This window comes from Halichoerus grypus, chromosome 11 (genome assembly GCF_964656455.1).
Source record: "Halichoerus grypus chromosome 11, mHalGry1.hap1.1, whole genome shotgun sequence".
NCBI lineage: Eukaryota > Metazoa > Chordata > Mammalia > Carnivora > Phocidae > Halichoerus > Halichoerus grypus.
The window spans coordinates 9,878,330-10,016,714 of NC_135722.1; the positions used below are offsets into that span (position 1 = coordinate 9,878,330).

The 138,385-nt window shown below is 54.9% G+C and overlaps 5 protein-coding genes and 1 long non-coding RNA gene across 15 annotated transcripts in view; 2 read left to right on the forward strand and 4 right to left on the reverse strand.

Annotated features, from left to right (window-relative positions):
• The first annotated feature begins 1,462 nt into the window (after window positions 1-1,462).
• Window positions 1,463-62,983, forward strand: SYT7 (synaptotagmin 7). 5 transcript variants are annotated; one of them, XM_078057922.1, is made up of 13 exons: window positions 1,463-1,608; window positions 25,563-25,666; window positions 29,981-30,060; window positions 34,075-34,206; window positions 35,087-35,311; window positions 38,786-39,154; window positions 43,051-43,173; window positions 48,008-48,143; window positions 52,453-52,723; window positions 56,049-56,218; window positions 56,705-56,819; window positions 57,362-57,561; window positions 59,680-62,983. In XM_078057922.1, the coding sequence occupies exons 1-13, from the start codon at window positions 1,578-1,580 to the stop codon at window positions 59,782-59,784; spliced, it is 2,061 nt and encodes a 686-aa protein (XP_077914048.1). In that variant the 5' UTR covers window positions 1,463-1,577; the 3' UTR covers window positions 59,785-62,983. The 5 variants fall into 5 exon arrangements, with proteins under 5 accessions (XP_077914048.1, XP_077914050.1, XP_077914051.1 ...); XM_078057923.1 differs by lacking the exon at window positions 1,463-1,608 and adding an exon at window positions 8,414-8,436; XM_078057924.1 differs by lacking the exon at window positions 34,075-34,206.
• A 4,032-nt stretch (window positions 62,984-67,015) lies between these two features.
• Window positions 67,016-69,095, reverse strand: LRRC10B (leucine rich repeat containing 10B). The gene has a single exon (XM_036097911.2). It carries the CDS (start codon window positions 69,028-69,030, stop codon window positions 68,152-68,154), a length of 879 nt encoding a protein of 292 aa, XP_035953804.1. The 5' UTR covers window positions 69,031-69,095; the 3' UTR covers window positions 67,016-68,151.
• A 13,326-nt stretch (window positions 69,096-82,421) lies between these two features.
• Window positions 82,422-90,631, reverse strand: SAXO4 (stabilizer of axonemal microtubules 4). The gene is made up of 14 exons (XM_036097909.2): window positions 90,379-90,631; window positions 89,735-89,873; window positions 89,151-89,268; window positions 88,726-88,879; window positions 87,583-87,705; window positions 86,913-86,973; window positions 86,329-86,441; window positions 85,903-85,962; window positions 85,678-85,764; window positions 85,236-85,349; window positions 85,060-85,154; window positions 83,256-83,420; window positions 82,713-82,794; window positions 82,422-82,526 (listed from the first exon to the last, which is right to left on the reverse strand). Exons 2-13 carry the CDS (start codon window positions 89,841-89,843, stop codon window positions 82,725-82,727), a joined length of 1,269 nt encoding a protein of 422 aa, XP_035953802.1. The 5' UTR covers window positions 89,844-89,873; window positions 90,379-90,631; the 3' UTR covers window positions 82,422-82,526; window positions 82,713-82,724.
• Window positions 90,632-107,718: 17,087 nt separating this feature from the next.
• SDHAF2 (succinate dehydrogenase complex assembly factor 2) lies at window positions 107,719-124,077 on the reverse strand. The gene is made up of 4 exons (XM_036097935.1): window positions 123,924-124,077; window positions 120,003-120,226; window positions 119,809-119,918; window positions 107,719-108,504 (listed from the first exon to the last, which is right to left on the reverse strand). Exons 1-4 carry the CDS (start codon window positions 123,957-123,959, stop codon window positions 108,374-108,376), a joined length of 501 nt encoding a protein of 166 aa, XP_035953828.1. The 5' UTR covers window positions 123,960-124,077; the 3' UTR covers window positions 107,719-108,373.
• A 5-nt stretch (window positions 124,078-124,082) lies between these two features.
• Window positions 124,083-138,385, forward strand: part of CPSF7 (cleavage and polyadenylation specific factor 7) — a 22,380-nt gene continuing 8,077 nt past the window's right edge. Inside the window, exons 1-7 of one of the 6 annotated variants that reach the window (XM_036097920.2) lie at window positions 124,083-124,189; window positions 124,801-124,919; window positions 131,236-131,454; window positions 132,291-132,394; window positions 132,776-132,948; window positions 135,825-136,239; window positions 136,745-136,863. In XM_036097920.2, coding sequence (XP_035953813.1) covers window positions 124,866-124,919; window positions 131,236-131,454; window positions 132,291-132,394; window positions 132,776-132,948; window positions 135,825-136,239; window positions 136,745-136,863 — 1,084 coding nt within the window. In that variant the 5' untranslated portion in view covers window positions 124,083-124,189; window positions 124,801-124,865. Of the gene's footprint in view, window positions 124,263-124,426; window positions 124,473-124,800; window positions 124,920-131,235; window positions 131,455-132,290; window positions 132,395-132,775; window positions 132,949-135,824; window positions 136,240-136,744; window positions 136,864-138,385 lie in introns of those variants that run through there. The other 5 variants (XM_036097921.2, XM_036097925.2, XM_036097923.2 and 2 more) reach the window with 5 other exon arrangements.
• On the reverse strand, window positions 125,615-135,811 carry LOC118539418 (uncharacterized). Its single transcript, XR_013442318.1, has 4 exons — window positions 135,699-135,811; window positions 135,306-135,517; window positions 134,793-134,901; window positions 125,615-125,947 (listed from the first exon to the last, which is right to left on the reverse strand). It is a non-coding gene; the product is annotated as an uncharacterized LOC118539418 (long non-coding RNA).

Genomic DNA, 138,385 nt, shown 5'->3' on the forward strand with positions numbered 1-138,385 from the left:
GAGTACTGGGGGAGACTTGAGACAGAGGCTGTGCGTGCTGGCTGCCTCCCGTGTTGGGGGAAGATGGAGGTGTGGTTGGGTGTGAGCTGTGCAGTATAGTCAGTTAAGTGGATTTCTCCGGGTGGGATTAGGAATCCTTGATTTTACAAAGCCTGGCTCACCTTCCAACTTCATTCTCAGTGGAGGGGAGGGCAGGATGCTGCACTGGGGCTAGGGGTTTTGCCCTCCTGCCTACCCCTTTCAGTTTAGGGTAGGGGCAGGCCCCTTGCCGAGCAGGAGTACTGCCGCAGTGTGCGTATCTCTTGTGTTTGTGTGCCGGTGTATGTGTGTGTAGAGGGAGGTGGTGGTGTAGTGGATTAGGTATGCAGGTGTGTGCTGGGAGGTCTCGGTACCTGAAACCACCAAGAGTTCAGTTCCAGGCTTTGAAAATTGGGGGGAGAATTTCTCCTCCCTGCCCCAGAATCAAACACTTCCAGTTCTAGGGTTCACCTGATTTGGGCTGTGCGGACCTGACAGAGGGGCTGAGAGAGCCAAGAGAGCCCCAGGGTTGGAAGAAGGAGGGATTTCTTTCTTACCCACTGAAATGCCAGGGTCAAGGAAAGGAAAGGGGGGTGAAGTGGAGAAGCGATGCAGGAGAGGGATGAACAGAGGCCGAAAGGTCTGCGGCTGGGTTAAGTGGAGAGGATCGCTAGGCCTCGTCCCCCTGAGGGTGGCGATCCTGGTCCTTTCTGCTGCAGCTGTGTTCAAATTCGAGGAGACGGCCACAGTGACGGACCCAGGCTCAGCGCTGGCAAAAAATCCACTCCTGGTTTTTGCACACACCAGCCCGACTTCCCGGGACCGCCGCGGTGTCGAGTCCCGAGCTGACGCCCTCGAGCCGCCGCCAAGCGGAAAACCCGGAGTGGCTTTCCACGCCTCTTGGAACGGAGTCAAAGGGCACCTCGGAGGAGGTGGCCAGCCACCCCTCCCCGCCCGGTTCGAAGCCGCTGCCATCAGGGGCGCCCCGGCCGGGCTGGCCGCGCCGTGCGGCGGGACCCGCAAGCTCGCAGGGCCCACCCAAGGGCTCCGTGCCCTCCCCGCGGGGGCTGCGGGCGGGGCGCGCGGGGCGGTGTTGGCGCCCTCGGGGCGGCTCCGGGCGGCGGCGGGCGCAGGGCTGCAGTGCGGCGCGCGGCCGGCAGCGGGCAGCAGCGGGCGCAGGCGGCCGCGGTGGCTGTGGCAGCGGGCGGGCGGCGCCGGCGGTGCCCCGGGCGCGCTCACACACGCGCTCACACACACACACACATACACACGGCCTCGTACACACTCACACACGCTCCGGCGCGCACTCGCGGCGCGCAGGCCGGAGGGAGGAGGCTCGGCGCGGCTCGGCGGCGGCGGCAGCGTGCTCGGCGGGCGGGCGGGAGGGCTGGCGGGCGGCCCCCGCTCCCCGGCTCCGCGGCTCGGTGCAGCCCGCGCGGCCCCCGCCCTCGGACCCGCCCCCGGGGGTCGCCCGGCCCCATGCCCTGCAGCGGCGGCGGAGCAGCGCGCGGCCGCGGGCGGCTCTGAGGAGCCAGGAGGGAGCCGGCGACGAGGGGACCATGTACCGGGACCCGGAGGCGGCCAGCCCAGGTAAGCGCGGCCCCGCGCGGGCTGGGGCGCCCCGCACCGGCAGGCAGGACGGCGGCAGCGCCAGGCGCCGTCTCGGAGCCCCAGCCCGGGGCTGCTGTCCGCCGGAGCCGCACGGACTCCCCCCCCGCCCCCCGCCCCGGGGTCATCCCAGCCCCGGGGGCGCGGGCTTGAGCGTCAGCGGCTCGGACCCCGGCCCCCGCAGTCCGGGCGCTGCCAGGCTTGATGCCCGGCGCCGGCTTCGCAGTGTCCCCACAAGGACCTCCCCCCCCGCACCCCCAGCAGCCCAAGGACAACGTGTGTGGCGGAGCGAGGAGCCACTGTCCCCGCGGGAACCGGGCAGTGCCCTCAGAGGCACCCCCGGGTCCCCAGCACCGGTGCCCACGGGTGCCAGCGCTGGGGGACCCCAGGGCAAGGATCCCAGGCAGCTTTGGGCCAAGGTTGTGGGCACCGGGGAGCAGTGACATCGGCGGTGCCAACTGTGAATTGAGAGGGTGCCAAGGGGCAAGTGGGAATCTGGTGCAGCAGCAGGGGAGGGGGCCTTCGGAGAGGGAGGGTGGGGAACAGCAGGAGTGTTGTCGGGGGGTGGGGGAGACAGGAGTACCTGAAGGGAAAGAGAGCAGAGATTGGTGAGAATGGGGGTGCCAGGGGATGTGCTCCTGGGTTTGGGGAGGGGGAAAGCAAAGATCCCCAAACTCACTCCAGTCCTGTCGGGGGAGGGAGGGGGAGGGGCCGGCTCCTTTGCATCTCTCTGGAGGGAGCTGGGGAGTGGCCCGGGAGCCCACGTCTGCTTGCTATCCTCCAAGCCCTGGCGAGGAATCTTTCCTCCTTCCTCTGGAAATTGCTCTGCCATTTCCTCCTTGGCTCCTGACGCCTCCTCACACAGTGCCCACCTGTAGGCAGGTCCCCTGCAGCTCCTGCCCAGGCCGTCTCAGCTCCCACCTGCGGTGCCCCACCCCAGACCCAGCACCCCCCAGTCTGCCAGCTCTGGCAGCGGGGTCTCTGCTTCTGGCTTTCTCTGTGATGCTAAAAGCAAGGTACCCCAGCCTGAGAACTTGCTCCCAAATGAAGAGCCTCCAGGCTTACTGCTGCTGACCTCCCAGGGTTGGGGGTACTCGGGGAAGGGACAGCTCTAAGGCCCTCTGCAGAAGGGACCTTGAGCCCCCGAGGATTTTGAGGGCAGTCCAGTGGACACCAGCTTTGTCCACTCTTGTCCCAGCCCCACATTTGTTCTCCCTCTAGGGGCAGCCTCAGCCTGTCCCTGCCTCCTGAGGAGTCGGACCCTCACCCCCATCAAATCATCACTGCCTTCTGAGTCCACTGAGGAGGACCTACTGGGTGCCCAGCCACTGCACTCACTCAGCGCTTGGGGATAAGGGTGAGAGAGACTCGGTCTCCCTCTCCGGAACCTCTTGCCCATCCATGAATGTCCTCTAGGTGATGGCTGAAGGGACATTGCTTTTGGAGACCCCTCCCTTCCTCTGTCTGAACCCAGGTCGCCAACCCTGGCACATTCCCCCACGAGGCTGCCAGCTTCCAGCACTCGGACCCAGGGCAGAGGCAGTCTCTGGACGGGATCACCGTCTCAGAAACCAAGCACTTAGTTCAGAGGCCAGCTCTCGGGTACGAGGTTGGAAGGGAGATGCAGTGAGGACACTCACTTTCCCCCTGCCCTGCCAGGCTGGCAGCCTTCCCTTTCCTGTTAGCCCAGTGGCCTGGGTCCGTGCCCTCATCCCTTCTCCCTCCCTCCTCTTTCCTCCCACGCCTGGGCACCATGACATCACTGCTCCTCGGAGCACCTCTGCCCTCTCCATGGAGGCCAACTTGACACGCTGGGCATCTTCTGGGCAAAGGGCCTGCAACCCAGTGCTGCCCCTGGCATCCGGGCAGCCCCCGGGGCATCTCCCTCTTCCACCCTCCGCCCCCCCCCCAACAGGCCTCCCTCTGGGGTGGAAAACTGTCTTGCCCAGTTGCGGTTGCAGGGCCCACCAGTGCCAGGGGCAGGGGCAGGGCAGCACTGACCAACCCGACCCGGAACGGACTGGGCCTGGGGTTCATTTCCCTCTGGTGTGGCCACTGGACTGGATGGGGTCAGAAATAGGCTGGAGAGGGCAGAGTCTGCTTTTGATCCTGGGTCCCCCAGGGCTCTCTGAGGGGCCAGAATCATCAATCTGGCCTCTGTACCCCAGCCCCCCTGCATCCCCGCCCACCTCCTAGAATCCTTCCAACCCCAGCTCCCCTCAGGCCCCCTAGACTCTGCTCCCCCAGGCAGGGCTATGTGCCCCCCATTTCTGTCCCCCACCTCCCCTTTGGCTGGCACCTGGTAGGAGTGAGATATGCAAATTAATGTCTGTGTGATTCAGGCCCCTCCTTCTGGTCCCCCAGCGGCCAGTACCTTGTCTGTCCTGATCCCCTCATCCCACTCCCAGGAACACCTGTGGCCTAATCGTTTTTTTACAGTTTTCCCTCTCCTGTGTTCTCCTGCTCTGCCATGTTCCAGAGTGTCCCCGACGTACTCCTTCCCTCAGCACACTCACCCTGGTCTCCACAGGGTTCAGCCTGCTGGCTAAGACCCTGTCCACAGTTCCCTACCCACTTGGGCCCACGGCCCCTTCTGGGATCTAGCTCAGCTTAAGCAAGGGACTTTGGGAAAAAGCCAGAGCCCAGTGAAGAACGAAGACCAGCCCCCCTCCCATACACCCCTATTGGCTTCTACTCCAAACTCTGTCCGGAGTCCCCCAAGCCGCCATGCCTGCAACTTCCTCTCTGTCTCCTCCCTGAGGCAGGCGGCCTTCTCCCTGCCCTCAACCCTCCTCCTGTGTTCATCCTGAAGGTGGCCTGACCAGGCCTCCCTGTGTCCCTTCGACCCAGGCCCCAGGCCGGGCAGGGCCTCAGCAGGCCTGCAGGGGTCAGCGTTGCAGTGGGCAGGCAAGACAGTTTCAGGGAGGGAGGAAGGGAAGGAGAGGTGACCTTGCAGTGAGTGAGCGAAGAAGGCCAGAGAGGGAAAGTCTGGGCCAGTGCAGCAGAGCTGGGAGAGAGGTCAGGTCCTGAGGCTGCCTGCCTTGCCCCCAGCCCTCTGCGAGCTTGTCCCTGGGGGAAGCAGTGCCTGAAGTCTTGTTTGTCCCACCTGTTAGTGGGCTCTGCCCTCTACAGCAACTCTTCCAGAAAGGTCATTCTCAGGAGCACAGGGGACACACTGCATGGGGCAGGGGGCCTTGGCACAGTGGATCTCCTCTCTCAAGGCAGAGGGATCCATGAGGTTGTCCAGGCCAACCCTCTACCTGCTGGGCACAAGTTAAGAAAAGAGGCCATTTGGGTGGTGTGTAGGGCAGGAGTTAAGGGGTATGGCTGAAAGGGCCACCAGGATTAGGGACGAGGGCTGGGGTGTGGGAAGGTCCAGTGAGGCCTGACTTTGTCTGACCGGTTGGTTCACTGTCAAACTCCCCCCCCCCCCATCTATGCCCCAATCCCCCAACCCCCACCTGCACAGGCCCAGACCTCCCTTGCATCTCGGGCTTGGATCCAGGTCTAGGGCTGAAGAGCCAACGATCTCTCAACAGGCCATGGCCAAGAGGGGTGGGGGCTGGGGCTGGGCAGGTCTGAAACCCTGGGTAAGAGGGATGGCTTCTGTGGGCTTGGGTCAGGGTAGCCAGTGCCCCCAAGCTGCATGTGACTGTGGAGACACGACCCTCCTAGGCCTTTGGTCACGCATGCTCTGTGGTGGCTTTGTGGGAACAGCCTGACCAGTGGGCTGGGTACTTGAGAACTGGGGGCCGGTGGGGAGGGCGATAGCCTCGAAGCCCCTCCTGGTGGGGGAAGAGAGGCTAGAGCGAGCTGGATTGGGGTGGGAACAGGCCAGCCAGCAGGTGACAGGTGAGGGACAGCTGGAAGGTGGGGGAATAGGTGCGTGTCAGGCCCTGGGCAGCTGGGCCCTGCCCCTGGCTGACCCCAAGCTCAGGCCCAAGGGGCCCTGAAGGCAACACAGCCTAGCAGCGAAGGGCTGCCCCCTCTCACCCCCCACCCCCCGCCAGCCCAGCTGTTGCAGGAGGCCTTGAGGGAAAGGCAGGGGAGGAGTGGGTGGCTCCTTCCCTCTGGCACCCCTCCTTTCCTCCCACCCCCCACTCCCCGCCCACCCTCTATTCTCTGAGGGACTTTGAATCCTTATTGAATCTGATGGACCGTTTTCAATAACTGCTTCCCCCAGGGGAGCCAGGCTGTGAACGGCAGGGAGAGGAGCAGTGAGGGGGGGGCCTCGTGGGGGGGGGCAGCGGGAGGCCGAGTCCTGAGCCAGGGACGCTTGGCTGGAAGGGGCATCGCTAGGACAGTCCCCTCAGAGGCCCCATTGCTCCCAGGGGGGGCACGGGCGGCTCTGCGTGGATCCGGCTCCCTGCTCCGTGGGCAGCAGGGGGCACGTGAGGCTGGTGAGGTCGGCTCCCTCTGTTGTGGCAGTCACTGGTCTGGCCAGGTGCCGGAGCCAGCCGGTGCCAGGCCCGGCCCGGGTGCCCGCCTGCCTTGCAAAGGGAACCCCAGCCGGTGGTGCCAGGAGGGTTGTGCCAGTTCCGTGGACATGGAAGTGCCTGACCTTCCAGGCAGTAGGGGCAGCCTGGCTGGGCCCTGTCCAACTTGCGTCTGGAGGGCAGGGCTCTGGTCTCACCCAGCAGCGTTCCCCAAGGTCTGGAACGGAGTTGGCAGAAGATAGCATGGGACCTGTGGAAGGGGCTGGACGGGGCCCAGAGCCTGCGCCTGGAATTCCGGACCCAGTTGGTTCGGGAGGTGGGCCGGCACGTCGGGCCTGCTCTGTGGGGCTCTGTAGCTTCCACCTGGAGGGCCCGTTGGAAGAGGTGTGTCTCCTGTGGGCAGGGGGCTGGGCCGGGAGCTGACTTGTATCAGGAGCCGGGGTGTTTGGGGAACGGATGTCTTCTTGTCTTCTTGTCATTGAACGTGCGGGGCCACGGGCCCCGGGGCAGAGGGAGGGTGGGGCCCGAGAGGGAAAGCTCGTGAGCGAGTTCGAGTTCGGGTGCCGGCTGGACTCGGTCATAGCCGTGCCCGCTCGCTCGCTCGCTTGTCCGAGTGCCGGCCGTAAACAGCAGCTAATGAGTGTATTTGCAGTTAGGTGCGGGAGGTGCGCGGGGAGCTGTGACAGGAAGCAGCGGGGAGGCCGCCTCCCCTGGCCCGATCCCCAGCCCTCCGGCCGATGCCCCCCAGGGGCCCTGCCTGCCCCCTGCCACACCCTCCCACCTGCCGGCCCGCTGCCTCTGAGGCTTCCATCTGCCCGGAGCAGGGAGGGCCTCACCTGGCTGTGTGGGTGGCAGGTGTGGACGGGAGGCTGTGGGAGCTTTGGTGTGTACAGATCCGGGCATTTCCAAGACAGCATGTGGGTCTGTCAGCGCGCGCGTGTGTTTGTGTGTGCGTACTATGTCTGATTCTGTGCGTGTGCACGCAGCCCTCCCCCAGAGCCCCGAGAGGAGGGCCGCCCCCATCCCCATCTTGGTAGTGGCCCTGCTCCTTTGATGCCCTTCTCAGAGTGCAAGAAGCTGGGGGCTCTCGGCAGGCTGGGCAGGGAAAGGGGGAGACCCGTTGTGCCCATCAGAGGAGACAGGAGGCAGAGGTCTGAGCCCCAGCCCCAGGGGGCGCCTATAGTTGCTACTAGCATCCGAGAAAGGGGAGAACTTGGCTCCTGCAGAGCCCAGCCAGCTCTCTGGTTCTAGAGCCCTCAGGAGCCCCTGAAATGAGAGAGCGGGGCTGCCAGGCCCGGGGCGGTGGCGGGGGTGGGGGTGGGGGGCGCGGGTCAGCCCTAGTAGGTGGGGGTCCCACGGTGCTGGTTAGTGAAGGGTGTACCCTGCCCCCAGCCAGGCTGGGGCGGTGTGGGGTATGGGCAGCCACAGGGGTGCCCGTGTGAGGCCCTGCATGAGGGGAGCAGAGAGGAGAACTCTGTGGCTAATGTGTCCAATTAAATTACTTTCAACCCTGCGGCGGCAGCTGCTCCCGGTGGGGCCCTGGGTACAAATTGGATCCGTCTCATTACCACGGGGGTGTCAGCGGGGCCGGAGAGCGGTCGGTGGCCGGCTCAGCCAGCACGCGGCAGGCCTTTTCCCCCTTGCTCAGCCTGGGCCCGCTCCAGCCCCCTGGCGCATTTGCTCACTCCAGTACCCCTCAGGTTTGCCAGGCCCTGCGTGCCTCCTGACCGTCCTGCCCCTGGCAGCCTGAGGGCCCCTCCCAGCCCTCACTCCCTTTCTCCAGGAATGGGGGTTTCACGCTCTTTGGGGGTCCAGCCTCAGGAAGCCCTTCTCAGGTCACCCGCCCCGCCCTGTTCCCTCCCTTGATAACGGGAGCACCATAATAATAGCAGGTTCTTGCTTGGGGAGCCCTCGGGATGCGCTAAGCATGTCATGTATGTGCTGTAGGGGTGGCTTCTTTTTAGCTAGGTCTCTGGGGTCCAGCAGCTAGCCATCTGTTTGAACCTTGGCAGAGATACTTGCTGCCCTGTCCCTGGAGCGAGTGACTCCTCTCTTCTGGCTTCCGTTTCTTTCTCTGTTAAATGGGTCTGATGATGGTTCTTATTTCACAGGGTTGGAGGATGAGGCGAGGTGAGGCGGGAAACATCTTTAGCAGAGAGCCCAGCACATAGTAAACACTCAGCCAATGACGGCTGTTATCAACATTATCCTGCACCAAGTGACTGATGTCTGGCATGAGGGTTCCGGAAGCTCCAAGGAGGACATGCCTGCTTCAGCCGTGGTGGAGGAGGAGTCAGGGAGGGCTTCCCTGAGGCGGTGTCAGTCGGTTACCTTCGGAACAGCAAACACGTGTTGAATGATCCCTACATGCCAGGTGCTGTTCTAAGCACATGACATATGTTAGCTCTTCCATCCTCCGACCAACCTGGGAAAGGGGAGCTTGCAGTTAGAAGTCAGCTGGGGCTTCCAGCAAACACCAACAGACCCAAGAGCATGAGCTTGGAGTCCAGGGCCTTGGGGTTTTGAAGGAAGAATAAGAGCTTGCCACATGACCAGCAGGGGTGAGGCATTCCGTGCCGTGGGGACAGCATGTGCTGTGGTCCAGAAGCAGGGTCTTGTTCCGTGGGGGCTTGAATGGGGCTAGAAGAGAGGCCTTTGGGGGGCAGTAGCAGGAGGTGAGGCTTGGGAAAGGTGGGCTGGGCCTGATTATGAAGGTCTTGGCATTCAGAAACAGGAAAACTGGATTTTTTCTTTCTTTCTTTTTTTTTTTTTTTTAACGAGGACCATGGAGAGCCATGGATAACTTTCAAGCACATCTCTATACTATAAAGAACTTGAACTCTGCAGCAGTGTGGAGGGTAGGAAGCCTGGAGGCAGGCAGGTACATGGAGCTGGAGTCCCAGGTTAATGCATCTGTCCCCACCTTTGCCCAGCCCCTCCTGGGTCTCTCCCCTGCACAGGGCTGAGTCCAAGACACCACACCAGGACATCTGCAGCTTTCAGCTGGACGGGGGCCCTGCCCTTGGAAAGCTTGTGGCAGGTAATGGGCTGTCGGGGGGGCACCAGGTGAAGATAGGTATGCATGGGCACACCCCGGGGGCTTACCTAGGGACATGGGGTATCAGAGACAGCCTTCCAGAGAAGGATACAGCGCCCAGGTGGGCAGTTCCAGGGCCCAGTGGACACAAATCCGTGCCCCTGGGGATCGGATCTGCACCCCGCCCCACACCCTGGGTATCAGGGCCAGGCCCCGGGGGAGCCACACATTCATGCTCCAGCTGCCAGCCGGGAGCTCCAGAGCCCCACCAGAGCCAACCTGTCTCCACGGCAACTGGGCAGGCCCCTCCCTCTCCATGCCCACGGCCCCTGGCACAGGGCCCCATTCCCAGCAGGGCTTGGGTACCTCTTCCCACTTCCCTGGGGGCTCGTCCCAGGGCAAACGCCCTCACCCCCAGGCGCCGGCAGCACACAGACGTGTTGGTATTTGGGTCCATGTGCACACGTGATGTGGATGTGCGCAGGAAGCAGGGAGGCTGGGACGGTCTACCTTGCCCGCCCACCTGAACTGGGGATTCGTTCCCCTGGGGATTTGGGTCAGACGGGCACTGAAGAGCATAATTCCAGGCTGAACCATCAGCCCCTGCCTCAGGGATCAGGGTGAGGAAGGCAACCCAGAGAAGGAGCAGTAAGGAGGGAACGGGCAGGTCAGGGAAGGTGGCAGGGGAGAATCTCCTAGCAGGGACTGGCAGGTCCACAGATCACCTTGTCCTTCACATTCGGCATTTCTTCTCATCTTCGCGGCAGCCCTACGAGGGAGAGATCGCCCCCACTGTTGTACAGGTGAGGAGCCCGAGGCCCAGAGAGGTGGAGTGTCTCACCAGGTCACTCCTCAGAGCAGGGTCATGAGATTGCAAGGCAGCCTGACTCCAAAGCCTGGGTCTTAACCACCAGGCTCTCCTGCTCGGTGCCTCCCTAATCCCACTGGGATCCGAGCCAGCATGTCTCTCGGCCCATCACTTGGAAGTGAATTCTGGGAATTGGTATTGGCTGCAGAGCTGGACTCAGAGGGTGTCCCTAGTGCCTCCTTTAGTGCTTGAGGCATCCCCTAAAGCCTTTGTTCTCAGGTCCCTGGAGTGGGGTGGAGCTTCCTTCCCACCCTAACTCCTCTCCCTCTCTGCAGGCTCAGTGGAAGGTTCCTCTCAGTCAAGGGGAGGCTCTGAAGAGAAAGGGAGGAACCCCTCACTCCCTGCTTGGCACCTGCCAGCCCTGGAGGAGCCTGATGAATCGGCTGTGTGTGGCCCCCCCAGCCCCGTTCCTCCCTCTCCAGCCCCCGCCTGGTTGGGGAGGTGCGAAGGAAGCGATTTCACAGCCTGTCAGCTGAGGCCTAAAAATACCCAGAACTCTGAGATGCTTGGGCAGGGGGAGGAGAGAGCAGGGACCAGGATGGGGTGCTGGGGGGGTGCAATGCTAACTTGGCCAGAGAAACCCTCACGGCCCCACGGTCCTACTCAGATGTGATGGGCAGCGATCCCCATCTGACCCCACTTCTGGGTCTCGAGAGTTCGGGCCCTCAGACCTAAGGGAGGGCTTAGTGTCAGACAGGAACCGTGGAACCCAGGCCCTTCAGAGCCTCCGGCCGAGGGCTCTTTCTCCCTCCCCACCCCTGAGTTGGCTGGCATCTTCAGGCCGTGGGAGCCAGGCTGGGCGTGTGCCTGCTTCCTTCCCGGAGAAGGTGCTCGCTTCTGTGAGGGGAGAGGCGTGAGGAAGGCAGCGTGGAGGGGGGTGCTGACAGGTGTGCGGTGTGATGTGTGAGCCACCCAGGCACTGGGGGGGGGGGCAGAGGAGAAGGGGTGTGGTGGCCCACGTCACTGCCACGTGGCTGCATGCTAATGCTTGGCACAGGGCCCCCCACGAGTCTGCCAGCGCCCAGAAAAGGGGACCTGCGTGTGCGTGCATGTGGACCTGCTGGAGCTGACCTGCTCTGGGTGCCAGAAAGCCTGCGGAGATGTAGCACCCAGTGAGGGTAGCTATTCCAGATAGAAACTGGGTGAAGGCTCAGGAGCAGGTGTATCACGCAGACCCATGCTGGTCATGTGTGCTTCCCATGTGGAAACGTGATGGCATGTGTGCCCGTGCAGAAGGGCAGGGGAAGACTGCACCTAAGACACTCATTAGGGAAATAATGCAGAACGGCAGCCAGAGCATGGGCTCCGGATGAAAAGTAATGGGGTTCCTGGGGTGCCTGGTGGGCTCAGTCAGTGGAGCATGCAGCTCTTGAGCTCGGGGTCATGAGTTCAAGCCCCATGTTGGGTGTAGAGGTGATTTAAAATAAGTAAGTAAAAATTTAAAAAAAATTTTTTTTTTTTAAGTAATGGGGTTCAAATCCCGGTTCTGCCATGTATCAAGTAGCTGCGTGACCTTGGGCAAGTTGAACTTTCATTGCTTCATTTCCCCATCCGTAAAGGGGAGGTGATGATAGCACCCACTTCAGGGCGCTGCTGGGAGGACTTGAGGATTTGCTGTATATGAACTGGCTGGAACCGTGCCTGTTGCCACGTTGGCAGCATGGGTATGCTAGCTCTTCCCATCTGGTTCGCCCCTTCAGTGACACAGGTGGGAGCACCAAGTCCAGAGAGGGCAAATGACCTGCCCAAAGTCACACAGTAAGTTAGTGGCAGAGCCAGGACTAGAAGCCAGGCTCCCCTGCCTTAAGACGACGCTTGTTCAAATGTAGCACTTGATGATCCTGCCCCCACTTTGGACCACAAGAAGGCCCTGCAACACAGGACTGTAACCCCATTGGCATCTGGGGCCTAGATTCTGCCAGAGCTGGGCTGGGATCATGGGAACTTGAGGATCTGAGCATCTTCAGATAACGCCGGGTGGATGGGTCCTCAGGGCAGTGGTCGGTCGCCTGAATTAGAAACACACCACCAATTAGCCTGTGGACTTGGCCAATGACTCGACTTTCCTGAGTCTCAGTTTCTTCCCTATAATGGAATTCCAGTAATACATACTTTATAGGGTTATCATGAGGACTAAATGAGATCATGCATGCAGTGTCTGAAGTGGCTGGAACACTGTGCCTAGTAAATGCTCAATTATGTTAGCTGCAGTTAGAGCTCGTGCAGAATCCTCCCACCCAGTGCTCCATAAACAGTCTCTTCCTTTGCTTCTCCTTCAGCCCCTGGCTGCCCTTACTCCCTTAGATTGATCAGGAACTGACTTGCTAGCAACCAAGACCTGTTTTTGTCTCCTGTTATTGGCTTTGCCCAGGAGGGAACAGGACACACCAGTGGGACTTTGACCCTGAACCCTCTACATCTGGCCTCATCACCCACTCGGTATAGGAACTTGGACAAGCACCATTTCCTCTTGGGTCCTTGGTCCTCCCTCTGTCAAGTAGAGAGGCTGGACCCCATAGTCCCAGAGCCTCCTGGTCATGTTGCTGTGTGATCCCGGAGGGTCCCTGGCTCAGCCCACTGGAGGCGGGTGGCAGATTGACAGGAAGAGAGGTCAGCTGGCTGCCCTGGGTGAGTGGAGCATCTGGGCCCTGAGCCGACTGGTAGCCTGCCATCATGCTGGCCCGTACCTGTGGCTGCGTAGGAGGGCATGCAGGCCCGACTGGCTGGGCACTGACATTGGGGGAGGCTCAAGGACGATGACTAGAGAGAGCCCTTCTTGGGGCCCTGGGAGCTGCCACTCCAGCCGTCCTCCCCTGCTCTCCTCCCTTCCTCCCCAGGGCTTTCCTTCAGCAATTCCTCCTTCCTCCCTGTCCTTCCTCTCTCCTTCCCCTTCTGGGAGTCTCCCAGTATCTCCCTCTCTCTGCCTCTTCCACTTCAGTAATTTTGACCATTTTCCAGGGTGCCTTCTTCCTACCTCTCCCTCCACAGATGGGAGATCTCTTCATCTCTTCCCCCTCCTCTGTCTCTCTGCTTCCTGAGATTCCTTCTCTTTCCTTTCTACAACATGGAACAAATGTCCCTGTTTCTCTGGATCTTCCTGGCTCCCCCTGCTGCTCCTGAGCCCAGGTCTCTCTCTTACTCTGCATGGGCATGTCTAGGCTCCCTTGTTCCTTGTCCCCTGGCTCTCTCCCACTTCAGAGTCCCTCCCCCCACCCCAATGTCCCCACCTCCACCTCCATTCTTCCACTTCCTCTGCGCTCCTTACTCCTCCACAGGTTCCCCTGCCCTGAGTTTCCCTGCCTCCTTCAGATGATGGGGCTGATGGGGCGGAGCCAGGCAGTTTCTGTGGCTGGCACTGCTATTCAATACCTCAACAACCCCCCGCCCGTGTGAGTTGAGAAAGGGGGTCAGCCCAGGGCCCAGGGACTGGCAGCCTTGCCTCCTAATTAGTAGGAAGTAATTGCCTGGAAAAAATTTTCATTTAGAATGAGACTCTGAGACTCCAAGGTAGAGCTGAGCCAACTGATGGCCCCTGGGGACCAGGAGGAGTGAAGCAGCCCAGGTCAGGGTCTTAGGAAGCCCCTGGACCCCCTCCCTGGCTTACCCCCAGGACCCCAACCTTATGGAAGTACGGAGAGAGCACTGGGCTGGGAGTACCACCGTCTTCATCTGAGTTTTGGTTCCACTACTCACTGTGTGACTTGGGGCAAGCCACTTAATTTCTTTGTGCCTTAGGTTTCTCTCCTGTCAAATCGGAAGAATGCCTCAGTATCATGAGGGTTGATTCGGACAATGGCTATGAAATCACTTTGCAGGCTGGAAGTGTTGTGGGAGTGTGAGGTGTTCCTGTGTTCCTCCAATGTGCTCTCAGATGAGATGTGAAGATGTGGAGGGGTGGAGCAGCGAGGCTTCCAGAATGGGGAAGGATGGGGAGGTGGATCCTGCTGAGCTGCAAGATGAAGGGCAGACAGATGTGGTTTCCAGAGCCAGTCTCAACACACACCGGCTGCACCACCCTGAGTAGTCACCTCACCTCTCTGGACCCCCCTTTCCTCATCTGTAGAATGCTGACCATCATGCTTCCTCCCCGGGGAGGGGGGGGTTGGGGTTGTAGTTTTCAATGAGAAAATGTTTGCAGAGCTCTTAGCAGTTCTTGGCCTAGAGTAAGTGCTCCATAAGTTATATTATTTGTATCTACTGTAAAGATTGTTATCTTTACTCCCTACCTGGATCCAGAGAGGCAGTGATTTGGGCGTTGTCTTCAGGTGGTTTTATTTGCTTTGATGTTTGTTTTTGAAAAGAGGGAAATTTCTACACCCAGTGAGGCTAATATGAAGCAGTCCCTAGAAGTACTAAGCAGATCTGCTTTTCAAAGAACCCCCACCTGTGGAGTAGGGAACAGGGGTGGGCAGAAATTGGCTTTCTCCTCTGACTCCCATTTTTTCCTAGAGAGGGGCTGTGGGCAAGTTTCTTATCTGGGTGGATGTGAGGTAGGGAGCCTTTGCCCTCAGGGGGGCCTATTACAAGCCTTTGTGTTCATTTTGGTAGGGCTCACCCTACAGCGGGAGGAAAAGTTGTGTTAGAGGGAGCAAGAAGTTTTTTCGCTTGGCCCGGGTTGACCACTGCGTTGTCTTCGCTGTGAAACAGGCAGCATGGTATTTCAAGGCGGCCGCCGGGCGGTCGAACTGCTTGGAACGTGCAGGTTATTGGGCAGCGCTGCAAGCTCAGAGAGCCATATTTTCCCGGGATGGGTGAGGGGGCGGTGACGGCGGACCGTAGGCCACTCCTTCCCCACCCACCCCGCGCCACCGCTCGGGACCTTCTGTGTTTCTGCTCTAAGCGCAGTACCCTCACCGGCCGCCAGGAGGCAGTTCGGCGGGCTCCACTTGAGGGAATGGGAGGCGGCATTTACATTAGCGGGGAGGCTTTTTTGGTCCTGAGTCGGAGTGCTGACTGGGTCCTCAGCATCTGAGGACCTCACCGGGGAAAGGGAGCTCTCGAAGTTACCTCGTCGCCGCCCTGGCTTCAGCTTGTGGCTGATCAGGGAGGAATTGGTAGAGGAAAGTGGTCCTAAAAACAGTCCTAAAAACAGCTCCAGTCCTTGGGATCCTGCTCGTTAGGGGCAATGCAGAGCGGCCTGGAGGAGGGAGCAGTCCCGGGACCGAAACGATTTCAGCACCAAGGACAGGGGTACCGCGAGGGGGGCACCTGTTTCAGAACCATGGACAGATCCCAGGGCGGCGCTCTCAGAGGCTCCCTCCTAGTATTTGTGGTGCAAATGATACCTCAGAATATGGTAGAATGGCACCTCCCAGACGGAATCTCAGTCCCATGTTCTAACGAGGACACTTAGGACCAGAGTTGAGTTAGTTGCCTAAGGCCACACACCCACAGCGACACAGTGGGTGGCAGAACTGGATTCAGATCCCCAGTGGTCTCCAACCATTTCTCCCCACCTGGATTTCCACTAGTTCTCTCCCTCCTTTCTAAACATCCCTGGGAAGAGCTTCACATTCTAGTCTATCCCTGAGAGCCCTTGAGCTGGCAAAGATTAAGTGTATCCTTTCCCCCGCCAAAACCCAATCAAGAATCTGAATCTCAGGATGGAAGATTCCTAGCCCCTGAGGCTTTTTCATGGCTCCAAGCACCAGGTGGGAGGGTGTCGGGGCAGGACAGGTGCTGACTGGGTCCTGTAAGGAAGCCTGTGACTTGGGGAGCTAGAGTTGAGTCATCAGCATGAGGAACTCTTAAGTGCTCTGAGATCCTCGAATAAAATAGAGCGCACCATTCCAACCTCAGCTTCTTTACAGCCGTGTATTATTAATAACAATAAGATGCTGACTTAGGCCAAGGCACAACAATGCATTATTCATAGGAGTAACTAGTGGTCAAGGCCTGCACTTAATCATCACACATCCCTGATCCTGCCCCTGCTCCACACTCCTGGTGGAGAAGCCCTCCACTTGGGCTCCTCCTTTCCTGGGCACTTGCTGTTCTGATGGACATGATCATTTTCAGGGGTGCCCAGGCAGCTCATCGGCTTTGGGATCAGGGTGATTGGGGAGGGTGGCTGATTCCCAGCTAACTCAGAGCTGGCAGCTGGTTCTCTTGTCTTGAATGGCTTTGACCCTCATGACTTCGAGACTTAGCAGCTCTCTGGAGTCTACAGATGGTCTCACCGCCCCCCCCCCCACCATCTTTTGAGGCTGAAGACTGAAGTCAGATGTACCAGGCTTCCCTAAGCCAGGAATTGTGGGAAGTGGGGGTGGCTGTGGTGAGGGAGGGGTCACCAGGCCGAAGATAGCCCATCACCATTAAATATGGCAAGAGATATGAAACCCTAGGTAAACTCTGGAGTACTTTGTAAACTCTTTGGCGCTGAACAAACATGAGCCGTATTTACCAAGGCCATGCTCTCTGCTGGAAGAGAGAGCCAAGGTAGAGAAGGCAGAGAGAATGTGTGGATGAGGTCTTCGTAGCTCACCAGGCCCTGCTCCCCTGATGAGGAGTCAAAGTGCTGGTGGATCCTGACATGTCCCCGTCCAATTTCTTGCTGGAACGGCTCCTGGCCCATCCGGACAATCCTTCATTCGCTGTTTACTCACTTGGCATCGCCTCTGAATTCTAAACCGTCTGCATCCAGCCAGCACTCTCTCCTTAGCTCACTCACACATTATCTGTTTTTATTACAGTCAAGGTTGAAGAGGCTTGCTTGGGCTAAGCCCCTATTTTCAGCTACTTGTAACTTTCCAAAACAATTCCCCTTGGGCCTCCTCTTTCACCAGCCTTGCGCCCACCCTGGCTGAAGCCTGAGGGGTTGTGGGTGTCTCCTTGGCTTTCTGAAGGACACTCAGGGAGACTGTCCAGGGGGCATAGGGGTAGGGTAGAGGCCCAGCTTTCCTGGGAAATGAATGCCAGGCTCTCTTTCCCCTCCTTTTCCTTCTACCTGCCCATCTTATTTTCTTTTTCCCAAGGTGGGTAGATTGGAGGGGGAGTTTTAGAGTAGAGAGAGGGCAGAAAATTCAGCATGACAGGAGGCCCAGAGCTTTGCCTGGCTGTGTAGTGTTCGGAGTTTTGCTCATTGATTTTCTGTTGCTTTCTCCCCAGTTCGGCCTTTTTCTGGCTTTGTGTGTGTGTTGGGTCAGGAGGAGGAAGGAAGGTGGGATAGGTACCAAAAATGTCCCCCCTTCCCATGCCCAAATAGTCCTAGGACTGGTAGGCTCTGCATTTGTAAATGCCCTCCCACCTTCCCCTGTTTCCATCTGCTCAGCATGCACGTGGGGGGGGGTGCTTCCTTTGGAAACCTGTGACTCTAGCTTTCACTGCTTTCCACCTTGAACGTCATCATGCAGCCACCAAAGGATAGCGGGGAGGTGCTGGGGCATGATGTGTCGTAAGTAGTACAGAATCAGGTGGGAGGAGGCAGGATTAGGATAGGAAGACACTGGCAGACGTAGCCCCAACCACCCTCAACATCACTCTGCTTTATCTCCAGAATAGTGGTTGTGCCCTAGGTGGTATCAGAGACAGGGCCCTGGGCAAATCCTGGACTACCCCACCCGTCTCTGTTTCCTGCTCACCCTTGTCTAAGCCCAGGGGCCCAACCCCCCAGCCTGTTCGGGGACCTTTAGGTGGACTGAGCCTCTCTCTAATGAGGGTGCTTTACCAAGGCTGAGGGCTGGGCCAGTGGAAGGAGGAAGGATCCCTGGGAAGGGTGTGTGAGAGGAGTCTGCAGCTTTGGAGTAATAAGGGCATGGCTCTAATTGGTAAAATTTGGGGGGAAATTCCTCTCCCTGACTGCCTTTTATTTTGTGTTCCCCCCGTTTCTTCTCTTGGCTGTCCTCAGAGTGACTTGGTTCAAGCTCCTCTTGGATAGAACAAGAGAGAGAGAGTTGTAAGGTTTGAGGTTTACAGACTCCAGGTGCAATCCTGGCTTTATCTCTCTTCTACTCATGGGCAAGTATTTAACCCTTCTGAGCCTCAGTGTCTTTCTTTGTAAAATGAGCATGAGCGTATTTACCTCTAGAGGGGTGCTAAAGACTGTAAATATGATTCAGTGTTGAGCGTACCTTAGTTACTATGATGAGAGGTATTTGGTAAGGAGAGCAAGGGCCTGGGATCTGGGGATCCCGAAAGACAGAAGCAGTCTAGGTTGGGAGGGCATAGGGGTGATGGGACAACTTTGGAAGGCCTGGATATGGACAGTGTGCGTGTCACCAGCTGAGAGTGCAAGAGCAAGCAAAGTCTGGGGGAAAGAGTGTGTGTGCACAGATTTCCAGCATGTCCAGCAACTTCTCTGTCTCGTATCCTGGGCTGTGGGTTGTGGGCTGTGGGAGAGCCCAAGCGACGGGGGGACATGATCGTACCCCATTGGCTCTGCTTGGGGGAAAGGCCTACCCCCAAGAAAAGGACGCTGGACAGAAGGTCAGTTAATTCAAGCTTGGAGAATGAAGAGACTGCTGTGAGCACTTGTCATCAGGAAGGGCTTCCTGGAAGAGACAGGCTTGCCTGGGGGCCTTGAATAACTTCATGCATCTGTTTAGCACTTACTTATCCAGCTTCTCCTAGGTACCAGACCTGGCCTACAGAGATGAGTGGTCTGGGGTCTCGGCCCTCCAGGGGTTCCCAGTGGGGGAAAGATAGAAAGTGCTAATTATTAACCCACAATGATGAATTGCCATAGTTACGGGGGAAGCAGAAAGGAATGTGGGAGGGAATGAAGACCATCTCGTGTCTCGGGATAATAACAGTAGAAGATAGAAGGAAGGCATTCCAGGCAGAGGGAAGAGCTTGTGCCGAAATGAGGAAGAGGTTAGGCGTCTTGAAGGCGGGAGGAAAGTGAGGCGAGGCTGGGTCGTGCAGTGGGGCCCAACGTGGAGCGCTGGTACGTTCTTCAGCTCGGAGGGAGGCAGCTGGAGCTGCGGTAAAGGGCAGACTCGCGTCCTTAACCCTCCATGCCTGTCTCTGCCTCTGTGAAATGGGGATGATCCTGGTACCTGGTTGTAGAGATCACATATAAACTTCCTGGCACAGCGTCTGCCACAAAAGGGGAGTGCTCAGTTAATGGGAGCTATTATTTTATCTTGACAGAACCCCAGCAGGGGACGTTAGGGGCTGAGGTCACTGGCCAGGGGCAGAGATGTGACTGGAATCCAGGCCATCTGCCCCCAGGTCTAGTTCCTGTCCCACTGCTCTGCCTCAGAAGGACAGACAGAATTTGAGTAGAGGAGTAACGGGCCTGGGCAAGGATTCCAGGCCAGAAGATGTGCATGAACATCTAGACCTCGTGGATGGCGGAGTGGGCTGGGCGTCTACTCGTGGCCGTGGCCATGGGCGTGTGCGTACTTGTGTGTATGAGTGTGAGCACAGTGTCCGTGCACGGCACGAGTCTCCATGGCTTGCGCGCGCATGTGTATTTGCGTGTACATGGGTATCTGTGCATAGTGTGTTTATGCCTGTGTGTGAATGAGCGTGGGTGTCTGTGCAGGGGGTGGGTCTCTGGGGCTGTGTGTGTGTGTGTGTGTGTGTGTGTGTGTGTGTGTGAGCGTGCGCGTACCTGCATGCACATGCGTGCGGTGTGGGCCGCATGGTTGTCTGTGCCAAGAGTGAGCCTCTGTGGTGTGTGCACGTGTGTTGTACGAGCCATGGGTGTCCATGTCTGTGACCTGTGTGTGACCTCCTCCCCCTCTGGCTCCCCTGCTGTTCTCCCCCCTCCCCGCCCTCCCCGGGCAGCTGGTGAGCATGCCCTCAGAAGTCCATTCCCTCTCCGGCAGCTCCCCAGGGCATCCCAGCAGCCAGCCGTCCTGTTTGATTCTGTTCATCCATAAATTATGGCTTGCTGAGGAGATGAGAAGGAGTTGGGAGTGGGGGCAGAGCCTGGCAAGGGACGGGCTCAGGTCTGCGGTCCACACCTGAAGCCCAGCCTGGCGAAGCCAGGCCCCCCCACGCCTCCTTGCCCCAGCCCTCCCCACTCCTTGCCACAGGCATTCACTGATGCTCTTGGTCTTGGTCAAGCCCCGGGGCAGGGATCCGGGTGCACAGAATTGGGTAAGACAGGACCCCTCGCCTCTGCTGTCTGGTGGGGAAGAACTAGATGTGTATCTAGTTCAGTATTTTATTCAACACTCATTGAGCGCCAGCTCCGTGCCCCAGATGTCTCTAATACTGGGCGGACGTGGTGATACTATGATAATAGCTGGCATTTATTGCCTTTTTGTTTTGTGTCAGGCACTGTGCTAAGTGCATTATATGTGCTAATTCCTTTAAACCTCACAATTGTCCTATGAGACCTGTACTATTATTAGCCCCCATTTACAGATGGGGACACAAAGGCACGCAAAGCTTAGGTCACATGTCTTGGAAGAATAAGAGCCAGAATTTGAACCCAGAGAGTCCGGTTCCAGAGCCCTGGTACTTAATCACTGCAACCTAAAACAAGGGTGCAGGCACAGTGTGATGGGAGCTCCGAGGCAGGAGAAATTCATTCCCACTGGGGGATCTTATGGAAGGCTTCCTGGAGGAGGTGCTTTTTATGGGGGTCTAGAAAAATCAGGAATGGTCAGGCAAAGATGGCATGGGGGAAGATTGAAAGGGGTCCTGGGGTGTGTGTGTGTGTGTGTGTGTGTGTGTGTGTAAATAAAAGAGAGGCTCAAACTCTGTCCCTGCAGCCTCTCCCATCTCTTCCCTCCCATCATGTTTGGATGACAAGCGGGATAACATGCAAGCACTGAACATTTAACATTTACTGAGCACCTCCCATATGTCAGCTTGTCGCAGAATATCCAGAACGAGCAAAGCAGATACAGCCCTTGCCTTCATGGACCCTGGAGTCTGGTACACAGTGGGTGCTTAATAAATGGTAGCCTCTATTATTATCATTATTCTTAGAGGCCTGAGGTTCCTGCTCACTCATTCTTTCAGCAAGCTTTCGTCAAGCACCTGCTATATGCCCCGCTCCCTCCTTGGTCCTGGGAAGACAGTGGTGAACAGAGAGCAAGCCCTGCCCGCACGGAGTGGACATTCTAGAGGGGAATACGGCATGAGCTTGAGCATGTCGTCCACCCTCAGAGGTGGCTGCCTCCTCGAACACACAGGCTTTACCCTGAGAGCTGCTTGACTGGTGGCACGGTCAGGAGCACAGGACCCCCACCGGATCAGCGTTCATCTGGAGCTCGGGTCAGCCGACCTTCCCCACCACAGGCCTGGGCAGAGGGACAGCCACGTGCCCGAGCTTGCGCCTCACTCCTAGGACACCCCTGGATCGGACCCACGAGGCCTGGCTCTCCCCGCTCCTGCCTCCCCCTGCCACCCAGGGCCCCCGGTGTCATCTGTCTGCCCTTGTCTGTGTCTCACCCCCGGGACCCGGGATGTCTCCTCTGCCCAAGGATAGGTTGTGGAACCCGGCCCTGTCAAAGGCTGACGAGGGCTATGATATTTTCTTTCCCCCAATGTTAATATGCTGACGCTAAGAGGACTTGAAACCATGTATGTCATTGGAGGAAGGGTTAGAAGGGCCAGGGCGTCTATGCCTGGAGAAGACTAGAAGGGGACATGAGAGCTGTCGGCAAGGATTTAGAGGCCTGTCATGTGGCAGAGGAAGCCAACGTGTTCCCAGCAGCTCCGGAGGGCCAGCTTGGGAGCGAAGGGGGGACGGGGGTGGGGAGGAGTTCTAGGGAGACAGACTCCGCTCAGCACGGGGCACAGCAACCCTCCCTAACCATGCCTGTTGGTGGAGGGCCTGTCTCCTGCGACTTGTCACAGACAGGGCTGACCAGAGGGTTCGTGCATCGCTGGGGCCAGACTCCATGACGGCAGAGGTCCCTTCCAGCTCCAAACATAGTGATCCGTGCTCTGGGAATGGGGTCACTCTGGCTGGCAGGCAAGGACACACGCCTGCACCCCCTTGATGGCAACAGCCCTTGCCGGCTGAGGACACCGTGTCACTTTCGGTCACCACATCAATGCAATTTGCAGTGACAAGCCTTTGTTTTACCCCGGCTTCAAGGGCTGTGGGTGGACAGCCGGGGCCTGGCGGGGCGGGGTTGGACTCCATGCCTGTGAGCTGACAGCAGCGGATCCTGGGGGTCCCAATCTAGGGGGGCAACTTGCCTTAGCAACACAGCTCTTTCTTCAAATGGAACTTTCTACGAAAGCCCAAGATGTGAAAGAGGGAAATGCTCTTGCTTTTTGGAAGAGGGCTTGAGGGACCCCAGCCTCATCTACTCGGCATCCACCTCTGTGGCCCCTGAGAAATCCCTAGGATCCCTAACAGTTCCAGAGAGCACACAAAGCAAAGAGAGCTGACTTTGAGCCAGACTGCCTAGGTTTGAACCCTTTCTCCACTACCTACTACCGGAATGACCTTGGACAAGGTTCTTGACCACCTTTGCATCTCCGTTTCCCCATCTGCAAAATGGGGACAATCGTAATGCTTACTTCAGTTGCTGTTGTGAGGACTGAGTTGTTAGCTCGTGGGAAGCATCTGGAACACCTGGCTTATCATCAGAGGGAAGGGTCAGCTCTTCCACAGATGAAGGCGCTGACATGCAAGAGGCTGAGCGCCTTGCTCATGGCCACATAGCTGGTTAGTGGCCGGAACAGGGCCTCCACCAGTTTTCCTAGACTCCGAGCCCAGTGCTCATTCTGCCTGCCCTCAGCATGCTACTTGTTTCAAACGGGCATTTCCTGGATCTCTGGGGGCTCTTCTTAGCATGCCCACCGCCTTCTGGGATTGACAGGCTCCGTCCTCAGGGGCCCTCTACCTACAGCAGGGGTTGAGGAGCAGTTTTGAGAAGGACTTTTTTGGCAAAGAGAGGAGGTAGACCCCTTGGAGAATCGCCCCATGGCCAAGATGTATGTGGAGGGGGAGGTGGGTGGAGAGGGTGTGGGGGGGGGGGCAGAAGAACCCAGCTGGAGCATGGCCTCCTACCACAGCACCACATCTACCAGACCAAGAGCTTGCTAATGCCCCTTCTGGTCCTGCTCCTCCCCCACTCAAAAACCTTCCATGGCTCCCATGTCCTGCAGAACGCAGCAGGCCCCTCAGCCTGATAGACAAGCCCCTTCCCCATCAGGCCCCACTCCGTTCCCAGCCTGTCCCCTTTCACTTCACACCCACTAACCTAGACCAGCTCCTCAAACAACATGCCTGCCCCCCCCCCACTTCTTGCCTTTGCTCTTGCTTTTCCCTGTGCCCTCACCTCATAGCCATCCCCAGACCACACCAAGTACCACCTCCTCAGGGAAGCCTTCCCAGATAGCCCTCTAGTCCAGCCCTCTAGTCCAGCAGTCATTTCTTCATTTGTGCTCTCAGAGCCCTCTGTGTATGGTCGGGGGAAAACTAACACCACTAACTTTCATCATAATACGTAACTATCGAGTGCTAACAGTAACCCCATGGGGGGGGGTGCTACTCTTGTCTCCACTGGAAGACACTGAGTGGTTAAGACACTTGTCCAAGGCCACTCAGCTATGAAGAGGCAGAAACTGCACTCATACTTTGGTCTTTTCTCAGATATTTTGGAGTCTGGAGCCCCGGGCTGGGCGTTCTGCCACTCACTGGCTCTGGGGCACCTGACATGCTAAGAAATAATTAGCTGAAATCTTGCCTCTTGCCTGTCGCACGTGCCTCATGCTAGATTCTTAACAGATAGTGGTTGAAGAAAGCTCAGACCAAAAATGGAATTTATTTTATTTAAAAGTGAGTTTAACAGAGGAAAGTGTGAGGTCACCTGCTTTTCCAGCCCACATAGCACCCCCCTCCCAGACTCTTCCAGTGGGGCAGGGGCAGTTCCTGTGGAGACAGCTGGAAAAAGTGCAGGTCCCCTTCCTGGGAGGTACGTTTGCCCCTCTCTTTGCCACAGGCTTGAGTCTTGGGGCGCTGGGGGCGTGACCTGTGGTGTTATGGCCTTTACTCTCCCCACTTGTCTTGCCCCCTTCCCTCAGAAGCCTGGAGGTTAAAGATGGAGGCCTCCCATTTGGCAGATGTGGCCTTTCCAGTCTTGCAGAGCTGTGTTCCTCCACCCCAGGAAGGGAAGGGCAGGACCAGGTCCTTGGTGTCTGCTAGTTGTCCAGGTCAGAGCTCCTGGGTGCTGAGGGCCCTGAGGGTGACAATGAACTGGGTGCAAGGCTGGGCGGGGGCAGGGGCAGGGGGAGGCTACAGACTCAGGACAGGAGGAAGCTGAGTTGGCCTGGCAGGTAGACTGGTGGGGACCAGGCGAAGGTGGCCTTTTCCCACAGCTGGGGGGCTCAGGAAGTTGGGAAGGGAGAGGTGGGGCCCAAGCAGGACTCTAGGGAGAGCAGGTGGTGAACCGGCTGCCCAGAACACTAGAATGGCGGTCAGAGGGAACCCCAAGGGCCCCGAGAGCTGGCCTAACTGCTGGGCCCTTCTCCACGAGGCCCCACAACCAGACAAGAGATACTGGGAGCCCAGAAGCTAAAACCGCAGGAACGGGGACCAGACAGATATCGTCAACTCTTAATTACCACCCTCACTGGCACCGAAAAGCCCACGTAGTCTCCTCTGTAAATAAACAGCGTCTACTTGCCTTTAGGACACATCCTAGTGCATACATATTTACAGTGCACGTGTGATCTATGCTGCTCTCTTTCGACTCACTCCCCCACACGAGAATTTCTGGTGAAATTTTGCCTGCCTTGCATTTGGTTTGGGCTCATGTTTGCAACCACCTGTGAGAAGGCAGGGAGGAGGTTTAATGCGCATTTACAGGAGAAAACTGAGTGGTTCTGTGACTCGTCCAAAGCCACAGCAAGCAAGTAGTAGGATCTGCACAGAAACCTGGGGCTTTTGTCCCGGGGCAGGTTTGTCAACATTGCCACTCCTGAAGTATAAGACCCCTGAGCTCTTGGAATGGTAGCTGCTGGTGCCCCCTCTCGCCCGGGCTACAGCCGACGGGGCAAGCTCAGGGGGCTAAGGGTTGGGAGGGCAGGGTGTACAGAGGCCACTTGGGTGGGCTTCCAGCCCAAGGAAAGCTGAGCTGAAGGGGGTGAGGGCTGGTCAGAGGGTTACAGAAATTCCCTTTTGGATTACACATGTCGCCGCTGAGTTTGGGCCAGACACTTCTGAGGGTCTGTTAGTGCCCATGGGGCAAATGTCCTCAGACATGGTGCCCTTTGGGCAAATGGGGCTGGAGTTGTGGCTCAGAGTATTGGAGGAGATGCAAGGGTGCTGGGCAGGAAGGGTGTGCTGAGGAAGTGGCTTTTTTAGGGGAAGTAAAAGTGTCCACTGAGGCCTGGCTGGGCAGAGGGTACACTTGGCCTCTCCCTTTGAGGTGTCAAGTTTGGGCAATGGTGTGGATCCTCTGGGCTCACACAGAGCCCATGCAGGGAGGGTGTGGGAGGAACTTCAACCTGCACAGTGCCCCCCTTTTACAGATGAGGAAACTGAGTCACAGAGAAAGGAAGGAACTTCCCAAGGTCAGCCAGCAAGCCTAGCTGGGAGAGGAACTTGTGGCTCAGAACAGTGTGGGGGGCCAGGTGGTAGGGTAAGGTAATTGCTGGGGGGGGGGGGCTCTGGGCTGAGGGAGGGTGGCCGGCCCTGGCCAATGAGGGTCTGACCTGTGTGTGTCCTCCCCAGGGGCGCCCACCCGCGATGTCCTGCTGGTCTCTGCCATTATCACCGTCAGCCTTAGCATCACTCTCGTCCTCTGCGGCCTCTGCCACTGGTGTCAGCGCAAACTGGTGAGGCTCCTGAGGGCCCCGGGGGCGGGGCCTGGCCCTGCACCCCGCCCCCCACAATTACTGGCTCCCGAACCCTCTCAAGGGCGCCCGCAGATGACCCACCTGCTCACGTAGTCAGGCCCATTTCCGTAGGAATTACACACGCACGCACGCACGCACGCACTGCGTTTGCCTGGGTGTTGGCCCCGTATGTCGTGTGTACACCCAGAACCACACACCTAGGGACACATTTGAGGACAGACGTGAGTCTCACGGGCATTCGCACGCTCGCAACTACACGCGCACACGCCCCACCTCCCGCAGGAAGAACCGCAAGCGCAGCCTGAGAATCGCCGCGGCCCCCTCCCACCCCGGTGCCTGGCGCCCCACCCCAACCCAGGGCTGGGCGTGGCCGAGCCGGGTCTCCTGGCCAATGAGGAGGCGCCGCCCGCCCCGCCCCACCCCCCCCAGCGCCCGCACATCCATCCTGGTTCTTGGGGTTTGTACAAGCACAAACGGCTTCTTTTCATTTTTAACGAGGGCTGGGGAATTAACGAGCAGGATTAGGCCATCAATAAGTAACCAGACCATCAGGAGGGACATTCATCACCCGAAGGCCCGGGAGGGGAAGCCGGGCTGAGGGGTCTACCCCTCCCGCAGCCCGCAGCTCCCCGAGAGGGGCTGAGGGGCCGGCTGCAAGGCTAGACCACCACCCCGTTTCTCCCCATCCCCCCACCCCCAGTCCTGCTGCCCCAGCCCAGAAGTGCAGTGGGGACTTTGGGGGCTGCAGTGGGGCATCCCCAGAGGTGGACCCAGAGGTGTCCCAGATGTTGGGCCTTTCCTGGGATTAGGTGAAGAAGCGTCCCTGACAGACACCTCCAACCCCTAGATTGAGAACGGTGGGAGTGGGGGCCAGGTGCCACATCTGGAACCCCCATTCTCTCCCTGCCCTGACACAGAGGGGCCTTAAGGACGATGGGGGAGGGCCATGGTCGTGTGCACCATGTAGCTGGGGGCTTCAAGCCGCAATCCTATGGAAGAGAAGGGGCAGATAACCCAGCATGTCTCCTTCAGGAGAGGCAGACTCACGAATGGAGAACATGGCTCTCCATCCTGGGACATTCAGCTTCAGGGAGCTTCTTCCCCTGGGGAGGAGCCATGGAGAAGGCCAACTCGGCCCCATGTGCCCCGAGTGTGAGTGTATGGGTAACCTGGGCCCGCTCTGTGCGTGCAGGTGCGTGGAGCCAGGCTGGCCGCCCTGCATTGTTCCTGGATCCCCCGTGTCTGCGTCTGTCTCGGAATTTCAGAGGAGGTGGAAGAGGGGGCTTGGCCACGTGCCTGTGTGTGCGAGTGTCCTCAGAGGCCGTGGGAGGGGCTGAGCGCACACGCACCGTAGCCCTGTGCGTCTAGTTGCAGGGTCTGTTCGGCTGTCTGTATTCAAGTGCGCATTTGAAGGCCGAGGAAGGTGTATGAGCAGGCGCTGCTGGTGACCTTGAGTGGGGGTCTGTGTGCTGAGTGTGCCAGCTCTGAGGGTATTGGTGCAGTGCGTGTGTGTCTGTTCATCCCTGCATGGTGGGATGTGCTTCATCTCATCAGATCTCCACCCCAGTGAGCTGACACTTGCTTCATCCCCACTGTCCTGGCCTCTCCTGGTAAGTGCCGCAGTGTGTGTGTGTGTGTGTGTGTGTGTGTGTGTGTGTGTGTGTGTGTGTGTGTGTGTTGTGGTGAGAGCCTCCCCCCCACCCCACTCACTTGGGGACCAGTGTTCACAGATGACAGCTTTTGTAGCAGGCGGGGGACCCCCCTCCCCCCACCAGTGCGGGAGGCACGGCCCCTGGCCCCAGCCCCTCCTCCCAGCCTCCAGCCAGAAACTTCCCCAGGGGTCCCAGCCGCAGTTGGTTGGTCTATCCCCTGCGACTTTCTCCCCTGAGCTGCCCAGCCCCCCAACCCTCCCACAACTCCTCCCCTGCCCCCCACATCGGAGGAGCTGGGGGGCTTTCTGCCTGAGCTGTCTCTGTGCTTTCCGGGAGGGGCTTTCACATGCCCCTTGCACAGTTCCTGGGCTCTCCTTGGCTGCCTGTCCCCTCAGCAGCAGTGATGTGATACCCTGACAGCCCAGATCCCATTTCCGAACATTAATAACTTCCTTAATCTCCAGCTGGCTTTTTCCAGATCAGCCTGGCCAACCCCTTCCCTGAGAAGCAGGCTGGTGGTATTGGGTTCCCTTTGAGCCGCCCAGTGTCTCCTGGACTCTGCCTGGGTTTCCTGTCGTTGCCCCCTTAACTTCACCCTGCCCCCCCCAGCCCTGAGTCAAGTCCTGCCCTGGCTCCTGTCCGCACCACACCCCCCCCAGCCCCGCAGCTCCTGCTGCAGAGTGATCATTGTAGTCAGAGGGGAAGGTTCCCTGAGCTGTGGAAGGAAGAGGGCAGGCCCTGGATGAACTGGGGGACAGCCCACCCAGCCATACCTGGCCTTGGGGAAGGGGCAGCTGACCCACCTTAGAAGAAAGTGCTGCCTAGGCCAAGTTCTCCTGCCAAGACTAGGGAGAAAGAGGAGAGGGGTTGAGAGGTGGGGTTGGGGGGCCCTCAGCAGGTCCTCCCTGCCCCACACTGCCTGAAGTAGGGGGAGATTGGGGGGGGGGAGCTGGTGGGGGTGGCCCTCCCTGTGTCCTGCCCAGAGAAGGGCCCTCGGCCAGCGTGGGGCAGCTCCAGGCCCTGATCTTTCCAGTCCGGACTGGGCATTATTGGGGATTTGAACTTCTGGGTAATGATGGGGGAGAGCAGAGCTGAAGCTGAGAGAGGGCAGCTTTTGTGGACTCGGAGGATCCAACAGCTCCGTATTTTTTTTCACTCTTAAAGTTTTGGCTCAGAGGCAACAGCCCGGGGCTGAGACCCTGGTGGGAAGAGGCACTAGGGGGGCACTCCCATGCTATCCATTCTGAGAACTGCTGGGTACCTAGAGACCAGACAGTCCCTGCCCTTTCGGGCTGCGTTCCCCTGGGGGTTGGGGGGCCCGAAGTAAGTCAGGAGAGAGCTAGACATATCTGTGATGAGAGCCTAGAAGGACGAGGGACCTGGGGCTCATCCGGTGACAGCACCCCTTTTTGGAAAGGAGGAAAAGAAGGTCAGAGAGGACAAGGGACTTGACCAGGGTGACACGGGGAGGGTCCGGCGTTGCTGGGAGCAGGACCCAGGCACCCCTGAGACCTGGGGGCGCCGGAGGTGGAGTGAGGACTCTGCCCCTCCACCCACAGCATTCTGGGGGGCCGCTTCACCGCTGCCGGGCTCCCTCCGTGGGCAGCTCCTGTGCCCTGGAAGGGGTTGCCACTGGTGGGAGTGTCGGGGACACGGCTGTGCGGCTCTTACTTTGTTTCAGGGAGGGTGGAATCATTGGCTGTTGTGGCTGTGGTGTGGGAGCACAGGACGGGATGTTGGGGAAATGTGTGTGCTCGCGTCAGGGTGTGTGTGTGTGTGTGTGCACTGCCTGGCCCAGGCCCGTGGCCCGTGGGTGCGCGTGAGCTCGCTCCGTGGCAGCCAGGAATGTTAATGGTGCCTGGCTCTGCATGAGCTAAATTTAGAAACCCAAACCGAGAAGGTGAATGGTGCTCACCTTCCCAGCGGCAGGCCCGGTCCCCACTGCAGCCGCAGCCCTTCCTCTGGCCGGGGGACCTGGAGCCCCCGCCCGGCCTGCCGTGCCCTTTCCCTGCTCATGCTGGTGTGAGGAGCTCTGGGGTGCCAGTGGGCAGCCTCTCTTCCTCAGACTGCCTTCCTGCAAAGAAGAGTGCTCAGGCCCTGCCCTGCCTCACTGCCCAAGGCAGGAGGACCCCAGGGAGCCCCCAGACGACACTGGACACGGTCCTGGGCCGGACTGGGCACGGGGCCCTCTCCCTGCCCCCGCCATTCACGTCACTGGCCACTGCCAACCTTGCCCCTGCAGGATGCCACCCCCACCATCTGGGGGTGGTGACGTGGCCAGTGTGACGTGGCCAGGCGCCTGAGAGCCGTCTGTCCGTGGCAGAGGGAGATGTGTTTCTGGGAGCCGGGCCAGAGCCCCAGGAGATAGGCAGCCGGGAGGGGCCCCATCCCTGGGGGTCAGGGGTACCCTTTGAGGGGTGGCAGTGGTCCTCGAGCCTTATGGGGCAAGGAGCTACTAGCCAGTGAACAGATAGCAGTGGGGCTGGCCCCCCACGTGGGGTGGTGACACCTTCACACGTGGGCCCCTGGACCTTGTGGCCACGGCTGGGTCCCAGCCTGCTCCCCTCCCCAGGCCCATGCTGGGGAGGCAGGGAGGGCGCAGTGCTGTTTGCCCGGAGTGACCCTGGTGCTATCTCCACAGGGCAAACGCTACAAGAACTCCCTGGAGACTGTGGGCACGCCAGACTCAGGGCGTGGGCGCAACGAGAAGAAGACCATCAAGTAGGTGCCAGGCTTCCAGATTGGGGCGGGAGCAACAGGCAGCCCCAGTGGGAGGAGCCTCCCCCCTCCCCAGAGCTGGCCACACACCCTCACACGTTGGCACCATTCTCTCTCCCTGCCCCGTGCCCGCACACTCCTAGTGCCTCAGGGTGGCTCCCGGGCTCCAGCTTTTCTGCCCATGCCCCGCCCCCCCAGACCCTCACCATGTTCCAAGGACCCCAGCTCCCCATTTTCTGGCAACTGTCACTTCCAGCTCTGTCTGCCTCCTCCCTCAACCCTGGTTGCTGGTTCCTCCATCTACCCTCATATCACACACCATCTCCAGCACCCTCCTAGCTCCCCTGCATATCCGAGGGCCCCCCTCCAGCCCCGGCTGGGATCCCCTCTCTCAGGGGGCTCAGGCTCTTCTCTAAGACCTCACCAGTGTCCTGAGGGTGACTTGGAAGGTGGGCAGACCTCAGTGTTGGGCCACTTGGGAAGCAGAGTAATGGGGACTCTTCCCTTCCCTGTCACTTCTGGTCCCCACGGCCTGTCCTGCTGCCTCTGCCCCACCCAGGCTTCCTGCTTGTGCTCTGAGATCCCCCTTCAAGGAGGCGGGTTTGCCTTCCACACACCACCTTGGCCAGCCCAGGGCAGATGGTCGCTGGGACATACCCAGGGCAGCCCCCCGCACCAACCACCCCACCTGGCTGGAGGCTCTGGGAATGAGGGTTCTCTCTGGAGGGCTCCTCTCTGCTGAACCCAGGCCTTCGCTGGGAGGCCATCAGCCTGAGGTGGGGCTGGGTGCCCCTCCGTCTTAGCCTGGCCAGGGCCGAGCCTGCCAGCAAGGGGCTTTGCCTGAAGGGGAGCCAGCCCAGCCTTCCCTGACCCTCACTTCCTTCCTTTAACTCAAGGCCCGCACCATCTCTGCCCCACACCTTCCCTTCTGCCCCCCTTCCCACGGCCTAGTCTGTCCTCCCTTCTTCTTGTTCCCGTGCTCCCTTCTCCCTCTCCCCTGCTCCTGAGGGCTCCCTCCCTGCTCCTCCCCTGTTTTCATCTCTTGCTCTAACCCTGTTTAGGGTCTTTACAGAAGCTTCCAGTGTGTGCCTTGTGGGGGGGCGGTGGGCAAGTGGAGGGGTGGGCCTGCCGAGGTTGGGGGTGGGAGGAGGTTCGGGAAGAGGCCTCGGGGAGCCTTTGAAGCTGGGTTTGGTTGCACACTCTCCGGTCTTCAAAGCCGAGAGCTGGCAGGTCTCAGGGGCTGATGCAGAGCCCAGGCCCCAGGCTTTCTGAAGGCAGGGAGGGACCACGTGGGGCCCAGCCCAGCACCTATGCCACCTCCAGACCAGGCCCCTAACCCAGTTTGCAGCTGGGCTGGGGGCCCCGTCTCTGCCAAATGACCATAACCTGGGGATGTGTATGTTCTGGATAGTCGTGGAAGGGGCCCGTGAGAGGGCATGGGATGCCCAGCAAGGGGGGACGGCAGGCAGCACGGGGGGCAGCAGGCTCTGCAGCCTGGGACAGCACCCCCGAATGCTCTCTAAGACAAAGTGAGGGCAGCAGTGGCTATCCCCTCTTCTCTATGGCCCTGCAGCCGCTGCCCCCTCCCACCCCGCTGAGCTGTCAGAGCCTCTGCCTCAGGGAAGGGAGTCACCGTTCCAGTCTACATGCCCCTAGGTTCCTAGGCCTTTATCTCTTGCCAGGGCCCAAAGCCAGTCAAGTGGCAGGAAGCAGGGCTTACCCATTGCACAATCTCCACATGGGCTTAGGACCTCCTCTGAAGGGATCTTTTGTCAAGGATGCTGGGAAGTTGCATTCTTTAGCAGTGCTTCCCAAACTGTGTAAATGATGAAGAGTTATTCCATGAATCACTGAGGTTTCATGGGTTTCATGGCCAACTAAGTTTGGGAAACACTGCACACTCTATCTCCCTCTTGGAGATACAGGTATTCATTGACCCATTAGAGGCTCTGAGAAGTCCTGCAGTAAAGGAACCGTGTTTCCCAAACTTTTAAAATTAAAGATGGTCTTTTTCAGTACTGCAACAGACAACATGAGGGACCCTGGAGCTCCTTGGAACAGAGGGTGGGAGACCAGCCTGGCAGTGATGACCCTGGCGGCTCTTTCTCTCCAGGACCTGGGATTGGATGACACTTGATTTTGGAGATCTGGAGGGGGCCAGGGGGAGGGAGGCCTTCCAAGTGGTTCCTTCTCTCTGTTACCCTGGAGGAGGGGGACCAAAGGATGTCTCTGGCAGGAACAGGGTCTTCTGTTGAGGGAGCCTCCCCGGGGAGGGGCCTCCCAGTGCTGAGGCCTGTCCTGCCTCTCCCATCTCAGCCTCCACTGTGCCACTCACAAACTGGCTCAGGACTCTGGCTTCGAACCCTGTGTATGGAGTCCCTGTGAGACATTTCTGAGGTGCACTCTGCTCTGGACAGACAGACGCTGTCCACACCCCCTTGGGCCAGGACCACCATCTCCTCTGGGCCTGTGGTGGCCGCCCAGCTTCTCTCCTTTGTTCCCAAGTCTGAGGCTAAGAGCCAAGGTCAAGGCCAAGCTCTGGTGTGGGGTCAGGGCGGGGGGAGAGAAGCAGGTGCCCCAAGAACACGTTTGCTCCATCTTCAGGGGGTGTGCCTCCCCACGTGGCCTCCCCCACAACAGGGCCCTCGCCTTGGCCTTGAGCAGTGGCACGGCCTCAGCACAGGCCAGGCCCACCCCCAGAACCCCTAGAGCCCCTTCCCCTAGATGCGTTTCTGAGGGCTCAGGCATGGCTCCCTTCTAGAATGTTCCTTTGGCCTGTTTCTTCTGCCTTTCCTCTCCCTATGCTCCCAGGCCTGCTCCTCGGGGCCCCAGGAGCCTGACAAGCTGATGGAGCCCCTTGTCTGAGGCTTCTGCAGCCTGCCCAGAGGAAGTCCCCACATTCTCTGTGCTTCCAGCCTATCTGCTTCATTGGTATGACTTGTCTCAGAGCAGAAGGGGGTGGGAAGACTGGGGCAGAGGGTCCCTTCCAGACCTAGCAGCTCCACCTTGGGAAGGATCAGGGGCACAGGGAGAGGCTACCCTGGCTGGCAGGTCAGGTATGTGTCAGGGGCCCTGGGGCTGAGTCTGCCCATCAACCCCCACAGAGAAGGGCAGGCTCCCTCCACACAGGCCCCAAAACATTGGACCTGAAGGGCTCCGGGTGACTCTGATCACGCCCTTAGCAAGGTCAGAGGCCTGGACACCCTTCTCTTTTCTGGGGGGCCACCCAGTCACCACATCTGCAATGAGTGGAGAATGTCTTCAGCTCAGCTGAGATCCCGCCAAGCTCACACAAAGGCTGTGTCCTAGGAGGGCAGAGAGTAGAGGAGGCTGGGGCAACCTCAGGCCAACAGGAAGAGGAGAAAGATGGGCAGGGAGCTGGGCCTGCCCCAGGAGTGGCTCAGTGGAGGTGGATGGAAGAGGGGGGAACCTTGGGTCTCCACTGTGGGAGAGCTGACAGCCCAGCGGTTACAGCCAATCTTCTGGTTTGGCAGGCAGGGAGACTGAGGTCAGGAGCGGTGGGCCCCCGGACAAGTTGGCAGCAGGGTCTGATCTACCTTTCAGCTCTTTCCAGCCAGAAACCAGCACCCTGTCCTTCTCCCACTCCCCACGCCAGCCTCCCCCAGGCCTGTCCCCAGCCCCCTCTCTCCCCTGCTCCCCTCTCATCATCTTTCTCTCTCCCACCAGCTTCCCAGGCTCGAGGCTCCAGTGTGCCCACCTGCAGCTCGCCTCCTTTCTGCGTGGCTTCTCCCGGCCCTCGAGGGTGTGAGCGCATGCGTGTGTGTGTGTGTGTGTGTGTGTGAGTGTGTGTGTGTGTGCGTGCGCGCACGCGCGCGTGCACTCGCTCGCTCAGGGCGCAGCTGCCGCCTCTCTTCCTCCCGCAGGAGCAGACCCTGGCCCTCTCGGCTCTCTGTGTGCGCAGCCCCGGGGCCCCGTCCTTTCTGCCCCCGCAGGACTTGCGGTTCTTGTTTCTTCTTGCATCTCCCTGTTTTCTCCCCTCTCTCTCTGCCCCTCCAGCGATCTAGACAGAGACTTTTGGAATAACAATGAGAGCACAGTGCAGCAGAAATGGAGTTCCTATCCTCCCAAGGAGTTTATTCTAAACATTTCACCCTACGCCCCTTATGGCGACCCACGACTGTCCCTCAAGTGAGTGACTTTACCTGGTTTGATCCTATGTACCGAGTATCCGCGCACGCCCTCCTTCCCCTCCTGGCCCTCACTTTCCCTCCTGCTCCTGTCCGCCCTGGACTTCCCCACCGGTGCACCCATGGGCAGGCCGACCATGGAGACGAGCAACCCCTCCTGCCTCCCCTCACCTGCCCGCCCCTCTCCAGTCCCCTCCCCCAGGGCCAGCCGAGCAGGAGAGCCCCCTCCGCAGCCGCACCCGGCCCCCCAGCGGGTCCCCCCCCTCTGTGCAGTCAGGATGGGGTTGCCCGTTCGGTCCCTCCCTCTCGGCGTGGCTCGCTTTCTCCTCCCCGCTGTGTGCTGCTGCCCTGGCTGCTCGGTGGTGGTGGTCGGTGGTCGGTGGTCGGTGGTCGTGGTGGCGGTGATGGTGGTGGTGGTGATGAACTCTGACTAACACGGCTTTCTCTTTCTCCCTGCCTTGGGGCCTCCTGGCCTGGACAGCCCGCTCTTCCTCCGTCGTTAACCCTTCGTTGTCCTGTGGGATAGAGTTGGAGGTGGCTGCCCTCCCCCCACCCCCGCCGCCCCCGCCCCAGGCGGTGGGGAGGGGCCGCCCCTCCGTTGTCGTGGTGCGTTGTTCTCCGACCCCAGCCCGCCCGGCCCCCTCTCTCCTCTCTGCAGGCTCTGCTGTTAACCCACTTGCAGTGCTGATGTCTCTCTCTCTCTCTCTGTCTGTCTCTTGTCCGTCTGTCTCTCTCCTCCTCTCTCACTGTCTCTTTCTTCCTTTTATCTGTCATTGTTTTTCTCCCCCTCCCACCCCCACCCCCACGTGTGGCCCGCCCTCCCCCCCCCCACCGCCACCCCCGGCGCCCCTCTGGCCCGGCTGCCTCCCACGTGCCTTCAGTGGTACCCTCCTGTCGGGCGCCAAGGTGGCCGCCGCGGCGGGGCTGGCGGTGGGGCGGGAAGGCCGGCCGGGGGAGAAGCCAGCGCTGGTGCCGCCACCCAGAGAGGACACCTCGAGAAGCGGCGGGGCTGCCCCCAGCGAGCCGGGCAGCGGTGGCAAGGCGGGGAGAGGCCGCTGGCGGACGGTGCAGAGCCACCTGGCCGCAGGGAAGCTCAACTTGTCCAAGTGAGTCATGGCCCTGTGGCCGCCGGAGCCGCGAGCTCGGGTCGGCCCCCGCCGGGGGGGCACAGCGGGACCCCCCCGGCATGCCCGCTGCTGCCCCCAGAGGTGCCGTCCTCGGCCCCTGGCTCATTTCATCCCTTCATGAGACGCGCATCATCCTTGCCATCGGGCACAACTAACAGCCATACGGTGTCGGTGTCGCATCCCAGCCTCGGCTGTGCCCCCCCCTCCCCCCGCATCAGTCTCTTTCCTTGCCAGTGACCAAGCCATTCCATTTTCTACCCCCGAGGCAGCTTCATTTCAATCCTCAGGTCATCCCATCCTCTTTGACTGGCCGCCCCATCCCAGCCGTCAGGTCATCCCTCTGTGGGCCACCCGTGGTTGTTCAGCCATTGGACCATCCCATCCCTGGGGAGCTGGCCCACTCTCAGCCTGTGTTTGATGCCACTCATCTGCCACCGGGCCTTCCCTCTTACAGCCAGCAGACGGCTCTAGACCCAGAGGCTGAGCCATTCCATTTTTGACCATCTGGCGCCTCCATCGGCTTGTCCCACTCTTGCTTGCACCATTTCCCCGTCTGTCCTGCAGGCCCACCATGAGCAGCTGGGCTGTCCCCATGGGTCCGTCCTCATCTCAGCCATCCCCATGGGCTGTCCCAGTCTTGGGCAGCAAGCTGTCCCACTGGCAGCTGGTGGGTGGTGTGTTCTTGGCGGTTGGGTTGTTGAGCCCCCCAGCTAGCTTCTCTTTTCTGACCAGGGTGGTCTGGACGTCAGACAGAAGAGCCGTTTCCCTTTTAAAAGCTCTCTGAGCTTGCCAAACAAGACAGTCCCTCTCTTGGGCCATGGACATACGGCTGGTCCCTGTTCACAGCAGAAAGTATATTCTCTCCTCCCCCACCATGGGGCTGCCTTATTCTCATCTTGGCTTTTAGAAACTTCCATGTCCCCACAGCTGAGCCCTTCCAGGCTCTAAATCCTTTGAACTATGACCATTCTCACCCACTGGGACGTAGGTTCCATTTTCAGCTATTAGAACTGCCTCATTCCCAGCTAAGGGACAGCCTCTCACTTAGAAAACCGGCAGCCCTGACCCCTTCTTAGCTGGGGGCTGTCCTGTTGCCTTCATTCAGCACCCCACCCCGCCCCCGGTTCTCTTTAGAAGGCCTATGATTCCTGCCTTTGGGACCACTGAGGGCCACTGTGCTGAGACCTTATTGCTTGTTGGCCTGAAGGCACACAGGCCCATTTCTCCCCTGACGTCGAGCCTCAGGAAGGTCTCGGAGGGAAGCCCCACACCCCCTCAGAGAGCCAGGCCCAGCACCCCGCCCTCCCCAGGCTGCTCTGGCCACAGACTGCAGGCTGGCTGAAGGCTCCATGCCATTCACTGGCTCCAGGCATGGAGGCACCAATTTTAGTTTCCTGTGACCGAGAGGTTGTAAATTGGACTAATTTTGGATGTGGTAGGAAACCAAAATGAGGTCAGCAAGGAGGAGGAGGAGGCCGTCCAACTGTCGTCCTCCCCTGCCTCGGCCTGCCCCTAGGGAGCTGTGGGTCTACCTGGCTGGCCGGCCAGGCCTGGGCCTGTCCCTGGTGGTAGCCCAGGCTCCAGCCCGAGCTAGGCAAGGCTGCTGCCTCCTCCAGGACCCCAGCTCCCAGCTAAAGCCATGTTTTGCCACTCTCTCTCTCTTCTCTATTTCTTGTTCTCTTTCTCTCTCTCTCTCTCTCATTCTCTCTTTACTATTCTCTTTCTCTCCCTCTTTTGCTCTCACTCTTTTTCTTTCTTTCTCTCTCTCTAGCCCACAGGGGCAGCTTAACTGTTGTCCTTTAGTTCCCATGGTAGGCTCGGGAGGGAGCAAAGCTGAGGTCTGGTTGCAGTGGTGAAAGCGGCTCCAAGGGCCCTGGGGCCCCTCCTGCAGGCAGCCCCAGGGGGTACCTGGCTGCCCTGTGGTCCTAGACCAGGAGTTGGCAAGCTTTCTCTGTAAAGGGCCAGAGAGGAAATGCTGAGGCTCTGCAAGTCACATAGTCCCTTTTATGCCAACTCAAGCCTGTCACAGCCATAGACAGGATGTAAATTAGTTTGTTCCAGTAAGACTTTATTTACAAAGACAGGTGGTGGACCAGATTTGGTCCATAGGCCATAGTTTGCCAACCCCTGCCCTCGACCACTGGATCGGGAGACGGAGGGAGGGGACAGAAGAGGAGGTTGGGACCTCTGAGGCTCTGGCCCTGCCTATGGGATGTGCTGATGTCTCTGGCCAGGAGAGCGAAACAGGCAGGTTGCCTGGGGAAGCCCGGGGTCTCTGACTCTTCCTACCTCCGTCTCCTGAGACCTTTGCAGGTACCACTGGCCCGGGGAGCGTTAGCTAAACACATGTCCCAGGGCCCGACCTCATTAGGTCCTCATGGCAACCCTGGGACAGAGGCAGCTCAGGGATGATTTTTCGCCCGGGGTTTTATGAAGACACTCAGATGAAGAAACTGAGGGGTGGACTCACTTTTCCAAAGTCCTGCGGTTCGGAAGCAGCAGAGCTGGGGCTTGAACCTGGGTCCCTCTGACCTCATACTGCCTCTGATCAGCCACGTCCTGCTTCCTGTCCGTCCCTGCCCCCTTACCAGCATTTTTCAGGGATGCCTGTGGGCCTGCTAGGAGGCGCCCTCTTGCAAACGTATAGCCACCCTGTTTTCCATCAGAATTGGGGCAGTGACCAGACAAGTGGTTCCTGGGGCTCCCACCTCATCTGCTCCTTTCCCGGGTCCCCTCCTCTGACTGGGAGTCACTCCCAAGAAATCAGGAATGGACACTGCACCTCAGAAACAAGGGACCCTGGAAGGAGGGCAAAGGTCTGCTCCAGAGCCTGAATCCTGGGGCAGCCCTGGCCACAAGGCAGAGGCCCGAGGACAGAGGGTGTCCGAGGACAGTCTCCAGCCTCCGTGGCCCAAGCCTGAGAACCGCCGGCTTTCCCTGACCTGCCACACGTTACTAGGCCAGCTCTGCGCTGGCCTGGATTTCCTCGGGTCTCCAAAGGCCGGTCGTACTTCGGTCACAGAGGCAGGCTTTCCTGGGGTCCCCCAGCGAGACCGCGGGAGGGGGCGGAGCAGCTCCCTCCACCCCCTGCCGTTGGGCACGCCAGGCCCAGGGCCCCGGGGACGCCTTCACCACGCAGCCTCCACAGCTCCCGCGGCTCAGACAGGAGGCATTGGAGTGTCAGGCGAGCCAAGGCCAGAGGGTGGGCTGGGCAGGGCCGGCAGGGGCGGCGTGGGGGGGAGGGCCTCAGGGCGGGCGCGGGGTTCGGTGGCCTCCTGGGTGAGGTGGTGGCAGCTACAGCACAGCGGTGACAGCAGGGATGGAGGCCCGGCGAGGTCCGGCAGAGCGCGCCCTGCACTGGGGCCTCCCAGTCCTGACCCTCGGCTTCTTTTTCCTCCACTGTGATCCCTTCACCTGCTTCTCCTTTCTCTCCTCTCCTCCACCCGCCCCAAGTTTCGAGGACTCCACCCTGTCCACGGCCACTACCCTTGAGTCTATCCCCAGCTCCACGGGAGAGCCGAGATGCCAGCGACCCCGCACCCTGATGCGGCAGCAGAGCCTACAGCAGCCGCTGAGCCAGCAGCCGCGGGGCCGGCAGCCCAGCCAGCCCACCACCAGCCAGAGCCTGGGCCAGCTGCAGGCCCACGCGGCCTCGGCGCCGGGCCCCAACCCCCGGGCCCACGGCCGGGGCCAGGTTCGGCAGGGCGCCTCGGCCAGCTCCAAGTACCGGGCGGCCGGCGGCCGCAGCCGCTCCAACCCGGGCAGCTGGGACCACGTGGTGGGGCAGATTCGAAACCGAGGCTTGGACATGAAATCCTTCCTGTAAGTCCCCCCCTTGAGCGGGCCGGCCCCCACCTCCCGACCCAGCCTCTCTCCCCTCATCTCCTTGGGAGCGGCTGGCCCTGCCCCGGCTCCTCGCCCTCCATCTCCACAGCAGGGGGCCGAGCAGACTCGGCCCACCCCTCCCCAGCCTCCTGTGGCTCGAGGCTCCATCCCTGCAGCCCCCCATGGAAAGATTCTTATCTGGGCCACCTCTCTGAGGACCCCGGCTCCTCCCCCTTAGGTGCCTCCCGGGGCTCGGAGAAGGTCCCTCCCCCAAATGTCAGTGGGGACACTGGACAATGCCGTTGAGACCTGAGGCCGCCTGGTCCTCCTCCTCTTCCCGCTAGTCCCAGGCTGCTCCTGGCCTCCCTGCTAGCCTCCCCCACCCTCCCAAACCTGGGCTCTGGCCCTGCCTCCGAGCCACCAGATCACCTCTTCCCTGTAACCCGACTCAGCTCACATTCCTGCCCCGCACTTCCTCCCTCCCTCTCACGGTTCCTGCCATCAGCCCTGTCCTCTGCCTCTCTGACCTTCTCCAGCCACTTGTCCTCCAGCTCCCAGAATGACCCATCCCCTGAGGACAAACCTCAGATGTTCCCCCCAAAGCTTTAGAAAAGGTTCTTTGTAAATCAGAGGCTTCTTTCAAGTGCACAGGCCTGAGAAGTAACCACACCATGGGTATCCAACTGTAGCCATTCCTCATCCCCCGGCCATCGCATGCTGCCCCGCCCCACAGGTAGGGGCCCTGCCCAGGGCACCCACCCCCGGCATCACTCTGGGCATCGGCACTCACTCTCAGAGCCCAGAGCAGACCTGGGCTTTCGTTCCTGATATCACTCGCCTCCTCCGGCCTAACATGACCTTCCTTCCAGGCTCTGGGGATTATTCCCATCGCCCAGGTCTTCCCTGGGAGCACTTTTCATGGAGCAAGAGACCAGCACTAAGCCTGGGAGAGGAGAAAGGAGGAGGAAGGGGAAGGGCAAGATGCAAGGCCCAGCTCATTGGCAAGATGTGGGGATTCTGAAGGCAAGCAGGTCCCTCCGAGTTTCCTAGCTCTCCAGCTGAGACCCCAGCCCGGGCTTCCAGGGCAGACAGGAGTGCTGTCCCTAGCAGGGGCACCCAACAGAAGAGGCCTTGCCACGCCAGCTTCCCATACCCATGCAAGTGGCTCGTGGCCCCGGCTGGCAGCCCGTGCTGCCCGTGCCTCTGCTTGGCACATCCAGGCAGCGCATCTGCCGGGGCTCTCCCCAACCCAAGGACCCTTGGGGATCCAGCTGGTGCCTGCATGAGACAAGATGCCCAGCAGAGCCTCCTGGCTTCCAGGCGGCGGTTTGTTTGGGGACGGATACAGTGGCACTGGTGTGGATTAGGAGAGTCGAAGGAATTGGTTCTTCTGTGGCTTGAACAGAACTGGGAGCCGGCGGGCCCCTGCACCCCTCTGCTCCTCCTGCCCTCCGGCTGCTCTTTGCACAGCTGTCACCCTGCTTCCTGTTCTAGCAGCCATCAGACTGGGGCAGGGGCCATCCCCAGGCCCTGGGAAGAAGGGAGCCCGCTGCAGGAAAGCCTCTGTGTACCGACTCCCCTGCCCGCTGCTCCCCTGCTCAACTGGGATTTGCTGAGTGGTGCCCCTGTGCCAGCGTCCTCAGTCCACACTGCTGCGCCCACCACAGCTTTATGGGCCCCTCACCTGCTGGCCACCGCTAGAGATCACCCAACCCCCCACCTCCTCCACTTGTCATTCTTCCCAGCAGGGGTCGGCAAATTTTTTTTCTGTAAAGGGCCAGATTATAAATATTTTAGGCTTTGTGGGGCACGTGGTCTCGATCACATTTTTTTAAAGCAATGCTTTAAACACGCACAAGCCATTCTTAGCTTGTGGGCTGTAGAAAGACAGGCCACCAGCTGTACTTTGCCCACCTCTGACCCCCCGCCTTACAGTTTAGCTGGTGTGCTTCTGAGGCCCTTCTCTTGCCCCAAATGCTGCTGGTCCACGGAGACAGCCAGGGCGGGAGGGCTAGCCAGGCCTCCCAGGACCCCACCCCCTCTTGCAGGGCGGATGACGTTCCTCCAGCTTAATGGGTGTGACACCCCCCCAATACCACCAGCTTCTCCCCAGACTCTCCTCTTGCCCCTCGTTCTCACCCTTGCAGCCTGTGTTGCTGGGGAGAATGACAAATTGGGAATTCAGGCAGAGGAGCCGTTTTGTTTTTAAGAAGAGCAAAAGGAGTATCTGAAAAATGCATTAACCAGGGAAAAAACATGTTGTTTTCGTTGGGTTCTCCTTCCCCCAGCTCAACCCAGCTCCCAAGCAGCCAAATGGAATTTTACCAACAGTAAAACAGTACCGGTGGGCAGAGAACAAAGAAAACGAGGATTTGTCCTGAGGGAAGGGGGAGTTGTTACCAAAAGTTGGATGCCAGCATGAGTGTCAACCTGGAGTAATGTGCCCAGGACAAAGATGCATGACATGGAAGGCGGTGCAGCCACTTAGCTTCCTCCCCTCCCTGGGCCCCCACTGCCATCTCCCATTTTCCCTGCACCCCCTCTCCCCCCCAGGTGCCATGTCTCACCTGCTTGAGTTCCCTTTCCGACAACCTCTCTAGGAAATAGCCACAGCTGCCTCTTCCTGTCTAAACCTTGCTCCCCTGGATGGTGGTTGAAGGGCAGACTTCCCAACCCCGGATCCCCCGCTCTGGAACATTCCGTTAGGCTTACCATCCTTCCCTTGGCCCTTCCTGAGACATGATTTCCTCCCTGCCCCATCTGAAATCCCCTTCTTCCTTTGTTCGGATGAGAGATGCAGGGCTGGACGAGCTCCACAAAATACCCAGAAAATGCCCATGAACTCATGATTTTGTGGGGCAGCAGGTCACCTTTTGTCCCTGGAAAATGCAGGGAGACCCCACAGTTGCCCAGGGGTTCTCTGAGAATGGCGCCTATGAAAAACGTCACACCTTGACCTCTGGGCCACGCTGCTGCCCACATGGCAGCTCCTTGTCCACCTGGACTAAGCCTCCCTCAAAGCAGGATGGCTCCAGCCTCTTTCAGATCTTCCTCTCTGCAGAAATTCCTCCAGACCTTGCCAGCCAGGTTCCTGCACTTTCTCTCTCTCTCCACCTTTGCTTTTTGGTGACTCCTGGACTGCTTCTCCAAGGAAAGGCCCCTGAACTGGACCCAAAAGCATTGGTGGTTATTCCCTGGATCTTCAGGAAGGGGGACTCAAGAGAAGGCCCATGATGGCCAGCACACCATAAGCCAGAAGGGACTTCCGTTCTCCTCTGATGGGCTGTGTGTTCAGGGACCCCCTCCAGGTGTCAAGGACATCTGGCTGACCATGACGCAGAGATGTCTTTATGAGGAGCACAGGGTGCAGCACCCATTGGATTTCCAAACTTTCTAAGAACCTCCCACCTGGGAGCCCAAACCTGCCTGCCCTTCCCAAAGCAAGATGGCGACGGAGCCCCTCTCTCTTCTCCCAGGGGCCCAGATGGCCAGAGCAAGTAGCTCCCCTCCCCCGGCCTTCCCCGAACCTTCCTCGGCAGAGTCTTCCTCGGCAGCGTCTAGGGCACAGGCTGCTTCAGCGGGCCTCTGGCCAACCCCTTCCCAGAATCTCTCCAGAGCGTCCCGCTCCCTGGCCCCGAGGCAGGCTGGGTCTCAGGCTGTGGACACCTCCCCTCATCCCCTCCCTTCCCGCCTCCACCCGACTCTGCTCTACAACTTTTGACAGTGCTAAAGTGTGTGGTTTCTCTCCTGCAGGGCCAGTTTCTTACGCTTTTTTCTTCTCTCTCTTTGTCTCTGTCTCTGTCTCTGTCTCTGTCTCTCTCTTTCCCCTCCCTGCCCCCGCCTGTGGGGCCTCCTCGTTTCCTCCCGGCCGGTGGGCTGCCCACCTCGGGCAGGGAAGGCAGGATGGTGGTGCTATCCTTGGTCTTAGGGCTTTCGGAACAGGATGACTTTGCCAATATCCCTGACCTGCAAAACCCAGGAACCCAGCAGAACCAGAACGCTCAGGGGGACAAGAGGTACGAGCTCAGGCGAGGGCCTGCGGCGGCAGCGGCCGAGATGGAGGCGTGGAGAGGCTGCCGACCTCCACCAGCCCTGGCCCGGCTGCTGGATGAGGCGGCGGTGCCCTCAGCGATCCTGGAGCGGGAGGACAGCCCCCTCCCCAGCTGGTGCCCTCACACACGCCACCCCGGGCTGTCCCTTGGGTCCAAGGCCAGTGTGGCCGTCCTGGGGCCATTCTGGATCAAGCCTGCTCCCCAGGCATGCTTGCCCTCGCCCGGAGCAAGTCAGCCTTTCTGCCCCATCTCTCTGCTTGGCTCCCCCCACCCCTTGCTGCCCCTCATTTTTCATCTCTGCCCCACCCCCAACCCCGAAATCCCAGTTTCTCTGGTGGTTGGTGGGCGGGGGGGGATGTAGGGAAGGGGCACCAGCCTGTTCTCCCTCATCCCCGCCACCTCAACCTCCCTCTTGCCTGGAGGTCCCGCTGGGGTGACGGTAGCACCCCCCTCCCCGCAAGGGTACTGCACAGGTGTGGCTGAGCTGCTTGGCTGATTGAAGAGGAGCCCCTGGTGGGGAGGGTGTGGGGCACGGGAGAGGCCTGGGGACCAGAAAGAACCGAGAGGCAGCCCTGAACCTGAGGTACCAGGAGGAGGGCATAGGGGGAGAGGCCGGGAGTAGGCCTGTTTGCTCAGGCGGAGCAGAGGGCCGGGCCTTTAGCCGTGTGTTGCCATCAGGAACTCAGGGAAGCACCTCCTGGTGCCTCCCGTCTCAGGGAGGGCGTGGAGCACTCGTCGGGAAGGAGACGGGGAAAGGTCGGAGGGCCGGAGGCTCGGGCAGCGTCGCAAAGGCGGGGTGATCCTGCCCTTGGTGTGGCTGCCTCGCATCACCTGGCCTTGGGCTGGGCCAGCCACACACCTGTAGTCGCAGGGGGAGGGCTCCTCACCTCGGTCAGGTCTGCTTCTCGCCAGACCAAAGGCCTACCGGAGAGCATGGGCTGACGGCAGGATGCCAGGCTTCTAGCTCTGGTTGCCAGAGACCCGCTCTGCAGACGTGGACGAGTCACTGCCCCTCTCTGAGCCTCTGCTTCCTTGTCTGTCGAATGAAGGATTGGAGAGGGTGACCCCTTCCAGCTTGGGCATGCTAAGCTTCTCACGAGAGCACAGACCCTCAGGCCGGGGCACCTGTCAGAGCCTGTGAGCTGGGCAGCGATCCTGACATTCCCTGAGGCCCGTAAGGCAGGAGGGGACTGTCCCAGGCTGCCACCAGGGGCCTGTGGGTTACAGAAGCCTAGGCCAAGAGTTAGACAGCTGACTGCCTCTCCCTCCAGCGGCTTCTCGCACTTTCTTCCTATTCCAAGTTCCCAGCTGCATGTCTGTGGTGGACACAGCCAGAAGTCCCCGGAGAGTGGGAGGGAAGAGCGGGACAGGTTCTTTCACTCACTGGTACAGATGGTGTCAAACCCCGAACCCGTGTCCTGGGGGGGGGGGGGCGGCGGGAGGAACAGAGCCTACCACCTCCAGCCCACCTGGTGCCCCAGAAGTCCTGGGCTGGGCCCCGGGCAGGCCAGAGTGCCGTGGGGAGGGGGCCAGGGGCCACGGGGCAGAGGCGGCAGGAGGGGGCTGGAGGCCTCTGGAAGCCTGCTGAGAACCCGAGCTCTGGGGGGGGGGGGGAAGGTGTGAAGTGTGCGGGAGCAGACGCAGGCTGGAAACGAGATTTCACATCACCCATGTGTTCATTAGCTGGCTCCATTTCCACCCACAGCCTATTTTTACCCCTGCCATGTAGGTCTCCTGCCCGTATTCTAACACGCCCATCTCTTCCGACCATTACATCAGCTGTCCCTGCCTTCCTGGGAAAGGTGGGTGTGGAGGTGGAGGCCATGGGCCCTCGCCCCCACCCTGCCTGACTCTCCAGGTGGACATATGTCATTCCCACCCGGTCACACCCACCCCATCCGTCTCATGGCCTCTGGGGTGTTTCCCAGGTGACCGGGCACTGCGAGGGTGTCCAGCACTGAGGGCTTCCTTCCCGGCACCCTCCCCCGCCCCAAGCTTGGCATCAGCACTGGCACCACCCCACCAGGCTCTCGGCACCCTAGGGCTCCACTCCTCTGGAGCCCTGGCTCTTTGGACCTTGGAATGCTGGGCTTGGGTCAGCTGTCCCTTTCTCTTCAGCTTCTGCCTCCAGACCCAGAGTCTGTCTGCCCTTTTGCCCTGATTCCCGCCCCCCCTTTACCATCCAGCTGACCCCTTGGCTGTGGACTTTCAGCCCCTGAGGTCTCTGCCAGTGGCAAGTCCCTGGGCGACAGGAGGGCCCTGGGAGGAGGAACAGCCATTCCAATTCCCAAACAAAGTAGGGGTGCATCTAGCGAGCAACATGGAGACGGGAAGGTTGGTCAGTACCTCCCTCCCAGGATCCTTGGTGGCCTGGGAGCCCCCCACCCGGGATCTCCCAGGCCCAGAGCCTCAGTACTGTGGGCCCCAAGAACAGAATGTTGTTGGCCCCGGGAGGGAGGAAGGAAGGAGGCCAGGACCACCCCTGGCCCCCGTGCCCTGCTGCCTTCACCCATCCTGCCCTGCATCCATCCCCATGTCATGCTCTCTGCCATCCCTTCCATCACTCCTTGGGATCCGAATGGTGTCCACCGTGACCCCCCACCCCCCGAGTGGGGCACGGGGCAGGGCGGGGACCTGGCCACCCCCATCGCTCTCCTCGCCCCCAAACCACCATGTTTCCTCCGTCCCGGTGTGTGTCCCCCGCCTCCTCTCTGCCTCTCCTCTCGGCCGCCTCGCTCGTCCCCTTGTCCACCCTGCAGCCTTCTTCACTAGTCTCCGACTAACCTTTCTTGGCCTCTCTCTCTCCCCCTCTCCTTCCTCCCAGCTGCTCCTCACAGGGATGTCCCTGGGCCAGTGACGGGGCCCCTGCGCCTCTCCCTCTGCCTCTCTGTGCACTTGTCTCCCTGTCTCTCTCTGTCCCGTGACCTCCGGTAGCTTCAGTGGCGCTGACCATCTTCCCAGGCTGCTTTGCAGCTGCGCTGATGCTGTGGTGTGGCCAAAATAACTCCGACTTTCTCATACCTTCAGCAGTCAATCTGGCGCTCTCCTCCTGTCCCACTCTATTTTTAACCTGACTTTACCTCTCCAGCTATTTCGGTGTCCTCTTCCTCCCCGTGCCTGTCTGCGTAAGCACGTGTCCGCGAGTGTGTGTCCCTGTGTGTGTGCGTGCGTGCGGGCGTGCCCCGCTGTGGCCGCACCTCTGGCAGGGACCCCGGGGTGGCCCCAGGCGGGACGGGGTGTCTCGTGCTGTCTAGGCAGGGCCAGGTTCTCACAGCAGGTGCGCGTGCGTCTGATTCTCAGGGTGTCTGTCCCTGAAACGGCTCCCCGCTTTGGTCTGTTTCAGTCGGTCCCGATTCACACGCACACCTTGGCATGCCCGGGTCTCCCTGGATGTTTCCTCTCGGGATTTAAGTGTGCATCTCTGGGTGTGTGTGTGTGTGTGTGTGTGTCATCTCACTGCTCTGGTCGACCTGCCTTGTTGCTGTGCCATTCTCTCCCTGGTGCCCCCTGGGTGTCTGTTGGGCTTGTGTGCACTCGTGTGTGTGTGCGTGCGTGCGTGTGCACGCGCACACCTTGCTGTTGGGTCCTGGTATCTCCCCTCCAGGGCCTGGCAGATTCCGTGCATGTCTGTCTGCCTGTCGTGGTCACCTGTGTGCTGGCGGCTGGTCCATACCGAGGGGGTGTGTCTAGCCTGTGTGTGTCTCCGAGTCTGAGGCTCTGGGACTCTCAGAGCTGTTCTCTTGTAGCCTGTCCCGAGCCCCATGCTGCCAGTCTTCCAGCCTTTTCCTCGCTGCCTGCCCCACCTTTCCTCCTCATGAGATGTTCCAGCCTGGTCCCTGGGCACGCTTTTAGGGCCCCTTCCTGAGCCCCAGCTGGACGGAGCCTGGGCTCAGCACCCAGCTGCCGGGCCAGAGAGCCCAGCTTCCCAGGAGCAGCATGGAGTCGGGGTGCACACAGGGCCTCGCGTGGAATGGTCAGATCCGGGGCTTCTCGGTGGTGCCCCGTCTCTCTCTGACCCTGGGTGAGAGCCTTATCCCACACGCAGTCCTCAGAGCGGGAGGCAGGTGGGGACTAGGGAGCAAGCGGGTGTAGACTCGTCCTATCCCGCAGGTGGCTGTTTAAATCTAAATTAGTTTGAGTCAAACAAAACGAAATATTCTGTCCTCAGTCGTACTGGCCACTTCAAATGCTTTAGTAGCCACATAGGGACAGCGCAGACATAGAACACTGCTGCCATCGTAGAAAGTTCTACTGGCCAGAGGTGTGGACAGTGGTCCTGACCTCCGCTGGTCAGTCTCGGGTCTGAAGGGCACCTGTGTGCCCTCAGGCTGAACAAACACAGGTGGGGCCTCTGGGAGCTAGCACCCTGGGCATGTTTGCAGAGGGTAATGATGCAGAGGGGTGACCTGGACATGCCACCTGGGGAGCCTCCCCTGCCAGGTTGGAGCGAGCAGGGGTGCCGGGGGCCTCTGGGGCCGGGGGCACGCTCAGAGACCACCCTGCAGGCAGTGACTGGGTGGTGGGGCGTTCTCTGGGGACCAGGAGGAGTGCGAGTACCCACCAATTCAGCATCCACAGGGGCAGTCGAGCTGCATCATGCTAAGGTGAGGGAGATGGGCCCCCAGCGCTGCTCTAGGTGAAAACCAGGCCTCCCTGTGGACAAGAGCTCGGCTCCTGCTGGCCTGCAGGAGGGGGTGGCTGCTTGGGTCTCAGAGGAGGTGCTGCCGCCACCCCGGCCAAGGTGCCCGGCCCAGCCCACCTCCCGACCTGCGCTCATTCGGATTCCCCCCACCTCCAGGTTGCCTGCAGGAGGGAAGGCAGTGAACACAGCCCCAGTGCCAGGCCAGACACCCCATGATGAGTCTGACCGCCGGACTGAGCCGCGCTCCTCCGTCTCGGACCTCGTCAACTCCCTCACCAGTGAGATGCTCATGGTGAGAAGGGCAGGACGCCGGGGCCCCAGGCAGGAGCTGAACTGGGAGGCCGGGGCCGGGATGCGTGTGACAGTTGGTGACAGCGTGGGGGTTGTCCAGTCGGGAAGGGGAACCAACGTGGACTGAGTGAGCAAGGCTTGGGTTCTTTTCTCAGCTTTTTCCCCAGAACAGGCTCTCTGTGCCTCAGTTCCCTCATTTGTCCAGTGAGAATAAGAATGCCCATCTTCCTCCAGTCTCTTTCTGGGTTGAGTGGGGGTCCAAGAAACCCTACTCATGGGAGGGATTTTTATGATCGTAGGAAGAAATGCTTGGGGCAGAATGTGTCCCCTCTCTTGGAGCGGTGTCCCAGTGAGGGGAGGTCTGAGGTGGAGCTCCCAGTGGAGCGGGTCTCATGTCCCTCTCTCAGGGACCTCCCCTTACCCCCATTGCTGGAGGCCAGCTGAGGCCCAAAGACAAAAGGAAAGTAGGAAATTGCCCGCCCTCCCCGTCCTGATTCCTGGGAGGGAACAGCTGTGCTGAGAGTCTTCCGTGCACACCCTTCTGTGCACACACGGGGCTCCCAGCCCTCTGGTTCTGGGGCGTTTCCACCAAGGGAGAGGTTGAGGCTCCTGTCTCACCCCCTGGTGGCAGCAGTAAGGCACAGCCTTGTACTTCACCTGTGCTGGGGGAAGAGCCTGGGGAGGGCCGGGGCCCCAGGGCGAGGACCTTGTGATGGGGCAGCCAGCGGTTTGCAGGCGGCCGTCAGTCAGAGCTTTGCCAGCTCACAAGTCCCAAGGAGGCTTAGGGTATGAGGTTGGGAACCTGATGCCCGCTGTGTTCCTATTGGACGTGACCGCAGACGAGTCATTTCTGCTCCCTGGACCCGGGTCCCCTCCCCAGTCCCTTCTGTAGATCGAGGGAGAGTTTGTGGGCTCTCAAGCCCTTGCCAGTCCTGACATCATTCAGTTCAGAGTTCCCTTGCCCAGGCCCTGGCATGACAGCTGCCACGCTCTCTGGGGCCCCAGAGCCCCCGGGCCCCACCCTTCTACTGGTTAGGGCTCCAGCCAGCTCCAACCATCCACCCCCACTGCCCCTTTCTAGCCCAGCGCTTCTCAAATTATAATATGCACACAAATCATTGGGAGATCTCATTAAAATGCAGATTCCCACGGGGCGCCTGGCTGGTTTCAGTTGGAAGAGCCCGCAGCTTCTGATCTTGGGGTCATGAGTTCGAGCCCCATGTTGAGTATAGAGATGACTTAGATACATAAAACTTTTTTTAAAAATGCAGATTCCCAGTCAGCAGGCCTGCGGTGGGCCGTAGAATCTGCATTTCTCTTGCGTGCATCCAGATTCGGGCATCAGATTTTCCCTGTTCTAGAGCTGGTCTCCCCTGGGCCTCTACGCACCACCCCCACCATAGGCCCCTGCACGCCTGGCCCTCTGCTGCCCTCTTGTCCATCTCCCCCACCCACATAGGTGGGCCCAGCCACACTGTCCTCTGGATGGGCCAGCCACAGCCCGCTCTGCCTCCCTGCCCAGCCTCTTAATTGGTTACAGCTTCCTGGTAGTTAGGTTCCAAGAAGGAGCAGTCCATTCCCAGCCAGCTTACGGGCCGTTTGCTGCCCCCAGGGAGGAACTGACAGCCTCAGGCAGAGGAAGGAAGTGTAAGCCTCAGGGCCCACTCATGGGCTCAGCGGAAGCTCAGAGGTGGGCAGGCGAGGTGTAATTGCCCAGCCCTAGGCCAAAGCTGGGTCATTGTCATTAATGGTGATGAGGAAGACAAGCAGGCCCCAGGCTCTCAGAAGCTGGGGGTCAGGAGTCAGGTGCCCACAGCTGGCCAGAGGAAGGGACTGAGGGAAAGGGGTCAGAGAGGAGGCCAGGCCACACCCCCATCTGAGTCACCCCAGCCCTGGCATGCTTTTTGATGCTTGCTTCTACTGGAGCAGGGGCTCCCGCCGCACCTCCCCTGGGGCCCTGGTAGGGGTGGCCAGTCTGGTTGCCATGGAAACAGCTCCTCAAGCTGCCCCGGCTGGTTAATTAGGGCTTGGGACTGTGGTTTGGGAAAGCTGGGAACAGGCACAGAGCCAGGCCCACCTTGGGCCTCTCACCCCCAGACCACCCGGTTTGGGAACCAAGAGCCAAGTGACCAGAGGGACCTCAGACGGGGCTGGGGTCACCTGGGCTCCAGTCACCAGGGACTCCACCCAAACTACAGAAGGAACAGGAGGGGCAGTGGTCTTTGCCGGCACTGCTTACTCATGCATGCCCCAGGCTCCTGGTCCCAGGGCCAGCAGTGGCAGGGGCCAGGCTGCCGAGGGACCTGAGCCCATTTACACCATCCCAGGAACCTCGCAAGATGGATCTTATGGTTCCGTTCTGCAGGTGCAGAATCTAAGATGCACAGGGAGTGAGGCTGGTACCGGCAACGGGCAGGAGCACGGGAAAACTTCCCTGGGTCGGGAAGCCACATTCTCAGTGGGCCTGGAGGGGAGCTTGCAGGGTTGCCTGGATCCGGCCAAGGGGTAGGAGTCGGAGGGACCCTCTTCCACTGTGAGGAAGAGCAGGGAAGGTAGTTCAGCCCCCACCCCCTTCCAGCTCCAGGCAGGACCAGGGTGTGGCTGATGAAGCCCCAGATGCTGGATCTGAGTGTCGGAGTGAGGGGAGCTGGAAGGACACCCATGATAGCTGGGCACTGACCTGGCCTCGAGTTTCAACTCACCACTGCCTCATGGGAGACTTGAGGCAAGCTAATCACCTCTCTCTCCTTGAAACCCAACTGGTACATGGTAGTGCCTGCCTCATCCAGATGTCGGAGGGAGTTGATGAGCGCAAAGCGCAGGGCACAGGATGAGGCCAGGCCTGGTGGTTACTGTTCTTAGTGTGATTTGAATCTTCTCACCTGGGGCAGGTGAGTTCTCACTGGCTTGGGGGGATGTCTCAAAATTGCAGAATTTTGAGCCTGCTTTGGTGGAAAGAGTGGGCTCTCAAGTCAGAGAGGATCCATAATGCTGTGCAATCTTGGCTGTGTGACTTAACCTCTCTGAGCCAGTCTCCTCAGCTAGGGAGTGGTGATAACTGCCTCGCCCAGCTGTTGGCAGGATTCAGTAAGAAGGTGATGTGAGAGTCTTCCGCCATGGTAGGTGCACACTATATATATTCTTACTATCTGTACTACGGAGTATTTCAGAGCTTGGGGCCGCTTCCTAGGAGGGAGGAGAGGGCACAGGGAAGGCTCCTGTAGGGGAAGTGGGGAGAGGAACTGGGCCAGCAGTTTCGTCCTAAATGTGGTACCACAAGCCGCAACTCGGGCTCTCACCTAGTCACCTGAGGAGCTTTCAGAGAGAGGGATGCCTGGGCCACTTGGACCCCTGGGTCTGGGATGGGACCCAGGAAGCCAGGAAACTTCCCCAGGTATTCCCATGAGCAGCCACGGCTGAGACTTGCCTGGGAGACCCTCCCCCAAATTAATTCCCCCTAGTTTTTCAAAGTCAGCATGGGAAGGGGACACCCGCACCACCCTCCATGTGTATGTCCCTTGCTGGGCTGGCCCAAGGGCCAGCCCCTGGGAGCTGCAGGCTGAATGCAGGCGGGGCCCTTCCTCCCGGTGGTCCTCAGCCCTGGTGTGGATGTGCTGTAGAGTGAGCTGAGGTGCTTTCTAAACAACTCTGCTGCCCAGGCCCTCTCCAGCCCCATCCAGTCAGGCTCTCTCGGGATGGGGCCTGGGAACCTGTACTTTTTGCATCCCCACGTGGATCTATGCCTTACACAAATTAGATGTTGCTGCTGAAAACTCACCTCTCATTTTGTAAATCCATCATCCTCAACCCCAGAGACTCACTTTCCAAAGAAATATCCTGGTAAACTCTTTTGGGATGTGAACAATCTCCCTCATCTGGGGCTTTTGTGCTGGTGCATTTCACAGTGGGCCCCGCTGGGCTGTGGAAGGCGGGACAGTGGGAGGGGGAGCTCGGGACGGGGGAGGCCAAAGCAGCGTTGGACGGGAGCTTGGGGCAGGGGCAGTGGGCAGACCCAGGGCTTCCAGGGGAGACTGGGGAGTAGGGTGCACACTGCTCTGGGGTTTCGGGGGACAGGGGCTGTCCTGGCTCTGCCCCTCCCGTGTGACCTGACCGTCCTCACCCAGGTGTGAATGTGAGTGAGACGGGTCACCGCCAGCCCCACATGGTGACCAGAGGGAGAGCAAGCTCTTCAGGCCCAGGGAGGCTTCCTAACTGTGCTGGGCTGTGGTGGGGGCCCCCCGGGGTGGAGAGGGGGGGAAGCAGAACCCTCCCCAACCCTGCCGGCCTTCCTCCCCCCGCCCCGCCCCCAGCTCTCCCCAGGCTCCGAAGAGGACGAGGCCCACGAGGGCTGCAGCCGGGAGAACCTGGGCCGGATCCAGTTCAGTGTCGGCTACAACTTCCAGGAGTCCACGCTCACCGTGAAGATCATGAAGGCCCAGGAGCTGCCCGCCAAGGACTTCAGCGGCACCAGCGACCCCTTCGTCAAGATCTACCTGCTGCCAGACAAGAAGCACAAGCTAGAGACCAAGGTGAAGCGGAAGAACCTGAACCCCCACTGGAACGAGACCTTCCTCTTCGAAGGTGAGGCCGGTGCTACCCCCGCCCCCACCCAGAGTCCCGCCTTCCCCTCCTCCATGCCCCCCACCCAGGGGCACATGTACGCGCCGGTGCGCACGCATGTACGTATGCGCCGATGCGCACGCATGTACGTACGCACCGGTGCGCACGCGCACGCACGCACGCGTCTGCTGGCGCTCGCCCACACAGGCGCGTGTCTCAGCCCCGCTAACGTGAGGCGTTTCGCGTCCAGCTGGGACGAGGTGACAGGGCCTCCTGGTGCCGGACCAGAGCCAGAGACTGAGGAGCCCAGCGCGGCCGGCACCTGGGGTCTCAGCTCGGACGCAGGACTCGTCCTGAGGAGGGTAGCCCGGCGGGCGGGCGGCCGGGGGGCGGGGGGAGGCGGGCCAGGGCCCAGAGGGGGACCCCGGGAGTAGTGTAGTGGCCCAGAGTACAGGCTATGGCCCAGGCCGGCTGTTCGAAACCCAGCTCCGCCCCCTCTGGCTGTGTGACCAAGGCAAGTTCCTGAACTTCTCTGGGCCGTGGTTTCTGCATCCGTACAACACGGATAGCAATACAAGGACGAAACAAATCAGTGGATTGTGAAAGCCCCTACAACGCCCAGAAAACCCTTTACACCGGTTTGTCGAAGACACGCCTGATCCCCTTCTCCGAGCCCTTCCCCCCGCACCCCTGCCCCACATCCGGACGCATGGGAACAGCAGCTCTGAACCACGCTCCTGGTTCCTAGAGGCCGCTGAGGCGGATGCCCTTCCTCTCTCCTGCAGACCCCCTCTGTAGGCCATCTCTGTCTCTTACCTGTGAGGCGCCAAGGTAACCAGGAAGCTGGGCTGTGTTCAGGGAGCCATTTGTGTCCCGGGCCTTTTTGGTGCCTGGACTCCGCTTGAAGAAGCCATTATCCTTTCCTGACACGTTCAGCCAGTGAGAATAAATCCCTCCAACCACCAGCTGCCTCGGTGCTCCAGAATTTTCAGTGTGCACCCCAGGGGATCTTCCCCACCTGGTGTCCCAGCCATTTGACACCCCACCCCTTCTGCAAGGTGACAGCGAGCTCACCTTAGATGAATCGTTGAGGGTGAGCTAGTGGGTGCTTGTGGGGGGCGGGGGGACCCTTCTCCTTCCCAGTTCAGTGTGGCGACCAGTTTAGAGATGGGAGAGGCTCAGCTCTCTGGAGGGGTATGAGGCCAGCTGGTGGGGCGAGATTTATGGGCAGAGCTTCAATCCCTTGGTCTCTTGGGCAGACATTTATCCAGCACCGACTATGGGCTGGGTGCTGTGCTGGGTACTGGGGGGGTGCAGGAAAGACGGGGGCACCATTTGGCCCTCAAGGCATTCCTGATCTAGTGGAGGACATAGGTGTGTAGACAACCAAGCCATACTCTGCACGGCAGATGCTGTGGGAACCCACGGTCCGCTCCCCTTGATGGTGCTGGAAAACATTTCCCAGAATAGGGGCCATTCAGGATGGGTTCTGACGGATGACTAGGTGTTTGCTAAATAAAAAACTACCTCCTCTGCTGCTGAAGAGAGCTGTCTCTGATGTGGGGACCTCTTGGAGCCTCCAACATTTCCAGAACTATTCACCTGAATCTATGCCAAAGGTCAACTGGGCAGGTCCCCGGGGACTCCCGAGATGAGCAAGATGTAGCCCCCTTTGGTGGGAGGAGGAAGCCCTGACGGAATTCAAGGGCTGGGAGTTTGGGGAACACAGGACTTCCTCTTCCAGCACACCTGCTCCCGTCAGAGGCAGTTCTGCTAGCGTCTGACTGAAAGTGCTAGAATCCTCCGGAGCTCTTCCTCTCCCCACATCTTCTCCACCAGCCAGGTTAAGGCGTCGGGTGTCCTCTCTCCTTCCTGCTCACACCGTGGTTCAGGATCTCACCACCTCAGGCCTCCAGGCTGACCTGCACCCCCTGTGCCTCCCAGGCTGGCGTCTCCTCAGAGGAGACCAAGCCTCCCCAGGCCCAGTGACTCCGGCTTCAGCCCTTCCTCAGGCTCCTTCCCCTGGCTCCCCCTGCAGCCTCCTCACCCGCTCCCCCCGCAACACACTCTTGCCGCTCCAGCAGGCTATTTGACTGCCATTTATTCATCCTTACAAGTATTGATTCACTTAAACAAATATTTATCGAGTGCCTACTACGTGCCAGAAACTGTTGGATGCTGGGATACTGTGGGTGAGGACAGAGATTGCTTCCTGGAAATCCTAGCCTGGTGGGAGTCAGGCCTAAGGAAACAGATGAGTCTCTGTTACAACCCGTGGTGCGTGATGTGAAAAGAAAGTGCTGGAATCTAGAACAGGGGACCCAACGCCATCTGGGATGTCAGGGAGGAAAGCTGAGACCTGTTTTGGCCAGGGCAGGTGGTGGAGGCACCTCTAGGCAGGAGACATCGGGTACTAGAACGCGGGGAAGGAAGCTGGTGTGGCTGGAGCCCGTCATTGAGCGGAGAGTGCTCACAAGAGGGGCCGGGAAAGGACAGCGGGCCAGGTTGTACTGAGGGACTCAAAGCCAAGGCAGGGCACGTGGCTTTTACTCTAAGTGCGCTGGGAGCCACTGAAAGGCTTTAAGCAGGAGAGTGTTGTGATGGGATTTCTATTTTTAAGGGCTCACTCTGCTGTGTTGACAATGGACGGCAGGAGAAAGTGCGCAAGCAGGGAGGGAGGTTTGGAAACTCTGGTGACTGTCTAGGCAGAATGTCCCAGCGGCTGGGATGAGGGAGGTGGCTATGGAGAAGGGGACAGCTTCGGGATCTGTTGAGGAGCAGTGAAGGACAGGCTGATCACTGGAGGGAGAAGTGCAGCATCCGAGGACACGCGTTCGCTCCTGTTTCTGTGTCTTTGCCACTCCCCTCCACCCGAGGCCTCCTGGGGCTGGCTTTCTGGAGGCAGAGGCCAGCTCGGACAGTGCCACTTGTCCAGGCTTGTCCCGGGATGATTGGCAGTGGCGGGGCTGCCTGGGGAGAGAGGGGCCCCTGCCCAGCCACCAAGACAGACGCGTGACACAGGAGTGCATAAATGGTCCCAGTTCTGCTCTTTAGTAGCTGGGAGACTGCGGGCAGGTAATGTAAGCCGTCGAGGCTCTGTCTCCTCATATGTAAAATGTACAAGATGCCGTCCACCTTGGAGAGTTGTCAAGAGGGACAAGTGTGATGGTGACAGTTCCTGCTAATGCTTCAGGAAGGTCTGAATTCAGCTGTTGCACGCCATACCTCAGTGGGGTGGCAGCGGGTGGGCACGGGGCACAGGGACTTTGTGCCCTGGAGCATCGCCCTGCTCAGGCCCTGTGTGGCCCCTCTGTCCCGCTCTTCACCTGTGCTGTCTGTCCACCAGGTTTCCCCTACGAGAAGGTGGTGCAGAGGATCCTCTACCTCCAGGTCCTGGACTATGACCGGTTCAGCCGCAATGACCCCATTGGGGAGGTGTCCATCCCTCTCAACAAGGTGGACCTGACCCAGATGCAGACCTTCTGGAAGGATCTGAAGCCATGCAGCGATGGGAGTGTAAGGCCCCACTTGTGGGCCCCTGGCTTGGGGAGCTGGCAGATCAGGGCCGGCAGATCTGGTCCTAGTCCCCCTGCAACCTTGGTAATGTCAGGAGGGTGGTGGGGAAGGTGCAAACGGACACCCAGGGGTGCAGAGTTCCCACCCTTGGTCTCAGCACCGGTGCTTGGTCCCTGGGGGGAGCTGCCTGATCTGTGGTAAAGGACCTGGCACCTGTGTAGGGAGGAGGGGTCCCATGGAGGGCAGTGCACAGAACTGCTAGGTGAGGAGACACGAGGTGTGACAGAAGTGACAGATGGGGGTGGGTGAGCACCCAGGCCAGGGCAGGGAGGGACCTTGGGCCGTGGGGTCAGCCGGAGAGTTCTCTAACTGTCCCCTCTCCCCTCGTCCCCACACCGCTCCTGTTCTCCCTCCCAGGGGAGCCGAGGCAAGTGGGGGGACACCCCTCCCCACAGCCCAGGCTCACCCCCAACCTTTCCCTCCCAGGGGAGCCGAGGGGAGCTGCTCTTGTCTCTCTGCTACAACCCCTCTGCCAACTCCATCATCGTGAACATCATCAAAGCCCGGAACCTCAAAGCCATGGACATCGGGGGCACATCAGGTGCTGGGGCTTTTCGACACAGAGGGTGGATGGACCGGGGAGGTTCTGGGGACATGATGGTCATGCTGGATGTGGAGAGCAGGGTCTGAGCTGTGGTACTCACCCCTGACCTTCTCGCCCCCACCTCTGATCTCAACTCCGCTACCCTAGAGCCCTAGGTGACCCCCTTTGGAGCACCCTCAGGGTCTGTATCATCTTGGACTCTGTGCTGACCAGAATCAAGGAGAAGGGGAGCACTGTGGTGGGAGACCTGGGCTCTGGCGCCAGCTCAAACACCTGTCGTCTGTGGCCTTGGGCAAGACCTGGCCTCTGTGGGTCTCAGTTTCCTTGTTCATAATAGGGCACTAGGTGATGGCCAAGGTCCCTTCCAGTTTGTCCATCCACTGGTCCCCCAGATCGCTCTCATTGTTGCTTGGGGCTTTCCTCACCATCTGGGGGAAGCATACAGCCCCTCCTGGCCCAGCTGCTACTCCTGGAGAGGGAGGGGGATCCTGGGGAGCCCCCACACTGTTCCTCTGACCTCTTTTCTACCCGTCCCCCAGATCCCTATGTGAAGGTGTGGCTGATGTACAAAGACAAGCGGGTGGAGAAGAAGAAGACAGTGACGATGAAGAGGAACCTGAACCCCATCTTCAACGAGTCTTTTGCCTTTGATATCCCCACGGAGAAGCTGAGGGAGACGACCATCATTATCACTGTCATGGACAAGGACAAGCTTAGCCGCAACGACGTTATTGGCAAGGTAGGGGCCTGGTGGGTGGGGTGACACACCTGTCCTCATAAGCAGCAGAGGCAGTGGGTGAACTCAGTGCTGGGCCAGTCCCTTCCCCTCTCTGGGCTTCCATTTCATCTAAAAATGAAGGGATAGGACAAAATCTTCCCTAAGTGTCCTACTGTGGGTTGATCAGCTCAGGACAGGCCACTAGAAGGGCAGGGAAAGGAGGAAGTGGGAGAAGGACGTGGCTTGGGTCCCCAAAAGGGAGTTTTCTGGACAGGACCCTCAGGCAGGGTAAGGACCTCAGAGCAATGTCACCCAGGTCCCATCTTCAGAGGGTGGGCTCTGTGGGGCAGTGTCAAGACCCGCAGTCAGACTCCAAAGACATGGCTTTGGTTCCCACCTCATCTGCTGCTAAATAGCTGTATGACCTTGGGCAAGTCACTTGTCTCTCTGACGTCCAGTGTCCCCATTTATAAAACGGAGCTAATAGTACCAACCTTCTAGCTTTCACAGGGTGGTATGAGAATTGCCTGAGATCTGTGCATGTTCTCCCTATAGAAAGTGACCTTTCTTCATCATAGGCTTATCAAAAAAATCCATGTGCCTGGCCTTGAGTTTTTCTAGGATGTGATTCTGTGACATAAACCCTTCAGTTTCTCTACTTTGAAAGGTCTTATCCCCATGTTCGTTTATGGTTTAGTGTTGAGAGTTTGGGCTTGGGAATCAGATTGCCTGGGCCCAGCCCCCATCTTGTCAGCCATGACCTATCTGAGCCCCATTTCATTTCCACAGTGAAAGTAAGACAGTCCTAAACTCACAGTGTGCTGAGATTAAATAAGACAACATGGGTGAAGTGCTTGGTACAGTGCTTAGAATGTATGTGTTAGCTGCCGTTATAATAAAAGGTATTTTTGAAGCATTCCTATTATGGGCATGTTTGTCCATTGGGGCATGGAGCTTTGACCAGGAGCAGTGCAGGCAGCCAGGGATGAGGGCAGGTGGAGGGGAAGGGCAGATGCCCGGAGCACGTGAGGAAAAAATATTCGTCACCTGGGGCACGGCCCTGTATGGGGTAAATGAGGAGTGACGTGGGCCCCCGTGGGGAAGAGGGCCAAGATGGAGGCAACTCTCAGATAGGGATGGAGAACTTAGCTACTGGGGCTAAGGGAAGCAGCTGACCTCAAAGCAAGGCTCCGGGAACATGTCCGGCCAACGTGGTCACAAGTGGCACCATTCCTCAGGGCGGTGACACCCACAGCCTAGTGGGACCCTGTGTTCTGAGCAGGCCTGCAGCCTGCTGAGCCCCCTCCTCGATCAGCTCGGGCCAAGTAACCATATCTACTTCGAAGCTCTCTGGAAGCTTAGCCTTGAGATACCGATCATAGCTCCTTCTGAGACCCATCCTACCTTCTGCTGACTGAGCCAAGGTGAAGGAGGATTGGTTCTCACTTTGGCCTTGGTCCCTTAGGGAGCCCTACGCTTCTAACCAGCCTCCAGTCACAAGGTTGGGGTCAGCTGGGGGACCACACACACAGCTCCGCGAGGCTGCGAAGCCCCGAAAACAGAAGCCAGCAGGGTGGGGCTGGTAGTCCAGAGCCAGAAAGGCCTAGATGTAAATTCCTCTGTACCACTTATTAATTCCATGACTCTGGGTGAGTCTCTGTTCTCTGCACCTTCGTTTCTCCATCTGTAAAATGGGGATAATATACCTGCCTCACAGGTAAGGATTCGGTGACCTGTGTGTTTAAGGCCCTGACCTCGGTGCCCGGTGTGCAGTAAGTGGCGAGGAGGTGGGAGCAATGGAAAGTGAGAAGAGGCAGACAGTGGCCAACAGGGCAGGGAAGGGCATGGGGCCAAGTGCCTCCACCCCCACCGCAAAACAGGTCAGGAGTCTAATTGGGAAGGGCCAGGCGTGCCCAGGCTCCCAGAGGGAGGCACAGCAAGGAAAATAGGTCAGGCTGGCGGGGAGGAAGAAGGAGGGAGCCTCTGAGGGTAGGCTGTCACTGTAGGCGGAGGCCCCCTGGTCCCCGTGATCATGATCTTAGGGTGCCAGTGAGGAACTGGAGCGTCACCCCCTGGTGGGGGCAGGGGACAATGCCTCCAAGAGTGTCACTGATACTGTGCTCTTCCCTTTCTCCCCAGATCTACCTGTCCTGGAAGAGCGGGCCTGGGGAGGTGAAGCACTGGAAGGACATGATTGCCCGTCCCCGGCAGCCGGTGGCCCAGTGGCACCAGCTGAAGGCCTAAGTGTGGCCACGGGAGGCCCAGGGGGCTGAGGGCCCGGGTCCCCATCATGCCCTCACCACTTTATGCACAATGCCCGGCCTGGCCCCCCGCCATAGGTGAGGGGAGGACCCTGAGGGCTTGGCCAAGGAGGGGTCCCAGGAGTCAGTTGGGCCCCGTTTCTAGGAAGTACCAGCCTCATCCTCCACCGGTCCAGCTCTGGGGGAGGGGCTCTGGGAGCCATTTTCCTGCTTTGCCCCTTTCCTTCCTGACTTGCTGATACTAAAGAAGTGGGGGAGAGTGTGAAGTCCAGACAGGCAGACGGGCAGATCCCTCCAGAGACCCGCCAGGTGGGCACGGTCCCCCGTTTTCTTTCAGGCAGCGCCTGGAGTGGAGAGAAGCTGCCCTCTCCCCAGCTCCCGATGTGGGCCCAGGAGAGGGGAGGCCGAGGCGTTTGGCCCCGGCCTGGCCAGGAGAGGCCCATCCCAGGGCAGTTTCAGGTGCCGGCTGGGCCCTGAATGCCAAGGATAGTATATAGCCTGCTCCAGGGTCCTGGAGCCGCAGCCCATGTACTTGGTGTCGCGTCCACCGTGTGTGCGTGTGTGTGTGTATGGGGGTGGGGGCACACTTCCCCTGTCCCCCTGGGGCCGGCCGTGCAGAGAAGGCGGGCTTTCAGAAAGTGAGGTAGGGCGGGAGGCCGAGAGAGGTCAATGCACAGAGAGGGGGGTGGGCAAGGAGAGGCAGGTGAGGGGTGAGAGGTGAAATGTGGGGCGGGGGAAGAGGGCTGAGAACTTGGCTGCTCCCGCCACCCCCACCCCCTGCCCCTCTCTGCTCCTTGCCGAGCAATTTCATCTCTTGAACATCATTTCACACCTTTTAGGCACCTACTGCGTGTATCACATTCCACCAGGACCCCCTCCTTTCCTTCTCAGGGGTCCCAAGCCCCCACTAGCTCTCTTCCCTAACACCCTCGCCCAGACACCCTCAGCCTTCCCAGATCTCAGATCCCAGCCAAGTTGGCACAGTTCTCAGTGCTTCCCAGATTCCTTCCCTGTCTGTGCTGCCCTCTGCCACCCCTCCATCCCCTGAGCTCGCAGACCTTCCCTTCCTCCCTTCCATTCGGGGTCGGAGTCTCTGGCCCAGCCTTCTTTCCCCACTGCTCCCAGTCCCTCAGAGCAGCTCCTTCTGCCCCTCCCAGTTCAGACAGACAAGCAGGGAAAAGTCCAGATTCTACAAATTTTGAGGTTGCCCGACACAGAGAAGCCATGGCTTCTCTGCCTCAGCTGCTGCAGAGACTAAAACTGGCCTCCCCTTGGAGACAGCAGATTCCGGGATGATCCCTGCTTAAGCCTGCTCAGCCCCACGAGGGTCCTGGTATTGATACAAGACGGCGGGCGACAGTCGCAAGTCCAGGGGTCCGCCCGCCTGGGCCTGCCATTTCCGGCACAGGCCGCCAGGTGGCGCCCAGACACCACGTCTGTGGCCGCGGCCTGGGACCACAGTTCTGCCCGGAAATGCGCCTGACCCCAAGGGGGGACTCTGGATAGGGTCCCCACTTACAGAGCACGGCAAAAGCATGGGAATTTGGGAGCCATTTTCTTTTAGTAGGCTGCCCCTTGAGCTGCCCGTATCAAAATGTATTACACTGAATCTCACACCCCTGCCCCCGTTCCCTCCCCCTAGGATCTGGAGGACTATCATACAGCGTAGGTGAATCATTTCGTAGATTGAAGAGTACTCTTGTAAAGCAAATAGTCACCCACATTCCTTGTAAATCCCAATTTTTCTGTATTGTAGCTTTGCTTAAAATGGGGGCCTGCCCCAACTGCAGGGTCTTTATTGGGGGGGCTGGGGACCAGACCCCGCAGCGGCACGGGAAGGCAGCAACTCCGAAGGCCGTGTGGAAGGGATCAGAGGGTTTTGTGGGAAGCCTTGCAAGGCGAGGGATCTGTCCTCCTCCATCCCTCCCTCAGATCCTGTGCCCCTCCACCACGCGGTGCCAGCCCCGCCCCCATGTCTCCCTGCCTGTTGCGCAGCCTTGGGGGAGGGATTGAACCAACCTGCAATGAGTGGGCGGGGCAACTGCGTCTCTTTTTTTCCGAGCCCCGCCCACGGAGCTCTTAGCCAATCATATGCAGAGAGCATCTTCGGGCGGAGTCTGTTCCCAACCTGACCCACCCAGGCAAACTGGTGAACCGGTGAACCCTGCGTGGGTTTTCCAAGCCCCAGATACGCAGCCGCCGGGAGGCCGGGGAGGGGCGGCAAGTGGTGGGCCAAGGGTCCGGTGGGCTGGCACAGGCGGAGGCGGGTGGTATGCGGTGAGGGCGGGGGTGGGCTAGGGCTAGAGGAGAACTGAGAAGGGGGGAACTTGAGGATGGGGGGGAAGGGCACAGAAGCCCTGCCACCATCCCAGGACCTTGGGCAGATCACCCACACTCCCGGGGCCTCAGTTTCCCCATCTGTAAAATGATGGTAATAATACTTCACCTACCTCATAGGGGAGGTTGTGAGGCCGCCGTCACCTGACCTGGGGGTTGAGGCAGGAGGACTGTGAAGGTGCTACCCGGGAGCAAAGTATTACTACTGTAGCCTGAAAGCAAGGCCCACCTGCCCCTCCCCCTGCAGCGTCTCCAAGGATAGCCGAGGCCCGCTTGGGCCCATCTATCTCTTCTCCACTGTGTCCCAGGTCCCTTCATGAGCGTCATCTGCCGTCTTTGTGGGTGCCCTAGACTTAGTTGTTATCTTGTTCAGGTATCCTTTCTTGTGACCATCTCCCTACGTAACTGCTGACAAATTCCACCTGCCACAGCACCCCGCACCTGCCCACTGGCGCCAGACGCCAGGGATGGGACAAGGAAAACAGCCACAAAAAAGCCAAGGGGGCCCCCAGAGCCCCCAGCCTGGCTGGGGCCCCAGGGGTGGGGTTGGTGGCCGCTGTTTGTATTGTGTTGGAGTCCTTGAGTGGAAGTGTTTTATTTAAAAAAAAGAAAAAGAGACAGACAAACCCACTATCACGAGAAAAAAAAAATTGCAGCAAAGAGAAATGAAGAAAAACTGAAGAAGGAAAAAAAAAAAAGGAAAAAAGAACCATACAAAATTTTTCCACCACACACACCCTCTAAGCCAGCAAGATTTCCTCTTTGCAAAATCATATTTTTGTGGGAATGGGCCCTGCTTTTTGTGGCAGGGCCCGTTCTGATCAATAAAGGATCATGACAAAGTAGGGCCTCGGCTGTTTCCTCCGTGGGTCCCAGCCCTACCTCAACTCCCAGGGGAAGAGGCAGTGGGGTGAGGGGGATGGGGAGCCTGGGACTGAGTCTCCCTTTGTCACCTTTGGGATTTGGCTTCACTGGTGAGGAGGCCTTCCCTGAGCTTCCAGCCCCTCCTCAGATCTAGAGTATGAACCCACCAGCTGCCCAGAAAACAGGAGAGCAGCCATATTTCCTGATCAGGCCTGAAGCGAGGCTTGTCGGGAGTGGAGTCTCCTTGAGACCCTCTAGCTCACCCAGCCCAGCATTACCTCCTTCAGTTCCCAGGGGACTGTCACCACCCTCCAAGGCAGGTCAGACAACCCAAAGCAGGAACCTCCACCTTGCCTATCACCCCCTGAATGTTGGCTGGCCCGTTGTGGTTTTGGACCAGCGTCTCCTTCCCGGTCCTTGCGGGGACCAAGAAAGAGCTCTAGATCTGTTGGCTGGATCTTTGTCTTCTCTCCACCCTTTCCTGGTTTAATCCTTTAGGATTAGAAGAGTCTTTCCAACTCAAAAGAGGCCATGGTCAGTCCCAGTCTGAGGAAGCTGGGTCCCAGTGTCTTCCTTCTCCAGCCACTGTGTTCCCCAGGCAAGTTACTTCCTTCCCCGGGACCAGTGTCCTTAGTTCACAAAAGAGCAATAACCATCCCAGCCCATTCCCTTCCCTCCCCACACAGCCTTGGGGAAGCCAAGGCCTGGTAGCTCTCAGGCTACTTTAGAAGGAAGGTGCTACATCTGTCGCAGACACAAAAGGAACAAGTGCGCCTTTGTTACCATGTGTCCACCTGCTGGCCTTGCCCCCCTCCAGAGTGTAGAGGGCCACCAGCCCTTGCTCCCCAGCACCTGGGGTGGGCAACTGCTTTCCTGCGCTGCACCAAGAACCCCCACCTAAAGCTGCCTGCCCTGTCCCCTTCCGCCCCATGAATTTCTTCCAACCTGGCTTCAGTGTCCCGTTAAAAGGCGGTTTTCTTCTTTTGGCTTCTGATCTCTGTCCCAGAGATTAGAGGGAGTCCTAAGGTCAGGTAAGTAGCCTGAAGAGCACTCCTTGCCAGAACTTCTGTTCAGGATCTCTCTGGAAAGCTGGGCCCGAAAGCAGGACCCCTCACAGCCTGGCAGATGCGGCAGCTCCTCGCGCGGGGCTCTGGGGCTCCTCCTGGACTTTTTGCCTGGTTTGCCCACCTTCACCTTGTTGGCTCTCCCAGTATCCATGCCTTCACCAAGAGATGTGCCCATCTCTCCCTGTGCCTGGGACCCCTGTCCTCTGGTGTGCTCTTCCTCACGCAAGTCCCTCCCGGACGCTACTGCTTTCCCGAAGGCCATCCTGGGCCACGTCCTGCTCTCTTCGCCCTCCCCCACAAAGACAACAGAAGGACAACGCTTGAACATGCTGTGTGCCCCAGCCCGTGGCTCCCCTGGCCATCCTCGTCCCTTGAAGATGCCCTGCTCCCTGTCTGTGTCCTGTGTGTGTGTGTATGTGTGTGTGCGTTGTGTCTTGTTTAGATTGTGAGCCCCCCTGGGCAGGGACCCCTGTCTGAATACATGTTCCGTGTGGCACGCCCAGGTGTGCTAATAAATGTCCATCCTCAGAACAAGAGTGCCCGGGTGTCTTAAGGAAGCTTTGGGACAGGTGGCGGAGCAAGCCAGTGTGGTGGCATTGGCAGCAGGAGGGGGGTCTGGGCAGGGCCCCCAGTTCCCAAGCACCGTGTTCTGCTCGCCCAAGCCCCAGAGGGTGGGTGGGAAGCAGGGGATGACTGTAACAAAGCTAAGAAAGGACACACACACACACACACACACACACACACGTGTCTCTGCCACTCTGCTGGCGGGGTCTGGCCACAGGGAGGCTCCGGGAGTGGGCAAGGTCCCACCCATTCCACACGGAGACCTGACCATCAGCTTAGGACAGAGGGGGTCTCCTGTGGTGTGGATTCAGCCCTGGGTTAGGCGCCCTGAGCCCCTTGGATGAGCAAGTCCCTTCCCTCCCTGGACCTGTTCCTAGCCCTGCCACTGCCTCTGCTCGTTTGTCATCACGGTCCCCACTGCCTGCCCTCCGGCTCTGATCCCTGACCCCTGGGCACACATACAGCCCTTGCAGAGCTGCCGCGGCGTGCTCCCCCCAGGCCCGCCCACCGCTGACTGCCCCGCACCAGCCGGGCCACTGCAGACGTGCCCACCATTGCAAATGCCCCTCCAAAAGTCTTTCCCCCTTCCCCCTGCTCCCCAAGGCCAAATGAGAAGTCACAGGCAGTTAGGTGGGGGGTGAACTAGGACTCCCAATACTGTGCTCTCTTCAGCACTGAGGGGATCTGTGATGCCCAGCTGTCCTTGGCAACGGCCCCCCTCCCACCCTGGTCTCTCCATTTCCAGATGGAGGCCCAGACACTCGATAGTGCTCTCAAGCCAGGAGTTAGCGCCCACTTTAACCAAGCTTTCTCTTTTCCCAAGAGGAACTGGTTTCTGGTAGTGGCGCAAGCAAGTGACAAACTGGGCCCCGACAGGTGCTTCCTCTCCCTGGAGAGAAACTCAGCCTTGGCAGCCCCTGCTTGGCTAGTGAGTGGCCAAGGCTGAGGGTGCCACGTTTGACGGTGCAGAAAGGCAGGGGGCGCTCTGGGCCTGGACATGGCCCCAGGGGTACGCGTGGGACCTTTGCCTCACCTAGAGTTCTCAGGCAGGTGCAGCAGGGGAAGAGGTACAGGGAAACACACCAGTGAGAGGAAGGAAATCTGGGCTATGGGGGCCAGCGTTATTCCAGGGTGACGTGGCTCCTCCCGCACCCTGACTTCCCCGGTGCCTAAGATTTGCATGAAGGGAGGTAGAGAAACACCAGGCTGCATGGCGTTCTGAGCTGTAGCATCACACCTAAATGAACCCAACATCGTGTGTGCAGATGGGGAAACCGAGGCCCAGGGGACCACGACGTGCTCCAAGTCACTTGGCCAATAGCAGAACTAGGACTGGAACCCATGCCTTCTGAGCCCAGCCCTGGGGCTATTTCCTCTCTGCCATGGTCTGAGTCACGGAGCAAGAGGACAGTCTCTGGCCAGCTGCGTGCGGTTCCTACCTCGAGTGATCTTGAGATCTCAAATTCCTTCCTCCAAGTTCCCAGACCCCAGGAAAGTCCACTGACCCTGACGGAGCTCCAGCCACGGGAGCAGGGGCACCTGAAGAGTCCCGGGAGGGAAAAGGTCTGCAGCTGAGCCCCAGACCCCCTCATCCTCCTGGCAGGCAGCAGCCTCCAATCTGCCCCACCCACCCGCTCCTTCTGTCTGTTCGAGGCCTTCTCTCTCACTTGCAAGCCGCCTGCTCCCAGAGCCAGCCCAAGCCTCCCTCTAACCCAGGCCCAGCGCGGTGACCAACAGAGCTGCTGGGCCGACCTTTGGGCCTTGTATGACATCAGCCCTGTTGCCATGGTGATGGTGGCCGGCAGCATCTTCTCATGGGGAGATGGGCCTCTAGGCTTGAGGCTTTATGATGTTTTCTTTAAAACTTTCCTTTTTTTCCCCAGAACAATGAAGGGAGAAAGTAATACCATAACTGAGTAAAAAAGAGATAAAGAGGGAGAGACTAAGAAAAAGGAAAACGGAGTGAGGGATATGGAAGGAGGGAGGAATAGACACATGGAGAGGGGGCGAGAGAGGGGGCTGAGTACCAGTGAAAGAAGAGAGAAAGGTCAGCCCAGCTTGAGGGAGATTCAGATTATATTCAGAGCTGGGAACCTTCGAAGCAAGCTGGAAAGAACAGGAAAGGGAGTGAAGGGGGGGTGCCTGGCGGGCAGAGTGAGGGAGAGCGGGACAGGAGGCCAGCCTCGAGCAGCCAAAGCCAAATGTAACTGAGGACAGGCGCTTGGTCCCCAGGCAGGACACAGCTGTTGGCCACGGCCCGCCTGACGCAGAGCTGGTGCACATGGGCAAGACCGCAGTGCCACAGGGAGCCCAGGTTCCCCACAGCCATGGGACGCGGTGCTCCCAGGGCTTATAAATAAACAGGCATGTGGGAAACGCACATTCTTTCTCCAAGAAATATAATTTATGTTTACAGCCAGTTTTTTTTTCTTCCTAAAGAAAACACTACCACGTGGGGCCCCTGCCCCTGACAGTGTCCCTGAGTGTCCCTAGCCCTGGCCCCCTCCTTCCGTTATTGCTTGGATGGGAAAGATCTGGCCCTGGGAATTGCAGAACGACACCCCACTCCTCAGCCCCTGAGGTTGTCCCTGGTGACGGAGTGGAGGGACACAGCGCTTGTCCCGTGCCCCACGCCGTGCCAGCCACCCCGACTGTGCCCATTTAAGGGAATGGAGAGTGCAGGCAGTGGGAGAGGCACTGGAACAGCCTCCCAGAGCAGAGAGCCTCTCTCCTCCGTGCAGGAGGCCCTAGAGGCACAGTGGCTTCTTTTCAAACTTGACAGCTGGAAGGCTCGGGCTGTGGGGAAGGGGGAGAGAGCGCTCTGCTCCCAGCGAGATTCCAGGCACAAGAGAACAGAACAGAATCAAAGGCGGGGGTGGAGACCCTGCCTTCTAAGCGCCCCCTCCCCCATGCAAGTTTTAGGGGGCCTGGGAAGGGAGGTTTGTGCGATGAGCCCCAGTGGAGGGGCAAGGGCAGCTTCGGTGTTAGGGCCCCAATCCCACTCTCCCACTTCTGTCCTGGGCACTGGCGCTCGGCCCAGACCCTCCTCCAAGGACAGTTCGGGCTCACACGGGCTTGTGGCCCACCCCAGAGGTAGCTGCTCCTGCACCAGGAAGGGTGGGTCTAGGAGATCCAAACTCCAGGAGGAGGAGGGCTGGTGTGGCACCCTGGGCATCCAGACTCAGCCAGAGGTGGTGATTCTGGGGACAGCACGGACACGGCTCCAGGAGGAAGCCAGCATCCCCACCGTGCTGTCAGTGACTCTGTCAGACGGGACAGAGCCAGAGGGGACTAGACAGAGCCAGGACTTCTCTGTCTGAGGACTGCCCGGAGATCAGCCAGGTGGCAGGCTGCTTACCAACCAGGAGTATGTGAAGATGACGCCCAGGCCTGCCTGTCCCTACAGCTCGCCCCAAGGGGCCCCTCCACTGCCCCATGGCAGGGGTCCACCGTTCCCACAGACCTTCCCAGAGCCCCTCCTCCCAGAATGGCCCAAGTCCATCACCCAGAGCGTAGGCTCAGGTGCCCAGTCCTGCGGCGGCTTCCAGCGCGGGGAGGCTGCCCCCGGGGTGCCCCAGAGCCCGGGGGCCACCGCCCCCTATGAGTAGGTCTTCCTCCTCCTCATCCTCAAAGGCCCGAGCTGGGCGCCGGGGCGGCGGCCGGGGCGTGGGCTCGTCGCGCTCGGCCATGCGCTCGACGGCGCCCTCGCCCACGAGGAAGACGGTGTCGGCGACGCGCGGGGGCCCAGTGACCGGGTTGTGGTCGTAGGAGAAGACGCGCAGGGCGCGCAGCGGGTGCAGGTCGGGGAAGCCGCCCAGGCGGTTGCGGTCCAGGTCGAGGATGTGCAGGCGGCCCATGCGCAGCAGCGCGGGCGGGAACTCCTCGAAGCGGTTGCCGTAGAGCCACAGGCCGCGCAGGCCCGTCATGCGCGGCAGCTCGGCGGGCAGCGCGCGCAGCCGGTTGTCGCCCATCTGCAGCGACTGCAGCGCCACCAGGCGCAGCAGCGGCCGCGGGAAGCGCCGCAGGAAGTTGCCCTCGATCCAGAGGCAGCGCAGGCTCTGCAGCTGCGCGAAGTCCGCGGGCAGCGCGGGCAGCCGGTTGCCGCCCAGGTAGAGGCGCGTGAGGCGCGGCAGGCGACACAGGCCGTCGGGCAGGCGCTCGAGCTTGTTGAAGTCGAGCGCCAGGATGCGCAGCTCGCGCAGCTCCTCGATCTCCTCGGGCAGCTCGCGCAGCCCGGTGCCGCTCACGTAGAGCTTCTGCAGGCGGCTCAGCGCGCACACGGCGCTGGGCAGCCGCCGCAGCCGCCTCCCGCTCAGCTCCAGCTGCTGCTCGCCGCTGCGCAGCTGCTCCTCGGCGTCCGACGGCAGCTCGTCCGGCGTGGACTCGGCGATGCCCATGGTCACGGGCCCCGGCCCGGGCCGCTGCCGCCGCCGCCGCCGCCGCCGCCGCCTCCCGGCATCGCCCCGCCCTGGCCGCCCCCGGGCCTCCCCGACGGGGCCGAGGCCGCGCCGGCTCCGGGGGCCCCCCGCCCCGGCCTGTCCCTGCGCCGGGAGGGGGGCCGGGCCGGGCCGGGGAGGAGGCGCCCTCTCGGGGCCCCGCCGCCACGCTGCGCCGCCCGCCCTCCGGCCTCCCCCGCTCCCTCCGCCGGAGGCCGACTGGCTCGGCTTCGCGCTGACTTGCGGCTCCGCGACCCGTCGCCCTGGCAACCCCCGACGCGTGTGCGGCTGCCAATGAGGCGGACGGGGGGCGGGGCGGGGCGGGGCCGAGGTGCCACCCGAGCGGGGTCCCGGCGCCCAGGCCCGCCCCCCGCCGGCCCAGGCGACCCGCCCCGGGAGCCGGCGCACGCGGAGGCAAGCCCAGGTCCGCGCCCCGAAGGCCGGGCGCTGCGCCAACAGCGACCCGACGTCCGACGCTGTCTACACCTGCAACACGACGAGCCGTTGGGCGAGCGGTTGTGTGGACCCGGAGCAGCAAGTTAGAAGGAAACGTGGCGCGCGACCCGGGACTCTGGCCGAGTGGCTCTCGGGGAGGGACTGAGGGGCGCGGTCAGTGCCGGCTCTTCGTCGCCAACGGCTTGCGCCCATTCTCACTTTAGGATAGTAACTCGGAGCGGTGTTCCCTTCGGGCCCTTTTCAGGGTGGGTCGCATCGGAGGCTTTGCGGGGACCCGGGCTGGGCTCCGCCCCCATCCCCCGCCCCCACTGCCCAACAGGTTCCTCGTTAGTGCGCTCACGCTCCAGTCTCCTGCCCTGTCCCTCCAGCTGCGTTCGAGGTCTGCGTGTGGCTGCGGTGGGCAGAGGACTGGGACACGTGAGCCCCTTTGCGCACCACCAAGGATGACCACTGTCATCCTGTAACTCTCTTGCGCGTGCTCCCACCAACAGCTGTGTGCCCCTGCCTTCTTCCCTCCCATTCAGAGCCCTCCTGCCAGAGCACCCTCGCCCCCTGTCCTCCGAGCCCGCCATGTGCCCAGCGCTCTACTAAGAGCATTGCACTGAATCCTTGCCACACATCTGAGGTTGGTACCCTCATTACCCCAAAGTTAAAGGCGGAGAAACTGAGGCTCTGAGGGGTTTGACTTGAGCTGGGTGACTTGCCCAAGGTCACCGCGCTGGTGAGTGGCTGGGATTTGTGCTCTTAATCATTGTACCACACTAACATATAGAAACAACGAATTTTCTCACCCCGGAGCCTCTAACTCTCCTGCCAAAGCTACAAGGAAAGCATCATTAGTCCCATGTGAAAGATGAGGAAAGTGGCCTGAGAGGGATTAGGGAACCTGCTTAAGGTCACCACAGCCAGTAGAAGTTACATCCGGGCAGCGGCGTCTGCAGGCTCGATGCTTCTTCCATCCTGCCTCCCCTTGAACCTGGCTGGTGTGCACATGTAACTGACCCTGTCCCCTGCAGCACCCTGACCTTTGACCCACCCCCACCCCATCCCCACTGCAGGCAGAGAGGGAGGCCAGCCCAGGGGCAGACCAGTGGCCAATGCCAGGAGAGCATGAGAACCACTTGTAAGCTGGAATGTCACCTCCCGGGGCAGACAAGTTTATCTCCTTCGCTGCTCTAGCACGTAGTAGGTATTCAGTGAAAACTTCTAACATTTTTTAAATGGAAACAAACTACATACCATGAAATGCTGAGATCGTTAAGTGTACAGTTTGATGAGTTTTGACAAATGTAAACACCCATGTAATACTTCCATCACTCAGAGCTCCCCTGAGCCTCTTTCAGTCAATCCCCGCCTCCCAGAGGCAGCCATGAGTGTGACCTTTATCATCACGGATCAGTTTTGCCTGTTCTTGAATTTCATATAAATGAGATTATTCAGTGCCTGTTTTTTTCTTTTTTTTCCTTGTTCCTGGCTTCTTTTGCTCAGATGCGCCATATATACTTGTTGGATAAAGGGATGAAAAGGCATGGGGTGAACAGGTGATGGGAGACAGAGGCAGGTATCGCTGTGAGCCAGGAACCCAGCCACGGACCCCTGTTCTGGGAGGGGCACTCACAAAATGAAGGCGGGATTCTGAGCCGAGGCAGGGGACTCAGGCAGAGATTAAGTGGAGCCCAGACACCAGACCTGGGGTGTAAAAGGCTTCTGAGCTCCTTCTGTACTTCATCTAAGCCCCAACCCAACTCCTTCTTCTACTCATTTGGGAGACTCTTTGGAAGATACCAAAAAGCCGAAGAAAACCCAGCCAGGCTACTGGGGAAGAGGATGAGCCCCTCCCTCTCACCGCCCCCCCCCCCCGCTGCCGCCCCCCAGGCAGTTTCCCCAAGGGAACATTCGCTGTGGAGGAGGAAGCCCAGCCAGCACCCCCCACCCCCCTTGCCACGTTCTCGGAACCGGCACTCCGGCACCAGGCGGCCCTCTTGGGCTCTACGGACATGGCAGGAGCCACAGGAGCCCCTGCAAATCCAGCACCGGCCTGGCAGAGCTTCCTGGTTCAAGGGCACAGGGGACCAGCCCTCTTTTTCCTCCGAATCTTCTTCTTGCTCTGGGTAGATCATGTGCCTTCACCTCCCACCAGGCCCTTCTCGGTGGGTAAAGGTAAAATGTGCTGGCGTTCGGGGCCCACGCAGGCTGGCAGCCGGGCAATCATGTTGATGAATCACGCGAGCGCTGCAGGCGCTCGGTCCTTGTCGAGCGTCACTAATGAATTAGCTTCACCCCCAGCACGGGGCCTCTCAGCCTTTCCCTGCTCCCCAGGAAGGCAGGAAACTGAGACCCGGGAAGGGGGAGCAGCGGGGAGGGAAGAAAGGGCTCCAATGGCTCCAGGGATGGGCTCGGACCCGACCGTCCCCTCTGCCCACACGCACGCGCGCACACACACACACACACACCCCGGGAAAATGCCCAAAGTGCACGTCCCTCAAGCCCCCCAGAAACGGCTTCTCTATGCCTCTTCACGAGCTATAACTGCCCTGCCCACCTCCAAATCTGTGGGGGTTTTTTTAAAATAAATTTTTGAAATACAGAAAAAGTACAAAGCTCTCTGTGACAAACACCCCTGTGCCCAGCATCCAGCGTTGACAATTGTTCACATTTTGTCATACTTGGTATACATCTATGTTCTTTTAAATAAAAAGAAGGCAGCACATGTAGTCATACAAAAGTCTCCTTTGTGCCCTCCTGTGCGTTCCCCCACTCCCCCGCGCTGATCCTGCCAAGGCCCCCTCTGGCTCCCATTCCCCTCTCTGGGGCCAGGACCACTGGGGCTAGACTAGATTAAGATCATGGAGTGTCAGCATCGTAGGTTCTTAGCAAGGATTTGAGCCTATTAGATCCAACCAGGAAACACCAGAGCAGGGATGATGCTGAGCTTTGTTAAATGTCCGCAAGAAGTTAGGGACCCTCATCCCAGAACAATGTGTGGAGACAGGAACTCACCATTGATGTGCACGATTCCCAGGGGTTCATGATCTCCTGGGGTCTAGTCCAACTCCCTCATTCGGAGAAAAGGGACCTTGACCATGTGTCCTTCATGCCACGCCTCACTCCCCTGACCTGCATCGCCCCCCAACTTGAGTCCTTGCCTCCATTCAGGTATTCATTCAACAAACAGGAAGCCCCTACTTGTGTGCCCAGGCACTGGGGATTGCTGTGAATGTGAACATTATAGACAAAAACCCCTGACTGTAGAACTTCTATCCCTGTGAGTGGAGATAAGCAACAAAATGCATCCACAGTCGGTCAGGGGCTAGTCAGGCTATGCAGGAAATGAAGCAAGGGAGAGAGAGAAGGAGGATGGAGGACCCCATTTAAAACAGAGTGGCTGGGGAGACCTCCTTGACAGGATGGCCTTGGGGAAAAGATGGGAAGGAAGAGAGAGGGCAAACCTTGCAGACAGATGTCAAGGGGAAATGCATTCCAGGCAGAGGGGGTGGTGGGGCCAAGACCCTGGGGCAGGAGTGGGGAGGGGGAGAGGGTTCTGGAGCAGCAAGGAGCCTGGGGAGCAAGGGGGAGCATAGTTACAGATGAGGTCAGAGACAGCTAGTGAGGAGGGGGCAGACCTCAGCGGGGCCGTGGCCTTTGTGGACGCTTTGGTTTGCCTCTGGGTGAGAGAGGTCACTGGGGAACTTTGAGCAGAAGAGTGGCAAACAATCTGACACGTATTTGAACAGAATCCATTTGGCTGCGGCTGTAAGAAAGGTATGTGTGTGTGTGTGTGCGCGTGCGTGCGTGCGTGTGTGTGTGCGCATGTGTGCGTGTGTGTGTGTGTCGGCGGGGAGGAGTTTGTGCAACTCATACCCCTGTCGTTTTGATTCTCTTCCACAGGAAAACGCTGGTTATCACTTACTGAGCACCTGTAGATCATCTCATCCACCTCCCAGCACAGTTTTGCCAGGCAGATACTAAATCCCCCTTCTTTGACTGATGAGAAAACAGATCCTGCGAAGTAGCTCGATCAAGGTTACCCAGCTGGGAAGGGGCAAAGCCAGGTCATCCTATTGCAACGTCTGGGCTTCTCCTACTATGTCTCATTGTCTCTCGCGGCTGGAGGAAATTGAAGAAACCACCCAGGTTGTCTAAACGCTTGCCCCCATCCTGCAAACAGCAAAAAGGTTCCAGGACTGCCCTACTTGGAGATTTTGATCCCAGGCCCCAGGGTTCGGTGTGTTTGACCAACTGGGGGCGTCCTAGAACACACAGGACAAGCCTAGGAACCTCAAACAGGTTCAAGAAGGCAGAGCAAGGAGGTTCCCGAGTCCAGGGGCACCCCAGGGCTGTGATCTGGGCTTCAGGGTTTGCCTATTAGCAAATTCCAGGCAGTCTCCGACCCATGATTAGCCCAGGGCCCTTCACTAGGTAGCCAAACTCATGAGGCTAGCTCAGCCACTACCAACCTGCTCCCCAGACTCCCTCGAAACTAGAGTCTAGTCATGTCCTGAGGATCACATTCCCCTGGAACTTGAGCCCTGAGGGTGACCTGCCAGGACTGTTGGAAGGTGAGTCTTCTCCCTTACCTCTTCCAGGGACACCAGAGCTGGAGCAAAAGAGGCCAAGAGAGTGAAGGCCACACCTCCATGCCATGGACGGGAACCGGACCATTCGAAGGGGTTCTGGGCATGACACCTTCTTTTCCCAGGAAGAAGCTGCAGTGCTCATGGCTAGCAGCTGCCCTTATGTTAATACATTCCTCCATCTGTGGTCAAGGGCAGGCTGGATCTTCTGCCCTGACACTCTACACCCAGGTCTCGACCAGGACTGCCAAATACTTGCCTGCTCTGGTCCCCTTCCCTGGGGCAGGGGCTGCTGAGGGTCACAACCTCTTCTTCCTGAGCACTCAGCCCAACTCCTTCTCCCAGGCCGATGGGGTGGGGCTGGATTGAGCCCTGGGCCAGTGGAGGTGGGCAGAAGTACGACATGCCACATCCATACACAATCCTCCACTCTTTGATTTTCTACGGTATTAAAGGTGGAAAAACCTGGATCCCCAAGTCACCACTTAGAGATGAGTGACCCGACCCACGTTAAACTGTGAGGCAAATGAGAAATATAATTTTAAAAAAAAAATCTTATTTATTTATGTGAGAGAGAGAGACAGAGAGAGCACAGCAGGGGGAGCATCAGAGGGAGAGGGACAAGCAGGCTTCCCGATGAGCAGGGAGCCTGACATGGGGCTCGATTCCCCCAGGACCCTGAGATCATGACCTGAGCCAAAGGCAGACGTTTAACTGACTGAGCCACCCAGGCACCCCGAGAAATACATTTTTAGTATGTTTAGCCATTTAGACTTAAGGGTTGTTGGACTGACTGGCACACTTGCTCTCAGTTTCTCAAATGTGCCGGCTTCTCTCTGTTCCAGGACCTCTAGACACATGCTGGGTTCTCCTCTTCCTTCTCGATGTGGCTCGCATTCCTCATCTTTAAGGTTTCGGCTCAAACTTTCCTCTCTCAGAGACTCCTTCCAGAATCTTCCAGGGCACATCAAGCCGCCGTGCTATAGATCCTCAAGCTTCCATGTTTCTCCTTCGAAGTACTCATTCCAATTCCAATTAAAGAAATAATTCCCTGTGAATTCTTTGATTGAAAACTGTTTCCCCTGTTATAAGATATAAGCTCTATGAGGGTAGGGACCTTGTCCGCTGATATTCCACATACTCAGCCCTGTGCTTACTGCATTGAGCCCACTCAAGGAATATGTGTTGAATTAACAGATGGAGACCGTCTCTCCCTCATGTGTCTTGGGGCCATCTGTTCCATCTGAGCTACTCATCATCTCTGAACCTTAATTTTCACATCTGGAGAAGGAACCCAGGGCTAGGGGTGGTGAGCAAGGCACAAAATTTAAGGGGGCGCCAAAGAAGACTCAATAATCAAGATAAGTGACAGTTTAATGCAATATTTTTAAATCCAAAATTGATGCAAAAAGTCTATGATGAACAAAATATTAAAATTTTAAATGAAGATAGGATCAGTTATCAGTGCTATCTATGATGAACCATATCAAAGCCTCTGGCAAAAGGGAAAATCAACAGTACTCAAGCTGTCTTTACTTAAAATGTTGGTATTTTGTTAATTTGAATTTTTTGCATTCACTTTTATTTTTTTAAGTAATGGCGTTCAACTATTATTTCTCTTGATTGCTGAGTTTTCCGGCACTTCTCTGAATTTTGTGCCTGGGAAAAGGCCTCCTTCCCTTCACCCTAGTCCTGGCCCAGGAATGGGCGCAGTCACCCTCTCTTGAAGAATGATCATGAAGCCTCAGGGAGTAATACGGGACCTGGGGATTGTCATTCTGAGATATTAACTGATGCTCCACCGGAGACAATTTTCAACATATCCATTCCTGTAAGTTGGCTTCCTGTATTCTCCACTCTCCAAGGGAAACTCAGAACAAAGGGTCAAATCCTTGGCTTTGAGTTGCAAAAGAAGCTTTGAAACCCAGAGTTCGGACTACAGCCATGCAAGAGCTGGGTTTAGAGAGAGAAAAATTTTTCTGAAGGTCCAAAAGCTTGGCTTTGAACTTGGAGAGAAGGGAGCTGATGATGTAAGCCCTGGGAGCGGGAAAGCATGTGTCATCACAGAAGCCAAGATCCCACCCAACAAGAGATAAAGCCTCAGCCAGTAGGTGGGAGAGAAGGGGCAGAGCAGAGCACACCTACAGATGGATGGCCTGCAAAAGAGCTCAGGTGCCACCTGCCCTGGGCTGAGGCAGAGGGCGGCACGAAAAATATCCCAGGTACATAGAGGGGACACCAGGGCAGAGGGAATCTGTCCTTTCCTTACCACATGTGGCCTAAGAATTCAAGAGGCCTCCTAAAGCCTCCCCTTGGCTGTATGGAGAAGCCCCAGGAGAGTAGAAATTGAGGGGAGCTAGCCCCTCCCCTGAATCCTCTACACACCCGTGTCATGAGGGAGAACATCCAGAAGTTTCTGCACCTCTGAGATGGACTTGGTGGGCTGACAGCAGCTGATGGACCTGGAGGGGCTCCATGTGTGGTCCAGCTGAAGGGTTGTTTGTGTAACCCCGGCAACCAGAGGTCAGAAAGTCGTAGTTGCTTCTGGGAGGACACAGGTGGATTGACCAAAACCCATGAAGATCACACATGTCAGGGGTCGGCCATATAGATAGATGCCTCTCCCCCAAGAGCAAGCGCCACCCCTCCTGGGGAGGTGGACACAAGAGGGAGGAGGGGCAGAACTCCTGACTTGACTGGATTTGAATCTTGAATGAACAATTTAAATTCAAAGGGGATGAGGAGGTTGGGCTGGAAAGCGGGGGGTGGACGTCTTTGCTAAGTTCAGTTACAGGTAGACCAGCGTACATTTCTGAGCTCCCGACTGTGTGGCTTGGGAAATCCACACCTGCTGTGCACACAGCTGGGCAGGGGGTGCCGTGCACAGTGGAACCCCGTCCCAGGGGCCCCATGGGCATCAGGGACCCGGCAGACTGGTGTCCTTTTAGGGAAGCTGAGGAAGGGTATCTGTTCCCCATGTCTCACAGAGGGTCCTTAAAGGCTGGGAGCGTCCCCGCCAGGTGTACAAGGCATTGCACAAGTGCTCATTCCCTCCTTCGTGATGGTAGCGTGGACGTGAAGGGCATCCGAAGTCCTTGAGCCTCTCAGCATTCTCCTATGTTGGACAACCCCAACTGCCCTACAAAACGGAACCCGCCCACCCTCCCGCACAGGGTGAAAACGCTGGGAGCTCGCTTTCCCAGCTTCCCTTGCAAGCTGAGTGGGTGCAGGTAGGGGACCAGGGAGCCACCCATCAGAAGCACCCACCCCTGATTTGGAATCGGAAATGAAGAACGCAGAGCAGAGCGGACTGCGCAGGATCCCTTCCAAGGCTGGGTGGGGGCTGGGGCAGCGGGAGCCACGTCCAGTGCCCAGCAATGGGGGAGACAGGCTGTCGCCGTGGGCCAAGGCTCATGGGACAATTTTGGCCCCCATTTTTGGCTGGGTAGCCTCTAAGCTTTGTTCTCAAGTCTACCTGAAGATTCTGTGAGCTCTGAATTCCTTTTAATAAATTCCTCTCCTTTTTTTTTTTTTTTTTAAGATTTTATTTATTTATTTGACAGAGAAAGACACAGTGAGAGAGGGAACACAAGCAGGGGGAGTGGGAGAGGGAGAAGCAGGCTTCCCGCGGAGCAGGGAGCCCGATGCGGCGCTTGATCCCAGGACCCTGGGACCATGACCCGAGCGGAAGGCAGACGCTCAACCGACTGAGCCACCCAGGCGTCCCTTAATAAATTCCTCTTCTGCTTACATTAGCTAACATCTGTTTCTGTTGCTTGCAAAGAGCTTTAACCCCTACCACGCCTGAACAGACTTCAGCCTGTGAGCACTAACAGAGCCCCATAACCACCGTGGAGGGTCCACTGTCCCATGCTGCAGGGTCTTCACTGTGGTACCCAGGGGTGCCCACACTGCCAGGTGCCTTGTATAAGCTCGGGAATCAGTTTGCCCATGTTCTTCAAAGCCAGCCTCCTGCCCTGGGGCCAGAGCCCTCCAGGAGAACATGTCTCTGCTGCAAGGCTCTTATCATGGGGACCACACCTTGTCATTGGGGCCATAGTAAGGATGCTGGGGTCCAGAGTCCCATAAAGTCTTTTCTGAACACCGCTCCTTCGGCATCTCAGCCAGTGTCTCTCTTAGGATGGGTGGGCTAGACCGATGCCCTTCTGATCTGTCCCTTTACCTGCGGACCTCGGAGGAAATACACTCACACTCACACACACTCGCATATCCCTTCAGCATATCCTTCATATCCCATATCCTTCAGTGAAAGAAAACAAAGCCCCATGTTTGGCTGGCTGCAAATGCCATGACCCGGCCCTGCTAGGAAGCTTCTAGGCCTCCACTTCTGCCTACTTGAGAGCCCCATTTCAGTGACGTGATGGGAAAGGCCTTGTGTTCAGAGCACAGACACCCGAGCGTGCGCTCACCAAGCTGCGTGGCTTTGGAGGAGGTTGCTTCCTCGCTGGCCCAGATTACTTGGTTATCACAAAGGTTTTCCCAGGGGTGAAGCTTCATGGTGCCAAGAACTTGCCTTCAGAGCCCTCCCTGTAGCAGCGTCCGGTCCCGTGAGAAGCGTGGAGTGTCTGAATGCCTGGGAGACCTGGCCGGCCTCCTCTGACCTTGAACCGAGACCCTGGCAGGGTGGGGGGGCTTCCTGGATCTGACTCCTCCTCTACCCTTGCATATTTGGCTGTTTGGAAAATGTCCTTGAGAATGGGTGGCCCTCCAGATGGTCAAAGAAGAAGGCGGGGATCGGATTCTCATTTTCAGGCCCTCCATCTGTCTGGGTGCAGCAAACCCACCGTCCTCCCCACGCAGGCTTCCTGCCACCCCCTCCCCCGGGGGGGCGGGTCCTCCAGGTCCACAGACAGATGCCTTCCCCACTGGCCAGCTGTCAAGCCCGCGAGCTGGTGGCTCTGCGTGTCACCACGTGACCTGGGCCAGGCCGTACCTGTCAACGTCAGCTGCCACAGCTCGGCGACAGGCAGCAGCCACACGCGTCCACGTGCGTCCGAAGTGGGGCCCGAGAGCGTGGCATCCAGCGCTTCTCCCCGACCTGCTGTCCCACTGGCCCGCGGGGCTGCACACCCCCACGCCACGGCTGTCAGCGCAGCTCCCACCTGCGCCCCCAAACTTCCCCAGAGGGGGGCCCCCCAGGGTTCTCGCTGAAAAGCTGAAGGCCCACGGAATACTCCCAGCACCCAGCAGGCTGTGGGGGCTTCAGAAAGCTAGCGGTCGTCATTGTGCACCCCACCACAGTTTCTAAAGCATCTGTGGGGAGGAGAAGGAAGCTTCTGGTAGCAGCTACAATCGGAACCCACTGCCAGTGACTCGCTTCCACGCCCAAAGCCTGGCTCCCAGTGAGGGGACAGGTGGGCCGCCTCTGGGAGAGCCTGGCAGACGCTGGCCTCGGGGACATGACAGGGGCAGCCTCGGCCTCCCCGTGAGGCCATACAGTGGGTCGCCTGACCCAAGAGGGGGCTGCTCCTGGAGAAGGGTCCTGAGGAGGCCTGTCCGGGGCCAAGCAGGAGGAGGCAAGAGCCAGAGCCTGTGACTATGTCAAGTCCCGCCTCCTAGCTGGGCCCCTGTTCCCTCTGCGCCAGAATCAAGGCAGCTACTCGTCGCCCGCAGAGCGCTTTATGCCCGCCATCCTGGGTAGCCCCCAGCCTGGGTCCTGCCACTCGCTTCTGCTCAGAACGGTCAGGTGGCCTCCACAGCCCAGCGCAGGAGGCAGCCTGGGGTGTGGAGAGCCGGGAATGAGCCCAAGCAGTCTGACCCCAGAGCTCAGGCCCCGCCGGGGGGAAGAGAGGGCGCTGGGCTGAGGCTGGCTGGGGCCTGACCGAGGACTCAAGTCTCAGAGGGGCGAGGCGAAATGAAGCCCCAGTACCCGCGCCCACACTCACCCGACAGCAAAGAGGGGGAGTGACAGGGCAAAGGCCTTCGCTTCAACGGAGGGTTCAGCAACCTCAGTAGCCACAGGGTGGGGAGTATCCACCCCTCCTGCCCTGGGGACACAGAGTCCCCTAATCGAGGAGGAGGACAGAGAAGGGCTCCTTAGCATGGTAAGAAAGCCTAGCCAACCCGCCTTCCCCATGGGCTTGCCCACCTCACAGCCTCACTTGTCCGTCCCCGCTGACCCCCGACCAGGCCTTGAGCTGGCCCCTGCACTGTGTCCTGGCCCACAGCCTTGCCTCCTTCAGCCCCCACCACTGGCCATGCTGCCCGTTTCAAGGGCCAGCTCACACCTGCCCTCCCCCACGGGGCCTGCCCCGAGTAACTCAGTGGGGTGGGCAGAGGTCAGGAAGGCGGGTATGACTCGGAGTCAACTCACATCCCCCCCCAGGCAGCCGCCACCCTGGGCTCCCACGCCAGCCCTTACCAACAGGCGCCCACCCACAGCCCTTGCTGCTGTGTGACCTGGGGCGAGTGGCTCCGCCTCTCTGTGTCTGTCTCCTCATCCAGAAGTTGGGGAAATCCATGCTCTGTACCAGGCAGGAGTTCCAGAACCACCTAAGCTAGGCATTGGCCCCGCCTTCCTGCTACCACATGCCCTGGGTCACCCCGTCCTTACACAGTCCTTCGGGCTGGGACCCAGGATCCAAACGGGGAGGCTGGGATGGGCTGCCTGGAGAGAGGCGAAGGGGGTGAAGGCAGGGGCTAAAGGAAAGAGAAGGGTGCTGCTCAGCCCCCTTCCCTCGGGTGCGGTCCAGAGCTCCAGCTCAGGAAACATCATGGGGTGGCCCCAGCTCACATGGCCTGGAAACGGGGTGCAGGACAACGGGAGGCGGAGGAGACCGAGAAAGGGTGTGATGAGGCTCCAGTGTCCCCAACCATATCCCCTACTGAGTCAGACAGAGGAGGGGTGAGCTATAAAAGGATACTGGTGGGGAAGAAGGACACGGACACGTGCAGTGGTGTGTGTGTGTCTGTCCGTCTGTCTTGTACGTCTCTGCACATCTGTTTGGGTGTGTCTGTGTGTCTGCGTCTAAGCATGTTGCATGTCTGTAAGTCTGCCTCTGTGTCTGTGTGTCTGTCTGCATGTGCAAACGTTCGGGTGTTTCGGTCTCCGGCGCGCTTGTGTTAGTCTGTGTGTACTTGTCTGTTGGCACGTACGTGTTAGCATGTGTGCATCTCCAGGGGTCTGTGTATTTGGGGGGGACTGTGGGCGGGAGGGGGCCTGTCGATCCCCTCCCCCACCTCCTCACGGCCAGGCCACAGTTGGGACCCAGCGCAGTTGGCAAATCTCTGATTTGGTAACTCACCCCTAACGCTGGAGGCCATGGACCTGCAGGACCCACCCACAGCCTGTGGGGCTGTCACTGGGTCCGAGTCTGGCTGGGTTTGCAGCCGAGAGACTCTGTGTCCCCTCCTCCCCGCCTCCAGGGCTGGAGCCAGCTGGAGCCACCCACGTCCCACATGGATCCCCAGCCAGGCCGAGCGAGGACAGCCCCCGGGCCTGCCGTTCAAGACGGCTGGTACACCCGGGCCCTCGGGCCGGCTGCGCTGCCACGGAGGGTGGGGTGTGGGGGGCAGTTGCTAGACCACTGAGTCTGCCCCTCAGCATGCCGGCTGGCCTGGAAGGTGCTGGAGACATCCCGGCCTTGGGCTGCGGCTGCCTCTCTACCCTTAGGACCTCAAGCAACTGAGGCACACTCTCTGGGTCCAGGTTCCCCTTTATAAGACGAGGAGCTGGTGCTGGCAGGAACACAGCATACGGTTGCGTAGTTGTGCACTGTGCAAATGCACCTGCTGGAGGTGAGGGAAGGCACTGAGAGGCAGCCTGGGTTCCGCCTTGCAGGCTGAGGGACCCCGTGTCAGGCGGCAGCGTCTGGAGGAAGGGATGCATTCTTCCCACAAGAAGTTTGCTCTTTAGGGACTGTGCTTGGGGGTGGGGGGGATCCTTGTTCTAATTCTCACAAAAGGGCTGCCCTGAGGCACGGGCCTTTTCAACCAGTCCCTGCCCCTCCCTGGCTCAGTGTAAAGGCGTCCATCTGTCACAGACCCTCGTCCGTCTGTCTCTAGAGAGAGATCTCTGTGACTGCCTGCCCCTCTGCCCCTCTCTGCCTCTCCCCACTCTGTCCCGCCTGCTCCCTGCCAGGGCTCCTGGCCTTCCACACCGACTGAGCACTCAGCACCAACTGTAGGAGACCCCCTGACAGGAGAGGAATCTGTGTCCTTGTCCCTAGTGTCACTGTGAGTCCAACCCGACCTTCCTGACTCCAAAGCTGGCCCGGGCCCCTCCACTCCTGCATGCTCGCCCTGCACCCCCCCATCCTTTTCCCAGCTCCCCTGCCAGTGACTGGACACACAGGCTGCTTCACTGCTCTTTATTTCATTAGGAAAGTAGTCAGGGGAGTCTGGGCAGGGACGGGGTGGGGGTAGGGACTGTAGCCGGCTCCTGTCCTGTCCGTTGGGTTGGCAAACCTGGGAGGAACAGAGATGAGACCCGAGGGGCTCCCAGGGGGAGGAGGCTTCAGTGCACTCCCCCAGCCCTGAGAGCCCCCCCCCCCCCCCGGTCTCCCACCCCTCACTCTGAGGCTGGGTCCCCAGCAGGGCTTGCTTGACCCAGGGCTGGGGATGTGGGGCTGGCCCATGCGGGGCGCCCCTTACCCAGTCTCGGGCTCAGTTGGGTGTCATGAAGTGGCTGCTGTGAGGCGGGGCTCGGTAGAAGGGGTCCACGGCGATCAGGGTTCTGCAGGGAGGGGAGGGGTGGATGTGAGGGGGATGTGGGGCAAGGTGGGACCTGCGCTTCTGCCTGCCCCTCCCCTGGGGCAGCCCTCAGCCAAGCCACATTCTTTGCCTGCCAAGTCTGGGCCATTGTCTTAGAAATATAATTTTTGAGGAATTGAATTGAGCCGAAAGGAGTCAGAGTGAGGCAGAACCACAGTCCATTCAACTCTGTCCCCACCCCCCTGCAGCCTGGCAGGGAGCAGGTGTGGAGCTGGCCTCTGGGATGGGAACAAGGCTTTGGGGGGGGGGGCGGGGGGCAGCCATGCAGGGGGAGGGGTCGCTGGGGAGAGCGGGGGAGGAGCCGGAAAAGCTGCGAGCAAGCCAGAGAGAAGAAATAGGCCTCTCAGACAGACGGAGGGAGGGAAGAAGCTGGGGAAAGGCCTGGATGCCGCAAAGGACAGAGCGGGAGGGAGGGCCAGCTACCTTCCCACGTGGGGGTGCAGGTGCCATAGGCTCTCCATGGGGTTGGGGGTGGCCTCCATGCGGGTGACCGGCTGGTTGAGGGCATAGCCTCCGGGCTTCTGCGGCTGGATGCCACCTCGAGTCCAGCCTTCTCGGTCCAGACCCTTAGGGATATTCTCGAAGTACCTGCAGCACGGGGTGGGGGCGGGGGGGGGTGTTGCTGGTGATAAGCTGGCCTCCGCCCACCTCTGCAGCCTCTCTGCCCTTCTTGGACAGGAATCTTGGCTCCAGCAGAGCACAAATGGCCTCAGATCCCTCCAGCCTCCTTGCTTTCGCTCATGCTGTGTCCTCTGCCCTGAGCCCCGGTCGCTTGGGGAACGCTGCTCACTCGGGAAGCCTGCCCTGGCTCTGCCCCTGAGCTGGACGGCCCTCCTCCGCCCAGCCCCCTGATGCTGCGCCTGCACTCGGGAGCCGAAAGGACGGTCCGCACGCTGCCTCCCTCCCTGGCCCATGAACTTCTTAGGGGTGGGGGAGTGGAGACCCTGGCTCATTCATTTCTCTCTGGGCATTCCACTTTGCTTCCATTTTGCTGATGCTCCCTGAGCACTGGGCCGGGTTCTGAAAGGGCCACGATGAGTAAGATGTGGCCCCCCCCTTGAGCGTATGAAGTGGGGGTGCAGAGAGATACATGAGGAAGTCAGTGATTACAACCCCTGGGGAAGGAGCCGCGCGCCTGACCCCTGGCAGGAGCTCGGGAAAGCCGACAGGTGGGCGGGAGAAGGACCCTGTAGACATGGCTGGGGCCGAGGGTCTGCCGGAGCTGCCGGAGGAGGGCGTTTGCCCAGGGGGGGACAGGGACACTGTTGTCCCCCGACACCCAGCGTGAGTCTCTGCCCCTCCCCCTCCCCCCTCGTGGGGACTGGAGCAGCCACCTGTGTCACAGACCTGCGATGTGGCTCGGGCGCCACTTCTCCCATCTGAGCCTCAAGGTCCCCATCCCAAAGAGGGGGGCCAGCCCCAAGGATGGGAGGCAACTTGGGAGATCAAGGAGTGGAGGGCCAGTGTACTGGGATACAGGTGACACACGCTGACACAGATGACAGATGTCATGCAAGGAGGCTCTATCCCACTCCTGCAATGCCCTCCCTATCCAGTCCTGGCCCCGGGAGTCCTCCCCATGGCTCTCGGGCCACTTCCTCCTGGAAGCCCTCCCGGATGCTCAGCAAAGAGCTTACTTTCTTGGGAACCCAGAGCCCCCCCACCATGGACTGGACGTAGTATCTTCGCAGATGCCATGTTGCTCCACCCAGATGCCCTTCAGCCCCTTATTCGTCCCCTGCCCACCAGCCTGGGCACAGCATCAGGGAGAAGCGCAGAGGTCGGCTGCCCTTGGGCTGCTGGGGCTTGCTTTGCCTATAGCAAGGAGGTGCCTGGGATTTTAGTATGGTCCTCGGGGACTGCCCTTAACTACTGACCGATGGCTGTGGGGGTACCAGTCCCCCAGCTCGCTCTCCCCTTGGCCGGGATCATTCTGAGTCGTGTGTTTGCACTGTTTTCTAGAGCCTCCCCATGGGATATCTCTTTAATAACACGCTGGCTTTGGGCTGCCTTCATTTTCCCACACAACCTCCCAGCTCCCCCACACTCCCCAGTAAGAGGCTCGCGCTCAGATCCTTGGCTCAGGGGCTGCTTCTGGGGGATCCCACACTAACTCCGTGTTGGTCTACTTCACAGGCTGTAAGCTCATCACTTGTCCCAGTGTCTGTCTGTGAAATGCGTGCTGGCTTCACAGCCCTGGATTTGGACAGCGAAAGGGGGTGCTCACCCTTGGTTGTAGGTGGTCAGGTACCGATTATCCATGTCAGGGTCATAAGGGTTCCGGAAGTAGCTGGGGTTGTTGAGGCTGAACCCCGTGGGCTCCTGCACCAGAGGTACGGAGGGGACTTGTGAGGTCAGGAGGGGGTGGAGATTTGGGAGTGGGGCTGGGCACCCCGGCCTCACCTTGTTCCCCACGGTCTCCCGGCCCAGCAAGGCAACGTTCGTCTGTTGCATGTGCTGCGGGGGCTGGAACTGCCGGTGGCTCATGCTGCTCGGTTCTGGGCTGGGAGGGGGCACCTGCAGGGGACGGAGCCACAGAAAGGCGGTGGGTGGCCAGGGTGAGGCGGCAAGGACAGAGGGAGGGCAGGCAGAGGCACACGCGGCCCCCACTTGCCCCCAGCCCCAGGACCTCGTCCTTGCCCCTCCAGGCACACAGAATTCCCTGGGTCAAAGACACCCCTCACTTTCCAGTTCCTGGGCCTTCGCCCCTCCCCTGGAGGGTCCAAATAGCCTGATCCTTCCCATCCTTCAGCGCCCAAGTGCGTCTGCGTCCAAGGAACCTCCCTGCCCCCTCCCGTGGGAATGCCCCGGCTCTGAGGGAGCCCCCCCACCGAAGGCCACTCACTCTGGGGTTCAGGGTCCTCTCCGTCACCCGGTTGTAGCCCGTTTCCCGCTCGGAGCCTCTGGTCAGCACAGGCAGGAACTCGTCCCCCTAAGGCCGCAGATGAGCTCCTGGCACCAGAGCATAGCTGCGCCTCCCGCCGTCCTCCAGGTACTGTCCCAACTGCCCCGAGGAAGGACCCCAGGCCCTGGGGTCAGACCGCCCTCCACCCCCAGCGGCTCAGCTTACATGAGGGTGGGGCATGGGGAGGAAGTCGGACCTGGTGACACTCTGGCCGGGCAGGAGGACCTGGAAAGAGGCCCGCAGAAGCACGTCAGCTGGGCAGAGGCAGCTGCCCCGGGGTCCTGAGCGCAGAAGGGGCTCACGACACGTGCGTATGATTGGGGTAACCGAGGAAAGGGAAGAGTTTGGGGAGTAACGATGCTGAGTGAGAACCAGCAGGCCAGGGCCCTCGCCCGGACTCTGAGTAACGTTGGCTCTGCCCCTTCTCCTCTTTGGACCTCAGTCTTCTCATCCGTACACTGGGGGAGCTGGACCAAAGCAGTGGTTTTTACCCACACTCGTTCATCTCGTGTTTGAACACAGGGTTCGGCAACTCACACATTTTAAGCTAGAAGTCACCCTGAGATTCTAGTGGGCACAGGCCTGACTTACCGGGTCCCCAGGGAGGGCCTGGGAGGGCGGCTGGAAGACAATGGGGTTCTTGGTGGACTCTTCGGTGAAGCCAGTCTCTTCTTTGGCGCCAATTGATTTCTTCTGCAAGAGATCTGCAAAAGACATCCCCCCTGTGCTACCCCGCACCCCGGCCACCTAGCCCTACCCACAGGGCCTCCTGAGGCTCAGTGTCCCAGCCAGTGGGGAGGGAGCTGGCTCCACGGATCTGGACGCCTGAGCTATAGGATCATGGGCACCAGGAAGACTCCAGAGTTCAGGACAGAGACTGAGACGGGAGAGGAGGAGAAGAGAGGTGCAGGAAGGGCAGGAGCCAAGAGGCCGGGAGGCGGCTGGGGTCAGGATCCACAGCCCTCCTAAACCAGTGAGTCGTCCTTCGGGGGGGTTGGCGTTAAGGCACAAGTCCCCCAGGCTGCCTCTGTATCCTTCTTTCTTCCTGCTGGTGCCTTCTTTGTCCTGCACCAGCTCCGTCTGCACCCCCCGCCCCCCCGCCACCGTGTCTCTCCCTGTGACAGGGGGGAGGGAGGTGTGGTGGGAGGAAGGCATGAGCTCAGACATGTGCCTACCTGGCTGGTTTGAAGGCTCCTTGAAATAAGAATTGTACTCAGAGGTCATGAAGCGCGGGCCCTGGAACACAGAAGGGAGAGCACTGGGGCCCGCGAGGTGGACCAGGGCCCGGGGCTGGCTGGCCGCAGTGGTGGCTCTTCAGTGTTCCGAGCAGACCTGCGTGGTATAGTCCCCGAGGGGAGGCCGAGGACGGCAGGCCCGGCACAAATCCCTCTCTGATGGGGCAGCAGAACCCCACACACTCCCGGTAAGTTCTCCTGTGACAATGAAGCCCGTCCCACCCACACTGGACTCCCAGGAGTAAACATGGGACCCAGGCACCCAGACGAAGAGGGGGCCCAAGGCGAGGAGAGAGGCTAAGGGAATACAGTAGGTCCTCCCGCCACACTGCACTGCCCAGAGCTCGGGGAGTCTGGATGGGCGAGGGGAGGGAAGGGGCCTCTGGGGTTAAATCCTAAGACCTGAGTAAGGAAGCCCGTGCTGACCACGTTGATGCTGTCTTGGAAATACCAAATATCCTTGGCTCTCCCCGGTTTTTCTAGGTACTCTGAGCCCACATTTAGTTGGCTTTTGGGGCGAGTCAGAGCAGTGCCGGTCTCCAGGAGGGAAAGGAGGTGGGTCTGGCCCCTCTGCCCCGCTCACAGCCCTGACCGGGGGCTGCCCACTCACATGCCGGGCGTTCTCCCACTCCATCGAACCCTGGTGCTGGTGGAGCAGGGGCACGTCCTCGGGCTCCAGCCCTGTGATGGCCTGCGGCCCATAGTCCTGGGGGTCAAAATGGACCTTCCTGACCTGGGAGGAGGAAGCGGCCAGTCACGCTCCAGGCAAAGGGATGGCAGTCCATGTCTTGACTCTGCTTCTGCCCTTGACCCCTACAGAGTATCCGTAGCCCGAGGGGTCCCTTGACAATGAAGTCCAGTCATGTCCCTCCTCTGCTCAGAGCCCTGCAATCATCCCATTTCACTAGGAGTAGAACCCCATGGGCTGACAGAGACCCACAAGGACCCTGGCTCCTTGCTTTGCTCCAGCCACCTGCCTCCTTGCTATTCTTTGTCACATCAGATACTCGCACCTCAGGGCCTTTGCACTTGCCATCTGCACTGCCTGGAACTCTCTCTCACATCGCTGCACTTAGACGACACTAACTTCCCTTGAGTCTTTGACTCACGTCTCCACAGCAAGCTCTTTTCCCACCCTCCTGGTTTGCAGTTGCAACCCCTTCACTACTGCTTCACCCCCTGCCTCTTCCCTGTTGCATTTTCCCCCCACACTTAGCACCTTCATATATAAAAGAGATGTTCAGAACATATCAGTTGAATGAATGAATGAATGAACGAATGAATGACTTAGTAGAATACATTCTACTGCTGGTGATAAAGACGATGATCATAATGATGATGGAATGAAGAAGATGGGGACGACAATGACAAAAGCAAACGTGACATTGGTGGGGAGGATGGTCATGTGGCGTTGGAGATGTGGATGGGATGGTGGAGACCATGGGATGGGGATGGGGATGGGGTTGGTGTTGGGATTGGAGATGGGGGTGGTGGAGGTGATGGCAGGGACAGGGATGGGAATGGAGGTGGAGGGGAGGTGATGGTGCATTTGGGGATGGGGACGAAGGTGACACAGGTGAGCAGACTCCCAGCCCGCATATGGCTCCTCAGCGTCCAGGCATCTCAGCCTTGACCAACTCTTGGCAGGGCAGTCCCACCCTGCTGGAGGGATCCTCACCCTCTCCGCCCCCTCGGCCCTTCCTCTACCCCAGCCTCGGGGCCCCCCGTCTCCTGGTCCTAGCCCAGCACTAACCTCCTTAGTGGGGGTCGCCACACTGGGCTTCTCCCGCGAGTAGCCAGAGCTGGTCTGATGCACGTTCCAAGGCAGTGGGTACTTGCCATCAGGCACCTCCAGGGGGCGGTAGCTCTGATTGGTCACTGACTGGAAATTGTGGCGGACTTGTTCCCTGAGGATCGAGCAGGAGCCACCCGGAGGCTGCAGTGCTTATCTCTGGAAGCTGCCCACTTCCCTCAAACCTCCCACAGATGCCTCAGGAGTCCGCCTGCCTTAGGGCCCCAGGTGGGTGCCGTGCCCTGAGTGCCCCAGGACCCCAGATCTAGGCCAGGCAAGGTTCAGGGTCCCCATGCATGGAACCCGCAGTCGGTCCGATGAGCTCCAATGGCCCTGAGCGCTAAGGCTCAGCGGGGCAGGGAGGGAGAAGGGGTTGCAGACCTTACCCCATGGCTGGGTTGTCCAGGGCATCGAGGTTGGCGTGGTAAGAGACCACGGGCCGGTAATTGGATCTGTAGCCTGTGCCTTCGTGGCTGCCCATGCGGGGCCTGAACTCCTCCTGACCTGCGAGAGGGGAAGCCAAGGAACAGGACAGGCCCGTGGGGCAGGGGAGTGGAAGAACAGTGAGCAGGGCCTCCCAAGCAGGGCCAGCCACATCCCCCCGACCCCACCCAGGGCCCAGGGGTCTTCGGGATGGAGAAGGCATAGAGCCAGGGGCTGGAACAAGAGAGCCGTGAAAGCCTGGCCCTTCGAGATTGCGGCAGCGGGGAATGGAAAGGATAGGGGAGGGACAAGGTCAGTGTGGCAGAATCACAGGATGGACTCGGGGGAGGGGCAGCGGGGCAAAGCCAGCCTGATGGGACAGGTGTGGACACGGTCGTTGGGGGGGCTCAGGAGATGGATCGGTTCAGCGCACTGGGGTCCCTCTGAGCGTGTGTGACAGGCCACGGGGCTGCCCCTCCCACAGCAGGGGGACCGCCCCCATCCTGGCCCACGTCCTAGGGCAGCTCCAGCACACAGGGGCGCTCACCATAGGCGGTGCAGTAGCTAGTGGCATAGAATTTCAGGGGATCCGTGCAGCCCCCCGAACTCATCTTCACATAAGGGGTGACAACCCCCAAGGGGAGTTTCCCCATCATGGTGCTGTGGGGCAGGGCCCCGGGGGGCGCCTGGGGAGGAAGCACAGGGAGCCCCATCCGTTCAGCAGCCCCAGGCCCCGAGCCTGTCTCAGGCTCAGGCTGCAGAGGCCCCGGAGGTGAAGCCCGAGCCCCACCCAACCAGGGCCTTCCGCTCGGCCCGACCCTCTCCACCGACACCCACACCCCAAACTGAAGGAAGGACTGGTCATCGTCAACACGTAATCATATACGCTCATTCCCCCTTCCCCACACCTTGTTATCGCCCCAGTTTACAGCCAGGAAACTAGGATGCCAAGTGATGAAGGATGAGCGCACGATGGGTGGGGGGAGCCAGGATTCAGGCCCTGGGGTATCTGACTCCCCGCCCCTGATCTTATCTTAATCCCCTCCTGGCCTCCTCTGGGGACCGAATGGATAGACACCCTCCCAGCCCAGCCCGGGGCTCCTTGTCCCTCCCTCAGCTCGCTCGGGGGCCTTGCTGAGGGACGTTGGCTCGGCCCTCCTGGGGCCCAACCGCAGCGGGCCCCACCCTCACCTGCCCTCTGCTGTGGCTCTGGGGAGAGGCTGCAGGGGACAGGAGCTGCTCCAGGGAAGCCCAGGCCTTCTGGGAGGTGGCCGGGCCAGGAGAAACAGTGTGTCGCCTGGCAACTGGTGCCTAGCAACAGCGTCCCCACGCTTCTGAGGCCCTTCTAGGGCCAGGGCCCACTGAGAGGCCGAGCTGGCCCAGATGAGGGCAAGGTCCTGCCTCCTTGGCCCCCCCAGTCGCCTGCTTCCCTGGACCGGGCTGGGCGTTGTTGCTGTCTTCTGAGTGACAAGAAATAAAAGATAATCTCAAATAATCACTCCTACTTATTAAGTATCCACTTCTCAGCAGACACTTTATATCCTTTATGGCCGCCAGTCCTCTGAGCGGCTCCTCCAGGTGGCTATAATTATCCCTCTTTCCACGCGGGGAAAATGAGGCTTTAGACAATCAGTGTCTTGACTGGCCAGAGATCTCGAAAACAGAAGGAAAGAGAAGAGTTGAGACTCAAACGTGGGTGGGCTCAGATCCCACTCGTAAGCCTCTCGGGGAATTATCCTGTTCCCTGTGTCCTGCTAGAGCCAGATCGGTGCCAAGCTCTTCCACACACACATTTTTTTTAAAGATTTTGTTTATTTGTCAGAGAGAGAGCGAGAGAGAGAGCGAGAGAGCGAGAGAGAGGGAGCAAGCGCACAAGCAGGGGGAGCGGCAGGCAGCGGGAGAAGCAGGCTCCCGGCCAGGACCCCGAGATCATGACCTGAGCTAAAGGCAGACGACTGACTGAGCCACCCAGGCGCCCCCTTCCACACACATTATTACCTCGGACAATCCCCCAGACCACCCTGTGGCCGGGGTACTATGGTTATGGGGCCAACAAGCCCCAGCAGCTAGGAGTGTGGCTCAACCCTGATGTGTCGTCTCTGATGAGGGGACCTGTCCCCTTACAGCCCCCCATTTCCTCCTCTTCACTGAGGGCTGCAACTGGACCCGCTTCGGGGGGCTGTTGGCAGATTTCCCGAGGGCATGGTTTCGGCTCCTCAGTTTTTCAAAGCTGTATTCTCAGCCTATTTTGCAGATGGGAAAGGTGAGGCCCAAGGACACTGGCCAGGCCTCAGAGTCGGTGAAGGATTACAAGGGGAGTGAGCCCCGCTCCCCTTGGGCCGGCCCCTTTGCCCCAAGGGGCTTTGAAGCCTGTAACTGTTTAACCGGGTCTCTGATGGGGTGGGAGTGGGGAGCCGCGATGTGTAGCATTCGCCACGTTTCTGTGGTGTAAATACTCCCATCATGGCTGCTTTCAAACTACCAAGGCAAGGTCACCGAGCAGGGGGTTGGGAAATCATGCTCGGCCCGCTGTGGAGCCGCCACGATATAGAATTTGCGCCGGACAGATCCAATAGACAGAAGTGACCTTGAGACCATGAATGACAGACAAATGTAGTAATATAATAAGAGGGTGATGACTTTGAAGTATTTATTACCCTCAGGGTTTTTTTTTAAGATTTTATTTATTTATTTATTTATTGACAGATTGAGAGAGGGGGGAGAGGGCGAGCACAAGCAGGGGGAGCAGCAGAGGGAGAAGCAGGCTCCCCGCTGAGCAGGGAGCCCGATGTGGGGCTCGATCCCAGGACCCTGGGATCATGACCTGAGCCGAAGGCAGATGCTTAACAACTGAGCCAGCCAGGCTCTCCTATTACCTTTGTTTTTATATAATTTATTAAATTGTAAGTTTCATATAATTTGATTTTTAACAATGGCGGAGTTCAACAACCAGCTCACAGATTTCCTGGAGGTTTTGCCTTCAACTCTCACGAGCTGGTATGAGTCGGCTCCAGAGCACCCGACTCATAAGGGAAAGCGAGGTGTGGATGAAGAGGATGCCGAGGGAAAGCGGGCTGCCCCACCCAGGAGATGCCCTGGCTGCGGTTGGCCTGAAGTGACTGGACCTGCCAGAGATGGAGCTTGCGACCACACCTGAGCCCCGCAGAGAGGCCCTGGACTCAGAGGTGCCCGGGGCCAAGTGGAGGCCCCCACCAGAGTAACTATTCTGTTCAGGGATCAGAAGCTGCAAGGCCAGAGGTGAACGCACACAGTCCTGCTCTCCCCATCTAATGACAGAGGCTCAGGTGAGCCCCACCCATGAAACACACGAGAGGGTAAGACCTCCACGGGCGGTCAGGAGAGAGGGATGGAGTGTGCATAGAAAAGTGGTTACCAGCAAGAGCTCAGACTCTGAAGCCGGTGGCATAAGCCCTGGCTCTACTACTTAATAACTAAGATTCCATGCGTGTTATTTGTGCCTCAGTTTCCCTTTCTGGAAAATGGTACCTACCTACGGGGTTGTGGTACACATAAAGCACTCGAAATCCTCTGTGCACAGTGTCTAGCAGGCGGCAGGCCCGTCCCAGATGGAGATGAGGGAGGGCTCGCCACCTGGAGGCCCTGCAAGGGCAAAGGTGGGTAGCACTGGCAGGCGGGGGGCGGTGACGGGTCCCAGGGGGCTGGAGCACTGCTGGGGGGAGGCACTCAGCTGCGAGAGGCTGTGCCAGGTTTCCCTTTCAGCAGCTGGTGGGGCAGAGGAGGTGGTGAAAGGTTGGAAATCGTCAGCAGCGCTGTGAGGGGAACTCTGGAGCTGCTGGGGACAGCCTGGCCTGGAGCCCACAGAGGATGGGGGGCAATTCTGGGAGGTGTCTGCTCCCAGACTGAACTCCCATTAGGTCTGGGCTCCCAGCGGCCTGTCGTTTTGTTTTTGTTTTTGTTTTTGTTTTTGTTTTCTTGCTGTGTGGCGACACCCAGCGGCTCTCACGCAGAACTGCAGGAGATGCAGCAAGTGCTGCCCTCATAAGGCTGGGGGGCTCCTGGAGGGAACAGAGGAGCGGGCAGAGCCACTATCGCCCCAACCCCAGCCACCCTGCCTCACCTGCCCTCCAGAACACAAGGGGCCGGCCTGGCAAGCAGGGCAAGGGCCAGAGCCTACAAGAAGCAAGAGCCTTGGAGCTGCTCACCAGGTGCTGGTCTGGGCGGTAACCAAACTGCCGCGTGACTTCTAGACCTCTCGGCTCGAGGCCTGTTTTTCTAACTGTAAAATGACGCAGCAGACTAAATGATCCTTCCAGATTTTAAGTGGGAAATCCAGGGCCCACCTCAGCCCCTCTTCCCATAACCGTTCCCATTTATTAAGCATTTTCCATGCAGGTGCAGAGCTGCGCCGTCTCTTCACTCTTCAGTCCAGCCTTACGAGCAGGGATTATTGTTACTGCCCCCGCTTTACACACAAGGAAACTGCGTAGGCCTCACGGGCAGGTTGGGGTAGAGTCAGCTTTGACTCCAGAACCCACGCCAAGCCCTGCTAGAACATGCTGGCAAATTCACCTGTGAAGTGCTGGGACCGTAGCAGTAGACTCTAACACTGTTTGGTTGAGCTCAGCGATTTTCCAAAGGGACAGACTGCCCCGGCCAGATGGGTGACCTCTTTCTCCTTTCTAGACCTTCCCAGTCCTGAGCAGTAATGTTCAGCCCTGTTTCCCTCCTGCGAGAAGAAAGGGCTACAGACACCCTGGGGCTGGCCCCAGACACCAGCAGTGCCTCCTCCCTGAAGCCTGGAAGGTTGAGGCTCGGGAACCACCTAGAGGATTGTGGGGCCCCCTGGTGCACAGAACTCCACAGCCAGGACCAATGGGAGAGGGCCCCGATGGGCGTCCACGGCTAGCGCACACCACCCTTTGCTGAGTCCTGAACGGGGACAGACAGCTGCACTCTGGGCTCTGGGCTGTGTGAGCTTTGGGTCCCCGGAGGAATATCAGCTCAGGCAAACGAGGCAGCACACCATTGAGCAGGTGGTGTCATTTGACTTTGATTGACGTGTGTCTTCATGACAGGCCTCAGAGGGCAGGGCCAACTTTGTCAGGAAGAGAGGTTCAAGGAGGGAAAAGCTTTCTAACACAACCTTCTAATGCGGGAACAGGGTGCCCTGGTGGGGAGTGAGCTCTCCATCCCAGAAGGCATTCAAGCAGAAGTTTGAATTCACTTGAATCTGGACGACAATAATAGCAAACTCTCTTTTGGGCTGTTATTTGGTACCAGGCACTGTTCTCAGTGCTTCAGGTGTATTAACACATTCAAACCTGACCAGAGTGAGGTGTGCTCCTGGGTGGGGGGTAGCATCAGCACCTGCATTTTACAAATGAAGAAACTGAGACACAGAGAGGCTGCTTCACTTGTCTGAGGTCACACAGCGTATGGGGGAGGGGTCATTATTTGAATCCAGGCAGCTGCCCCGAGGGGCAAGTTGGTGGCTGCTTTGATGTTGCCTCGTGGGTTGAACTAGAAGGTTCTCCAAAGCTCCAAAATCTGAGCTTTGATGGCAGTTTTCTTTTTTGAAACTTGTGCCTCCTTTGTCCTCTTCCGCACTCAGCTCCTTGGTCATGCTGGGCGCCTTGGGGCGAAAATCCACAGAAGAAAGGTTTAAAATCATCCGTATCGGCCAAGATGACTAAGAAGCAGGAAGCGGGCCTCTGGGGTGCAGTTGAGCGGGAGACTGGGGGTGACGCAGAGGGGGGACTCGGTTATCCTTTTTTTAAAATTGTGGCAAAATACACGTAACAGAAAATCTACCATTTCAACGGTTTTACAGTGTACAGTTCTGTGGCATTAAGTACGTTCATGATGTCGCACGACTATCACCAGCGTCCATCTCCAGAACTTTGTCATCTTCCCAAATTGAAACTGTGCCCATGAAACTCTCACTCCGCACTCTCTCGTTCCCCCCAGGCCCTGGCAATCACCGTGCTACTTTCTGTCTCTATGAATTGGACCGCTCTCGGGACCGCCTGTGAGAGGGATCATACAGTGTGTGTCCTTTTGTGTCTGGTTTATTTCACCTAGCATCATGTCCTCAAGGGTCATCCCCAATGTAGCATGTGTCAAAAGTTCCTTTAAAAAAAGGCTGACTAGTATTCTATTGTGTGGATGTCCCACACGTTGTTTATCCATTCAGCCGTGCATGGACCCTTGGGTTGTTTCCACTTTGGGTTATGGTGAATAATCCTGCTATGGACATGGGTGTACAAATATCTCTTTGAATGCCTGCTCTCATTTCTTTGGGGTGCATACGCCTTGGTGGGAGAGGAAGGGGCAGGAGGGCTCCTGTCTTGAGTGAGACCAGGTCACATCCCTGCTCCTTTCTGAGCCTCTTCTAGAACTTGGCTTTGATGTCCAGCTCCGGCACAGACGGGGCCGTGTGACTTTCCTTAATTAACCACCCTCTCTGGTTCTGCTGCCTGTGAAAATAAGGGCGGGGCCAGAACAGAAGGCGGGGCTTGTTTGTTTGAAGTTAGAGCTGTGCTGTTTGTTTTGGCCTCAGGGCCTAGGAACTCTCTCTCCAAACAGCCCTGGAAATGCTGGTTGGCTCCACACCTCCTCCTCCACCCGTCCATCATCTGCGCCAGGGCCAGAGCGGTGCCCCAGCTCATTCTCTCTCGAGGTCCTTCCTCACCGCCAGAAACTGCAGTAGCCCGAGTCTGATGGCCTAAGTCCACTCTCTGTCTCTCTTTTCCTAAAAGGAAACAATTCCCTTGATGACCTGAGCACTCTCTCTCCACCTCCCGCCATGCCCGCACAACTTCTTCTGGTTCATTCCCCGCCCCAGGTGGACATTTCCTGGAAGAACTCCGGTGTGCTTGTTTGATGGCTGTTCCGTTTCTGCCTGTTCTTGTTCTTTTACTGTCTCCTCTGGGTGAACGGGTTGATCTTGCACGAGGTTTAAAAATTCATGACTCCCGGGGAAGATGAAATGAGACAGAGCAGAAAATAAGAACCCAATCCCAGGGCTCCAAGGGGATGAAGACATTCTCGGCAGTGATCAGCAGGGAACCCAGGGCAGGGGTCCAGAGCAGGGGTCCTGGATTCGAGAACCCAGAGGTCTGGGTTCGAATCTCCAGCCCTGTGCTCTCGGACGCCCTTAACTTCTCGAAGGCTGTTCCCTTAGCTGTATGACGAGGTCACAGTGGTGAGGTCCCGCAGCAGAACTCACACAGTTAGGCCGAGGGATTCAGAAGAGACACATTTAAGTGCTCAGCACGCAGCCTGGCACAGAGAAAGCACTCGGTAAGTGTCTGGAATGGTTTTACATTCCCCGGCCTCCCCTGTGGTTCGATAAACACAGTGTGTCCGCTCCCTGCCGGAGGGAGTTACAAGCGGCCGCGCGTGTGGGTGCAGACCCCGTGTTGGGACAGAAGAATGAAAGATGGGAGCAGCCTGGGTCGCCGAGTCACGGCACAGAGGTCGGCTGCCCGGATCGCTGTGGTGCTCTGTTCCGGCAGCTTGCGCTGACCCAGCCACTCTGTCACTGGGACCTGCAGTGTTCCAGAAAGGGCTGCTCACCAGTGTGAGGCCGGGCACGACGGCGACAGACGTCACGCAGAGCTCCCCACGGGCCTGACGCGCATGCGGTGTGAGCAAGCTGTCGGGGGCCACCACCGTCCGGGGCTGGTTGTTAGCACAGCACAACCTAGCCCATTCTGACTGTGAAGCATTATCACCTTTCAACACTATTATATCAGAATTAAGTGCAAAAGGTTGGGCATGACATCGAAAATCCGCCGTCCTTCCAGGCCTCGTTGCTGACCCTCGCTGTGTGTGGCGACCACACACTGAGAAGGCAGAGCCTGGGGCACTCGGCCACCCCATGAAGGAGCTGCCCCGTTCTCACTGCACTTGGCCCAAGTGAGAACTAAACTTTGCTTTGTTAAGCCACTGAGATTGGGAGGTGTATTTATGATCATAGGCTAACTGGCCAGGTGCCCCGCTGCTCCAGCCTTACCACGAGCCATTTCGAGACCCTCCAAACATGCCCCGCGTTCTGTCAGCTCCTTGACCCCTGCAGTTTCCCTCCGCCTGGAGGGCCCTTCCCTGTCCTGGGGGTCGTCCTAAAGCCCAGATCTGCGTGAGCCACTTCTCTGTTACCATGGCTCACACAGAGCCATTCTCCAGCTAAACGAGAGGGTTCTGTCGTCCGAGATGAAGGCCATGTCAGGGACATGGACAGCGAGGCTAGTGTGGTACCGGCGGGGACTGCCCCCGCGGCGGGGGACAGATTCGGGGTGCTCTGGCTGCGGCAGCCCCGGAAGGGGCCTCCAGCAGGTGCTGGGGAGGATGCAGGCGGCGGGCGCCCGAGGAGCAGTGTAGGGCTCCCAAAGGGGACACTCCCTGATGTTTTAGGACGGATGGAGACAGACAGGTTTTTAACAATTTATAAACCAAAATCACCGAGTAACGGGAAGAGTACGTGTAGGCAGCGTGCCAAGCTCTTTTCTTACGAGAAGGCAAACCCGCAGAGGGCTTAGGAGGGCGGGCGCGGAGCCAGGCGGCCCGGCTTTACGTGCGACCTCCCCAGCCCACCAGGGAGCGACCTGGGGCAGGTGGTGTGGCTTTTGTGCACGTCTGGGTCCCAGCAAAGGCGGGGTGACCAGGGTGCGTCTGCCCTTCTCTGGGAGGAGTAAGGCAGCTAAAACGAGAGGAGTGCCTCACACCGCACGCACACGTCGCTATTCTTAGGCTCGGGAGAAAGCTAAAAGCAGCGTGGTCTTGGCTGTCCTCCTGACACTGACCAGGACACCGCCCACACGACCACGTGACCCTCCTGCCACACGGTCGACCGGCACCGTAGGTGATGGGGGTCACCGGTGTGGGTTTCCAAGCCCCGACTGTACACCTGCATGACGACAACCCTCCTGGACGCTGACGACCATTTTCTATGTGACAAACTGATCAATAATTGTATCAGAAAGACAGTGAACATCTTTCGCTCTCTCCACCTACATACATATGGGCTGTTGGCATTCTCAAAGCTGGTTCAGACCACGGTTTAAGGAGAGAATTGCTTTTTTTTGATGGAGAACTTGATTTTCATTTTTTTTTTTTTTTTAAAGATTTTATTTATTTATTTGACAGAGAAACAGCGAGAGAGGGAACACAAGCAGGGGGAGTGGGAGAGGGAGAAGCAGGCTTCCCGCTGAGCAGGGAGCCCGATGCGGGGCTCGAACCCAGGACCCTGGGATCCTGACCTGAGCCGAAGGCAGACGCTTAAAGACTGAGCCACCCAGGCGCCCCTTGATTTTCATTTTAGATATAAATGATACTAGGAAACCAAGAAATCTTTTATGATAGACCAGACCTTGACAGTCCCATTTTTCTCAGTGAGGAACTTATTTTTTTTGAGGAACTCATTTTTAAATGAGTTTTTGTAACTCAATTAGACTACTTTTAGCTGCATTTAATTTTCATTTGAACATTTTATTTAAAATTTTAAAAAATTCAATAATGTGGTTTTGTTTGTTTTCACAGTTACAGACATGAATTTTGACAAAGATGTCATAGCAAGCCAATAGGACAGGAAGTCTTTTTAATAAATGATGTTGGAATAACTGGGTATCTCTACAGAAAAGGAGCCTCAAACCTTACCTCACACCATATCTAAAAATTCATTCAAGATATAAAGGTACCTTCGTGGCTCAGGGGGAAGCAAAGGCTTCTGAAGCAGGTCACAAAAAGCAATAACACCATCAAAGGAAAAGCTGGTAAACTGGACTTCATCAAAATTTAAAACTTTGGCTCTTCAAAGGACACTGAGGAAAATGAATAGATAAATCCCAAACGCAGTAAAAAATATTTGCAAACATGTATCAGCAAAGGGCTGGTATGCAGGATGTATAAAGAATTCCGATAATTCAATAATAAAATGACAACAATCAAATTTAAAACTGCCATCCCACAAAAGAAGACATATGAATTGCCAATAAGCACGTGAAAAAAATATTCAACATCATTCATCGTCAGGGGTGAAAACCACAGGGAAGTGCCAGTTCCTTCCCACAAGGACGGCTAGGTTTTGAAGGACTGACTGACACCAAACTCCGGTGAGCTTGCAGGGCAGCTGGATCTCCCATACTTTGTCCGTGAGAGTGTAAAATGGTACGTCTGCTTTGGAGAACGTGCTGGCACTTGCTTTTCAACTAGACATACACCTACTATGACCTAGCAATTCTACCTCTAGATATTTACTGAGAAATAAAAACATTCGATCACAAAAAGAATTGTCTGGAGCGCAATACCAGAAGGAGCTCAGGTGCCCATTCGTGGAAAGAATACACTAAATGGGGTAGAGTCATTCGATGTGACACATTCGACTCAACAAGAAACAGAACCAAATACTGGTGTGGGCAATGCCAAAAACATTATGCTGACTGAAAGCAGACACACACAGAAGAGTACATACCGCATGACTCCATCTTTATGAAATTCTAGAACAGACAAAACTGATCTATGATGAAAGAAAAAGTCAGAGATACGGTTGCCTGGGGTGTGGGGAGGTGTGTTGTAGGGACTGACCGGGGTGGAGCATGAGAGAACTTTCTAGGGTGATGGTAATTCCCATTTCCTGATAGGAGTCTGGTGTGGGCACCTGCCAGAAGGCAGCAAATGTACACTTAAGATTTGGGCATTTCATTGTATGTAAATTTTACAGCAAAAGAAAACAAACTTTAGGGGTGCTTGGGTGGCTCAGTCGTTAAGCGGCTGCCTTCGGCTCAGGTCATGATCCCAGGGTCCTGGGATCGAGCCCCGCATCGGGCTCCCTGCTCGGCGGGAAGCCTGCTTCTCCCTCTCCCACTCCCCCTGCTTGTGTTCCCTCTCTCACTGTGTCTCTCTCTGTCAAATAAATAAAATCTTTAAAAAAAAAAAAAAAGAAAGAAAACAACTTTAAATAAATGTGTAAGTCGAATTAATGATATGTGTTCCAAAATATTTCGGAGAAGCATTCTGATACCTATAATATTCTTTGAAATGAATCAAAAAGTAGATGGATTAATGGGTAGAGAGGGATGGAAAGATGGGCAGATACGCAATGAATCAAGTAAGTAAAAAGTTAATGGTAGAATCTAAGTGGTGGATAGCACATACAGTTATTCACTGTAAAACTCTTTTGGACATTGCTGTATATATGAAATTTTTTATAATACAATGTTAGAAAAAGTCCACAACATTTTATGTATTTAAAAAAAAAATTTTTTTTTAAAGTAGGCTCCACGCCCAACATGGGGCTTGAAATCATGACTCTGAGAAGAGTCACATGCTCTACTGACTAAGCCAGCCAGGCATCCCCAAAGTATTTGTTTTTATAGCTACCTTGTTAATTTTGGCAAGTGACGCCATCGATATGGTTTTTCCCATTTACAGTTGTGATGTCAAGTTCCCTTTTCAAAATTAATTGGTTTAAATAAAGAAGGGACTCAAGGAAGACAGTAAGGAAATATTAGTGTAGATGGTGCACGGATATGGCAAAGCTCAGGAAAGCAAGGAGCGGTCAGGGTAAGTCTGGGACAGGTGGGGTGTTGGGAAGTACACACCAAGATCTGGGGAAACCTGGGTTTCCCTCCTGTCCCACTGCTTCCCAGCTGTGTGACCGCAGGCAAGCCTCTCTGAGTTTCTGTTTCCTCATGTAGAAATGGGGTAATGCAATCTCTTCTGAAAAGAGGCATGTGGGGAGTATGAATGAGACCTCCTGCGAACGCACGGGTTGGCAGATCACAGCTAGCGGACCTTCCGTCCCTGCTTATGAGAAAGGCAGAGAACATCGCTACCTGGTGAGGGCTGCCCTCATAGAATAATGAAGTGGACAGCTAGTCGGGGGAAGATAAGGAATGGAGACAAGTACAGTTGTGAAGGGGAAGTTGGAGAAGTTGGGTTGTGAAGGGGAGGAAAGGGAAAGGCTCTGGCAAAGAAGTCTGGGCTTGCGAGTTGGAAGCCGCTGAGTGAGACACATGAACATATAAGGACTGTTTGATGAGGAGGAAGGAATGAGGTAAGGATGGGATCCGAAGTACAGGTAGAGAGATTGGCTGCACGTGGGAGGAGAGACAGCTCCTGTGTGGGAACAGAACGGCTTGTGCAGATATGGGAAGTAAGGAAGGACCTATCTGATGGCTTCGATTTTCCCTGAAGTCAGTGAGGTCATCTCCTGAGAATGGAGGGAAATGAAAAGTCACAGGTTTGAGGATGGGTAGGTTTGACCCAGTCACTGTGGAGAGTGAGATGGCAGATTGACCACAAGTACATAGCATGTGCAAAGGCCCTGTGGGAGGGATTGTGGGGAGCCTCTTAAAGGCTGGAGCACAGAACCAGAGAGAGGCTGGCCAAAATGAGGTCTGATATTTAAGAAGTGGCAGTGACGTACAGTTGACCCTTGAACAGCATGGGTTTAACTATGTGGGTCTTCTACGTGGTTTGGTTTTTTTCCCATAAATACAGTACGATACTGGGGCGCCTGGGTGACTCAGTCAGTTAAGAATCTACCTTTAGCTCAGGTCATGATCCCAGGGTCCTGGGACTGAGCTCTGTGTCGGGCTCCCTGCTCAGTGGGAAGCTTGCTTCTCCCTTTCCCTCTGCCCCTCCCCCACTCATGCGCGCGCTCTCTCTCTCTCTCTCTCTCTCAAAATAAAATCTTTTAAAAAAATACAGTACAGCACTGTAAATGTATTTTCTCTTCCTTATTATTTTTAAAGTAAGCTCTATGCCCAATATGGGGCTCGAACTCACAACCCTGAGATTAAGTCACATGCTGTACTGACTGAGCCAGCCAGGCGCCCCCCCCCCCTTATGATATTCTTAATAACATTTTCCTTTCTCTAGCTTACAGGATATAACACACATACATACAAAATATGTGCGGACCGACTGTTTATCTTACCGATAAGGCTTCCGGTCAACAGTAGGCTATTAGTAGTTAAGTTTTTGGTGAGTTGAATTGTACATGGGTTTTCACCCCCACATTGTTCGAGGGTCAAGTGCACTATGTGTCTGATACAGCAAGATGTGCTAGTCAGAGTAGGATAGGCTGTAATGAGGAAATGAATAAAGCACAAAATCGCCCTGATTTGACACAGTGAAGGTTTATGTCTCATTCGTGCAGTTTGAGAGTTTAGGCGACCTTCCTCCTTCGTGTAGGCACCCCATCTAGAACATGTCTTGGATGTCTGTGGCAGGGTAGGAGCGGGCTGAGGATCACCTGGGGTGTTTCTAAGGGCCGGGCCTGAAAGTGGCTTTCCTTACTTCCACCCACGTCCAGTCCCAATCACGCAGCACCGGGCCTTACCCAAGGCAGGCTGGAGCCTGTCGTCTTCCTAGATGCTCAGGAAGAAGCGCCGGTGGGGTGGGCAGACACCGTAGTCTCTGCTGCAACCCAACCCTCTGTGTGCCAAACCAGCCAGTCTTTCTTCTCACACATGGCACACTCACGCTCTCCCCAAGGGACACCACCCAAAGTCCTGTCCAGTCCCTGCACCTGGCTCGAAGCCTGGGGTCTCTGGTGACACTGGTGCCCCAGCCTCTTCTCATCCAAAGAGGCTCTTCCTGGGCCAGGGACCCGGGGATCCCCTGGGGGAGCCGATACAGCGGTGGGACAGGGACGGCACCGCAAGGAGGCTCCTTCACTCACTGGTCCTGCTTTGCAGGAGACTCCCGCCCACTGTTGGCATTGGCCCCGGCTCTTCCATCTGGGGGCCTCCTCCTTGGCCACCATCCTCTTTGGCCACCTCTGAAATGGGTATGGTGGAGCCTGTCCTCCCGCAGGGATGCATACTCTCCCTCCTGCTCATGGTTGAGGTCCACGGTTGGAGGTCCAAGGGTCCTTTTACAGCTGCAAATTGTCAAGGACTTGCATTTGTGAGAGGAGGGGAACCCCAGCTCATGGTTCCGTTGGCAATGCAATTCTTCAGACCCATTTGCTTCTAGTCAGTTTTAGGTGCCCATAGCCACACTCACCCCAAGTCTTTTCCTAGACAATTCTAGCACCTAACATGTCTTGCTGGTTCACCTCCATACCTCTCCTCTCCTCGATGACTGTCTTGAGGGTATTCAGAATAATAAACAGAGGCATGCCCTAGTCTGATCCTGTCCTGAGTCACATTATCCAAGGGAAAAGTTTTACTGGGTTTTTGTTGCCCCCAATTTTCTTATTTCTCATCTTTTTCTACTTAGGATATAGAAGATTTTTCAACCCTGGAAGGCCCTGGATCTCTGGATTCTATTTCCCTTGAACACCATGTAATTCTTTCCTGAGCTCACCTCCTCCTCGTAACTCCTCAGCAAATGCAGACAAAAGTAACAGACAGAGAGGACTAGCTTCTGGCTTTCCAACCTCTTCTCCGTGGGTTGCCAGCTTGGAAGGCACGTGGGGTTCCTCTCAAGTTAGAGAAGGCAACAGCTTTACCAAACATTTTGCTAATGCATAACATAGTGAAGACCATTACAGTGCATTGTTAAAATTAAGTTCTGGGCATCACTTCTTTTTTTAACTAACTGCCTTTTTCTCCTTGAGTTGGAGACACATTATCTAGTGCAATATCTACAAACATTTCTCACCTCTGCAGGACCCTGATGAGAGGGTGGGAGCCAAGAGAAACATGGGAGTGAGGGGCCTGGCATGAGTCTCTGGCTAGGAGTCAGCACTGGCTCGTCAGCAAAAGCACAGGACCCGGGGGTGTGCGGGAGGTTGGGAAACTCATCTCTGTACCCTGGAATGGGGTTCGTGTGGCCTTCCCAACCAGCCACATCCGGCTCCCAGAGCCAGCCTCCAACTCGGAGGGAAAGGACCGATAGTGACAGGAAGATCCAGAAAGCTTCAAACCTCATCTCTGCTGCTCGAGGTAAGGATAAAACCCTTGACACAGGGCAGTTTGAGCCCTGCCCTCGGACTGCCCCCCAAATCCAAAGTGTCTCTCAACTCCAAACCATCATCTGGAGGTGGCACTGGTCCTGCTTGGAGGGCTCAGGGGATTAAGGCCAGAGCTGCTGAGGCCATGCCGTCATGTCTGCAAGAGTCAGGGCCCAGGGGTCCTGCAGGGAACCAAGGAAGGGGCTCTTGGTCCACAGACCAAGACGAGATCCGGGACGAGAAGCCAGTAGCTGGGGAGGGCTGGTGATGGCCTTCCTGTTCGGAGGGCGTGTAGCCCATGGCGCCTGCCCAAGGCCTGCCTTCAAATGCTTCTCCTCTGTGACTTTGAGCAAGTAGCTTAATCTCATCAGGCCTCACTTATCTCATCTGTGGAAGGGGAATGACAACCCTGCCTATCACTTAATGACCATCCTGGGCATTCAGCGAGAGTCCAGGGGAGGCTCTCAGCAGCGCTGGGCCCGCCATTAGCAAAGAGCGCTGTTGCTAAGGCGCCAGGTCCTGTGCTAGGCACCTTACGTGCAGGACTTCATTTGGTCCCTACACCCACATGTGCGGGGAGGTTCCTTTTCTTTCCGTTTTACAAAAAAAAGACACAGAGCTATGGAGAGGTTAAATTAACGTGCCCACCTGGCTGATGAATGGGAGATCTGCGAGTCTTACTTAGGTCTGATTCTCAAGCTGCTGCCCTTAACTGCCCTGCTCTATTTGCCCTAACCGTGTGTCCCCAGGCATCGCCAAAGGTGAACCTTTCACTCGATACTAACGAAATAACCTGAAATCCACTGGCAAACGAAATGCACATCTTAATGTCATCGTTTGCTTTAAAACTACAGGCTATGATGTGTCGTTATGTAAGATGTGTTCACGGTGCCCTTTTTAAAGAGAACATCCTCCTCTTTGGCAGGAGTATCTGGATTCAGGCAAGACTTGGGACCCAGCAAAAGACTCTGACTCTTCTCCTGTGACTACAGGTTACGACGTGGTAGATTTCTTCTCTGCACATCTTTCCCTTTCAAGCCTCTTATCTTGAATAGCTTCCCCTTTTCTGTAATCCACCTTAAAATGTCAGACTGCTGACAAGACAGGTATTCCTTTAGCTGCAAGAGCTCCCCCTGCCTCAGGCCACCTGTCCCACCAATGCCATTGCAGCCGACTGAGGAAGGCACCCTTCCTCACTCCCAGAGGGCTCCCTGGGAAACTCAAGTGTCCAGGGTGGCTTCACTGGAAGCTGATTGACACTGTTCACCTGACAACTGCAGGATGGCAGGCCCACCCCCTCAGACACGGCCGGCTGTGCTATTGGGGGGCTGTCGGCTCAGAAGTCTCCCAGACCTGCTGGTCCCTTAAGGCTGCCCGGCTTCCGTATCGTGAACCCTTCCTCTTCCTCGAGCCACGGCAGCGTGGCGGATGGACTGACGGATAAATGTGAGACTCTCAACCGTGCCAGCATAATCTCTTCTCCTGGTGATGTTTAAAAATATGAACCAGGTTTGTGAGTGTGCCACCCTGGCCGGAGCTGTGACACAGACCAGAGAACCTCCAGATAATGCCCGAAGCCAGCAATGACCCCAACAGACCCCCTCCAAGGCACGGAGCTCGGGCAAAGGGGTTTGGCTTGTGCATTCTGAAGACTTGAAATGATTAAGAGAGGCCAGAATGGGAAGAGAACAGCCTTTGTGAGCCAGTGTGACGGGTCACGAGGCAGCCTGGCAGGCAGGACTCACAAAACCACTTCAGGTGGGCAGCGCAGGGCCAGAAACTCCTCTGCCAGGCCCCGGCTTGGAAAGAGGTCACTGAGCAGTGATGTGTCAGACTGAGAGCGATGGGGCCGGCTCCCGTTCCCCACAAGTCCTTGGGGGGCTGCTGGCCCTTGCTATTTGTTTATTAATTTTTAATAAATGCACTGTGGGCTGGCCTAGTTTTAGTTAATGCCTAATAAAGGGAAAAACTGTTTACATAGCACCCCTGAGTCTGACATTGAGCAGCTGAAGTTAGCAAGATCCTTCACTGTCTGAGCTGACACAAGCCAGCAGCCTGGGAGGAAAACAGTTCTTTAGAAGCATGCCAGTCCCGGGTGACAGTGGCAACAGCTGAACATCATGTTAAATGAGACAAAATCAGGGTCAGGAGACCTCGAAACCCTGGGGGCAAAAGGCCCAAGCTGCCCACTAGGCCGTTGGGGTGGGCTGCGGGAGCGTCCAGAATGGATGGGCAAGTCGCTGCCCAGTTTGTGTGCACATCTTACAGTCCAGCTCGCTCCACAAACTCTCCGGCTGCTTAACGCCCTCCACCCAGCACATCAAACGAGTCCCCAAGTGGCCGGAGTCTGTGGGAAGCCCCAGGGGACGTTCTCTTGAGAGCCCTGCTTCTGCCTCCCAGCTGTCACTCTGACGCCTGCTTCTCGCCTCCAGGGCGTCTTCTGTCTCCCCTGGCTGCTAAGACACCCCCGTGATTCTCTAGCGGGCTCGGCTTTCCCACCTGCACAGGAGACTGCCCCGCACGAGTTCTGGTGACCTCAGTGACATGCCAGGTGACTGGTGTTAGGAGGCGGCTTTTAAGTCTCAGGCTGAGGCCTCGACCAAGCGTTGTTGACACCTAATATCTACGTAGGCTGAGTGTGCTGGGGGCCGTGGAAGAGTTTTCGAGCTTTTTCTCTTCTCATCTGAAACTTACAATCAGCTAAGATAGGGAGAGTCATCACCCCCATTTTATGGATAAGGGAATGGGGGCTCAGGGCAATGCACTCAGCCAACAGATGAGCAGCGGAACCGGGATCTGAACTTGAAACCAGTGCCGACACCGCTCCGTCACTTACGCGAGCTGCCCTGGGCATCCACAGGCTTACTCTGGAAAGCACCTGGCAGGTTCACGGTCTCAGAATGATCACGACTTTGCCCTAACTTTGCAAAGCATGAATTCCTACTAAGTTTCCACCAGTGAAGAGTGGACTAGTAGAAAGTTCATACGCTTTGGAGGCAGAACTAAAGGAAATTGTCACTTTCTGACTAAATAGCTACTTGACCTTGGACAAATTGCCCTCTGGGCCCACTTTCTCATCTACAAAATCAGTATAACACGACTTGTCCACAGGGGTGCTGTGAGGCTTTCACAGGGTCGTGTAAGTAAAGGCTAGCTCTCTTCTCTCCTTAGCAGGGGACACCGAGGGGCAGGGAGGACCAGGAGGAGGCTCTCCAGAATGCTGGAAGCAGGCATGTCTTCTCTGCGTGCATCTCCTGTGATCACCAACCCCGTGCTCATCCATCCCGGGCTGCCTTCTGAGGTCCACACCCTCGGCTGGTCCTGGCCCAGCTTGGGTGCCGACAGCTCTGACTGGGTTACAGATCTGAGGGCAAAATCCCGCCAGGAAGACCACTGCTAGCCACACATTAGTCTTCCGGTCCGGGAGCTCAGCACTTCCAACCGATTCCTTCTAAGATGTTACTGCTTGTGTGTCGTCAATTTGTCAACTACAATGATGGGGAAGACTGCAGAAATACAGAAAAAGTTTGCCATCGTGCCACATGGGGATAAACCCTGTGGTTGTCACCTTGTATAACTCTGGAGACAAATGACTATGGATTATGTGAGGACAGAATTAAAATAATTGTGTGAGGGCCGGGAACTGTGATTTTTCCTTCATAAAATATTCTTTAATATTTAATTATCTTTCAGTTTACAGAGTGAACGTTCTAGAGAAAATCTGATGAGGAGGATGTGGACTTGTCAGTAGCATGCCCACACATCCCTGCTTGCTGCCCTCGTTCTGCCTGCCGTGTCTCTGAAAGATTCAGCTCAGGGGGCTTGGGTCTGCTGTCCTGGCAGGAAGGACCCTACTGGGCGGGAAAGGGGGGGGTGGGGGGAGGGATTTCACTTGAACAAAGCCCTGGGCTGCTGGGGAAGCTTACCACCCAGCCCCCACAGCTGGCTGCCTCTCTGCACTGAGCACACACTTCCGGCTAAAGCAATGAGCCAGCACCATCCCCTCCCCGACACTGCCCTCCTGTGGCAGAGGCCCGCCTCGGGAGCCGGGAGCCAGAGAAACAGGCCAGAGTGCCGGCAACACCAGCAACCGCTTTTAGTCTTAAAACTGAACCAACAAAGTTTTAGAATGAGTCACACCCAGTATTTACATGTCCTGAGAGATGGGTCCATCATTTGAAGCAAGACAAACAGTCTGGGTGGGCTGAGTGTCTCAGGAGAAGCAGGAAGTCGAGGCCAGTGTCTATCCTAAGTTAGGGTCCGTGGACCGAGCCCCCACGGCAGGCGGCGGTGCACACCTCAGTGCGGCTTTTCGAAGAGGTATTCCAGATCTGGGGCGCGCAGCCTCTGCTCTTTGTTTTTGTTTTTAGCAAAGTCTCTCAGCAGTGCCATGACTTCATTTTCAAATATTTCTGGGGCTGGTTTTGCTTCTGCAAGAGAAGAATGGGCAGAAAGAATGATGTCCATTAATACTCAGGCATGGGGACCCTGACCCTTGAAACTCTGGCCTTTGCAAAGAACCAGTAGATATACAGCCTGTCTCTACTCTTCCTCTAAATATACACGGTGGCCTATAGTGGGAGCTGGTGAACCATGGCTGCCTGCACACGTGAACAGCTCTACCGGAACAGCTGCTCCCATCTGTTTACGTGCTGTCCACGCTGCTTTTGCACGAGGATGGCAGAGGTGAGTAGTTGGCAACAGAGACCATATGGCCACAAGACTAAACTATTTACCGTCTGGCCTTTTATGAACAAGTCGGCTGACTCCTGGCCTGTCCAAGCTCGGCGGCACTATTTTGCTCTGCACTTGGTATTTCAGTGTTTTCTGGGTATTGTGTTTCTCCTTCCAGCTTATACATTTCCTGAGGCAGAAGTCCTAGGTTGTACATGACAGACTAGTAGCTCTACCAACTTCAGCAAAAAAGAATGCATTAGAAGGCTATCAGAGGTACACAAAATGGACATGAACCTGGAGAACCAGATGCGGATGGATAGGCCACAAGGGCTTGGACAGCAAAGCCACGAGAGTGCCGTCTTGGGGGTGTGCAAGGGGGCCCAGTATGCCTGCTTACCTCCCACCTCTCCACCTGGAGACACTCGCTTAAGATTCCAATTACAAGCAAAGCCTCCCACGGGGGAAGCTTAGGTAATGTGCTCGAGAATGACCCTCCTATCAAGACTACAACGCTGGGAGAGAGAATTCCTCAAAGCTTAATTCCCCCTCACTCAGCACAGAGCCCAGCATCTAGTGGGCTTGGTGTTGGGTTTTTTTTGTAATGATCGAAATAAAGTCCAGGAGGTTTAGGCTTCCCCCAAGGACGGTGCAAGCTGGAAAGAACATTGTGCTCATCCTAATAAGAAAAGCCAGAAAAACTACAAATAGCATGACTTTCTGTGAAGTCATCCAAGAACCGAGGTCACAGGGCAACCAAGTAGAATAAAATCTAAGGGAAGAGAAGCCCCTCAAAGGAGAAACTGTACATGAGCACCTGCTCGCCTGAGACAGGGCCCAGGAAGAAGAGACACTGGATACCATCCGGACAGGTAAGAAGAGTTCGGCTAAAATTTTTAACCAACTGCTACAAGCCAAGTCGGGGCTAGCCCCAGACACCACATGAGTGAGTACACGCCCTACGGGCTGTTCTCAACAAACCTCCAGAGTGTGCTCCTGACCAAGACCAGGTTCAGAGCAAGAGGCGGGAGAATGCCTCCCTCAGAGATGTAGGCCAGGAGCAGCGAAGCAGCCAACACCACAAAAAAAGCATAAAGCCTAGCCCAGCCCTTCTCCTCTACCGAATAAAAGCCTTAAGAGACTGGGAGTAGGTCTGCAAATCCTGTCTCCTACTTGGAACATGTGAGGACCCATTTGGGATGGTGAAAAGAGAAAAGGGAAAAAAAAAACTCGTCCTGTGGGACAGACAGGGCCACAGAGAAAGCCCACCTAAGACCCAGGGCCACAGGGACTGAAGGTGAACCAGGATAATGGAGACTGCCCTCCCAACTTTGCTCCCCGCAAGTGGGAAGTAACAGAGATCTACTGCCGGGAAAGGGCAAGAGCATAGAAATTCCCTTTGAGGCACAGAAATAGAAGGGGGGACGCCTGGGTGGCTCAGATGGTTAAGCATCTGCCTTCGGCTCAGGTCATGATCCCAGGGTCCTGGGATCGAGCCCCACATCAGGCTCTGTGCTCAGCAGGGAGCCTGCTTCTCCCTCTCCCTCTGCCTGCCTGTCCGCCTACTAGTGATCTCTCTCTCTGTCAAATAAATAAATAAAATCTTAAAAAAAAAAAAAAAAAAGAAATAGGAAGGCTGAGAGCTGAGGGTAGAACAGGAACATGGAGAAATACCCTCCAGAAACTCAGCCCCTGCTCTATGCAGATGGTAGCAACAGAGGCTTATGGTGCAGTGAAGGGGAGCAAAGCAGTAACAGAATCTAGGTGAGCTTAACTCCTAACTAGACTGACTTGATCCCCATACTAACAGCCTACTGAAAGCATGCCCATTTCTAGGCATAAATACTATTTACTTCGCTCTTTACGGTCTTACTTATAATGTCTAATGCTCAATCAAAAATTATGATACACATGTGCACAGAAGAAGAAAAACACAACCACTGTGAAGGGACAAAGCAATCAATAGAAAAAGCCTTGGGGATGACCCAGATGTTACAACTATTACGGAATTTAAAGTAATTAACATGTTAGGGCACCTGGGTGGCTCAGTCATTTAAGCATCTGCCTTCAGCTTGGGTCATGATCCTGGAGTCCCGGGATGAAGCCCTACATCAGGCTCCCTGCTCAGCGGGGAGTCTGCTTCTCCCTCTGCCCTCCCCCTGCTCATGCCCTCTCTCTCTCTCAAATAAATAAAATCTTAAAAAAAAAATAACTAAAATATTAAAGGTTCTAGTAGAAAAAGTAGACAAGGGGCACCTGGGTGACTCAGTCAAGTGCCTGCCTTCGGCTCAGGTCATGATCCCAGGGTCCCGGGATCGAGCCCTGCATCAGGCTCCCCACTCAGCGGGGAGTCTGCTTCTCCCTCTGCCCTCCCCCTGCTCATGCCCTCTCTCTCTCTCAAATAAATAAAATCTTAAAAAAAAAATAACTAAAATATTAAAGGTTCTAGTAGAAAAAGTAGACAAGGGGCACCTGGGTGACTCAGTCAAGTGCCTGCCTTCGGCTCAGGTCATGATCCCAGGGTCCCGGGATCGAGCCCTGCATCAGGCTCCCCACTCAGCAGGGAGTCTGCTTCTCCCTCTGCCCTTTCCCCTGCTCATGCCCTCTCTCTCTCTCCCATTCTCGCTCTCAAATAAATAAAATCTAAAAAAAAAAAAAAGAAATATGTTAAAGGCTCTAGCAGAAAAAGTAGACAAAATGCAGGAACAGATGAGCAACTCCACTAAAGAGCTGGAAATTGTAAAAGCCAAATGTAAATGTTAAAAATAAAAATACAGTAGCAAATAAGCAGATTGACCTCAACAGGCTCATCAAGAGACTCAACACTGCAGTCAAGGAAAGAACTGGCAAACTGGAAGACAGGTCAATTAGTCTTACACAATACAAATTCCCCAAACTGAAACATAAAAAGAAAAGACTTAAAGACACAAAACAGAATCCAAAAGCTGGAGGGTAAAAGTAAGCAGTGTAATGGGATCCAACATGCCCAGAGAACCCAAGCAGGAAAAATACCAAGAACAAACATCAAGACATATCATATTCAACAGCTAAAAACCAAAGATGAAATGCTGTATACATTCAGGAAGAAAAGATACATTACATATATAGGAATAAAGAGACACAGCGGACCTCTTGTCAGAAACTACACACACCAGGAAACAGCACATGGTAACGCTATAGGAATTGGAAGTTAAAGGTATGATGAAGGTAACCAAAACAGCAAACCCAAACCCAGCACAGCTCCCAACCAGACAGACTCAATCCTGCACACTAACAGCAAAACAAATGGGCCCCTGTAAAGTGCTGAAAGAAAATACTGTGAACCTGTAATTCTACACCCAGTGAAAATACCTCTTAAAAATGACAAAAACAGAGATAATTCCTAATAGCAGAGCTGCACTACAAGAAATATTAAAGGAAGTTCTTCAGGCAGAAGGAATAGGATACCAGATAGAAACATGGATCTATACAAAGAAATGAAGATCTCCAGAGAGAACTAAAATAAAGGTAAATATAAAATATATTTGATACACTGTTATTTATTACTGTACATATATAAGACATACTATAAAAATTATAATTTAGGGGCGCCTGGGTGGCTCAGTCGTTAAGCATCTGCCTTCGGCTAAGGTCATGATCTCAGGGTCCTGGGATCGAGCCCTGTATCGGGCTCCCTGCTCCGCGGGAAGCCTGCTTCTCCCTCTCCCACTCCCCCTGCTTGTGTTCCCTCTCTCGCTGTGTCTCTGTCAAATAAATAAAATCTTTAAAAAAAATAAATAAAATATATAATTTATATAAATTATATATATAAAACATAACTTATTCTTTTGCTTATTTTAAACTGCTCTAAACAATTTTAAATTGTCTAAAATATAGTATAGGCTTACAACATAAGTAGAATTAAAAAGTACGTTAACGGGGCGCCTGGGTGGCTCAGTTGGTTAAGCGACTGCCTTCAGCTCAGGTCATGATCCTGGAGTCCCTGGATCGAGTCCCGCATCGGGCTCCCTGCTCGGCGGGGAGTCTGCTTCTCCCTCTGACCCTCCCCCCTCTCATGCTTTCTCTCTCTCATTCTCTCTCTCAAATAAATAAATAAAATCTTTAAAAAAAAAAAAAAGTACGATAACAACAGCACTAAAGATGGCAGGGAGGAATTGGGAGTATATTATTGTGAAGTTCTTACATCTTATGTGATGCAGTATAATATAACTTGAAAGGAGACTGATTCATTAAGGATGTATATTGTAAAGCCTAAGGCAAGCACTACAAAAAATGATAACAGGAAGTATAAACAATAAACCAAAAATGGAGGTCATATGAAATTTAAATTCTCAATTAAAAAAAACATGGAAAATAGAGGGGGAAAAGGAAAAAAGAAAAGATGGAAAAAACAGGAAACAAAAAGACAGTAATTTTAATTCAACCACATTGTTCACTGAATAAATGCAAATGGCCAAACACCCCAATGAAAAGATAGAGACTATAAGACTGAATAAAAAAGACTACAGGGCACCTGGGTGACTCAGTCGATTAAGCATCTGCCTTCGGCCCAGGTCATGATCCCAGCGTCCTGGGATTGAGCCCCACCGTCAGGCTCCCTGCTCATCAGGGAGTCTGCTCCTCTCTCTCCCTCTGCCTGCTGCTTTGCCTACTTGTGCTCTCTCTGTCAAATAAATAAAATCTTAAAAAAAAGAGAGAGAGAGAGAGACTACATATGCTATCTATAAGAAGCTTGATCTAAATATAAAGACAAAGATAGGTCAAAAGTAAAGGAATGGTGTGGAAGGCAGACTTCTAGGTTGGCCCTCAGTATTTCCCACTCCCCTGGCATACAAGCCCTGCATAATCTTTAGGACTGTGAACTTGATGATTTTCACTACTAGGTTATGTTATATGGCACAGCTGACCTCAGAACAGGGAAATTATCCAGGTGGTTCTGACCTAATCACACATGCTCTTTATTTCATTTATTTTTTAAGGGGGGGACAGGGAGAGGGAGAGAGAGAAGCTTAAGCAGGCTCCACACCTAGCACGGAGCTCGATCTCACAATCCTGAGATCACGACCCGAGCTGAAATCAAGGGTCAGATTCTTAACTGACTGAGCCACCCAGGCACCCCACATGTGCTCCTTAAAAGCAGTGTTCTCCAGCTGGTGGCAGAAGGAAAGTCAGAGAGATTTGAAGTGTTGAGAGGGATTCCATGTGAGGGAGAATCTCCATTGCTGAGATGGAAGGAACCTTGTAGCAAGGACCTGCAAGTGGCTTCCAGGAGCTGAAAGAGATTGACAGGTAGCAAGACAAATGGGACGTCAATCCTATAACTATAAGGACATGAATTCTAAGAACCTGAATGAGCTTCCAGACAGGAATGCAGAAAAGCTGACACCAATTTCAGACTGCGTTCTAGGCCTATAGAACTTCTCACCTATAGAACTATGAGTATATGTGTAAATATGTATGAACTAAGTTACCTAAAGTCACTACCTTTCTAGTAATTTATTATGTAGCACAGAAAACACAGATGGGAAAAACACATACCATGCAAACAGTAATAATCAAAAGAAAGCTGGCGTGGCTAAATTATTATCAGACACTTCAGAACAAAGAATATTATCAGCAATAAAAAAAGACATTATATATAATGGTAAAGGAGTCAATTCATCAAGAAGATTACAACAGTCCTAAATATGTTTTCATGGAACAGAGGTTCAAAATATATGAAGGGTAACAGAGAACTGAAAGGAGTAATAGACAAATCCACAATTATAACTGGAGATTTCAGCACTCTTCTCTTATTAATCAACAAACAAGTACAGAGGAAACCAGTCAGAATACAGAGAACATGAAGAACGGCATCAACCAAGTTGCCCTGGTTGACATTTACAGCACACTTCAACCACAGGTGCAGAAGACACGTTATGTTCAAATAAGTGTACACAAGACATTTATCAAGTATCACAGCCATAGTTCAGGCCATAAAACAAATTTTGAGAAACTTAAAAGAACTGAGACTACACAACCTAAGTTCTGTGGTCCTAATGGAATCAGTAATAGAAAAATATCTGGAAATATTTTGAATGAAACTTCTAGGGGCGCCTGGGTGGCTCAGTTGAGTCCCAGGATCCTGGAATCGAGGAGCCCCAAGTCAGGCTCCCTGCTCAGCGGGCAATCTGCTTCTCCTTCTCCCTCTGCTCCTCCCTCTGCGTGTGTTTTCTCGCTGTCAAATAAATAAATAAAATCTTTTAAAAAAAGAAAGAAACTTCTAAACAACTCATGGGTCAAAGAGGAAGTCAGAAGGGAAATTAGGAATTGAATGAAAATGATAACAACACATCCAAATTTGCAACATGAAACTAAAAAGCAGTGCTTAGAGGGAAATTCATAGCATTAAATGCTTACAGTAGAAAAGGAGGTCTCAAATCAATGAGCTCAACTTCCACCTTATGAAACTAAAAAAATAAGAGCAAATTAAGCCCAAGACAAGCAGAAAAAAAGGAAATAAAGAGCAGACATCAATGAAATTAGAAAAAGAAAAATAGAGAAAAAAACGATGAAATCGAAAGCTGGTTCTCTGAGAAAATAAGTAAAATTGATAAAACTTTTAGCCAGACTGATCAAGAAAAAAGAAAAACCCCCACAAATCACCAATATTAGAAATAAAGGAGGGACCTTACTACAGCTCTTCAGACATTTAAAGAAAAAGGGAATATGACCACAACTTTATATCCATAGATTTAACAGCTTATGTGATGTGGCCAAATTTATTAAAGACACACTAACAAACCTCACCCAAGAAACAGGTAACTTGAATTGTTCCATAGCTATTAAAAGAAATTAGACCTTACAGTTAAAAACTTCCAACAGAGAAAACCTCAGATCCAGAAGGCTTCCCTACCAAATTCTACCAAATATTTAAAAAAGAAATAATACCAACTCTATATACTCTTCTAGAAAATGAAAGAGGAGAACACTTCACAACTCATTTTATGAAGCCAGCATTACCCTGATCAAAACCAGATAACATTACAAGAAAACTACACACTAATACCCCCATGAAGACAGATACAAAGATGCTCAAAATATTAGCAAATCAAATCAAACAATACATAAAGACCAGGTGGTGTTTATCACGGGAATGCAAGGTTGGTTCAATATTTGAAAATCAATCAATCAAAAATTCATCATATTAATAAACTAAGGGAAAAGAAATCATATGACCAAATTATCACCTCTACAGAAATGCCTAGAAAGCACCTGACAAAATTCAACATCTATTTATGAAAAAAGGCTCAATATACTACAAGCGGAATGAAATTTTCTCAATCTGATAAAAGGCATTTACGACTATTCTACAGTTAACAGTATATTAATAGTGAAGGACTGAATACTTTCCCCCTAACACTGGGAACAAGCCAAGGATGCTCTCACTGCTACTATTCAGCATTACACCGGAGAGCCCAGACAGTGCAATAAAGCAAATTAAAGATATAAAGGGCATACAGACTGGAAAAGAAGAAAACATTCTCTGTTCAAAGATGACACAGCTGTCTACACAGAAAATCCCAAAGAATCTACAAAACAGCTTCTAGATCTGAGTGAGCTTAGCAAGGTCACAGTATACAAAAATCAACTGTATTTCTGCATTCTACCAACAACGGGAAATTGAAAATTTTTCTTAAAGTACCATTTATAATAGCACCAAAATATATGAAATACTTAGGTACAAATCCAGCAAAATATGTCCAAAATATTCTGAAAACTACAAAAGACGGATTGTAGCAGTCAGACTTCTAGGATGGCCCCCAATGATCTCCACCTCCAGGTATCATGCTCTTGTGTGATTCTCAGCCCTACCCCCTGCCCTGGGCTGGACCTAATGACTTGATTCTAACCAAGAGAATATAGCAAGGATAACACAATGTAATTTCCGTGATTAGGTTACAAAATACCGAGACTTCCATCTTGCTAGCAGACTCCTCTCTTGCCTTCTTGGCTTGCACGCTTTGAAGAAGCAAGTTTCCAAGTAGGAGAGGCCCTTGGGACAAGGAACAGAAGGCAGCCTCTAGGCAACAGCCAGCAAAGAACTTAGGCCTGCAGGTGGGGAACCTATGAGGAACTTAATTGTGCCAACACGAGAGAGAACTTAAAGCAGATCCTCCCCTAGCTGAGCCTCCAGATGAAACCCCAGACCCTAGGCTGACACCTTGATTGTAACTTCGTGACAGAGTAAAGCACAGCACCCAACTAAGCCATGACTGGATTCCAGATCCACAGAAAGGCTGAGATATTAAAGGTGGGTTTGTTTAAAGCCAGTAAGTTTTGGGGTAATTTGTTATACAACAATAGATAATATGCTGATTAAAGAAGTCAAAGACCTAAGGGTGCCTGAGTGGCTCAGTCGATTAAGCGTCTGCCTTTGGCTCAGGTCATGATCTCAAGGTCCTGGGATCGAGCACCACGTCAGGCTCCATGTCAGGGTCCCTGCTCAGCAGGAAGTTGGCTTCTCCCTCTCCCTCTGTCCCTCTCCCCAGCTCATGTGCTCACTCTCTATCTCAAATAAATAAATTTTTTAAAACATTAAATAAATGTTAAAAAAAAAGAAGTCAAAGACCAAAATAAATGGAGATACAGCATGTTCATAGATTAGACAATTCTAAATTGCTAAAGGAATTTTCCCAAATTGATCTGTTGATCAACACAACTCCAATCAAAATCCAAGTAGGGTTTTTTTTTGGAGAAACTGAACAGGTGATTCTAAAACTATAAAATTCCTAGAAGAAAACAGAGAAAATCTTTGTGACTTCGGATAAGGCAGATTCTTAGACACAGTATGAAAAGCACAATCCACTAACTCACCAAATAAAACACTGTACTTCACTAAAATTAAAAACTGCTCTTCGAAAGACAATGTTAAGAAAATGCGAAGACAAGCCATAAGTAAGGAGAAAGAAATTTGCAGGACACGTATCTGACAAAGGATTTGAATCTGACATCAGTAAGGAACACTCAAAACTCAATTAGAAAATGAACCAACCCAATTAAGAAAAAAACAAAGGTGGGCTAAGATTTGAAGAGACATACTAGCAAAGATGTATGAATGGCAAATAAGCACTTAAAAAAGACCCTCAAGGGGCGCCTGGGTGGCTCAGCCGTCTGCCTTCGGCTCAGGTCATGATCCCAGGGTCCTGGGATCAAGCCCCGCATCGGTCTCCCTGCTCTACGGGAAGCCTGCTTCTCCCTCTCCCACTCCCCCTGCTTGTGTTCCCTCTCTTGCTGTGTCTCTCTCTGTCAAGTAAATAAAAAGAAAATCTTTAAAAAAAAAAAAAAAAAAAAAAGACCCTCAATATCCTTACTCATCAGGGCCATGCCAATTCACTACAGTGAAATATCACTGCCTATTTCTTAGAATGGCTAAAAACAAAGACAAATAAAATCCTGATAATACCAAGTGCTGGTAAGGATGGGGAACTTCACATCCAGTCCCTGACAACTGCTAGTTTGTTTTCTGCCCCTACAGTCTTGCCCTTCCCAGAATATCATAAAAATGGCATCATACAGTATGGATGGCTGGACTGTGAGTCTGGTCTCTTCTACTCAACACAGGAGGGAGCAAACTACAGCCTCCTGCCGGTTTTTGTACGGCCTGTGCGCTAAGAATGACTTTTAAATGGTTCAGGAAAAAAGTCAAAAGGGTATTTCGTGACACATGAAAATTGTATGAAATTCCAAGTTCAGTGTCTGTCAGTAAACTGTGACTGCGACACCGGAGCAGTGTGTGCACTCCAACGGCAGCAGGGAAGACCGCACGGTGTGCACAGCCTCAAGCACTTCCTCCCTGCCCCATCAGAGAGAAAGTTTGCCGTTAACTCCTACCATGTGACTCAGTGACCCTTCTCTGGGTATTTACCCAAGAAAAACTACAACCTACACCCACAAAAAGCTATATGCCAACGCTTATAGTGGCTTTATTCAGAATCGCCGAACACTGGAAACACCCTGACGTCCCTCACCTGGTCAACAGATACACTGTGGGGGTACAGTCACATGATGGACTTTTACTCAACAATACTGAAGGACCAGAGAGTAAATATTTTATGCTTTGTGGGCTTCCCAATGTTTATATATGCCCCGAGACTCTGTATTATCACACTTTACACTCAGAACCTACAGAATGATTTGTTTTATGACTCAAATCTGGACTGGAAACATAAAACCAGAAGACCCAGAGTGTGACAGAAATGGATGAGATATACCCTAATATCCATTCTCCCATTTTTCCTTGACAACAGAACGCCCGATGTAACTGGATACATGAAATAGACTCTATTATTTTTTCATCATGATTAGGCGTCATCATGTGACTGAACTGTGGCCAATGGAAAACTAGTGGAAGTGTGGTGCATAACCTCCTGAGAAGGATTTACAAAAAATAAGGCGTGTGCTTCTACACATTTTCTCCTGGCTGAAACACAGACGTGACAGAGAGAGTCACAGCAACCACCTTTGACCACAAGGTAGATGGCACATGCTGAGGATGAAGGAACACATCAAGGGGAATCTGGACCTCATGACTTCTGAATAGAATGCCTACCTCTGGACTGCTGTTATGAGAGAGAAATACAGTCCTGATTTGTTTAGGCTACTATTGTTTTGATTTTTTTTTTTTAACCTGATAGTCAAAGCTAATCCTAACTATACACAGTGAGAACTGTTCTTCCCAAAGGCAGTGCTGGAGTGAAACTATCGAGGAACTCTTGCTATGCAGCTTTCTAGAGCTGTCAGGTTCCACACCATTCTCAGCCTGGTTTTTCTGTAACTCTGCCTTTCCACACCATTCCACTAAACTCCCCTTTTGCTTATGTTAGACAGGTTTCTATTGCTTGCAAACAAATAACTTTAATAAAACAATTTTGCACACTTTGAAAAATTTGGAGAGTGCTGGGGTTGAGGATCGACTGCATGAACAAAGAAAAAAATTGCCTAGGACACAATTCCAGACCCAAATCAGTGCGAGTCATCCTATTTTTCACATCATGCTGCTTGCTGATCATGCCCAGTACCTGTGGCCCAGTAGTAAATATCCCAGTCATTACTGGGCTCATTAATCAGACGATCATAGAGGTTCAGCTGTTTCTCAGTCATGTGGTGCAGATATTCTTTAGCAAAGAGGCTAAAACAAGAAAGAGAGAGAACAAAGTTGAAAAAGCTATCTCCAATAAAAGAGAAAGTGACACGAAGTCTCATATTTCCCTACCTAAGCAGAATACAGTTTTCCAACATTCCCCTCTTTCTGCTCTCATAGAGCAGCCGGGCTCTTTTGGTTTCTATGGACTCATCAGTTCGCTCCTGCCATGGAGGCAAAGGGATTTCAATCATGTCTTTTTGGGAATCTGTTGGGCTGTCACCTCTGTAGAAACGGCTGAAAGATGGTGTGCTGAGCAAAGGAGACACTAGATGGCGTCTTGACAGAGCAAGCATCTGAAATAAACCACAAACATCTTTATAAGGACTACCATCACTGTCATTCACTCAACACTTACTAGGTGCTAAATGCATTCAATCTCATTTAGTTCTTAAGAAATTATGTTGAGGGGCGCCTGGGTGGCTCAGTCGTTAAGTGTCTGCCTTTGGCTGAGGTCATGATCCCAGGTCTGGGATCGAGACCTGCATCGGGCTCCCTGCTCAGCAGGAAGCCTGCTTCTCCCTCGCCCACTCCCCCTGCTTGTGTTCCCTCTCTGTCAAATAAATAAATAAAATCTTTAAAAAAAAAAAAAGTTATGTTGATACTGTCCCCACTTTATAGCATAGGAAGCTGAGGCTCAGAGAGGTTAAATAACTTACCAAGGTCACCCAAATAGTCACTGCAGTTAGGATTGGAACCCAACCCTAACTGCAAATGTGCTCTTAACTAGTACCTTTCCGGAAATTCTCCAGCAGAAATATTTTCTCCTTCCTTTATATTCCCTTAGAATTCTTATAGAATGGTATATATTTTAGTCACCTGCTCGTGTTGAAATCTGAGCATACAGTGATGGCATGGTCCCTAATCCCCCAAAGGCTCCCAATCTAGAGAAGGGCAAAACCTATCAAGATGCAGTGAGAAGGTAGTGACACCAGCAGGATGATGGGACAGGAAGTCCCACACTCTCTCACAGAGACACCAACTCAACAATACATGCACCAATTCCCTTTATGAGAAATCCAGCAACCAGGTCAGAGACTCCTGAAAAAAGAAGCCAGCAAATCCTTGAACTGTGAATTTACATGCACAAGCCTGGAGAAGACCTAGCCACACGAAAAGTCTGAGAGACTCCTGGAATCTCTAGCCAAGCTGACTGGTGAAGGTCTTTCTTTGTACAAAGCCAGTCCAAAAAGACTGGGAGGGGTGACTTTTTTTCAAGTGTGGATCGAACATAAAGTTGCAAGGGACATGAAGAAACAGGAATACATGGCCCAATCAAAGGAACAAAATAAATCTCTAGAAGCTGACCCTAAAGAAACAGAGGCATATGAATATCCTGACAAAGAATTCAAAACAACTGTCAACAAAATGTTCAATTAGCTTACGAAAGCAAGGCATGAACAGAATTATCAACAGAAGAAATATTAAAAAGAACCAAACAAATTTTGGAACTGAAGAATACAATAACCAAATGAAAAAAATTCACTACGGGGGTTAACCGGCAGACTTGATCAAGCTGAAGAAAGAATCAGTGAACTCAAAGACAGGTCATTTGAAATTTCCCAATCAGATGAAGAAAAAAAAAAAAGAATGAAAAAGATTGAAATGCGCCCAAGGGACTTATAGGACATCATCAAGCAGACCAATATAAATATTATGGGAACCCAGAAGGAGAAAAGAGAAAGGGGCAGAAAGCTTATTTAAAGAAATGGCCAGGGGCAGCTGGCTGGCTCAGTCAGTAGAGCATGCCACTCTTGATCTCGGGATCATGAGTTCAAGCCTCACGTTGGGATATAGTACACTTAAAAAAAAAAAAAATAATAATAATACAAAGAAATGGCTAAAAACTTCCCAAATTTGGCGAAAGAAATGAACATCCAAATTCAAGAAGTCCAAAGGACCCAAAGGACAACAGACAGCAACACAAAAGCATATGAAAGCATAAAGATCACTGGTAAAGATAAATATACGACAAATACAGGATACTGTAATAGTGGTACATAATTCTGGTATAAAAGTTAAAATAGAAAAACATAAGCTAATGGATATACAACACAAAAATATGTAATTGTGGGGGCGCCTGGGTGGTACAGATGGTTAAGTGACCGACTCTTGGTTTCTGCTTGGGTCGTGATCTCAGGGTCCTGAGATCCAGCCCTGTGCTGGGGCTCTGCGAGTCCGCTTGGGACGCTCTCCCTCTGCCCCTTCCTCCCCACCCCCCACCTCTGTACACATGCGTGTTCTCTCTCAAATAAATAAATCTTTTAAAAAAATATATGTAATTATGGTATCAATAATGTAAACTGTGAGAAGTAAAAGAGTAGTTTTTTTGGTACATAACTGAAGTTAAATTGTTATCAGCTTAAAATAGATTATTACGTTTTATGTATGACCCATGGTAACCAAGAAGAACACATCCATAGAAGATACACAATAGAAACTGAGAAAGGGATTAAAGCTTGTCTACACACACACACACACACACACACACACACACACACACAAGACAGTGAAACACAAAGCTATAAGACTGATAGAAAACAATTAATAAAATGGCAATAAGTTCTCGATCAGTAATTATTTCACACGTAAATGAACTAAACTGTCCAATCAAAACACTAGAGTGGCTAAGTGGATTAAAAAACAGGATCCGGGGCGCCTGGGTGGCTCAGATGGTTAGGCCGTCTGCCTTCGGCTCCGGTTGTGATCTCAGGGTCCTGGGATCGAGCCCCACATCGGGCTCCCTGCTTGGCGGGGACCCGGCTTCTCCCTCTCCCTCTACTGCTCCCCCTGCTTGTGCTCTCGCTCTGCCAAAAAAATAAATAAAATCTTAAAAACAAACAAACAAACCAGGATTCAAGTATATGCTGTTACTACAGACTCCTTTTAGATGTAAGAATACATAGGCTGAAAGCAAAACGATGAAAAAAGATATTCCACGCAAAGGGTAGCCAAAGAGCAAAGATGGCCCTCCTTATGTCAGTCAAAACAGGCTTTAAGTCAAAAATTGTCACGAGAGATATGGTACATTATTATATAATGATAACGGGGTAAATGTACCAGGAATATAAAACAATTATATATACAAACAACATCAGAGCACCCAAACATATGAAGCAAACTGACAGAACTGAAGGGGGAAATAAACAGCAATACAATAAAAATAGATTTCAATATTCCACATTCAGTAATGGATAGACCATCTAGATAGAAGATCAATAAACAGAAGACCTGAACAACACTATAGACCAAATGGACCAAAACGGACACGTATAGAACATTTCACCCAACAGCAGATTACATTATTTTCAAGGATGTATTCCTTGGATGGGAACACTCTCCAAGACAGATCACCTTAGGATGCAAAACAAGTCTTACCAAATTAAAAAAGATTAAAATGATACAAATGACCACAGTGAAATGAAACTAGAGATCAACAGAAGGAACACTGGAAAATTCACCAATATGTGAAAATTAACACACTCTATAGCTCATGAATAACCAATAGTTCAAATGGGTCAAAGAAGAAATCAAAAGGGGAATTCGAAAATATCTTGAGACCAACGAAAACGCAAGATACAAAAAAATTATGAGAAGAAGCACAAAAGTAGTACTGAGAGAAGTTCACAGTGTGAAAAGCCTACAATTAAAAAAAAATGATCTTAAGAAGTGGAATCATAACAGGCATTAGCCAAAAGAACAGACGTAAGAACACAGAGAAGCGGCGCACAGAGGCGGTGCAGCCAGCTCCACCTGGGAAACAGGTGAAATCTGAATTGGGTCTCTGAACGCGACAGGCACACAGTGGGCTAAGAAAAGAGTGGATGTGACCTGAATCTCCTATGTTGCAAGGCGGATCTCTCCTTGGTTCTGCCCTTGCCCTGGGCTATCAGGCAGCTGGATGCTCCTCGCAGTCTCCATGACTGCGTTGGAAGACGAGACTCAATCCCCACTACGGCCTGCCCAGGACCCTAAAACCTCCACTCTCCTCACCCGTGCCAGACCCGGGAACATGGTGGCCACCGCCATCCTTCCCGACCCACACCGGAAGCCTACGGCCCGGCCACCTCCGGGAACTTCCGGACGCCTGAAGTACGGACTTCAGCGCTGAAGGGCCTGAGCCGGAAGATGCGTCCCTGCGTATGGCGGAAGTGGCTGTGCGTGTGACGCCAGCGGCGGGGGGGCGGGACCTGGGGCCGAGAGCGGTTCGCGCGCTTCGGGCCTAGTCCGGACTCGCCGCCGCCGCCGCCATATTCCCGGTAACGGGGGCGCGCGGCCGGGGGCCGGCTGGGCCGGAAGAGGGCTCGGGGCCAGCGCTGAAACTGGGAGGGGGTCGGTTGAGTTTGGGGCAGCCGGAGTCGGCGGGCGGGGGGAGGTGCGGGCCTTTGAGGGAGGAGGCCGAGGGCGCCGGGCCGAGTCTGTGGGGAGGGAGCGGGGCGGGCCTAGTTGGGGGCGAGGACTAGGCCTGGGTGGGGAGCGGAGGCGGCTGGAGCTCCACGACCCGCGGGGACTCTAGCCGGGACCGCTTTGGGGCCTAGGCAGGTGCGGCGGGCTGGGGCTGCGGGCTTCGCCGCGGTCGTTCTTCGCAGTGCCGTCCCAGGGCCCCTAGGAGCAGAGGCCTGGACTTTGCCGTCGCGCCACGGGCAGCTGCGGCGCAACTCGGGTCGGGCCCGAGGGTGATGGGCAGCGAGCCCCGCGAGCCCCGGCGGCCTGGGAGAGCGAGGGGCGGCGCGAGGCCGGGGGCGGGGCGGAGCGGGTGGGACCGAGCTTGGGCTGCCGGGATGCTGCGTCTCTGGAGACGGGAGGTTGGCAACCATTGCCCTTCTCCCGGCCCGGGACCCTCATGCCTTCGAACTCTTGCCTCTTTCAGGATACCGCAGTGGCATCTTCCTTACTTTGTCCGTTCTCCGGGCTCGCGATCTTCCTTCCGAAGCCATGTCAGAAGGAGTGGACTTGATCGATATATATGCTGACGAGGAGTTCAATCAGGTGAGGGGTCATCGGGAGCATTGGGACTTTACTGGATCTGCTGAAGAATCACTTTCACCAAACTTGCAGTGGTTCCAGGCTATGGCAGTCCTTGCTAGGCCTGGACATCCCTCTATCGGGTCTGAAATTTTACTCTATCACAGACTTTCAAGACGTCTGATCGGTCCGCTTTATGTTAATTTTCAGCTCCCAAGGCTTAATTTTACAAGCTTTAAGAGCAAATAAAAATCAGGTTTAATAGAATGATGAATCAACCTGTGGAACTTGCTCCCCCCGGAGGCCAAACTTGGGTGTCAGTCTCCTCAAAGACTAACCACACTTAAAAAATCACACAGTATTCATGAGGACGGTGGTCATACCCGTTCCTTTGCAGTTCTTTTTTTTTTTCCTTGTAGAGAGGGAAAGGGGGTGGAGGGGGAGAGAGAATCTTAAGCGCTCCATGCCAGTGCAGAGCTGAGATCACAACCCTGAGATCACGACCTGTGCTGAAATCAAGAGTCGGAGGCTTAACACACTGAGCCACCCAGGCGCCCTGCTTTGCGATGCTTTGAAAGGGTAGCTGGAGAAATGTAATCCTCTTCTCCATAAGGCAGTGCAAACAGTATAAAACGTACTTTAGCATTTAATTGCAGCTTCATTCTGATTGTTTTGGGTCTTCCTTCTGTAAGTAGTTTGTAGTCTTGAGAGGTACATAGGCATTTTGGTGTAATAAATTTTATTTTATTGATGAATCTGATTGTTCTGAGAGTAGGAGTAAAGGTGTTGGACAAACCAGTTAAAAAGTATGTGTAGACCCCCTCATATACCCCCTCATATACCCTGGATTGTTGGTTGATTATGTTATGTTAAGGAACATTATGTAGTGATGTCCCTTGAAACAATAATCTAACATACTGAGGTCAATCAAGAATGTTCCATAGTCTCTATTTAAAACTTAGTAATATCTTGTGCAGATTGTTTTCAGCCCCAGTTTACTTGAGTAAACTGGTTCTTCCCATTAGGATCTTTCAGTGGGTACACATAAGGACCTGGAAAGAGGATAAAAAGAACAGATTAGAGAAAGAAGGTCCCCTGGTTAGACCCTGACTTTTATACAAGGCAACAGAGGTCTTATACATGTCATTTTCTTTACTTGACTAATGTAAAATTAAAAAATACTACAGCAAACGTAAGTTTACATTAAAAAATTTTTTAACATGTGCCGTTTTAACATGGAGATTTTAGAACACAAAAGTAGAATAGTATAGTGAGCTTGTACCCATCAGCTTCACCATTTAAACATTTTCCCATGTTTCCTCAGATAAACTGGAGTCATCTACATGTGGCTGCCGGTTGACCTAAATATGTGGAAAAAAAACCTTTTTTTTTTTTTTTTTAAGATTTTATTTATTTATTTGACAGAGACACAGTGAGAGAGGGAACACAAGCAGGGGGAGTGGGAGAGGGAGAAGCAGGCCTCCCTCTGAGCAGGGAGCCCGACGTGGGGCTCGATCCCAGGACCCTGGGATCATGACCTGAGCTGAAGGTAAATGCTTAACGACTGAGCCACCCAGGCGCCCCGAAAAAAACTTTTTAAGCTCAAACAAGTCAAATGATTATGGATGAAAAGAAAGATTTAGTATATTAATTTAGTTATACACCATTGTTTTCCATATTAACTTTGAATCAGACCATTACTACTCTTTATAAGTTGAGGGTTATTTTTGTTTTTGTTTCATTTTTAATACAAGACAGGAAGAAAAGGAGGTTCTCATAGTTCTTTATTAATAAAAACCCTTTTTCCCCCTTAATTTCCTTCTCTGTGGGTTGATAACAATGGTTCTGATTCACTTTGAGAAACTGGAAGAACAGGGCAGGTCTAGCCACATTTGATCTGAAAAAAATGGAAATTTGTAATTTCTTAAGCAGTGTAACTTGGAGATTCTAGACAAGGCGCAGGCCTTGTCCAGTGGTCACTGCTTTGTCAGAGTAGAAGACAGTGGCCTTGATTTGTTCTCCTATCTCTAGTTAGAAAAGACTTTTTTATGGGTTTAAGATAGTCCAAAGATGGTATGTGGAATCTAGTAGACATTTATACCAAACAGACAATATTTAATGCTTGGCAAGTTGTAAAAAGTATAGATTTTGAATGTTTTATGTCCATTTGTGGAAGGTCCAGGGAGGGGTGCCGCCCAGTGCCCGCATCCCCCCTCCACCAAATGAGTTAATTTTTGGTAAAGCTGGGCTTAGTGTAATTTGGAGGCTGCTAAAACAATGATTAAAGTTCTGTTTGGCAAGGATTGTTAAAAGCAAGGTTAGACTGAAGGCAGCCAGTACAGATTGTATTTTAGAATGTTTTAGGAATATTAAGGATTCATCCCGAGCTGACTCGTGCACAAGAGCCCTGTCACACGTACTCTGCTCCCCAAGCGGAATGAACACAGTTCCTGGATGGAACCCTATGGTGCTGACTCCCTGATCTCTTACGACGAGCTCTTTTGCAGAGCTACTATACTCCTGTCACATTAAGAGTCAAAATTCACAGCTGCTCTCTTGGGCTGGGGAGAGGTACTCTGGAAAAGTGAGAGCTGCCGCTTTGCTGAGTGTTTTGCCTCTGTTCCTAGTGCTAAGCAAAGTGCTTTGCACATTGCCCAATTCTGTTCGCTACTTCCATCAACAAGTACTTATTGAGCAATTTCTGTTTGCTAGGCACAGTGTCAGGACTAATGAGGGAACAGGGAAGAAATGGATCCCTGTGTTCAAAAGAGTTCGTTCCTGGTGGTTGAGGGCAGTGGAGAGTGGCAGGGAAGGAGGGCATAAGGTGAGGACTAGAGCTAGTCATTATAAAGCCAAAAACTGAGAGTTTTAGTTACAATTGAAAGAACAATGGTATCAAGTAGGTGGCTTTGAGAACCATAAATCCTAGCCTTTCTTACTTCCCTCAGATACCAGGAAAAGGGGGTTGGAGGGTAGAAACATTGAGCACACAGGTGGAGAAGTTCTTACTTAAATTCAAAATCATGCAAGTAGACATAGTTCTTCCTATGCTATTAAACACAAAATTTTTCTTGAGATCTTTATTCAGTTTTAAATACATACTTACTTTTTAATCTCCCTGGAATGAAACCTTCAGCATCAGTGCACATAAAACATTGTATTTTTCACTTAGTTTGTAGAATTAGATTTTGCTTTAACCTAATCCAATACTGCATAAATCACCAGCTCATTTGGTAATTGGAAAAACCTCAGGCCCTTAACCTGTTTTTCTGTCTTACCAGCTGAAGAAGTTAAAATGAATTGGTGTTGCCAGTAGATTTAAATCCAAACAGAACTTGATACGTTGTTTCTTCAACAGACTCCTCAACAGGCCTGCTCTGCATCAGAGCAGTTCCCACCAACTATTTTGAACCGAGGTTCTATGGCCCAGAGAAACCATTTGAATCTTGTGACAGTTTTGGATTCATTGAATCCTTTCGTGCTTCTTAAAAGTGGTAAGGTAATCCATATACAAGGTTTTTCAGGACTTGAGTCTATTGTGCTCTCTAAGGGTCCTGAAAGAGTAGATTATTGGCCTAGGCTTGCAATATTGGAGATTTCCTGGTGATGTGTGCGGTCTCTGAGCTGTCCAGATCTGGGTGTCAGTTTACTACCCAATTATCAGTGGTAATTTTTGTATTATAAATTTTAGACACAATCTCTGAATCACAGGTACTGCCTAGAAGGAATTACAGTTTGGTTCCACTGAGTATCCAAGATAGTGTGTTTCCTCATTCCCCTTTTAAGTTTTATTTCAGAATCCTTGATTTAAATTGAAAAAGCACCCTGGTGTGAAGTAGTGCTCTCTAAGGATTAGAACATCGGAGAGGATCCAGTGGTTTCCATCTTCTTCCTTTACCTTGAACCATAAGGGCATATCACCATACCTACTATATGAATGAGTCAATAAATGATTTTGTTTAGAGTTGCAGTTCTTTGAGACATAAGGGCTATGAAGTATTTTATACCCATTGTATTTGTCAAGTTTTTAGCGTTTCACTTTACTCAATTTATTATCCACCCTGTGCTCTCCAATGTTAGCTTCTTTTCCTTTTCTTTACATACTCTTTTTATGCAGGATGCTTCTTTGTTTATAAATTTGACTACCTAGAACAGTCTTCCTGTGCTTATTTGTCTTCATTGATTCCTTTTGTTGTTTGATTTTTTAAGATTTTAGTTCTTTAATTTTAGAGGGAGCGAGCACATGAGCAGGGGAGGGGCAGAGGGAGAGGGAGACAATCTCACACTGAGCGTAGAGCCCGACATGGGGCTCGATCCCATGACCCTGAGATCATGACCTGAGTGGAAACCAGGAGTCTGACTCTTAACCGACTGAGCTACCTGGGCATCTCCTGCCTTTTCTTATTTTTAAATTCCCTCTAAAAAGGTTACTTTCTTTTGCCATTCTCTCTGATATTTTTACAAGGTATAAACTCCTCTCTTGTGGGGTTTTTTAGAATATTTGTGATATTTGAAATTATTTATATGCCTCAGGAAGTAGAATCCTTTCCCCTTCACTATCAGAACAGTCTGATAATGCTACCTTTGTGTACCTGTTTTTCCACTGTACTTCAGATGAACTGAGAAACTAAAAGATGGTTTCCAGAAGTTTGTGATGGTATATAGGTCTAGGAATGAGTTTTGTAGTGAGTGCCCTCTCTAGTCTCACTTTAGATTCCACAGTTCTTATGATGGAATTGAAGAGAGAAAGTTATTGGGGCTTCCTGTCCTGAGTTGCATTGGAGGAAGTGCTCTCTTTCTTCAGGGAACTAGACAAGTTACCTAATGTGGGTTCTTCCTTTATTCCCTTTTTAAAAACACAGCAATGACATGAATGAGCTGTAGTTCCCTTAAAACACTTTGAACTTCTTTCTGTCTCTGTCAGTTTGGCAGCATCATCTTTAGCACTGTTGGGATGTTTTAGAATATTATCTGAAAAAGTACTGTCTGAGACTTAACATAAAAAGAGCTCTTTGAGATAATATTGCAAATCTGAAACATTAAGATCTCCTGGTAGTAGTTCTATGGTTTTAGGATTTTGGGTATATAGCATTAATTTGGCTGTTTTAACGGAATACCAAAACATTAATGGCTTATAAACAACAAATTTATTTCTCACAGTTCTGGAGACTGGAAGGTTGAAGTCAGGTTTGGGTGCTGGTGAGGGCCCTCTTCCAGGTTGCAGAATGCTGGCTTGTATCCTCATGGATGCAGAGCAGAGCAAGAAAGCTCTCTCTCTTGGCTCTTATATGGGCACTAATCCTGTTCATGAGGGTTCCACCCTCAAAACCTGGTCTAATTGTAATTACTTCCCAAAGACCCCACCTCCTGGTACCATCACATTGGGAATAGGGTTACAATGTAGCATTTTGGAGGGACAGACACATTCAGTCCATAACAGTAATAAACAAGTAAACACTAACACATAAAAAGTATATTTCTGATTATGTTTCGGAGTACATGTTCATGTTGTAAATGCTTACTGTGACATAGCTTATGGTGTGGGTGCTTGTCCTGTTTTCTGACCCTTAGATTTGCGAGAACTTCACTGTTTTTGTGTATCATTGAACATCTCTGGTGTTGCTCCCAAAAGTCTCTTATGTCTAAATGTCTCAGTAATGTATTGGAGCTGCATTGTCATCTGAGAAATAGTAAGGGAAAATCTCCGAGTTATCCTTTTCCCTTTTTTAAAAATGTTTCTTTGATGGTTACTAGAAAGATGGGATTGTGTACTATGAGTTTTAGAGCTTCTCTGAATCATTTGTGTAAATCTAAAAGTTTAAACTAGTAACACTAATTCTTTTTTGCATTCTGGGTTCCCACTTTAATATGCTTTTCCCCTGCTTTTTATTTCTAAATGAATATATTCTCTTATTAAATAGAGTTGTAAGTTTTGTGTAACTCTTGATTTTAGAAATAGCATAAGATGTGGAAAATAAGTTTTCCTTACTCTTAGATGTGGTCTTTAGAAGCTGACCTCATTGACAGCAGTAGCAGGTGCATCTTTATGTGTTCTTAGTTTGCTTGTGTAATCATCATGTACCTTTCAATTCTTACAGTTGGCTGAAGCTGGAAACATAGCCTACTAACAAGGTCTTGAGAGAAAAACCTGCAGAAGCATAATTCAGTGAAATGGTTTTAAGTGAAAAATTATTCTTAACCTAGCTTCCTAGAGTAGAACAAGGAAGTTTTGTACGTTGCTTTACAAAGTATTTGACTGTGGATTCTAAGTAAACTAGAATGAAATAGAATGAACCCAGTGGAAGGTCTGCAAACCCACCTTTGCCAACCCATCTCTTAGGACCCAGAGTTCAACAATACAGATCAGATTGACCTGTATGATGACGTGTTGACAGCCACCTCACAGCCCTCAGATGACAGAAGCAGCAGCACTGAGCCACCACCTCCTGTTCGCCAGGAGCCATCTCCCAAGCCCAATAACAAGAGTCCTGCAATCCTGTACACGTACAGCGGCCTCCGCAATAGGCGAGCTGCTGTTTACGTGGGCAGCTTCTCCTGGGTGAGCATGGGGAACCAAAAAGCCTCCTGGGTAGGCTGGAGGGAGAGCGCTGGGAGGTGATGGCATTTTCAAAAACCACTGTTGCACTGTTTTGTGCTCTGATGGGGTTGGATTTCTTTTTCCTGGGATCAGGTTGGATTGATCTCTGAAAGAGAACTATCCTGAGGACGTACTGGTGCCGAAGAAAGCAATAAGTGGGTAGTTGCTTTTTCTGCCATCTTGTTAATGCCCCTGACCCTGGGGCTTTATGTCTAGCAGGGTCGTCTGTGGGATGAGATTTTAGAATGAACACCTTGAACTCTTGGTGGTCATTCGATGGTCCTTTGATAACAGTGGGTGACAGGGATCAAAGACCTTGATAGTTCTAGTACACTCAGGGTAGGTGGTCATTATTGTTATGCAAAAGTTCTTGTGTGACAGACAAGTTTTGGGGCTGGTGGAGGGAGGGTCCAAATTAGGAAATGTACATACCGAGGGGAAAGTTCCTGACAGTTGTCAAACTGTAGCCTGTCAGGTCTGTAATTAAAAGCCGTTAGTAATCATTGTTTGAACTGATGACCTGCCAGCCCAAATGGCAGTCAAAGTTAAAGTAGGTTTTAATTTTCTTAATCTCAAAAGATGGGGATTGGGAAGGGGGTGGGGGGTTTTGGAATTCTGGGTGGGTGAGGATAATAAGAAAAGCCTGCACTAATTGAACTGTTGGTGGGCTCTTGGGTTTCTGTGGGAGGTCATGGTTGTGACTAGAATCCTAGGTTTGGGGAAAGGTTTGGGACATTCTAGGTGGGGAGGGGGTGTAGCTCTTGACATTTCTTCCTTTTCCATCTTGCCGGCCCCAGTGGACCACAGACCAGCAGCTGATCCAGGTTATTCGCTCTATAGGAGTCTATGATGTGGTGGAGTTGAAATTTGCAGAGAATCGAGCAAATGGCCAGTCCAAAGGGTGAGGTCTGGATTCGAGAAGCCCCTTTTAGTTTGTCATCATTAGGATAATAGGTCTATGCTGTATTTTGGCCCTGGATTTTAATCCCTCTGACCCCTGGCCCAGGTTATTGCCTTGGTTTTGGCAGAGCACCTTAGAATGGGGACCTAGCTGCAATGTAACAATGTCCATCCATTGAGGGGCAAAAAGAGCTGATTTCTGATTCCAGATAAATAGGAAGATTATAGGCTGACACCTTTGTGTTGATGGTAGTTTTGTGTATGTTGTATTAGTAAGGTATCTTTTGCTTTACCCGTTTTCACTAAAAGTGGAAGAGAGTTTCTTTGTTCTTCTCTTGGTTGGCTAGTATATCTCACTCATTTTTAATTTTTCTTCCCCAAGGTATGCTGAGGTGGTGGTAGCCTCTGAAAACTCTGTCCACAAATTGTTGGAACTCCTTCCAGGAAAAGTTCTTAATGGAGAAAAAGTGGACGTGAGGCCGGCCACCCGGCAGAACCTGTCACAGTTTGAGGCACAGGCTCGGAAACGTGAGTGCGTCCGAGTCCCAAGAGGGGGTACGTGGAGACCATCTGTATGAAGGGGGGCAAGTTTGTGGGTTTGTTTTCTGTGTTGTGGGTTCTGCCTGCTATGTGGAGGAGTTGGTGGGGGGAGGGTGGTGATGGTTATGGGTGGTGGCATGTTCAATTAGTAGACCCAAAAATGAGGCTGTGTACAGAAAAGAGCACTGTGCTGAGAGTCAGGTAGGTTCCGGTTATAGTCTGGTTCTGCCACTGATTCAATTGTGTGACCTTGGGCAAGTCACTCTACTGCTTAGGGCCTCTTCCCCTCTCTGAAGTAGATACATGATGTTTAAAGTTCCTGCCAACTCTAAATTATGTGGTTTTGTCTAAAAAATCAGTGTATAGTGAATGGGCTTAATTATAATACGTGCTCTTTATAAATAACAAGCAGCCGCTCTAACATGCAGGTAGTGTTTGTAAAGATGGCTATAATCTTGTCATAAACATGTGCTGGAAGGGTGCTCTGTAAGGAATCAACCAAAAGGAATGCTGGAAAAGAAGAGTTTAACAATGTTTCTCCAGCACTGTCCAGGGGAGAGGGTGCCCTTTGAGTTACCTGATATTTTAGTCTGCTTGGCAAGTATTTCCCACTAATAAAGCTGCATCATACTACCTTAGCTTGATGATAGTGTCCCTTGAGTTCACTTTACTCCCTTTGTCCTGATTCTGTACTCACCAAGCCACCTTCTGATACTAATTTGGTTTCCCAACTAGGCTCTCCTACTGGGAAGAGAATGCGCTGACCAGCCGACACAAGTATTCCGGTCTGCTTGGCAGTTATATTTCTCGTTGTAAATTAATAAATTGGCATTCTGGTTTATGAATCAGTCTCTTGTGAGTTTGGTTAGCGTGAATCAATTTCCTAGGGTACAATCACCCCTGGGTGAACTGTTAAAGTCGAGTTTCTGAACCTGCGAAACCTGAGGACCAGACCTTGGATTGTCCTGACCTCACAAGGTGCAGCCACCCTGCAAGGCCTTGCCTGAAGCAGCCAACTGCCTTTACTTTTCTTTTATGACAGTGGGGGTGAGGGATGGGGGTGGGGGGAAAGTGTCATCACCTGCGTTCTGTCATCTTAGGTCCTGCTCTCAAAATAGTGCCTTGTACTGAATTGGGTGGTCCACTGGGACCTTGTTTTGATTTATTGAAGGTGGAGATATGGCCACTTCTCTCTTGCATAGGAACAACTGTTCTTTTAACTAGATTGAGAGCCTAGATGGGTATAGTGTGAACTCTCATTGCTCTGGGTTAAAAGGCACACACTTTTCTTTGACAACTTGAATTTTCAAGTTCCTCTGTTTAAGAGCCTTTGTATAATTCAACCCTTTTCTGATTTTCCTAAGTTGCATAAATGTACAGTTGCATTAGGGATAACATTCCTACTTCCGCTTAGCTATTTACTCCTCAGTGTTCCCTTTCTTTGCTGAAATGATGGTGGTGACTGAGTGGTGTTTTTCTGCTCTGTCACGTTGACAGACTTGGGTTCTGTTAATTCACTAAGTGCAGCTGGTGGACTTCCTCTGCCTAAAAATGGTTGCTACTCTTGGGATTGTAGCCATAGGTACAAAACAGAATCCTTGCAGAAGTGGGAAGAGTAGCTGGGAGGAAGACTAACTTTCAGAGGATCCCACTTGCTAATACCTCTTTCTTTGGTTTGAGAGAACTCAGGGAAGAAACAAGTTGCCATGTGGATGAGACATGAAGCACAGGCGTGCCGTGATAGGCACCAGTGATCTGCTACAGTGGGGAAGGCAAGACGGTTGCTGAGATGATGGGTCCCCCCATGCTTGAAACCGGAGTTGGGTTTACCAGCAAGTGTTAGTTTAAGGAGCACTCACCTTTCTGTCCACATTTGACTGCTAACAGCATCTCTCTGTCTTCAAGACTCCGAAGGCCATGGGATCATGTTCTTCTATTGGATTCCACATTAACCAGGCTTGGAGTAGACTATTAAATTGGAGAGAGTGAACAAGTTTAACTGAGTGACTTGACAATGGACAGCCACGTCCCCAGTTGTAAACAAGCATGTGTGAGCCCCTGTTGTGCACACCACCGTACCAAGGTGCTGTGGTGATGTTCCTGTGGGGTACTGTGTTTGGGCCATTGAAATATAGTGGGAGTTCCCCAGATATGAGGCTTGTTTTTTACTAAGCTTTTACTAGGAGTCCCTGCTGTCACCTGTGCCATCTGCTCATTCTGTGAGCACATCTTGTCTTGGCTTACCTCCCATTTTCTCTCTATTTCTCACTTGACCTCTAGTCTTCTGTGGTGTATGTCTCTTCCCCATCCCAGTGACCAGTTTTGGTATGTGGATGGAGGAAGTATCTATCCCCTGCCCTTCCCTCACTTACCCCAAATTCCTTGGCCAAAGTGCCTTTGCAAAGAGAAAATTTCAGATGCACAGTGGCATAGTACTGGTCTCAGGTCAACTAGTACTGGTCTAAGGAGAGAGGCCCTGAACCTCTTAATCAGGGACAGGTGATTTCACATCCTCTTGAATCCAGCTGAACAGTAATGAACATACTTCTCAACAGCATCATTTTCTCATGGGTTAATTAGGATCCTGCATTTAGAAATAGAAAACAAGTCTAAGGATAAATTAAGTGTGAAGCACAAAGAGTTCTAGATAAAGATCATTCTTTGACATGGAATTGGGGTGATACTGCTTTCTGGGATTATGACTTAATTAACTTGCCTCTGCCCTTTTTTTCTGAGGCCGAAGAAAAGGGAGTAGATGATTTTACCTTCTTTCTCAGCTGCCTGTTGCCTTCTTCAGTATGGTGTTGGAGGACTCTTGCTGAAGGATGATGTGCTCCCATGGGTACGTGTAAAGCCTTGGGCAGTAACGATAGCTCTGTTTTGCTTCATAGGAATACCTCCACGGGCCCATTCCCGGGATTCTAGTGATTCTGCTGATGGACGGGCCACGCCCTCTGAGAACCTTGTACCCTCATCTGCCCGTGTGGATAAGCCCCCCAGTGTGCTGCCCTACTTCAATCGCCCTCCTTCAGCCCTCCCCCTGATGGGTCTGCCCCCACCCCCAATTCCACCCCCACCTCCTCTCTCCTCAAGCTTTGGGGTCCCTCCTCCTCCTCCTGGCATCCACTACCAGCATCTCATGCCCCCTCCTCCTCGATTACCTCCTCATCTGGCTGTACCTCCCCCTGGGGCCATCCCGCCTGCCCTTCACCTCAATCCAGCCTTCTTCCCCCCACCAAATGCTACAGTGGGGCCTCCACCAGATACTTACATGAAGGCCTCAGCACCCTATAACCACCATGGCAGGTAAGGACTATTTTGTTCCTTTCAGATCTGAGCCAGGTATAGTAGGGTAGACCATGTGTTAAGCATTTTGTTCTCCCTGAGGAAGTGAGTGAGTGAATTCTTGTGTTCTCCCTTGTGGAAACTCTGTTGTCATAGTGTTGAGTCCTGGGAAATAGTTAACCATCTGTTAGATAATGTTTTTTATTTGGTGTTTCATTTGCATCTAAGTCTCTTGACCCAAACCGTGTCTTTCATATCCCTTTTTAAGGATCTTGATTAAATGGAGGGCCGTACGTGGCTGTTAGGGATGCTGTGAATGTCTAGCGCTATTGGGTCATGCCAGAATTACAAAAGAATATGTTGTAAATCCTGTCCTTGAAGAGAATGTGAACACATAAAATGTCAGCAGGCTGAGAACCATTTAAGACATCACACAGGAGAGCATGATTAAGTAACAATGTACTATAGGATACGGTAAAGATGATAAGAGGTGTGGGCAATCAGGAATGGTGTTATTTCTGTGCAGCCGAGATTCGGGCCCTCCGCCCTCTACAGTGAGTGAAGCAGAATTTGAAGAGATCATGAAGCGAAATAGAGCAATTTCCAGCAGTGCCATTTCCAAAGCGGTATCTGGAGCCAGTGCAGGTAACTCACCCTTACCTTTGCTGTCTTCTCCTTACCTTTAGTTTTTTCGTGTTTTATCATTTCCATTGGCAAGTTCAACTGGATAAAGTTGGAGTACACTGTTAGATTCTCTAGAGTGGCACATTTTGAGTAGTATATAACCTGATTGTATGGCTTCAGGGACGCTCCAGGGGTGTTATTTATTTAGCTTGTATCCAGACCTGCCCCGTGAAAACAAATTTAGTGACTAGATTATAAATAACTAATAATATCTTACTGTAGTATTTGTTGTAGAATGAAATTCTTGGCCTTGTGGAGGTCTCAGCAGTTGGTCAGTGGATCTGTTGTCTGTGTAGTGCTAGTGTAGATCCCAGGTTTTTTAGGACTGATGCCCCAACTAGATGTGGTTTGATATGGAATCTCTTCATATTTGGGGGTCTAGACAGAACTTCTGGCCTGCCTGTAGCCTATCCTAGAAAGAGGCAGGTCTGCTGGGTGTCATCGTAAGACATAACGTGCCCTTACAGCTAACTCTTGCTCTGCTGTCAGTATTAAGTGGGCAGAACCAGGAGCTGTGACTCGGAGAGCCCTGGCATGGAATCTTTGGTTCTTTATAGGGTTCTGGTCCAAGTTTCACATTATGATATGAGTCATATTCGCTTCCTTCTTGTGAGTGTCCCACATTAATGTAAATGGGGACTGTCAGATCTCCTAAGAAATAAGTTAACACTAAATATTACCATCTGTTTTCTGTAATTTCTCATCTTTGGCTGCAAAATTTGAATCCACAGAGTAGGTTAAAGACAGGAAATACATGTATTCTCTCTCTTTTTTTTTTTCCTCCAGAAAACTTTCATTGACATCTGAAGGATTTTTTAATTAGAAAGTAATCTGTGCTCATTTTAACAAGTCCAATATACAGAGGAGTATAAAGGAAATAGTCATTGTACTTCCTTACCAACTCCTTCACTTTGAGATGATCAGTAACTGAATCTCTGTCTCCCTTCCTTTTTGTTGTTCTCATTCCAGTCATTCAAACCACAAATACTTATTGAATGCCTACAAAATAAGCAAAAATTCCCTACCCCAGTAGAGCTGACATCCCAGTGTTCTGGACTTCCACAGAATCACAGTTCCTGCACAGTTTCCATTCTGTTCTTGCTGCCCTGCACAGAGGAGGCAGCCAGTCCTCATCACTGGACCCCTGTCTGGTGTTATGCTTTCCTCGCATTATCTTCTGTCTGTAATGTGCTTGATTTAGCTTGGAAAAGCATTGTGCAAGTACCCAGCCCCTGACCACGATCCCTGAGCCAGGCATTGCTCCCCTTTGGGGAATGAAGGAGGCTAGTTCTTGATGGCAGCGTAATTTAAAAAATATATATAAATACACTCCACACGTAGACGTGTTAGATATACATTTTATATGTGTGTACACGCATCTGATTATAGATTTAAAATAATTCAGACTTAGAAATGTACAGTGGTAATTAATAAAAGTCCTTTATACAAGGACCACCACCGAGACCACCTTCTACAATTTAGT

Bases quoted from the DNA above. Each gene is read 5' to 3' on its own strand.
- SYT7 (XM_078057922.1), top strand. From the start codon at position 1,578: ATGTACCGGGACCCGGAGGCGGCCAGCCCAG. The intron at 1,609-25,562 runs GTAAGCGCGGCC...TGTCCTCCCCAG, and splicing joins CCCGGAGGCGGCCAGCCCAG to GGGCGCCCACCCGCGATGTC. The intron at 43,174-48,007 runs GTACGAGCTCAG...CCCCACCTCCAG, and splicing joins AACGCTCAGGGGGACAAGAG to GTTGCCTGCAGGAGGGAAGG.
- LRRC10B (XM_036097911.2), bottom strand. From the start codon at position 69,030: ATGGGCATCGCCGAGTCCACGCCGGACGAGCTGCCGTCGGACGCCGAG.
- SAXO4 (XM_036097909.2), bottom strand. From the start codon at position 89,843: ATGATGGGGAAACTCCCCTTGGGGGTTGTCACCCCTTATGTGAAGATG. The intron at 89,269-89,734 runs GTGAGCGCCCCT...CCCCTCTCGCAG, and splicing joins TAGCTACTGCACCGCCTATG to GTCAGGAGGAGTTCAGGCCC. The intron at 82,795-83,255 runs GTAGCTGGCCCT...CCCTCCCTGCAG, and splicing joins CTGCACCCCCACGTGGGAAG to AACCCTGATCGCCGTGGACC.
- SDHAF2 (XM_036097935.1), bottom strand. From the start codon at position 123,959: ATGGCGGTGGCCACCATGTTCCCGGGTCTGGCACGG. The intron at 120,227-123,923 runs GTGAGGAGAGTG...GGTTTATTTCAG, and splicing joins TGTTCCCGGGTCTGGCACGG to ATGCTTGCTCTGTCAAGACG. The intron at 108,505-119,808 runs GTACTGGGCATG...CTTCTCTTGCAG, and splicing joins TATTTACTACTGGGCCACAG to AAGCAAAACCAGCCCCAGAA.